The sequence below is a fragment of the Ahaetulla prasina genome, chromosome 1, assembly GCF_028640845.1.
Source record: "Ahaetulla prasina isolate Xishuangbanna chromosome 1, ASM2864084v1, whole genome shotgun sequence".
Lineage (NCBI taxonomy): Eukaryota > Metazoa > Chordata > Lepidosauria > Squamata > Colubridae > Ahaetulla > Ahaetulla prasina.
This window is the reverse complement of record NC_080539.1, coordinates 97,189,054-97,318,015: the sequence shown is the minus strand read 5'-3', so window position 1 is coordinate 97,318,015 and position 128,962 is coordinate 97,189,054. Positions and strand designations below refer to the sequence as shown.

At 40.2% G+C, this 128,962-nt stretch overlaps 1 protein-coding gene across 3 annotated transcripts; it reads left to right on the top strand.

Moving 5' to 3' along the window:
- The first annotated feature begins 37,367 nt into the window (after positions 1-37,367).
- PPP1R14C (protein phosphatase 1 regulatory inhibitor subunit 14C) lies at positions 37,368-103,102 on the top strand. 3 transcript variants are annotated; one of them, XR_009153521.1, is made up of 5 exons: positions 37,368-38,598; positions 95,600-95,683; positions 96,199-96,231; positions 98,306-98,538; positions 101,766-103,102. XR_009153521.1 is itself a non-coding variant. In XM_058169719.1 (4 exons), exons 1-4 carry the CDS (start codon positions 38,323-38,325, stop codon positions 101,838-101,840), a joined length of 468 nt encoding a protein of 155 aa, XP_058025702.1. In that variant the 5' UTR covers positions 37,413-38,322; the 3' UTR covers positions 101,841-103,102. The 3 variants fall into 3 exon arrangements, 1 of the variants encoding a protein (XP_058025702.1); XR_009153522.1 differs by having other exon boundaries at positions 37,380-38,598; positions 98,327-98,538; XM_058169719.1 differs by lacking the exon at positions 98,306-98,538 and having other exon boundaries at positions 37,413-38,598.
- The last annotated feature ends 25,860 nt before the right edge of the window (positions 103,103-128,962 follow it).

Sequence of the window (128,962 nt, the reverse complement as noted above, 5' to 3'; positions counted from 1 at the left end):
CAAGACCTCATGGCCATAGAGGTGCTGTTTTCACCAATTTACACAAGAATGTCGTTATCATTGAACTGTCAGATGCGGATATCACTCTTCTACAAAATATTGCCTTGGATTACTTCTAGAATTCCCACCAGCCTTGAGCAGAGATTTCTCCAGATCCTTCTCACTGTCTTAGGTATGAATGATGCAATTTGTGGCATCCTGTAGCATATTAGTCAAAGGAAAGTGCCAAGAAGTGATGTCCTTTCTTATTGTTTTTGCTTAAAAGCGGTTTTATTTCCATGAGCTGTGATTTTGGAAAAAAGTCACACTGTGTAATATATTTTGCACATGAATACCCATAGACATAATGGGTGTATGGATGACTATGTGTGTGAGAGAGAGAGGAGAGAGAGAGAAAGAGAGAGGGAGGGGGAGGGAGGGAGGGAGAGATGAGAGACTGCAGCCACTGTTACTCTGCCTAGATACAGCACAACTGGCTGCACAGCCCTAAGTAGACACCATGCAGAGCAGAAGAGGACAACTGATTCCAAGAGAAATCCTTTACATCTTGTTTAAGAAGAAAATGGCAAGTAAAAAAAAACAACACAATTTGAAGAGTTAATCTTATAATTTGTCAGTTGCTTTAGGGAGAAATTCATGCTTGACAGAGAAAAGCCCTTAGCCACCAAAAGTACACTAAGCACCTGCAGAACAGGTGGCTGTTGACATTGCCAAACAAACATTAGAGAGAGAAAGAGACAGGAAAAGAATGGGTCACAACTGGCCCAAAACAAGCCTCATTCCCCACAGGGAATGGTTGCTCAAGAGGTATGGAATGTGGAAGGGCCATTTCCCTCACCTTGTTCAGCAATGATTTGATGATTCACAAAATGCCAGCACTGCTCCTTTCCAAGATAGTGAAGGGTGGCTAGAATTGGGATGCACAAATCCAGATGGCCACTAGATGGCAGCAAAAGTTATCAGTGTTCTGTGTTTTTTATAGCCATGTCTGGTAGCTGTGGAGAATTGCATAACTCTGGAGAAACACTGAGGCAATACTAACAAGAACATGTTTTACACCTGGGAAGCAGGTGTAAAACGCTGCTGAGAAAAGGAAGTCAAAACTAGCTTTTCCTTAATTATTGCTTATAAGAGGAAAGGGAGGGAAAACATAGGTGTTCAAGCACATGTTACTATAGCCTATATCAGGGGTCTGCAATCTTAAACACTCAAAGAGCCATTTGGACCCATTTCCCAAAGAAAAGAAAACACCAGGAGCCACAAAACCTGGGTGGGAGTGGCCAACTCAACTTCACTCATTTCCACCAATCACATGACTCCCCCCTAACCACACCTACCCAGCCAGTCATTAGGGCAGAAAACCGGTTGTTAAAAAACACCGGGAACCACAAAACCCTTTTGACATCTCTCTCTCCCTCCCTCCCCCCTCTCTCCCTCTCTCCCCCCCTCTCTCTGTATCTCTCTATGTCTCTCTCTCTCTCCCCATCTCTTTGTATCTCTCTGTCTCTGCCCCAGCCAGGCCATTTCTCCATCACCCGCCATTGCCCTTACCTTCTCATGCCAGGCGAGGAGTGACTGGGAGGGGAGGGCAAGTGGGGGGCAGCCAGTGGCAGACAGGGAGCCACAGCAGAGGGCCCAAAGAGCTGCATGCAGGTTGCTGACACCTGGTCTATGTCAATAAAGAATGTATTTCTTCACTAGGCATACCTCAAAGTGCTCAAAATGTAGACTATTTCAGGTGGACATGCTGTAGGGTTAAGATGTCTGTCTAGAAACTCAGAGACTGTGAGTTCTAGTTCTGCCCTTAGGCAAAAAGCAACCTGGGTAACCTTAGGCCAGCCACTTTCTCACAGCCTTAGGAAGGAAACAACATCTGAAAATCTTTGCTAAGAAAACTGCAGGCTGTCTCCAAGAATCAAACACAATGGAATGGAAGGAAAAGGTAAACTTGTGATGTAGGCAGAATCTCCACAGGTGACTTTTATACCATCTTCTACTATTACCCAGCACATTTGAGAAATATAGCTTGTGCCCATGACTGTTATCGCAGCACAAGAAGTTTGGATTGCTCTAGAACAGGGGTGTCAAACTTAAGGTCCGTGGGTTGGATCTGGCACGTGGGATGCTTAAATCTGGTCCACGGGGCTGGCCTGGAATATCAAAGGACCAGCCTGTGGTGCCTCTGGCAGCCAAAATGGCCTCCTGAAGCACTCTGTGGGGCCCCACACCCCAGTTTTGGCCTGGACAGCCTCCTGCAGCCTCCTGCCAATCAAAACAGGTGCAGGCGCAGCCCCCCACCCCACCCCGCTTTGATTGGCAAAATGCTACAGAAGGCCGTGCAGGCCGAAACAGGGCATGGGGGGGGCACAGGAGGTATCTATTTCTTCTCCTCCCCTGGCCACCCACGGAGGAGAACTACAATGCTGATCTGGCCCTTGAAGAAATTCAGTTTGATACCCCTGCTCTAGAAGATGTGATAAATCCATAATGGGGATTCTCCAGTTTTGTGCTCAGAGCAGTGGAATGGTTTCACTATGCTAAGAGTGTGGATGCAGGCATTGGACTTTTTATGGTGTGTGTGTCACTAACAGTGGTCAGAATTAATAACATAATGTCTATGTTCACAGGGTGTGTATCTTGGCTTCTTTCCCCAATCTTCTACTGTAACTAAGATCTGAGCCTTCCAGTATCATCTGAACAGGAGTCATTCTTGATTTACAGAAACAAAATTATAATTTTCCTAACCCCAAAATGGCAGTTTTCCTGGATTCAAGTGACACACTGAAACTTTGATGAAAGAGGCTTGCATGACCAGCTAAATGTGTCACACAAACATTGCCAATGCTTATTTGAGGAACAATGAAAACAATGTCACAGTAAGAGAAGCCCGAGTAGAATGGGATTAAAGCTAGCAATCTTCTAAACGACCTCCCACCCAACTGTGAACTGACAAAATTCTTATCCATCTCCATCAGCTTCAGTTTTGTTGAATTTCTCTCCGACTAATGTGATTAAATAAAAAGTAGAGTGATTCACTAAGCCAGTTGAAGAAATGGTGGATTGCTGAGAAACCATGTTTTTTTTTTTACTTGATCCCAGCTTTTTGTTATATAGTGGAAACAATAGCTCATCGTTCTTGGTAGAACAGGTGCCAGACTTCACTGCAAGGGGGGTGGGGGCAGTAAAATGACATTTTATGCAATCTTTCATGAATATCCCTGGACCACCTGCTCTCACTGTAATCTCTTTGCAAATTATCAGATAGGAATGCCAAAATGACAGTTTTAAATCGATGAGAACATCCTTCTTTGTTTCAGTCACTTGTTTGAACAAGATTTACAAAATAATTGGAGGCAGCTTCCGGCTTACAAAATCAAAAAGAGTCTTACAGATCACTGTATCAGAGATATACCACTGCAGAAACGAGACTCAGAGATTTATAAATATGTGTACAAGGATACCCTTAGGGTAAGGTAATGGAAAACTCCACTAATAGAAATCCCTTTGAGAGAATCCCAACCACTGGTGAATTGATCAAAATATAATATTATTTGATAAAGGTTTATCCTGCTCCAGAATAGTGAACAAAATGAAATGTAATACTATAATTAACTGGCAAATTGAACCTGATTGCCACATCTTCCTTATATGCTTTTAAAACATACACATTTTTATTTGTCAAGAAATATCATACCGGTTTCTCTAAACATATTAAGGTATCTAGTTTTAAGAAGAATATTTTCTTTATTTTTAAAAATCAGAGCACTTCCAAGAAAGGAAAGTCTTATTGTGCATATTTGTCAACTACTATCACAATTGGAAATTATGAAGTCATACAGCAATATCTCACTTAAGAGACTACAAAAGGACTCAGATCATTCAGGACTCCTATTCTGGATATTAATGAAGATGACATGTTCTAAAGCAGAGAGCACAATTTTAATTAGACACTTTATGCCATAACAATGTTTGTTGTTAAAAAAGACTTTAGTGTCTTGGATTGTCTCTCACATTTTCAGAATGTGGAAAAACTAAGATGGCCCAAGCAAACATGTTTTTTGTATTTGGCTGAAGGTAAAAAGAAATGATTTAACCACAGATGAATCTCCCGGGAGGACCTCTGACCTAAGAAATCTAATATAGATTGATTTGATGCCTGATGCTGGAGCTCATAATGCTCTGCTCATTTACAATGGTGGGGCTGCATCTAAGAGCCACTTCGGCATAGTGGTTGAGGTGTTGGGATACAAAGTGGAAGACAATGAGTTCTAGTCTCGTGTTAGGCACACAGTCAGCTGAGGGAACCTGAGTCAGTTACTCTCTCTCAGCCCTAGGAAGGAGGCAAGGACAAACCACTTTAAAAGTACCTTGCCAAGAAAACTGCAGGGATTTGCCTAGGCAGTCATCAAGAGTCAAGAGTGATTTGAAGGAAATAATAATAATAATAAGTAAGAAAGACAAAAATTTCTGGATAGTGCATGTTGCAGTATTTTGAGACAGCAGAAGAGAAGAGAAAGAACTGGAGGAAAATCGCTACATTCAAAGAGCTGTAAATAGAAGTAGAATGACTGTGGCAAAAGAAAGCAAGGTTAGTACCAGTAGGTACCTCGGGTACAATCCCAAAACAACTTGAACACTGCTTGAATACCATCAACATTGACAAAATCACCATGAGTCAATTACAAAAGGCAGCTTTATTTGGAACATCCTGCAATGATACCTTTAACACCAACAAGCAACAACATCTGTCTATCCCAGATCTTTGGGAAGGACTCAGTAGGTGGATAAAAATGCCAGATCCAGTCTAAACATCTAGTTGACTGTATGACCAACCACAATAATAATAATATTACAACTGCATCTAGAATATTGTGCGGACCAATGTTTTAAAAAAAACTATTACCAGGGGGTCCTTTAGCTTGAGATGAATGCACAAATGACATCTTTCCAGCAAAATGCATGATACTGTTTTAAAAGTGTACATTGTATTAAAAGTAAGGAGATTGGATGACTTGATTTCTTTTGTTTGCACTTAAAGGAAGGATATAATGTGGTTTGTTTGCTTTTGCATTAGCACGATACTTTTGTGCTAAATCAGCTGTCATCCCTCAACACATCTTAAACTACGGCTGAAACTACCTTCTTTAAAAACTGCTTGCCAAACTGCACGGAGATCTGGTGTGGAGTAGCAGAGTAGGCAATAATAAGCGGGACAGACAGATAATCTTAAAAAGTATATTAGATGTGCACTCTTGGTCACCTTTCACTGAATTGCGGCCATGAGATCCTTATTTGATAGCTAAATAAAGTGTTGTGGGGTCATTTAATATGTTCCGTTTGCAATTGTGAACAAATGAGCATGAGCTGTAATTTCAACACTCAGCTGCATTTTCTTCCAGCAAGAGTAATTTGGGAGGAAAGAAATTCCTCTGAGCTTATCTCTTGAAAACATACCTGAATTTTCCCACGAAATGAGAATGACTTTGGCACTTGCCAAAGAATGACATTATTGCTTTCCCATTTGCAGGGAAATGGCATCACTAGAGCACTCAGGCTGAATATTTCTGTTCTTTTCATTCAGAGAATGTGTGGGCCAGCCCAGTCTAGCAGCAGGCAGCAAATGTTGTCCTCCATTGATTTTCATGCCTCGTTTACCACATTTTTCGGAGTATAAGACACACCTTAGTTTTTGGGGAGGAAAATAAGGAAAAAGTTTTTGTCAGGTGGATTGGCCTCCCGGAATACCCCCAATCAGCTGTTCCCAGAGGTGAATTTTAGCAACAGGTTCCTTGCTTGTGAGCTCTGTGCCTTGCTTTTTTTTTGCTTTTTTTTCTGCCTCTGAAAGCCTCCAAAACAGAACTTCAAAAAAAAAAAAAAAAGCCTCCGAAGCTCTATTTGGGGGCTTTTTTTCTGAAGCTCTGTTTGGGGGCTTTTTTTCTGAAGCTTCTTTCAGCCTCTGAAACCTCCGTTCGAGAAGCTGCGTGGGCTACATTCGGAGTATAAGACTCACCCAGATTTTCACCCTCTTTTTTTGGGGGAAAAGAGGTATTTTTATAGTCCAAAAAATATGGTACTAAAATCACAATTAGGTTGCCTGATACCCTCCAGAAGATTTAGAGTTCAGCTCCCATCAGCCGCAGTTGATGGTAGCTGAATGGGACAACTTGCCACAATCAACTCACATGGGCAACTCGCCACAGCCAAACGCTGTGGGCAGCTTGCCACAGGGGAATTCACCATGGCCAATGCGCCAAGGGACAACTCACCACAGGACAAGAATTACACTAATACCGAAGAAATAGCGGACTAGAATCATTAGAGAAAGGATGCCAAAGAAAGGACAAAATGAAATATGAATGACAAAAATTAATTAAAAAAAATATTTTAAATAATTAAATTGAATTGTTGAATAGTCCTGCAGCGAGTTGTCCTGTGAATTGGCCATGGCAAATTGACTGTGGTGAGTTGTCGTAGACCTCCACAGCCAGCATTCCCCCTGGGCCTAGAGCAAAAGCGTATATTCCAGAACATGCTGAAACAGTGGTTTGCAAAACGAGGGCTTAACAACCTCGAGTCTTAAGTCTGTCCAGGCAGCTGTGAGACAAAGGATCCAGCATTTAGAATAAAATAGAATGAGCTGAAAGGGAACTTGGAGGTCTTCTAGTCTAGACCCCTGCTGAAGCAGGAGAATCTATACCATTTTAGATAAGTGACTGTCTAGACTCTTCTTAAAAACATCCAGTAATGGAGTGCTCACGATTTCTGGAGGCAAGCTGTTCCACTGGTTAATTTTCCTCACTGTTAGGAAGTTTCCCCTTAATTCCAGATTGCTTCTCTCTTTGATCAGTTTCCGACCATTGTTTCTTGTCCTGCCCTTTGGTGCTTTGGAGAATAATTTGACCTCCTCTTCTTTGTTTCAGTGCAACCAATCCCTTAATGTTATATGGGCTAAATCACTATTTTTGCCCATTTTTTGCTCCCCAACGAGGATTGGAGGAAATGGAGCTGATGCAGTCACAAAGCAGCCTTTACTTTTTCGGAGATGCTTCTTCTACCGGTACTTGGAAGTATTTCTAGTGACAGATATATTTACTTTAATTGTTGATTCTGGCCACATTTCAGAAGGATCATGCATGCTTACATCCCACAAAAACAAGGAGGCTGAGATTTATATCATGTCAACATGCATTTTTAAACTATTTCCAATTATGTAATAATTAAAATAATAACCAATTATTTTGTTGCAGGCAATTCCATCTTTGTTGAATGGGTGCTTTGTATGGATGAATTGGTAAAGTCCCAGAATATTGTGAATGATTGCATACTTTCCCATCATCCCTCAGTTATCATGTTTTTACTGAATTTTAACTTTGGGGCAAATTAATTAGATACAGAGTACTCTATTAATTCAGCACAAAAGCACCAAAGGAGTTGTTAAAAATGGAAACATTGGCAGTCACTTTTAGCTTATTGTTACAAACAAAAAGCACAGGGGAATAATTCAAAATCTCCCTACAGACCCTTTTTTAAGGGGTTTTCCATGAAGAACCCTTATAATAAGCTGTTGTCGAGCTATTTTTTTTAAAGACTCACTCAAATATTTGGATAGGGATCTCTTAACTCTCCTACCAAGAATATCTCCCTTTTACCTAACTTTAGGGAAAAAGGGCATAAGGGGTTCTGCAACTTCCTGCCCATAACTTAAAATTACAGAGTACTTTTATAGAGTAGCTATAGATTCATTCAGTCTTGCCCATGAGCATGATTTTAATGAGAAGTTATCTTCTAAAACATGTTATGCCAACTCTGTAGCTATAAAAGGAGTTTATTGGGGGGGAAAGGTAGGAAAAACAAGAAAAGGCCCATACAGAATTCCAAATAAAGTTATGGGTTTCAGCACATGTTCATTTCAGAAAAGATGGTTGGACAGATATCTTTCAGGCCTCATGTTTGGAATAGGATAGAATAGAATAGAATAGAATAGAATAGAATAGAATAGAATAGAATAGATTCTTTATTGGCCAAGTGTGATTGGACACACAAGGGATTTGTCTTTGGTGCATATGATCTCAGTGTACATAAAAGCTAAAAGTGATAAATCATGATCATAGTCATCATAAAAATACATTCACCATAAATCATAAGATACAACACTTAGTGATAGTCATAGGATACAAAATAAGCAATTAACATACATACTAGGAAACTAAATAAAACAATATAAATTGTAAAGATACAAGCAACAAAGTTATAATCATAAGTAGAAAAGGAGATAGGTAATAGGAAAGATGAGAAGAATAATAGTAATACAATCTTACTAAATAATTTGACAGTGTTGTGGAAATGGATGTTTATAAGCACCTTTTTTGTTTCTTCTTCTTGCTTTCTTCTGCCTCAGCACTTATCTTTGATTTTATAGAATGTGGGTGGGGGTCCAGCCTCTTTAGAGAGGTTAACTGTCATCTTGTCTAATCAAGGAAAATACTCCATCTTCTATGACATCTACCAGATACTCTGGGTCTAAAAGCAAATCAGAAATCATCTAGGAATTAAGCTTAATGGCCCTTGATGGAATTATAAGGGCACCGTCTTTTCATTTATTAGTTTTTCACCAATTCTCCCTTTCACCAATTCTCTAATGGCAGAAAGCAAAAAGGAACTAAAGAGCCTCTTGATGCGGGTAAAGAGGGAGAATGCAAAAGTTGGCTTGAAACTCAACATTAAGGAAACTAAGATCATGGCATCTGGCCCTCTCAATTCCTGGCAAGTAGATGGGGAAGAAATGGAGGTAGTGACAGACTTTATTTTCCTGGACTCCAAGATCACCGCAGATGGGGACTGCAGCCAAGAAATTAAAAGACGCTTGCTCCTGGGGAGGAAAACTATGGCAAATCTAGACAGCGTACTAAAAAGCAGAGACATCACCCTGCCAACAAAAGTGTGCATAGTCAAGGCTATGGTCTTCCAAGCTGCAATGCATGGCTGTGAAAGTTGGACCGTAAGAAAGGCTGAGCGCCAAAGAATTGAGGCCTTTGAACTCTGATGCTGGAGAAGACTCCTGTGAGTCCCTTGGACTGCAAGGTGATCAAACCGGTCAGTTCTAGAGGAGATCAACCCTGACTGCTCTTTAGAAGGCCAGATCCTGAAGATGAAACTCAAATATTTTGGCCACCTAATGAGAAGGAAGGACTCACTGGAGAAGAGCCTAATGCTGGGAAAGACTGAGGGCAAAAGAAGTGGGAGAGCAGAGAATGAGGTGGCTGGATGGAGTCACTGAAGCAGTCGCCGTGAGCTTAAATGGACTCCAGAGAATGGTAGAGGACAGGAAGGCCTGGAGGAATGTTGTCCATGGGGTCGCGATGGATCGGATATGACTTCGCAACTAACAATAACTAATTCTCCCTTTGTCTAAATGGAATAACAATGGAGAGGGTCTTCTGGAAATGGAAGCTGAACTCTGTCTATTCAGGACTTTAAGCATGGAGTCAATTGAATAGATGCAATTTAGAGGCACTACTGTGCCAGAGGAAATCTAGGAGTTCTTCCCAGCTATCCCCACCTAAGGATCACAATTTTATATGTTTTCATTAAAAATTACTTCAAAATAGTATTCTCTTTTTAGAATCATTTCTTTCTTATTTAAAGAAGTGATCAAGTAATGTTTCTTACCTTCCTGGCATTCTCCTATGCAGTGCTATTGTACCCACCCATTACTTCATACTGTATATTATTGGACTGAAATAATTGCCAGATTATTGAACTTTACTCTTCTACAACAGAATGCCTTTATTGTTGGCAGATGCTTTAAGAATGTAATTTGCATACTATGCAATACAAATGTTGTCTGGGTAATTCTTGTCTATCTACTGATAATTTTTAATTTAATTATTTTTATGTTTCTATTTCTTTTCTATTATTTTAATCTCATTGCTACCTAGGAATGACAGCAAGGTGGTATCAGTTGGAGTGGCATATATAGTAAGTTTAGTAAAATGAACAGATGAAGTATCTAATTCCCTATCTATCTCAACGCAAACATTAAACAGCAAAGCAAGAGACTATGTTATACTTTCCCCCACTCACTGTCATTTATCAACAAGCAGACTTCGCTGCTTCTGCTGTTGTTTTTCTTTTTCAATTGTCTGAAGTCCCAGTTTCTTTTGACAGCCCCTGGGATTGATTGATACATACATACATACATACATACATACATATATATATATATATATATGTAGGTCTTTGGTTATTCGGGTTTTCTCCTGCGTAAAATTGGAAGTGTCTTGGTGACGTTTCGACAAAGTCTCGTTCGTCATCTTCAGGCTTCAGCTTCGAGCTTCTGGGAGCAAGAAGCACGAAGCTGAAGCCTGAAGGAATGAGACTTCATTGAAACATCGCCAAGACACTTCCAATTTTATGCGGGAGAAAACCCGAATAACCAAAGACCTACATACAAACACCCGTGAAAACCTCAGAAAACAAACAAATAAATAAATATATATATATATGCCATTGACAACAATATCTTCTTTGCAGAACACTCTTTAAACTGTTCAATTTTGCTGAGATAAGCCTGCCAGCCAAATATCCCATGGCCCAATTCTTTTTTTAGAAAGCAGTAACAACTGACTGAAGGCCCCAAGGATTTCATATTTGGCCTTCTATAAATAACTGAAAAAGTTTCCTCTTTAACTCAGCTTTTGTCATAACCTCAGTGAAGGTAAAGATAAAAATTTCTTCCATGGGATGCAGTCTGCTGTTATTGATTTAATTAATACATCTCTACAGTAGAGATCTTGAAATGTCTAGGTTCTACCATATCACAAGATCTAAAATGGACAGCTAACATCAAAAACGTAATCAAAAAAGCACAACAAAGAATGTTCTTCCTGCACCAACACAGAAAGCTCAAACTGCCCAAGGAGCTGCTGATACAGTTCTACAGAGGAATTATTGAGTCTGTCGTCTGCACCTCTATAGCTGTCTGGTTTGGTTCTGCAACCCAACAAGACAGACACAGACTTCAGAGGATAATTAGAACTGCAGAAAAAACAATTGCTACCAACCTCCCTTCCATTGAGGACTATACTGCAGGAGCCAAAGAGGGCTGTGAAAATATTTACAGACTCCTCACATCCTGGACATAAACTGTTTCAACTCCTACCCTCAAAATGATGCTATAGAGCACCACACACCAGAACAAGTAGACATAAGAACAGTTTTTCCCCGAACGCCATCACTCTCAGAGGTGAGTTTCAGCAGGTTCTGACCAGTTCTGGAGAACCAGTAGCAGAAATTTTGAGTAGTTTGGAGAACCGGTAGTAAAAATTCTGACTGCCCCCACCCTCATCTATTTTCTGCCTCCCAAGTCCCAGCTGATCGGGAGGAATGGGGATTTTGCAGTAACCTTCTCCTGGAGTGGGATGGGAATGGAGATTTTACAATATCCTTCCCCTGCCGCACCCATCAAGCGACACCCACCAAGCCATGCCACATCCACCAAGTCACACTCACAGAACCGGTAATAATTTTTTTTTAATTTAAAAAGTTTTACAAAGCTTTTCCCCCCCTTTCCCCCCTCCCCTCTTCCCCCCTCCCCCCTACACAAACCCCCCTCCCCCCGATTTCCCGGAACAAACACAAGGTATAGTTAAAAATAAAACAAACATATGCTAAAAAATTTTCCCTTCTAACTCATTTATACTCCTACAATTCTCATCAATTCCTAACCTCCCCAAAAACAATCAGAAATAATACATCCTAATCATTCAAAGGCAGTCTGAGGTAGTAAAAATTTTTGAAACCCACCACTGACTCTGCTAAACAAATAATTCCCTCAAAACTGTCAAACTATTTACTAAATCTGCACTACTATTAATCTTCTCATCTTCTCATTGTTCCCATCACCCATCTCCTTCCACTTATGACTGTATGACTGTAACTTTGTTGCTTGTATCCTTATGATTTATATTGATATTGTTTCCTGATTGCTTATTTGTACCCTATGACTATCTTTAAGTGTTGTATCTCATGATTCTTGATGAACGCATCTTTTCTTTTATGTACACTGAGAGCATATGCACAAGACAAATTCCTTGTGTGTCCAATCACACTTGGCCAATAAAAAATTCTATTCTATTCTATTCTATTCTATTCTATTCTATTCTATTCTATGCTATGCTATGCTATGCTACGCTACGCTACGCTACCCTATTATATTCTATGCTACGCTATTCAATTCAATTTAATTTGATTCTATTCTATTCTCTAAAGCCACCCAACCTGCAAATTGTGATTCTGGTTTTAACTTCAGATTAGAAGTACAGAATCCAAGGAATAACGTAAGCCAAAACAAAAACATAAAACATCCATGGTCATCCAAGATTATTCTCATAAACCTTAGGGAACGTACTTGTGGAAGGCCAACCATCTTGGAGGGTAGCTGTTCTTTAGGTCAGGCAAAGCTGGCTGAGGAACTCTGGGAGTTGAAGTCCACAAGTCTTAAAGTTGCCAAGGTTGGAGACCCCTGGACTAAAGGATGAGTGACCATGACCAAGATCTCTCAATCTTGGATCAGGTGCCATTAGCAATAAGATGGATTTGTACTAAGACCTTCCTGGCCATGGCTGCTACCTATTCCTTTAGCAGGAGCTGAGAATGCAAGTGGGCTCCTAAACTGTGTAAGAATTTTGTGTGGGGGAGAGCTACCCCACTTTGAATTAAAGATGGAAAGTCCCCAGTCCGGAGGGCTCACAACTGTTCAATCTTGCTAGCATTTAGCCAAAGTAATATAAATATTAATAAATAAATATAATATATATATTTCATGATATGTTTTTCTTTTTTTACTATGATGATGTTTGTGTTTGTGTATACTGTTGTGACAAAATTAAATTAAAAAAAAAAAAGCTTGTTCTTCCCTATCCAGCTTTTTCAGGAAGGAGTTAGGAGCAGAACATCTCTTGGGAATTAAAATCCTGGAGAGAATGTTCACCTGAATCTAACTTACTGATGTGAAGGTAAAATGTCTAATTCATGAAACGTAGCTGCGAGCAAGAAGTCAGCCAGTAGCACTATAAATTAGGCTTTTAAAATTTATTGTAACATAACTGCTGTTTGCTTTTATCATACAGAAAACCTGCTGAAGAGTGTTCTATTAAGGGATAATTGGGCAATGTGAATCTTTTTAGAAAAAGACAGAAATTGAACATGTCCATTAATTTCAAGTTATCTAACATTCTATCTTCAAATAGATTGCACTTTCATGTCATGATCACAGTTTTGTACATACTGTTCAGGCGCCACACATTCATAAGGCTAGCTGTTCACCACACACATTTGGGATAAATCGTTTAACGTTAATTGCTGTAGTACTTCAGGGTTCCAGGCGGTATAGCATGCCAAGTGTTTCAGTTAAATATGGCAAATTGTACTACAGTTATTGCTTTCTTTGCAAAATGGGGAAAGAGTTATTCCTCCAGAACAAAGTATGCTGCATCTGATAGCTGTGAGTGAATTTTGGAGCTAGGAGATGTTCTTCACCACAGCTTATTGAATAAGCCATATACCAGCTGTGTTTGCCCAAACTATAAAGCATACCTACACTGTGTTACTTCTCTTGCTTCAGACATCATTTTTTTATACTTTGCATTTCATCTCCTATTGGACTCTAAAATGGACATCATCTTGGAATTCCAGAATGTAGCCTCTGTATTCATATTTTCAGAGATTGAAGATGAATATTTGGGTCTTCGGGGCCCAATCAGGTGGAAAATATAGACCAGGATTAAAGAGCCACAAGTATGGAGGACTGCTAGTTAATTGAATTTTGTAAAATCAATATGTTTATATGGTATATGAAATCAAACTTGTGCTAGGAATAGATAAGGGGTTCTTGTTTTTTAATACTCTATACTAGTTTTTATCCACAGAATAGTTGCATCACCAGTTATTGAAATCAAAGCAAATCTATATTTATTATACTTTATTACAGAGCAGCATGGAGGCTATTTAAGAACTTGTTAGAAACAGCATACATTATACCTGTTTTAAAAAGTTTCTAAGGATTACTTTACATATATACCTATAGAAACATGCACTCATATGCTCTGGTATGCATTTTGTAGCTATTATAATAGGAAGATTCTTTCTCGTTCTCTTTTAATTTGTCCAGATTCAGTTATTATTTTACCTCAAATTATGCCATGGCTATAGTTTAGCATATTATTAGAAGCAGGTCACTGTGCTCTGTTCATATATAATGTTCAGCAATATGCCACATTTTGCAAACTATAAAGGTTGAATTCATGCATCATATTCAACCAAAAGCAAATAAATTATCCCGCAGTGAACTGAACTTTTGTGTTCCCTACAGGGATAATTTGAAGTTTTCAGAGACAAGAAAATATTCCAAGCTTTAGTCTCGGTTTCCGGGGCTTGATTTTTCTAAGGATTTAAACCTGAAATTTACTTTTGGGGCCGAACTCTGAAAAATGTGACACAAGCCTACAATATAGATGCAGAACATTCTTCAGTAACAAAATCTCATAATTTAGGATGTCTCACTTCTAATGATTATGACAAGTTTATATCTTGATAACCTTGTAGGAGACAGAAGGATACATGTAAATTTGCGTGGCAGGGGAAAAAAACCCCACAAGTTAAATATAAGTTGTTATAAGATAAAAAATAGAATAGAATAGAATAGAATAGAATTTATTGGCCAAGTGTGATTGGACACACAAGGAATTTGTCTTGGTGCATATGCTCTCAGTGTACATAAAAGAAAAGATACGTTCATCAAGGTACAACATTTACAACACAATTGATGATCAATATATCAATATAAATCATAAGGATTGCCAGCAACAAGTTATAGTCATACAGTCATAAGTAGAAAGAGATTGGTGATGGGAACTATGAAACGATTAATAGTAGTGCAGATTCAGTAAATAGTCTGACAGTGTTGAGGGAATTATTTGTTTAGCAGAGTGATGGCCTTCGGGGAAAAACTGTTCTTGTGTCTAGTTGTTCTGGTGTGCAGTGCTCTATAGCGTCGTTTTGAGGGTAGGAGTTGAAACAGTTTATGTCCAGGATGCGAGGGATCTGCAAATATTTTCACGGCCCTCTTCTTGATTCGTGCAGTATACAGGTCCTCAATGGAAGGCAAGTTGGTAGCAATTATTTTTCTGCAGTTCTAATTATCCTCTGAAGTCTGTGTTTTTCTTGTTGGGTTGCAGAACCGAACCAGACAGTTATAGAGGTGCAAATGACAGACTCAATAATTCCTCTGTAGAATTGGATCAGCAGCTCCTTGGGCAGTTTGAGCTTACTGAGTTGGCGCAGAAAGAACATCCTTTGTTGTCCTTTTAATGATGTTTTGATGTTAGCTGTCCATTTGAGATCTTGCGATATGATAGAACCCAGAAATTTGAAGGTTTCTACTGTTGATACTGTGTTGTCAAGTATTGTGAGAGGTGGAAGTATGGAAGGGTTTTTCCTAAAGTCTACCACCATTTCTACGGTTTTGAGTGTGTTCAGTTCCAGATTGTTTTGGTTGCACCACAAGGCTAGTCGCTCGACCTCTCGCCTATATGCGGATTCGTCATTGTCTCGAATGAGACCAATCACTGTTGTGTCATCTGCGAACTTCAGTAGCTTAACAAATGGATCATTGGAGATGCAGTCATTGGTATACAGAGAGAAGAGAAGTGGGAGAGCACACAGCCTTGGGGGCCCTGTGCTAATTGTACAGGTATTTGATGTGATCTTGCTTAGCTTCACCTGCTGCTTCCTGTTTGTTAGGAAGCTTGTGATCCACTTACAAGTCTGTTCCGTACCTGTAGCTGGTTTAGCTTAGTTAGAAGAATGTCTGGAATGATGGTATTGAATGCTGAACTAAAGTCTACAAAAGGACCCTTGCATAGGTCTTTGGAGACTCAAGATGTTGTAGGATGTAGTGCAGAGCCATATTAACAGCATCATCTGTTGATCTATTTGCTCGGTATGCAAATTGCAAGGGGTCTAAGAGCGGATTCGTGATGGTTTTCAGGTAGGAAAGCACTAGCCTTTCAAAGGTTTTCATGACTACAGATGTTAGAGCAACTGGTCTGTAGTCATTCAGTTCCTTGATGGTGGGCTTCTTCGGCACTGGGATGATGGTAGAGCGTTTGAAGCAAGAAGGAACATAGCACATCTCTAGTGATTTATTGAAAATATGGGTGAAGATGGGGGCCAATTGGTCAGCACAGACTTTTAAGCAAGAAGGAGTTATCTTGTCTGGGCCTGGAGCTTTTCCTGGCTTTTGTCTGTGAAATAGGTCCTGCACTTCCTTTTCTGTGATCTCTAGGGGTTGTGAACCCAATGAAATGGGGTCAGTTGTAGGAGGCTTGGCTGTTGTTGGTGTGTCTGAGATGCGGGTTGTGGAGATAGGTGGCTGTAGTTTCCTTTCAAACCTGCAGTAAAACTCATTCAGGTCATCTGCCAGTTGTTGATTACCTTCAGCCTGGGAAGGAGGTTTGCCATAGCCGGTGATATTTTTAAGAGTTTTCCACATGTTTTCCACATAAAGAGGAGGATTGAATTTACCTAATCTGAAATTATATTTTGCAGCTTGCTGTTTGGTTTGGATGAAAGAGTGGGTGCTGCTGAAAAATAGGCTCTTGGAGTTAGAAGGACATAACCTAAAATTTGGATGGCATGAATATTTGTGATATGATGAAGTCAAGGTTAATGTGGATTTTAAAAACAATTATGTCATATTGAGAATGTGAAATAGATACAAACTCAAGTTTTGTCCAAAAACATTTTTCTTTGCTTCTCAGCACAAGTATTTTATTGAAGAGAAATAACAGACAAATACAAGTGACTAACTTAGCGTGCAATACTAGAATTTGGCAAGGGGGAATGCAAACTAAAAACAAGAATGATCTAATAGCAGAAGAATATGGTTGCCAATGGTTCTCTTATTTAAAATTATTGGAAATATTTAAAGTAGACAAAATAATTTATGATTTTAAATATTGTAAAACTGAGTTCAAAATAGACTTATGTACTAATGAGGAACATATTAAGATGTATAAACTTTTATTGAAATTTGAAACAAAAGAACAAGTGAAAGAATGCATCATAAAGTGGACTAAAACTCTGGTTACAATATGCAGCTGGAACAATGGGAAAATATGTAGCTGAATGGATTGAATTTTACGCTATGTTATAACCTTAATCAAAATTTTTACAAAATGGTATGTGTCACTGGAGAAATTGTCTAGAATGTATACAGACACTTCAAATTTATGTTGAAAATGTGAACAAGAAGGGACATTTTTATCAGTTTGCTGGTTGATTAAAAAAGAGAAAATTCTGGATTCAAATATTCGCACTGATTCAGAGAATGTAAAGACAATTGATACAATTGATACCATAGGTTTTCTTTGAGCAGTGATAGATGCTGATCTCTCTCCATTATCATTTTGGTTTTTGATGTTGGTGTGACATAAAAGCAAGAGGAGCAACAGCAACAAAACCTGGAGAATGTTCACCTGAATCTAACTTACTGATGTGAAGGTAAAATGTCTAATTCATGAAACATAGCTGCGAGCAAGAAGTCAGCCAGTAGCACTATAAATTAGGCTTTTAAAATTTATTGTAACATAACTGCTGTTTGCTTTTATCATACAGAAAACCTGCTGAAGAGTGTTCTATTAAGGGATAATTGGGCAATGTGAATCTTTTTAGAAAAAGACAGAAATTGAACATGTCCATTAATTTCAAGTTATCTAACATTCTATCTTCAAATAGATTGCACTTTCATGTCATGATCACAGTTTTGTACATACTGTTCAGGCGCCACACATTCATAAGGCTAGCTGTTCACCACACACATTTGGGATAAATCGTTTAACGTTAATTGCTGTAGTACTTCAGGGTTCCAGGCGGTATAGCATGCCAAGTGTTTCAGTTAAATATGGCAAATTGTACTACAGTTATTGCTTTCTTTGCAAAATGGGGAAAGAGTTATTCCTCCAGAACAAAATATGCTGCATCTGATAGCTGTGAGTGAATTTTGGAGCTAGGAGATGTTCTTCACCACAGCTTGTTGAATAAGCCATATACCAGCTGTGTTTGCCCAAACTGTAAAGCATACCTACACTGTGTTACTTCTCTTGCTTCAGACATCATTTTTTTATACTTTGCATTTCATCTCCTATTGGACTCTAAAATGGACACCATCTTGGAGTTCCAGAATGTAGCCTCTGTATTCATATTTTCAGAGATTGAAGATGAATATTTGGGTCTTCTGGGCCCAATCAGGTGGAAAATATAAACCAGGATTAAAGAGCCACAAGTATGGAGGACTGCTAGTTAATTGAATTTTGTAAAATCAATATGTTTATATGGTATATGAAATCAAACTTGTGCTAGGAATAGATAAGGGGTTCTTGTTTTTTAATACTCTATACTAGTTTTTATCCACAGAATAGCTGCATCACCAGTTACTGAAATCAAATCAAATCTATATTTATTATACTTTATTACAGAGCAGCATGGAGGCTATTTAAGAACTTGTTAGAAACAGCATACATTATACCTGTTTTAAAAAGTTTCTAAGGATTACTTTACATATATACCTATAGAAACATGCACTCATATGCTCTGGTATGCATTTTGTAGCTATTATAATAGGAAGATTCTTTCTCGCTCTCTTTTAATTTGTCCAGATTCAGTTATTATTTTACCTCAAATTATGCCATGGCTATAGTTTAGCATATTATTAGAAGCAGGTCACTGTGCTCTGTTCATATATAATGTTCAGCAATATGCCACATTTTGCAAACTATAAAGGTTGAATTCATGCATCATATTCAACCAAAAGCAAATAAATTATCCCGCAGTGAACTGAACTTTTGTGTTCCCTACAGGGATAAGTTGAAGTTTTCAGAGACAAGAAAATATTCCAAGCTTTAGTCTCGGTTTCCGGGGCTTGATTTTTCTAAGGATTTAAACCTGAAATTTACTTTTGGGGCCGAACTCTGAAAAATGTGACACAAGCCTACAATATAGACGCAGAACATTCTTCAGTAACAAAATCTCATAATTTAGGATGTCTCACTTCTAATGATTATGGCAAGTTTATATCTTGATAACCTTGTAGGAGACAGAAGGATACATGTAAATTTGTGTGGCAGGGGAAAAAAACCCCACAAGTTAAATATAAGTTGTTATAAGATAAAAAATAAAGAGGAGGATTGAGTTTACCCAATCTGAAATTATATTTTGCAGCTTGCTGTTTGGTTTGGATGAAAGAGTGGGTGCTGCTGAAAAATAGGCTCTTGGAGTTAGAAGGACACAACCTAAAATTTGGATGGCATGAATATTTGTGATATGATGAAGTCAAGGTTAATGTGGATTTTAAAAACAATTATGTCATATTGAGAATGTGAAATAGATACAAACTCAAGTTTTGTCCAAAAACATTTTTGTTTGCCTCTCAGCACAAGTATTTTATTAAAGAGAAATAACAGACAAATACAAGTGACTAACTTAGCGTGCAATACTAGAATTTGGCAAGGGGGAATGCAAACTAAAAACAAGAACGATCTAATAGCAGAAGAATATGGTTGCCAATGGTTCTCTTATTTAAAATTATTGGAAATATTTAAAGTAGACAAAATAATTTATGATTTTAAATATTGTAAAACTGAGTTCAAAATAGACTTATGTACTAATGAGGAACATATTAAAATGTATAAACTTTTATTGAAATTTGAAACAAAAGAACAAGTGAAAGAATGCATCATAAAGTGGACTAAAACTCTGGTTACAATATGCAGCTGGAACAATGGGAAAATATGTAGCTGAATGGATTGAATTTTATGCTATGTTATAACCTTAATCAAAATTTTTACAAAATGGTATGTGTCACTGGAGAAATTGTCTAGAATGTATACAGACACTTCAAATTTATGTTGAAAATGTGAACAAGAAGGGACATTTTTATCAGTTTGCTGGTTGATTAAAAAAGAGAAAATTCTGATTCAGAGAATGTAAAGACAATTGATATAATTGATACCAGAGGTTTTCTTTGAGCATTGATAGATGCTGATCTCTCTCCATTATCATTTTGGTTTTTGATGTTGGTGTGACATAAAAGCAAGAGGAGCAACAGCAACAAAACATAGAGAAAGTGGTAGAGTTGTCTGCTGTATCTATGTGATAACAAATGTGCCAACTGACAAGTTGCTTTGAAAGATCTTGGTCTAGTATTTCATTTGGCAATTTTGGTGCTTCTGTTCCACTGTTCTTTAAATAATCATTGCTTTATATAGGACTTGGGGTCTTGGTTAGAATTGGGAGGGGAAGAAAGTACATTAAGCTATCTGTCTGAATGTGCTTAGTTCTACCTATGCCATACTAGCAATAGGACTTAGACTTATATACAGCTTCACAGTATTTTACAGCCCTCCTTAAGTGGTTACAGAGTTAGCATATTGCCCCCAACAATTTGGGTTCTCATTTTACCAACCTCGAAAGGGTGGAAGGGTGGAACCTTGAGCTGGTGACACTCGAACTGCTGGCAGCCAGCAGTCAGCAGAAGTAACCTGCAATACTGCATTCCAACCACTGCACTACCATGGCCCTTAATATAATTTGTTGCTTTATACTGGGTCTATGTTGCAAAGCCATAATATAGTTCGTTGATTTTTGACTTAACTCATTGTGACTTCTGCCACTTGTGGCTTATTCAACAAACTTGACTGGCAAAACTATGGCTTAGCACAATCCATGGACCCGCTATTAAAAGTTACAGAGGGGCTGACATTAGGAGGGGTGGGGGAGATGTGTATTTTTCCAGAGAGCACTTAATTTGGAACATGATTTTGGTCTTTCCCCAATGGACATAGTCAGTGAATCAAATCACTGGTAATTCAACTGGAAAAATGCAATGAAGTTACAAGAAAACTATCCATCTGTTTTGAGAGTTTGTTAATATCTGACTTGCGGTAGATAATTTCAGGATCCTGAGTTCCTTGAAGTACTGTATTAACTGCTTCCTGTCAGAGTTAACATCTGGTGCATTCTATTTGCTGAGATCCCAATTTCATAATGACTGCATAAGTATTACTACATGTCTTCAAATTGAATGTCTGACTGCATCAAATGGAGCTTTCCACAAGGTGGTTATTGACCCTGACCATACGTTATGAATTTGTTGATCTAACTTTAAAACAAGATCAAAGAGGAGAGTAAAGGCAATAGTATACCATCAGATACTGAAACACCCCCCCTCCATTTTTTTGAACTTCAGCTTCCATCAGCCCTAGACATCGAACCAATGCAAATGGATTCTGGGAGTTATAACAGGGGTTATTCCTCTGCCCTGGTCCTATTAGACCTCTCAGCGGCGTTCGATACCATCGACCATGGTATCTTGCTGCGCCGGTTGGGGGGATTGGGAGTGGGAGGCACCGTATCGGTGGTTCTCCTCCTATCTCTGACGACAGGGGGCAGAGGTCGACCCAGCGCGCCTCACTTGTGGGGTCCTCAGGGTCGATTCTCGCCCTTCTGTTCAACATCTACATGAAACCGTTGGGTGAGATCATCAGTGGTTTCGGGTGAGATACCAGCAGTACGCTGATGACACTCAGCTGCTTTTCCACCCCGGACCACCCCAATGAAGTTGTTGAAGTGCTGTCCCGGTGTTTGGAAGCCGTCAGGTCTGGATGGGGAGAAACAGGCTCAAGCTTAATCCTCCAAGACGGAGTGGCTGTGGATGCGGCACCCGATTCAGTCAGCTGCAGCCGCTGGCTGTTGGTGGCGAGTTATTGGCCCCAAAGGATAGGGTGCGCAACTTAGGTGTCCTCCTGGACGATCGGCTGTCGTTTGAAGATCATTTGACGGCCGTCTCAGGGGCCTTCCACCAGGTTCGCCTGGTTCGCAGTTGCGCCTTCCTTGATCGGGATGCCTTATGCACGGTCACTCATCGCTCGTTACCTCTCGCTTGGATTACTGTAATGCTCTCTACATGGGGCTCCCTTGAAGTGCGCTCGGAGGCTTCAGTTAGTCCAGAATGCAGCTGCGGGTTATAGAGGAGCTACACGTAGCTCCCATGTAACACCGATCCTGCGAGGCTGCACTGGCTGCCTGTGGCTTTCGAGTGCACTTTAAGGTGTTGGTAATGACCTTTAAAGCGCTCCATGGCTTAGGACCTGGGTACTTGGGACCGCCTACTGCTACCACATGCCTCCCACCGACCCGTGCGCTCCCATAGAGAGGGACTTCTCAGGGTGCCGTCCGCCAAACAATGCCGGCTGGCGGCCCCAGGAAGGGCCTTCTCTGTGGGGCACCCACACTCTGGAATGAGCTTCCCCGGGTTTCGTCAAATACCTGACCTCCGGACATTTCGCATGAACTAAAACACATCTTTTTATTCATGGGCTGGCTTAAATTAGTTTTAAGGGGAAATTTTATTAATTTTAAATGGGGTTTTTAGTATGGAAAATTTTAATTTCAGGCTAATTTAATAAGTTTTTAAAAGGTATTTTAATTTGTATATTGTGTTGTTTTTACTTTTGCCTGTACACCGCCCTGAGTCCTTCGGGAGAAGGGCGGTATAAAAATTAAATAAAATAAATAAATAAATAAATAATAAATAGTCCAAAATGTCTAGAAGGCTCCAGGTTGCCCATCTATGGAAGACAAGACTGGAGAGTAGTAATTCTTGACAACTGGAACAAAGCTACCTTTGTTGAACAGCAGTTTAAAGTGAATGACTACTGTATATGTTGTACTTCCCCCCCACACCCACTAAAACCTGAACGTTCAGTTTGAAACTATGTACATCTGTTTGCTCCAGGGCCTAAGCTGATGTTTAACTAGGAAGGCTAGGAGGAAGCAGAATCTGGTATCGGCACGTGTTAGAACTTGTTATGTAAATGTCTTTCATGGAATGGTGTTGGATGTATATGGCTTTACAATCCACAAAGGCCTCTTTCAGAAAGCAGTTCTTTTGCCCTTCCCTCAATTTCTCTGAGAGCAGTGAGTTCCTTCACACACTAAATTGTACCTTTGAAAATGAACTCTACCAATCGTTCGGTTACAAAATGGATCCCTGGCTGGCTGTAGAAGTCAGAATTAGACAGGAAAGATTCTGAACAACTGTACTTGGTGGAGTAAAGTATCTGAGAATAACTAACAAAGCCCAATAAACAGATTTACACTGTTGACTTGGGTAATAGTGTCAAAATTAAATTTTAGTCCCTCCACACCCAACTTGCACTTGCTAAATGGTAATGACACAAACAGTTACTGATTCACCATACAAATCTATTGGCTCTAGGTCATAAAAGGATTCTTGCAAGATTTCTTCTATGATTCCATCTTCCCTGATCTTGTCTTTAATCTCTCAACGCTAGGAGGGATCATGTTTGTTGCTGATGAACAACAGTGAAAGTCCAGTAAGAAAGAAAATGCAGAATAGTTACACTGCAGCTTTTCTTAGCCAGCTTGCCGAAAAAGTGCTATCTGTCTGGAAATATCCTTGCCTGAAAAAGATCCTTTTGTTTCCATATTCACTGAAACATTCATCAACTGTACACGCACATGCCAAAATAAGCAAGGGTGTGCAGCAGCAAACAGGGGGGAAAAAAGAAACTCATTTGCAATCCTTATTGGAGTCCTTGCTTTCCTTGGACAGCCTACAATCCTCTTTATCTCCTCTATCTTCATGCTCCATCTTGTTCGGTTCCACTGCCTGTTTCTTCAAGCAAGAGAAGTCTCTCAATTGGCTGCTTTTGTTGCTGGGTGTCAAATCTTCCAGAGTTTTCAGCTGCGAGCAGATCTGCCAAACACAAGCAAACTGGGGGGTGAGGGGAAAAGCGGGTGGAATCATAGTAAATATATGTAATGGAAGATATCAAATTTATCTTTTCAAAAACCGTTTGTTCTGTCTGTTAACAATAATTACATTCTGAGTAGCACGTCCCCTTAGTAAATCTTCAGATTTAAGAGCCTGTTAGCTTGTTATGTGCTTAGCTGTTTACCTCACAGGTTAAAAGTGACAGAATGCAAACAAAGAGCTGGTGCTAATAGAAGACACCATCTTTCTTAGCTTCTCCTTTATTCTGGAGACAGTCATTTCTCCACAAGAAGCACACTGGAGCCCTTTCCTCTAATTTATTGATTGGTTCAGAGCAGGATACTTGCAAGATAGATTAATTGATGCAATTAATTGATTCAGGCTGAAGTTACAGATTTATATGAAGCATGTCAGGTGATTGCACAGAGCTTATAGAAGGGGTTTTTGTGTGTGCTCCAAAATGAACCTTTGATCAGAAGGAAGCAAAGCTGAAATTGACCGCAGCTTCCTACCTTCAAGAATGAAAAGGAGAAGGAGCAACTCCATGTCAGACTCTAGTCTTATTTCTCCCTACTCATTTGAGGAAGGAGGTTGTGTCCCAGAGAGGTGAATCTCAACCAGCAAATGCTCAGTCTTACATATAGGAAAAAAGAACCCAAACACTAAGTACTTGCTTGGTGGACATTACCTTACAGATGACCCCCATCCCATTAAAGACCTTGGAGTTTTCATGTCAAATGATCTAAGTGCCAAAGCCCACTGCAAATACGTAGCAAAAAAGGCTCTAAGAGTTGTAAACCTAATCTTGCGTAGCTTCTTTTCCAAAAACACTACACTACTAACCAGAGCATATAAAACATTTGCTAGACCAATTCTAAAATACAGCTCATCTGTCTGGAACCCATACCACATCTCTGACATCAATACAATTGAACGTGTCCAGAAATATTTTACAAGAAGAGTTCTCCATTCCTCTGTAAACAACAAAATACCTTATCCCACGAGACTTGAAATCCTGGGCTTGGAAAACTTGGAACTCCGTCGCCTTCGACAAAACCTAAGTTTAACTCATAGAATCATCTATTACAATGTCCTTCCTGTCAAAGACTACTTCAGCTTTAATTGCAATAATACAAGAGCAACCAATAGATTTAAACTTAATGTCAACCGCTTTAATCTAGATTGCAGAAAATATGACTTCTGTAACAGAATCATCAGTGCTTGGAACGCTTTACCTGACTCTGTGGTCTCTTCTCATAATCCTAAAAGCTTTAACCAAAAACTTTCTACTAGTGACCTCACCCCATTCCTAAGAGGACCATAAGGGGCGTGCATAAGCGCACAAACGTGCCTACCGTTCCTGTCCTATTGTTTTTCTTTTCTTCTATACTTTTATATACTATATAACCTTTCTGTGTGATAGTTACATATATTGTTGTGACAAAATAAATTAAATAAATAAATAAATAAATAAATATGCTTTGTCTCTTTTACCCCGAGTTTTTAGATGCAGTCAAAATGCTTAAGGGAGGTTAGAAGAATATTTATCACACACCCACACCTACACACCAATTTTTGGTGATTTGATTTTATATTACCCCCAAAATTGTCCCTTTCACCACATGGTATGAAAAAAGAAGCATGATGTGAAGCTGCCCATGGGATAGATTCCCCCACCCAAAATTCAGAAGCCAATTGGATCTCCTGCAATGTACCAGCAACCACCCAGAAGAGTAGGCTGCTTTGGGGGGGCTTAAAGTAAACTGCAGCCCATGTCCCTGGATTCTCCAAAGGTCCACCTCACGTCCATCTTTTGTCAAAGTTTGCCATTCCTTCTGCATCTTTGCTACCATTTGATGATCACTAGGTAGTTTACAGCCAGTTTTCATAGCCGTGGTATAGAGGAATGCCCCTGAGAAAAAATTGAAGCCCTGGACTATTCTGATTTGATAAAATGAGACAGATCCTTGCCATAGGAGACATACTAGGCATCAAAGCACCTTTTGCACTGCTTATGCCAGGTACAGGAGTTAATGCAGAACAGATTGCAGAAGCAAAAGCAAAATAGATATTATATATGATGATAGATTGAAGCTCACATGCAAAAATGTTCTTTCTAACCACTGCAGAATAGTTTCCTTCAGATCATGGCTCTAGTAATACTAATTGACAGAGTTGTCCTTTTTTAAAAAAACAACAACCCAAAAAATCTGTTTGGTCTGCAGTTATAACTGGATTTATATACGCCAAGCCACATTTTGTTTGTATTTGCTTAGCGTACCATGCAACCAATAATTGTAGTTTATTTAATAAATCATGGCTAAACAAATAGCTACATGCAGTGTTAATATACTGGCCATAATGATTAACTTTAGCTAATAAAGTTTCGTATATTTATTTGTCTACTGCTTGGCATAAAAGACGATGGAATGTTTTTGTTGGTTTGTTAAATATTGATAAAGCACATTCATTCAGTCAGATTTGCTGTTGTAATAATGTAAATTGTTAATATAAATGTAGCTTTTTGTTTTTTAAGGAATAATTTTAACAACAGTGATTTAACAACAGTGTAAATTACTAATAAAATACAGGTAGTCCTCAACTTATGACCAGAACTGGGACCAGAATGTTTGTCAGTAAGGATTCATTAAGTGAGTTGTGCCCAATTTACCCTTTCAAAACTGTTGTTCTTAAGTGAATCTGGCATTTCCCATTTATTTTGCTCGTTGAGGTCTGATTAGGAAGGTCACAAATGGTGAATGCATGACCCCTGCTGCAACTGACATAAATATATGCCATTTGTCACTTGCCTGAATTTTGATCATGTGACCGCATGGACATTGTGACGGTTGTAAGTAACATTTTTTCAGTGCCATCGTAGCTTCAGTTACTAAACAAATGGTCATAAATCAAGGGTTATCTGGAATACATTGTTAAAGGGCAGTAAAAAATAATACCTGTAAAATTAGTCTTGTTAGCTGAAAGGAGCATTAGTGTTGACGGGAGGACAGAGGTCGACCTCGAGACACCTCACTTGTGGGGTGCCGCAGGGGTCGATTCTCTTGCCCCTCCTGTTCAACATCTATATGAAGCCGCTGGGTGAGATCATCAGTGGCTTCGGTGTGAGATATCAACTCTACGCTGATGATACTCAGCTGTATTTTTCCACACCGGGCCACCCAACAAAGCTGTCGAAGTGCTGTCCCGGTGTCTGGAGGCGGTACGGGTCTGGATGGAGAGAAACAGGCTCAAGCTCAATCCCTCCAAGACAGAGTGGCTGTGGATGCCGGCACCCCGGTACAGTCAGCTGCAGCCACGGCTGACTGTTGGAGGCGAGTCACTGGCCCCAATGGAAAGGGTGCGTAACTTGGGTGTTCTCCTGGATGGACGGCTGTCTTTTGAAGATCATTTGACGGCCGTCTCCAGGACAGCCTTTTACCAGGTTCGCCTGGTTCGCCAGTTACGCCCCTTCCTAGACCGGGATGTCCTATGCACAGTCACTCATGCTCTCGTGACATTCCGCCTGGATTACTGCAATGCTCTCTACATGGGGCTTCCCTTGAGGAGCACCTGGAGGCTACAGTTAGTCCAGAATGCAGCTGTGTGAGTGATAGAGGGAGCCCCTCGTGGCTCCCATGTGACACCACTCCTGCGCAGACTGCACTGGCTACCTGTGGCTTTCCGGGTGCGCTTCAAAGTTTTGGTAACCATCTTCAAAGCACTCCATGGCTTAGGGCCGGGCTACTTACGGGACCGTCTGCTGCCACCGACTGCCTCCCACCGAACCGTGCGCTCTCACAGGGAGGGACTCCTTCGGGTGCCGTCTGCCAAGCAGTGCCGACTGGCGACACCCAGGGGAAGGGCCTTCTCTGTGGGGGCCCCCACCCTCTGGAATGAACTTCCCCTGGGATTCCGTCAACTTCCCGACCTTCGAACCTTTCGCCGCGAGCTTAAGACATATCTATTTATTTGCGCAGGACTGGGCTAGGTTTTTAATTAAATGTAGTTTATTATTTTAATTGTAAATTTTAATTCGGCCTTATTTAATAAGTTTTTTAATTAGTGTTTTATTTTTGTATTTATAGTTATGTATTTGTGTTTTTAATAGGCTGTAAACCGCCCTGAGTCCCTTGGGAGATAGGGCGGTATAAAAATATGATTAAATAAATAAATAAATAAATAAATTAGGGATAGAGACAAAAAGATCCTTTTTATTAGTTTATTTCTTTCTTTCTGCTCTGCTTTTTTTTTTGATAGAAATATCGATTCTTTTAAGTTGTCCCACTCATTTTCTTTTCTACAAAATACTGTAAAATACATATTTTCTTCCATCTCTTTTCCTCTCCATCAAAAGGAGTCCAATAATCTGAAGAAAATTCTTTTAGAGCTTGCAACTTTCACAATGTTTCACAATCCTTTAGCCTTAATAGGGCTAGTTCTAATCACACACATCTGCTCTACTAAATATAGATGGCAGAGAATGATCTGGAGCAGGGGTCTCCAACCTTGGTCCCTTTAAGACTTGTGAACTTCAACTCCCAGAGTCCCTCAGCCAGCTGGCTGAGGAACTCTGGGAGTTGAAGACCACAAGTCTTAAAGGGACCAAGGTTGGAGACCCCTGATCTGGAGGACCCAGCAAGGTTTTCCTCAATATTTCTCCTCAATCTAGTGATAAGAAAGAGAGAGGGTCATGCACATGATATACTTAATTGGTCTAGATGTCTTGATTGACATGACACATCGCACCATTAAATAGCCACATAGGCTGATTTCACACATCTTCTTCATCTTAACGTTTTCCCACAGGTGTAGGGTCAGCTTTTGGGATTGACAAATGCCGTTTAATGCAATCAAATGTAGCAACAAGGTCCAGCTGGATGCTTTTTAAAGTCTGCATTAATTCTGTCATGCAGCCTTTGATTTCACACAATATGCTTGGTAGACTAAAATGTGCGTGTTAGTTTGCAACTCAATGTGTCATGCAAAAAGAGAGTTTTTCTGTCCTCTTACTACTTTAACAAAGTTATTCTGATCTACCAGTAACTTGTCTGAATTCTGGTTACGGTACACCCAGTTTATGAAAAAGATGGGAACAAGCAAACTGATTTTAGGGAAGGAGTTCTGGATGAAATTTCAGGGGGAAAAATAGTAAACTGAATTAAGCCTAACTTTATCTTGTTTGTAAACTGCCCAGAGTCAATTAGGTGAGAAGGGTAATGTAGAAATTTGATAAATAAAATGAACAAACAGGGACTTTACCAGATCTAGGCTTTTAAAACTCTGATGGCCACTAGGTGGGGCAGCAAGATATAGAACACCTTAACCCTTTGCTGCCATCTAGTGGTCATCTATATTTTTGCCATCTTTATTTGATATGGCAACATGCTAACACATTTTGAAACAGCTTATCTCAACTTTAGACATAGTTTTCTAATAATAACTAAACAAACATGAGCAAATCTAATTTGGTTGTATTTTTATCTGTGTTTTAAAATAAGCATTAAAGTTCTGTCTCTCACTCTGCCGTTTCCTCTCGCATAGTCACTAATCACTGTATAGGATTAGAAAATAGATTTTTCCTCCCCCAAGCAAGGTACAACATGAAGCCAATGAATGTTGAGCCACAAAAGGAAAAGGGGAGTTTTATTTCAGTGCTAAGTAAGGAGGAGTAAGCTTGACTTTGAACAGAGTTTTCCTGCTTCCCTGCCAGGAATCGCCAAAAGCAGAGTAGAGTCACCAGGTTCCACTGGACAAGATCAAACTGCACTTTTTATTATGGTGTCATGCTTCCTTTAATGCAGATTGTTTTATTGCATTTTCTTCCTGGTTGTTTTTCTCTTGCTGGCAATAGATTTGAAAAATAGATTCCTAAGCATTACATCATAAATTAAGGCATGTAGGTCTTATTTACCCAAGGGCATCTAATTCCACTCCCATCAACAGGAGGATTACTGCAAACCAGACAAGCAGGTACATGTGTTCAAATTACTTCTTCAGAATCTTTATTGTACTTAAAACAATTAGCCTGGTTCACGTTAATTGTCAAAATTTCACAGTGGCCACCACTGCAGAAGTCCAACTAAAGAATATACCATCAACAAGGAATAATAAGGAGAGTTTCAATTTCCAGGAACTTATTTCCTAGAGATGCAAACTGCTAAGCCATAATATAGAAAAAAGCTCCAGGAGCCATGGAAAAAAAGAAGAAGAGAAATATGCTTCCTTTAATGCCTTTAGAGGACAGAAAAAGGAACAAGAGCTGAACTGGTTGTGCAATAAAGAACTAATCCACTCTGAGTGTCCAGGCCTTAGAAAGTGTTTATAGGGGAAGGATAGGAATCCCAGGATCCAACATGTAGGGCTGTGATGGTGAACCTATGGCACGTGTGCCACAGGTGGCACGCAGAGCCATATCTGTCGGCAGGTGAGCATTGTCCTAGCTCAGCTCTAGCACGCATGCGTGTGCTGGCCAGCTGATTTTGGGGCCTTTCCCATTCCTGTGGAGGCCATCCAGAGGTTGGAAACGGCCCATTTCCCAACTTCCGGTGGGACTGGAAGGCATGTTTTCACCTTCCCCAGGCTCCTAGAAAACCTCTGAAGCCTGTGGAGAGTGAAAAATGGGCCTTTTGGTCCCACCGGAAGTTGGGAAATGGGCCATTTCCAGCCTCCGGAGGGTGTCCGGGAGGGGAGGAGGCCATTTTTGCCCTCCCCAAGCTCCAGGAAAGCCTCTGGAGCCTGGGGAGTGTGAAAAATGGGCCTACTGGGCCTACCGGGCCATTGTGTGCCAAAAGCAGGGGGAGCACAGGCGGGTTGCATGCGCATGCACAGGGAGATGGCGGGGCACATTGAATTGTGGTGTGGGCACGTGCGTGCATGACCCCCCTGCACTCCCCCCACTTTTGGCACGCAATGGCAAAAAAGTTAGCCATCACTGGTGTAGGGGCATCAGCTTACTTTGTAATGCGTATGTATATGGTTCAACACAAGCTGTGCAGTTAGTCCTCGACTTACAACAGATCATTTAGTGAGTTATAACACCTCTGAAAAAAGTGACCATTATAACCATTTTTCACATTTACGACCGTTGCAGTATTCCCGTGGTCCACATGATCAAAATTTGGATGCTTGACAACTGGTTTATTTTTATGATGGTTGCAGTGTCCTGAGATCATGTGATCAACTTTTTAGACCTTCGGACAAGCAAATTCAATGGGGAAACCAGATTCACCTAACAACTGTGTTACTAACTTTAACAACTGCAGTGATTTACTTAATAACTGTGGGCAAGAAAGGTTGTAAAATGGTGGCAAAATTCATTTAACCGTCTCCTTTAGCAACAGAAATTTTAGGCTCAATTGTGGTCATAAGTCAAGGACTATTTATACATTATGAGCTTGTGTGAATTAAATAAGAAAAGGAGGAGGCTGCATATGAGGCATCAGACTGAAATCTTATTATTTGTACCCCACCTTTATTATTATTTTTACAAATAACTCAAGGTGGTGAACACATCCAACACACCTTCCTTCTCCTATTTTCCCACAATAACAACCTTATGAAGTGAGTTGGGCTGAGAGAGAGTGATTGACCCAAAGTGATTGGCCCAGCTGGCTTTTGTGACTAAAGTGGGACTAGAACTCACAGTCTCCCACTTTCTAACCTGGTGCCTTAACCGCTAGACCAAACTGGCTTATATGCTGTTTAAATGACCTGTGGTGGTGCAGTGGTTAGAGTGCAGTATTGCAGGCTACTTCTGCTGATGGCTGCCTGCCTGCAATTTGGTAGTTCAAATCTCACCAGGCTCAAGGTTGACTCAGCCTTCCATCCTTCCCAGGTGGGTAAAATGAGAACCCAAATTGTTGGGGGCAATATGCTGGCTCTGTAAACTGCTTAGAGAGGGTTGTAAAAGCACTGTAAAGTGGTATATAAGTCTAAGTGCTATTGCTATTAAGTACACTTGGGAGAAGGTCCTACTGAATTCAGAATTAAGCCCCATCATATTCACTGAGGTGACCTCAATGACAGATGCATAGGATTAAACCATGAGTATCTTCAATGCTATACTTACATTTCATAATGTATACATTATGCACATTTGTTTTGCTATATATTCAGTTACATAGACCTAGTGTATATTGGTTAAATATTTTCATTCATTCAATGAAAAGTATGTCGGTTGTCGGGGGGTGTCAGACAGGGGAAGGAATTAAAGGAAAATCGGGTATTAGTAAAGCAGAAAAAAATCTGGTAGTACTTTTCAGACTAGCATACTTTATTAAAAGGCAGAATCAATTCACAAAACATGTTTTTTTAATAAAATGTGTTAACTTTGAAAGCTGTTACTAGACCCCTGACTTTTGGGTGCTCTTCACTGGCAAAGATTAACTTTCTGACCTAAGGTATGCATTTGTGCTTCCATTTTTCTAAGAGTAGATGATCATCAGTGAACTATATATTCTCTGCTCTTTTTCCCTTCACAGTCATGCAAAACAGCATGTTAACTCTGACATATTTGTATGTATGGCTATAAAGAAAAAATAATTTTGCTTCATTTATAAGGAGGTGAAAATTGGTTATTTTTTATGGGGAAAAGGTGAAAAATCAATAATGCAAAAAGGTTTTAAACAACAGCACAACCGTGACAGACAATTAAAGGCATATTGGTTCTGGTACAGAAGTATTGATTTTGGTATGCCCTTGAGCCTTGCTGACTTTAAAGACGAATGTGTTAACCCTTTGACTTAAACCAGTACTCTCTGTTTCAGCTACTTCAATTCCCCATGGCTGGCTGACGAATCCTGGGAGTTGAAGTCCATATATCTTAACATTGCTGAAATTGAGAAATACTGAAACAGTAAAATGAAAATAATGGTTTAGACATCTGCAGAAGCTATATTGGAGTACTACTTCCATGATATGGTGGACTAAAATTGTAGAAAGAATGCATTGGAGTGTTTAGAATAGAATAGAATAGAATAGAATAGAATAGAATAGAATAGAATAGAATAGAATAGAATAGAATAGAATAGAATTTTTTATTGGCCAAGTGTGATTGGACACACAAGGAATTTGTCTTGGTGCATATGCTCTCAGTGTACATAAAAGAAAAGATACGTTCATCAAGGTACAACATTTACAACACAATTGATGATCAATATATCAATATAAATCATAAGGATTGCCAGCAACAAGTTATAGTCATACAGTCATAAGTGGAAAGAGATTGGCGATGGGAACTATGAAACGATTAATAGTAGTGCAGATTCAGTAAATAGTCTGACAGTGTTGAGGGAATTATTTGTTTAGCAGAGTGATGGCCTTCGGGAAAAAACTGTTCTTGTGTCTAGTTGTTCTGGTGTGCAGTGCTCTATAGCGTCGTTTTGAGGGTAGGAGTTGAAACAGTTTATGTCCAGGATGCGAGGGATCTGCAAATATTTTCACGGCCCTCTTCTTGATTCGTGCAGTATACAGGTCCTCAATGGAAGGCAAGTTGGTAGCAATTATTTTTTCTGAAGTTCTAATTATCCTCTGAAGTCTGTGTTTTTCTTGTTGGGTTAGAATAGAATTTTTTATTGGCCAAGTGTAATTGGACACACAAGGAATTTGTCTTGGTGCATATGCTCTCAGTGTACATAAAAGAAAAGATACATTCATCAAGAATCATAAGGTACAATACTAAATTATAGTCATAGGGTACAAATCAGCAATCAGGAAACAATGAATATCAATATAAATCATAAGGATACAAGCAACAAAGTTACAGTCATACAGTCATAAGTGGAAGGAGATGGATGGTGGAAACGCTGAGAAGATTAATACTAGTGCAAACTTAGGTGGACTGATCAAACCTTACAAGAGCCTGGAAGAATATTAAGATAACTCTCCCCCTCCTCCCTCTCTCTCACACAAAAAGGCCCATTTTGTACAGAGAACAACATTCTGTAATAAAGCTAGTTGTTGTCCACAATTTGAGGCTTAATGTTAATATGGATTCCCCAAAGATTATCTTATTGGAACTGAAGCTTTGTAATTAGTTTGTGTGAATAGCAAATTATTCAAGATTGATGAGAATTTCAATTTATTTCATTGGAAATAAAATGGCATCTGATAGCAGAAAGCTTTTTTGCCCTTTTTGTAGCATGTGCGAGTTTTAAGAGGCAGTACCCATAACAAATCACAGCGATGTCAAAATGATGCCTACATGCTGATATCATCATACAAATACCACAGCTGTGTGTACATACCCACTGAAGACAGGGTTGAGGGCAAGCGACAAAAGTGACATCACAAAACAAACTCACCCTTTGCATGTGATGTTAAGATGAAGGTATGGAGCTTATGTCATGACATTTGTCATTTTGATATCATTGCAGATAGCAGCAGACACCCATGTAATTATGTATTGCATCATAACATCAGACACAAGTACATAAATCATGGTATTTGCATGATAATGCAGATGGCATTACACAATGTCATTGTGCATGTGCCATTTATCCCCATTGTCTTGTCCCTCTGTGGATGCCTACGATTGAAAGTCACTTTATAGGTCATCCAAAATTTTGCTAATTTTTCACCTTCTGGCAGATTTGGGATGTGAATTATACCCAACTTGGAAAATGGTATGATGTGTTTTAACAGCCAGAATGTATGTCTGTTTTTTTTTAATTTCATTTACTGTTTTTTAATGTCTTGTTAGCCACCCAGAATCTCTCTGGCAAGTGGGCCACTATATAACTTGATTAAATGAATGAATCAGTTTGATCATTGTTTTCAGTGGCAGGAAAAGGGAATCAGAATTATGGTTTAAGGGTTAACAAGTGCTAATTTCGTTCAGTTTGATGTGACCCTAAGCTATTAGAATGCTTAAATTCACATATTGCGCTGATCTGTGGTTTTAAGTATTGTTTCTTGAAAATACCTAGCTGGCTAATTTTGTAGAATATGCCATAAATTATAATCAAATTACGATAACTAAGTTTACATAACATCCATAAGCTATATTATAGCTTAGTATGATGCATGAACCTGCCAAAGGGAATGGAAGATGAGGCACGGTTGTGAGAGAGCTGCAGATTTTACTTGGTTTCTCTCCCTTCTAATATTTATTCTTGAAGCATGCTTGGCTGAACATGGTTAGACTGTTCTCCTCCCAACAATGATGGATTATCTTCCCCAAGTCATCATGTATCAGGGATAGCAAGAGACACAGTTTTATTTAAAACTTGGTTTTCTGATTCAGTGCTTGTACTTAGGAAATGGAATAATAATGTATTCGTTGTGTTATGCTAAAGAAGTAGCCAAGTATGCTGTTTTTAAAGATGTTACTATTATTATGATGTTATAAATATTACTCTTGGGGAAAGAGGTACTGAGCTTGTCAGCAGGAAAGTTGACTGCTCGGGTTCAAGACCCGAGCACCGTGCTATGGGGTGAACTCCTGTTACTTGCTCCAGTTCCTGCCCACTTAGCAGTTGGACAGCATGCAAACGTGAGTAGAAAAATAGGTAACACTTCGTTGGAAAGGTATCACTGTTCCTGATTGTCCAAAGAAGCATCTTTGGACAATGCTGGATTACTCGGCTAAGAAATGGAGATGAGCACTGGCCCCTAGAATCAGACCTGACTGGACAGGGGAAATTTTAACTTTTATAAGTATTACAGGTAGTCCTTGACTTACAACCACAATTGAGCCCAAAATTTATGTTGCTTTATTCAGTGAGTTTTGCCCCATGTTAAGAAATTGTGGCCAATTTCTTGCTACAATTGTTAAGTGAATCACTGTAGTTGTTAAGTTAGCAGCACGGTTCTTAAGTGAATCTGGATTCCCCATTAACTTTGCTTGTCAGAAGATCGTAAAAGGGGATCACATGATCCCACGATGCTGCAAAGGTCACAAATATGAATCAGTTGCCAAGCATCCGAATTTTGATCATGTGACCATGAGGATGTTGCAACGGTCATAAGTGTGAAAAATGGTCATAAGTCACTTTTTAAAGTGATGTAACGTCAAACAGTCACTAAATGAACTGCTGTAAGTCAAGCACTTCAGTCCGTCTCACTAGGTAGAGATTTTTGTTAGTATTTTCATAATGACAACCTTTGAGGGAGTTCTGTATACAGTCACAATTAACAGAGCGCACTTAATTTGAATCTATTTATTGTATTTATTTATTGTATTTATTTATTTTGGCACAACAATATAAGTAAGTATCATACAAAAAGATGTTTATATAGTATATAAACATATATATGAGTAAATATTAGGAGGTATAAGCATATATATATATATAGGAAGAAGAAAAGAAAAACAATAGGACAGGAACGGTAGGCACGTTTGTGCGCTTATGCACGCCCCTTATGGTCCTCTTAGGAATGGGAGGAATCTCTTTAGTCATTTCCTACATTCTGCCTTGCACTTGACCAGGAATAATTTATTATTTAAATTAAATATAGATTCTTTTATTCTTTTTCTTCACATTCCTCAGATGCTTTCGGTAATACTTTAAGAAAAAAAAATCTGGAGATCTTTGAAAGCTTGTACATTTTGTGACCCTTTATTTGGCTTAACCATAATATGTATTAGTTAATGTGGTTTTTAGAATATTGCATCTAATTAAGATGTCAGCCTTTGCTTTTTAGTTATCAAAGTTAGGTATTTTCTATTGCAATTATCTAGTACTTTGTATAATTACATAATTATATTCCTTGCTTGAATACTTTCTCCCTGAGGATAACGTAATGATGTTTAACAGAATCAAATGCACATTTCTTCCATTAGAAATCATAAATCAAATCTACAGGTATAGGATGGAGGACATGGTAATGTCTTGGTAATAGAACTTATGCAAACATTTTGAAAAAGTAGATAATTGGATACAATATATGAGTGAATGTTGCAATGTGGCTGCAAAAAAGGCAAGCACAATTTGTATACTTTTCAAATCACAGAAAGGAAGTGCTCCATTTCATTGTGTGTTGGCCAAACCGCATGTTGAATTATTGTGTACAATTTGGAGCATCACACTAAGAAGGATTTAGACAGATTCAGAGGATAACAACAAAAATAACAACAAAAATAAATGCAAGGGAATTTAATATGTTATTGTGTTATTGTGTCTACAACTTTGGGATTATATTATACAGTGGCAACTGTGCTTTATGTACTCCCAAACACAGGGACTTTCACAAGACCATCCAAATGTCCAAACACTTTATTTTCCTTACTATTGATTTAAATTCCCAAGAACAGAAACTGGGTTGCCATGATTGACCAAACATGCCTGCTTGCAGAAGAATCATACTAGGAGGGATCCTTGGTGCTCTCTGAGCTTGCTTGTTTTCTGGCAGATATTTCATTACCCAAACTACTTAACATCATCAGTGCCAGTAAGGAGTGTGGTGTTACTAGCACTGATGATGTTACCAAGTTTAGGTATGAAATGTCTGTCAGAAAACAAGCGAACTCAGAGAGCACCAAGGACCCTTCATGTCAACCCTGAGCTACAAATATTTTCTATTAGAATCATACTACTTTAAACCTGAATTCACAGATTGCACGCGGCCTTATTCTTTAATTATGCATGAATTTGTATGAATGCAATTTAGTCAACAAACCACAGCTAAGGCAACTAAGGTTTTTCATGGAAAAAAGATTTCAATCACCCATATAAATCCATAGTTTGCCTCCTCCTAATTATTTAGGTAAGCTCAAACTGCCTTTGATCACATATGCAGCTAAAGGTGTGACTTAAATGCAAATCTTGATTTACAAGCCACAAGTAAGCAAACCACAGCCTGTTACACAGCTGCGTAAATATGTTCGCCCGCTTTGGTGTCTTCTAGATTACTTGACGGATGCAAGAGACTTTTGAAGTCCTACACAAACATTCATCGGAACCCAAATTACGTTAGTATCAGAGAAAAAGATCAGCCGGGACAGACAGGTTTCACCCTGGTACGACTTCTGTCCTTCAAAGAGCTGCGTGAACAGGAGGGCAAAGCTCTACCGAGCGCATTTCAGCTCAAACAACCCCCAGCAGTCTAAGCCGGCCCCAAAAGTAGCAGCTCTGCAACCGCCTTGAAGGCGCAGGAGATCCGTCGGGAGGGCGGGAAAGGCCAGGAGCGGCCCCAAAGGATCGACAAGGGGCAAATGTCTGGCGTAGCGAGGCGCTGGCGGTGTCTTTAAGGCGCTGTCCCCGCCCCGTTTTCAGACTGTTGGACACCCCGCCTTCCTTCTGTCGAACCGGCGGCGGCGGAGCAAGCAGTACCGTGAGAGGCTACGAGCTGCAGGTGTAGGCAGGCGAGCGCTCCCGCACGGCGGTGGCGGCGGCGGCGGCGGCGTGGCCGGAGGAGGTCATCTTCGTCGGCAGCCATACCGCTAGCTCCGGCGGCGCTCCCCAAAGCACCGATCGCTCGCTCGCCCGCCCGGAGGAAGGGATCTGCTGCCCACGAGGCTGAGCTGGAACATGTCGGTGGTTACCGGAGGTAGCGAACCGGGCCCCGCCGCCACCGCCGCCGCCACCGGGGGAGGCACCGGCGGAGGGACCCGGGTTTTCTTTCAGAGCCCGCGCGGAGGCGCCTCCCGGGAAGATTCGGTCGCCCCCGCCGTGGTCCAAGTCCAGCAGCAGCGGCGCCACCAGCAGGGCAAAGTGACGGTCAAGTACGATCGGAAAGAGCTGCGGAAAAGGCTAGTGCTGGAAGAGTGGATCGTGGAGCAGCTCGGGCAGCTGTACGGCTGCGAGGTACCCTTCGCTCTCGCGCCCCTTTCGCAGCCCGATCTCGCCCTGAAGGCGCCTCCGAACCGTGGAAAGCCCGGGCCCGTCGAGGGGTCGAGGCAGCGGGCGCCACACCCCTGACGGTCCGGCTTCCCCACCCTCCAACCCCCTCGGGTGGAGAGCTGAACCCGGGAGCCGCGGACTTGGCTCTTCCCTGCCTGCCTGCCTGCCTTGTGCGCTGCTCTTGGCCACCTCGCCGGGATCTTTAGCTCACCCTGGCGACTCCTTGCTTGCGGGATTAAGTCCCTCGCTTTCTACTACTAGTGTATTTGCCGTTCGGATGTTAGAGACGGAGCCATCCGTTCGCAGGCGAGGAGGTCCTTTCCTAACAGTTTGGAAAGGACGAGGGTGGGGGGGTAGCGGTAGTTTGCCTTATTGGGAGCGGGCGTTGAGTGTCCCTGAGCGCTGCCACCTCCAAATGACATTCGCGGTCTTCCCCCCCCCCCTTTTTTTGGCCGCCTTTTCCTCCTGCTGCTGCTGCTGCTGCTCCTTTTATTTGCCAGGGCAGTCGGTGCATCCATGAAGGACTCTTATTTTGCACACAGTTGTTGATTACCTTTGCTGTTTCTTGAACATAAGTAGACTGTATATACAATTTTGTGTGTGTGTGGGGGGGGGGAGATAAGCTTAGCGATCATGCATGCGGTGTGTGCTTTATGTACCATGTGATACATGTCACACTCTGTGTTTCTGCCTTCATCAGTTCAGCTGAGATCTGTAACCCTGCAGGCAGTGAAGCTCTGATTTGTTTGAGCCCAGAAGAAGTCTCTTTTCTGCCTTCCTGGGCTTAAAAATTCCTAGTGACATATAATACTGCACTTTTTTTTTTTTTTTTGCCATTGTAGATGCTGTGTCCATTCATCTTTCTGACTGCTAAATTCATTCCGTCTGTGATTCTCAACTGCAGTTTTAGGAAGAAAATAGATGTTATTAATCTCAGTTGGTTGGGTGAAGACTGAAGAGGGCTTTCCTGGTCAAATAAAGCTACCTAAGATGGGAAGAAGTTCAGGGGATGAGCCTTCTGCATTCTTTTCCCCTTTCCCCAAATATATTTAAAGCTTGAGTCGGAATCTGTTGAGGCTTGTGAACAGAGAAGTTAAATGAGAACCTGACTTATTTTCCTCTGCACCAAGGATCTTCCTGCTGAGTGAAAAGTGACTGACATTTCAGTGTGATTATTAGCTGTCCCTAGAGTCAAAAGAAACAAAATACTCCCTAGATTAGCAAAAGGCATTTTATGTAGGTTCTTTTAAAAGTGCATCTGAAGGGATAATATTCAACTACCGGTACTTCTGGTTCTAAATGTAGTGGGGTTTGATTTTTTAAAAAATTGTTAATCAACATAATTACACAACAATGGCATCGGTTTCCATAAACATTTTGCCATTTTTTAAATCTTTCAATGCCTCAAGTAGTGGCAATACATAAATAAAATCTGTTCCTTTAGAAGTAGCCATATAATACCAGTCATTTTCCTAAGAAACTATCAATTTATTACACAGCTAATATTTTGAAAGCAGACCTTTCTTTAAAACCTGAGGAACAACTGGGCAAAGGGATTTTTAAGAAACTGGTGCATTTACAAAATATCCCATATTTTCCCACCTTTTCCCTTCCATCTTTTTGCTTACCAGGAAGTTCATTAAGGAGGGAAAGCTGGTATGTAGTTCCATATCTCTTGTTGATAGCACTAGGACAATGTTTCTCAACTTTGGCCATTGTAAAATATGTGGACTTCAATCCCCAGAATTCCCCAGGCAGCATAGCCATCTGGAGAATTCCGGGAGTTGAAGTCCACATGTTTTAAAGTTACTTAAGTTGAGAAACCTAGGAATTAATAGGGAAGTGGGGGCAGTAGGTCCAATCCCATATGCCAGTCTGAACCATCTGACTTGTGGATGTCAGGGTGAGGCCATGCTGTCTCCCCCTTTGCTAGCAGCTCTGTGCTTTCCTTGTCTGTTGGTATCATCCCTTCCCCACAGCCAGCTGCTCTGGGCTGTCCTGCCAGCATATCTGGCGTATGTGTCAGATGAACCATTCCAGATTCGTCTGACCTATGTTTTCTTCCATTGGGAAAGCATATAGCAAAATATAAGGATTTCTGCTCTGATAGGAATCCTCCTTTAAGTGCAAAACTTTTAAATGTTTTTGAAGATTAAGAAGTGCAGTTACGCTGTTTCAAGTCAGTAGAAGATAATTTAGTCGGCGGAGATGAGGCTTTGTTGCAACCTAACAAGAACAAAGGGTTTAATTAACAATGGATTATGTTGCAGGGTTCCTGTAAACTGTATTTTAGCACAACCACCCAGTTTACAATAGAGGTAGAATAATGAATGACATTGGAATAGAATAATAGAGAATGAAGTTGGAGGGTTGTATTGTATTATTCTTTCTAGCTAACCTACAGTGCAGTAAGAAAATAAAATACTGGATAATATTACGGGATATTATAATCTGTATTTCATTCACTTTTCATTCAAAATTTAATCTAGGTGGACAACATCATAGGATGCATTCACCCAACATAAATAATGTGATTACTGAATCAGCCAGTATACTGAATTTGTACAGTACACTGAACCAAATGACCTGTTGTTTTTTTTCTCGCTAGAGAAAAACTAACTAAGTTAGCTTTTAGTAAATGCAGCTTCTTGGTGTGAAAGTAACTCGTTTAAGCAACTGGGGCAATCTGAGCTTGTGAGGTTACTGTGAACCACTCAAGAGTCTGTGCTATAATATTTAGGGTAAACGATGTTGTATGACTGTCATACCCAGGTATTTCGATTCTGCAAAATGCGCAATGAGTGGAATTTCCTTTCTGCTTTTTATGAACAAGGCTGTTAGTTTAACATGTCATGCTAAATAAGGACAGGATTAGAAAAGAATAGGAGTACTTCACTTCTCTGCTATTTTCTTCAGTTGGGAGGCTAAATGGACAGATGCCGTCTTCCAGTTATTTTCACACCTTAAGTTTCCTTCACTGATTTGTGTGGGTAGAGCTCACTTCCATGCCTAGGGACATTTAAATTATCTTTTCAGAGCAATTCAGGAAAGATGCCTGTGGCTGATGGTACATCACTTTCTGGTTAGGTGCTGCAGAATTGTTGTGAAGATGACTAAATTAAAACCAACGGGGCAGCTGCTTTTTAGCTTTCATGCTTGAAAGGAGATGCTCTACCAATGGATGTGTTCACCAATAAGCCACATTTTGGCTTTTTGGGTTATTTCAATATCCAACTAATGTTTAGTCCTAAGAGCTCCCTTTTTAGTTTTCTTTCTAAAGATTTCTTGAACTAACATATTGGCAAGAATTCTCTGGAGTCTTATGTGTGCAACCTAGCAGGGAAGAGAAGTACTCCTATTCTTTTCTAATCCTGTCCTTTTTTAGCATGACATGTTGAACTAACAGCCTTGTTCATAAAAAGCAGAAAGGAAAGCAGTTTGGACCACATATAAATTGGCATTCCCCTTGAAGATTAAAATACATCAGAGAATAGACATGTTGGAAGTCTGTCCTTAATACAGGTAGTCCTCGACTTATAACAGTTCCTTTAGTGACCGTTCAAAGGTACAACGGCACTGAAAAAGTGACTTATGACCATTTTTCACACCTAAGTCCTTTGCGGCATCCCCATGATCATGTGATCAAAATTCGGATGCTTGTCAGCTGGTTCATATTTATGACCGCTGGTTTGTTCCAGGGTCATGGGATCACCTTTTGCGATCTTCTGACAAGCACAGTCAACGGGGAAGTAATGCGTCGGCAGATAACCGCCCAGCTGCCCTGTTTCGGGTGACCCGCTCCCTCCTTCACCAGGGGGAGCGGGATGACCCGTTGCAGGGACGTGCTGAGGAGTTTAACGGTTATCTATACGATAAAATCGTTCAGCTTAGGGACGGTCTGGACCAAAATTGTGGCGATTCGGACGGGGCATCTGAGGGCGGTCTTGGTGATGTTGTTTGGGATGAGTTTGACCCTGTGACTCCCGAGGACATGGACAGGTTGCTGGGTAGATTGAATGCCACCACGTGTTTACTGGACCCGTGCCCCTCCTGGCTGGTGCTGGCCACTCAGGAGGTGACACGAGGCTGGCTCCAGGGGATTACGAGTGCTTCCTTGTTGGAGGGAGTCTTTCCGGCCGCCTTGAAAGAGGCGGTGGTGAGGCCCCTCCTCAAGAAGCCTTCCCTGGACCCGGCTGTTTTAGGTAATTATCGTCCGGTCTCCAACCTTCGCTTCGCGGCAAAGGTTGTAGAGTGTGGCTTTTCTCGCGGCCACTGGCAAACATCTTTGTAACCTTGGCATCAAACAGATTTCTGCTTACATGATAACAATTAGCCAGACTTACCTATGCTGATATTTTTGCACATAAGCAATTTCTTGCTCATGCTTATATTTTCACATAAGTAATTTTATAAACAGTTTCATAAAGGGGTTCATATGGCATAATATCGCAACATCTCCTCTGTTTTTATTTTTTAGGACCAGACAATCAGTTGGTTTCATGTTGGTGTAAACACAGATATTAGCCATACTATCCTTGTCTATTTCTTTTTCGTCAACCAGGCAGGAATTGTTAGGTGCAGTTTGGGTGTAATCATCTTCGAGTTCTTCAATAGCCAGTAAAGATAAACTTTTAGAAATTGTTCTAACAAAAATAGGTAGAATACAAGGTAAAATTATACATCCTAATGCAATTATACCAACTACAACTATAATAGCTTGTAAACCATATCAAAGTTAAGTCCTTAGTTTTTCTTTGAGTCCTGTACAATGTCAGATGGTCAGTATAGAAGCAGCATTCTTCCTTTAAAGCCACACACAATCCACCTTCTTGGAGAAAGAAAAGGCCAAAGGAGCGATAAATGTCTCTTGTAGGAAGAAAAGAGTCAGTTGCCATCAATCTTTTGATGGTAGGGACTGATATGTCGACCAGGGCCTCAAGGTCTCACCGTTGATGTGGATGTTCGCTGCTGACAGAAATCTCAAAATACAAATCCTTACATGAATACATAAAACAAGAAAAAACCAAACTGTCTTAAAAAGTCTTTTGATCGTTACATGTTTAAAAGACATGAGAAAGGGTCCCCTCCTCCTCCCTTTCTGGGTGAAAAAAGGCATTGTTGGAGGATTAGGGAGGGGGCCAAGGGGGAATGGGTAGCTTGCATGTAGAACTGAAATAGAAACAACAAACATACAAATCTCAGTTTTGTTTTTTAACAAAGGTACTATATGGAAGACAGAGAAAAAGACAATCAATAAAGACCCAACTCCCACCCTTTTTATTCATGTGTGGAAGTTGGTCACTAACAAATCCATGCTATCAAAAACTTTCAAAAACAAACCACATTATATCTTAGCAAAATCACCATCTGTCTTACTTTACTCATACTTTTCTAACTTCCTAAAACTTTCTCAGCACTAGTATCAAAACATCCTCTTAACTCTCTCTTCACATACTGTAACCTTCTAACTTATCACATCCTATAACTTTCTAACGTATCTCTGAAATAGTTCCTAAAACAGGGCACATATTGTGCTGCTAAAAAAGAAAAAGAAACAATACAAACAGCAAATAAGGGTTTAAGCTGTTGGGTGAGTCAGTTTATGTGGAAAACCTGAGTGCATTTTCCAAAAAACAGATTTACGCTTAAAAAAATGTGTCCATACATAAGAAGATAGCCATTTGTCTGAAATGCTATAGGGTTTCCTGCCTGGGCAGGGGGTTGGACTAGAAGACCTCCAAGGGTCCCTTTCAACTCTCTTTATGTATGTGAACAGCTTCAAAAATACAAAACTAAATGAAACATTTTGAGTCAACTCAGTGCTTTGAAAACATTTATAAAGGTATAGATTTAATCAGGCAGTTTAAACCTCAAAAAGTTCCAGAAAAAGGAAAATTAAAAATTAAAAGCAAAAGCAAAATTATATGCATGATTAAAAATTAAAATCAAAATTGTTTTCAGGGTTAAAAAGAAAATATGTCTGCATAATTTTTACATAGCTTTTTGCAAAAGCAATGCTTCCAAAAAGCCTAATAGTCCCTCCCGTCTCAGACAAGAAAGAAGAGAGAGAAAAAAATGGAGTGGGGGTGAATGGTTCTCCCCCGTAGCCCACCCTTTTCCCTGGCACTGCAAGGAACCAAGGGGGGGTAGTTAAGATAAGCCAGCGAGGAGAGAGAGAGAAAAAAACTTTTAAAAATAGTCTGAGCTATCGCACCCATGGGGGAAAAGGAGGGGTGCTCTGGGGGAAGGGAGGCAGTGTCCAGTAGCTGAAAGGCAACAGGGAACTACAGCATTCTTTCTAGTTGAGGGATGGCTGAAGGGGACCGTCTTTAACCAAATACGGTCTGGTGTGTCTGGCTGGAACCCAAAGCACTCGGTCCGGCAGCTGGATGGCTGTGTAACCTCGACCCCAGGTGATGAGATCAGCAGGCCCTTTCCATGTCAGGTCAGGTAATTCGCGGTAGTATACCTGTGGTTTGGGTAGACCTGCAGATGGGGGAGGGGAAAAATGTCGCTCTGCAGCGGTCGCGAGCGGTTGTCCAGTTAAGTTTAAAAAATTCAACACATATAAACAACGATTCAAGGTATCTTGCACTGCTGGGAGGCCAGGGGCATTTTCCCCTGTTGTTTGGTGTATCGGTCAAGGGCTGTTTTTAATGTCTGGTTGGCGCGTTCTACCAGAGCTTGACCTTGGCTGTTGTATGGAATTCCGAATTTGTGAGTAATGTTCCACCGTCCGCAGAAGTCTGCAAATGCAGCACTGGTGTAGGCAGGACCATTATCTGTTTTTAGTTCTTTGGGGCATCCCAGCGATGCAAAGGTCCGAATACAATGATTGATTACATGTTTAGTGGCTTCTCCCCTTTGTGGGGTGGCCATGATGAAGCCTGAGAAGGTATCCACTGATACATGTAAGAATTTCCATGGAGCAAAGGATGGATATTGAGTAACATCCATTTGCCAAAGTTGACAGGCCACTGTTCCTCTGGGGTTGACCCCATCGGAAGAGAGTTACCTTGGCGGCTGCAGGTAGGGCATTGATGTATTATAGCAGATGCCTCAGCAACCGTTAAACCAAATTGTTTCATGAGCGCCTTTTTATTTTGATGAAAATAAGCGTGACTCTCCCAGGAGATTGGGGAGAGAGACAGAACAGATAGTGAAGTACTAACAGAGGCAGCGGCAGCTGCAGCATCGGCCACATTATTGCCTTTTGAAGTATTCCAGGCAGAGGCTGGTGGCTTGAATGTGTGAAACATGAAAAGGAAGATGTCGAGCAGAAATGAGTGTTTGTAGTTTGAGAAACAAAGATAGCAGTTCTGCATCGAGGGAGGGAGCCAGATATGACTCATAGAGAGAGCTAATAATTTGAGTGACATATAGACTGTCTAAGATGAGATTGAAAGGTTCATCAGAAAAGTTTTGAAAAGCCAATATAGAAGCAAAGAGTTCTGCTCTCTGGGCAGATTTTTGAGGAGGAGTAATTTTAGTGTACCACTGACCACCTTTCTGCCAAGCACAGGCACCATAAGACTTGCTGCCATCAGCAAAGACAGTGAGGGCATTAGGTAGTGGTTGGGGAGAGAAGGGGGAATTCCAGGAGAAAGGAATGGTTCTTAGAAGTAGCAGTCGTGGGTCTGGTGGCGGATGGCAGGAGACTTCTCCTGGCCATTCGGCAAGTGCAAATTGCAATTCATCAGAAACAGACAACAAAGATTCCCAAATAGACAAAGAAAAAGGAACATATAAAATAGATGGTTCTATTCCAGCGAGGAGTTTACTCCTAGATCTAATCTTTGTAATGAGCTGCGCTAATTGTGTAGGCTTTGAAGTTAAAGAAGTGCGAGAAGTGTGAGGAAGATGAAACCATTCTAGGATTAGAAGTTTCTCCTCCTTTTGAACTAATGCCCCAGTAGGGAGCATTACAGTGTTGACAATGAGCATGCCAAATGGGATGTTAGGAGCAAGTCTGTCTACCCATATGTGTTTTAGGGTTAGATTGACTTGATGCATGGCATGCGTTGTTGATCGGTTAGTTGTATACGGTCTGATGGTTGAGAGCCTTGTGTGAGGGCTGTGAACAGTGGAGATAATTGAGCAGTGGTTAGAGCTGTGTAAGAGCGAATCCAATTCAGTGTCCCCAAGTATTGCTGTAGCTGAACTAAAGTGGGCTTGTTTGAAAGGTAGAGGGTTGGCACATTTGGGGCCGCTGACCGGAGAACCGTATATCCTAAATAAGAGAAAGGGGGGTGGGATTGAATTTTTTCTGGGGCAACAGTAAGGCCACCCTTCTGAAGGGTGTGTAAGAGTTTTGGCAATTGCTGTTTGACTGTGCCTGGGGGCCCAGGCGCAGCGACAAGAATGTCATCCATATAATGATACACAAGAAAAGAAGGGAACAAAGAACGAAAAGGTTGGAGAATTTTCAATGAAATCAGAATACAACTCATTGGGTTTCTGGCGGATAGAAGCAAAGAAGGAGACGGATGACTTAGGGTCATCCACTTTGAGAAAGGCAGATAAGATTATGGCATTAAGTGGAGGGAACAGGGTACGGGGGGAAGCAGCTTGCAATGCAATAGTATTAACAGCACCTTCCCCTAGAAGATGGTCAGCGGTGATGCCGGCCGGGAGGTTCCCGCGGGCCACCGCCACTCTTACTCCTTGCCGCCAAACAGATTCAAAAATCAGAAATTGCGAAGAGGAAAGAAGCATAGAGGCAATATTTTTCCAATCTTCCGGAATCAATTCATGACCATTGGCCATGGAAGTAAGCAAACCCCTGGTATAAGGACTCTGAATCCCATATTCTGCCACTGCCCTTTTAAGATCTTTAACCATTTTGAAATCAAGGGGTTGATGACCTCGAATTTTTTGATTAGGATTTTGCGGGTCATCTATAAGGGCAACAGGAAACATTTGCAAATCCTCTAAGGAAAGGTCCCCCGTTGCCATCGCTCTCTTCAGTCCAGCTGCGAGAGCAGAATGAGACGAGGTCTCCCCGTCCGCAGTTGGCGGAGGCGGAGGGGGGGCAGATGGTGGAGATGTTTCAGTTAAAGAGGCAATGTTGGAACATTTTACCTCAAGAGATTTTTGCTGCGTGGAGGCATCCTCGTATGGAGGTGGAGATGCAGCGTTGAGCGCCATGGCATCGCTCGAATCTCTGATAGCCTTTTCATAAATCTCCAGGCTAATAACAATTACTTGACAAGTTACAATCAAATCATGATTGGCTTTAGGGGGGTCATTTAAATATTTCAATATGCGCCTCCATTTTTTAGATGTAATATCCCCTGAAGGGGGATAGCTGGGATATTTTTGCCAAATGAATTTCAATAATTTGACTAGATCATTTGCTGAAATTGAGGGTAAAGGTTTGCCATGGTTCATACAAATAATTTTTGCAGCCTTAATAAGGTCTCCAAGTTCTTGGAGGTGCGTAACCTGGCCCTTGGACAACCCGTTCCCCATACTTACTAAGTCTTACGACTGCGGAGCGCCTCACTGGCGAAAGTACGGGGGCATCAAGGCGAACAACCAGGACCGGGGATCAAATCACGTCGGGGTCACCAGTTGTGGCTTTTCTCGCGGCCAGCGGGCTCGCCACGAAAGGGTCTGGGCAATCCCCGCGCCAGACGGAGTGAGAAATGAATAAGCAGAGTCCAATTCTCCTCGGGGTGAGCGAGCCCCGAGCTAGCTCGAAACAACCCTTTTATTAAGATTAGGGGTTAGGGGTGGGTTACAGAAGGTAAGCAGGGGTGGTTACATATTAGCATATATTCAACACGTGAACACGTGACTACAAGCACATCCACAAGCCTATGATTTTGGGAGAAAGATCATGATTCTTGGGAGGAGTTTTACCATGAAGTGGTTCTTTGTTCTCCGCTTTTTGCCTACGTGGTACAGCAAACAGAAATATATCTTGAAACATCCTGACTACATACTAATAAATCTCATATAATTGTGTGTAGGAGCAAACTTCTTTTGAAGCTCTGTGAAGTTGACCTTATCAGAGAAGGAATGTTCTGTGGCTATCTCATAGGTGTTGTTACATTTACTGGCAAACATCTTTGTAACCTTGGCATCAAACAGATTTCTGCTTACATGATAACAATTAGCCAGACTTACCTATGCTGATATTTTTGCACATAAGCAATTTCTTGCTCATGCTTATATTTTCACATAAGTAATTTTATAAACAGTTTCATAAAGGGGTTCATATGGCATAATATCGCAACAGTAGAGAGTATGGTGGCATATCAGTTTCCCTTGCACCTGGAGGAAACTGTCTATCTGGACCCGTTCCAGTCCGGCTTCCGGCCCGGTTACAGCACTGAGACGGCTTTGGTCGCATTGGTGGATGATCTCTGGAGGGCCAGGGATAGGGGTTGTTCCTCTGCCCTGGTCCTATTAGACCTCTCAGCGGCTTTCGATACCATCGACCATGGTATCCTGCTACGCCGGTTGGAGGGATTGGGAGTGGGAGGCACCGTTTATCGGTGGTTCTCCTCCTATCTCTCCGACCGGTCGCAGACGGTGTTGACGGGGGGGCAGAGGTCACCGCGCGCCTCACTTGTGGGTGCCGCAGGGCCGATTCTCTCGCCTTCTGTTCAACATCTATATGAAGCCGCTGGGTGAGATCATCAGTGGCTTCGTGTGAGGTACCAGCTGTACGCTGATGACACCCAGCTGTACTTTTCCACACCGGCCACCCCAATGAAGCTATCAAGTGCTGTCCCGGTGTTTGGAAGCCGACGGGTCTGGATGGGGAGAAACAGGCTCAAGCTCAATCCTCCAAGACGGAGTGGCTGTGGATGCCGGCATCCCGGTACAGTCAGCTGAGTCCGCGGCTGACTGTCGGGAGCGAGTCATTGGCCCCGATGGAGAGGGTGCGCAATTTGGGCGTTCTCTTGGATGAACGGCTGTCTTTGAAGACCACTTGACGGCCGTCTCCAGGAGAGCTTTCCACCAGGTTCGCCTGGTGCGCCAGTTGCGCCTTTCTAGACCGGGATGCCTTGTGCACAGTCACCACGCCTTGTGACGCCTCGCCTGGACTACTGCAATGCTCTCTACATGGGGCTCCCTTGAGGGGCATCCGGAGGCTACAGTTAGTCCAGAATGCAGCTGCGCAGGATAGAGGGAGCCCCTCGTGGCTCCCGAGTGACACCTATCCTGCGCAGGCTGCACTGGCTACCTGTGGCCTTCCGGGTGCGCTTCAAGGTGTTGGTGAACGTCTTTAAAGCGCTCCATGGCATAGGGCCGGGTTGCTTACGGGACCGCCTGCTGCTACCGAATACCTCTCACCAACCTGTCCGCTCTCACAGAGAGGGACTCCTCAGGGTGCCGTCGGCGCGACAGTGTCGTCTGGCGACGCCCAGGGGAAGGGCCTTCTCTGTGGGGGCTCCCGCCCTCTGGAACGAACTCCCCCCAGGACTTCGTCAACTTCCGGACCTCCGAACCTTTCGCCGCGAGCTTAAAACTCACCTATTCACCTGCGCTGGACTGGGTTAGTTTTTTTTAAGTTTATGGGTTTTTAATGGGTTTTATTTCTAAATTTTAATTCTGGCCAATTTAATAAGTTTTTTTTAATTGTATTTTAATTGTATTTATAGTGTACTATGTATTTTTACTTGGCTGTGAACCGCCCTGAGTCCTTCGGGAGAAGGGCGGTATACAAATTTAAATAATAAATAAATAAATAAATAATAAAGATTCTTACTAACTTTTAATAGTTATTAACTGTTCGCCATGAGCAAATAGGCGGCAATTTAAATCAAATAAATAAATAAACAAACTTATCAACCACGGTGATTCACTTAACAGCTGTGGCAAGGAAGGTCGTCACACGGGGCAAAACTCGCTTAACAAACGTCTCACTTAACAACAGAAACGTTGGGCGGTCACAGGTCGAGGACTATCTGTATTGTAGACCTTGATCAAAGGAATATAATAAGCGGAGGAAAGGTCCAGCTTAATCTTTTTTCCTTTCACCATCCCGTTTTTGGGCTTGTATCCTCTCTTGCGAGGAGAATGTATGGATGCTGGTAAGCCTCCACCAGGGATAATTCAATGCTGTCCAGTGATGAAAGGGTCATTTCTCTCCTCACGGCCTGTTCTTACTATTGCCTAGTCTTTTTATTTATGGAAAAGGTGATAGACTGTCACTCTCTTGGGAGCAGGAGTGGGAAAACAAGGAGAAAGGCATGTTTGATCTATTACCTTTCCTGTTCAATGCCCTCATCCCGGCAACATCTTATTGCTTGGTCTTGCTCAGCTTGCTATAACTAAATATTGGGAATGAGAATGAAGACTGAGAAAGTGCTCAAAAAAAAAAACAGGTAGTCCTCAACTTACAACAGTTCTAGTGACCATTCGAAGTTACAACGACACTGAAAAAAAGCAACTTTCTGTATGACCGTTTTTCACATTTTGCAACTATTGCAGGGTCCCCATGGTCACATGATCAAAATTCGGACCCTCAGCAACTGACTCATATTTTTGACGGTTGCAGTGTTTTGGGGTCATGTGATCCCCTTTTGCGACCTTCTGACAAGAAAGTCAGTGGAGAAGCCAGATTCATTTAACAACCAGGTTACTAACATGACAGCCACAGTGATTCACTTAACAATTGTGGTGAGAAAGGTCATAAAATGGTGCAAAATTCACTCAACAAGTGACAACAAATTTAGCAACCAAAATTTTGGGCTCAATTATGGTCGTAGGCCGAGAACTACCTGCATTTCTTGAGTGCTATGCTTAAGTTCTATTGCTTAAAACAATACAGATAGTCCTCGATTTACAACAGTTCATTTAGTGACCATTTGAAGTTACAACAGCACTGAAAAAAGTGACCTATGACAGTTTTCATATTTATGACCATTGCCAGTATCCTCATGGTCACATGATTTACATTTTGATGCTTGACAAGTGACTCACATTTATGACTGTTGCAGTGTCCTGGGGTCATGTGATCCCATTTTGTGACCTTCTGAAAAGCAAAGTCAATGGGGAAACCAGGTTCATTTAACAACCATATTGCTAATTTAAGGACTGTAGTGATTCACTTAACAAACGTGGTGAGAAAGTCGTAAAATGAGGCAAAACTCACTTAACAAATTTCTCACGTAGCAACAAAAATGTTGGGTTCAATTGTGGTCATATGTTGAGGACTACCCGACAGTTGCTGTTCTGAGGAGATTCATTCATTCAGGAATTCTCATTCAGGAATAGAATGAACAAAAATGAACTTCTTACAGTCTGTTTGAAAGAGAACTTTTTCTATGTTATTGGCAGAGAGCAAGAGACACCAAATCCTAACATGCTGCTATTATAAACAGAGACTACTCCAACATTGAATTTGATTCCTAGTGATTATAGGGACAATCCATGTCATTTTCTCAGCACGGTAAGAAATTGGTTTCTTTTGGGAGCTTTTTTATAACTTCCCGGTCTAGTCTGCTGTCCTGGGATTTCCTGCAGTAGTGTACAGGTAGTCCTTGACTTACAACAGTTCATTTGGTGACCATTCAAATTTACAATAGCACTGAAAAAAGTGACTTGTGATCATTTTTCACACTTCCGACCTTTGCAGCAGCCCTAGGATCATGTGATCAAAACCCAGATACTTGGCAACTGGGTCATATTTATGACCATTGCTGTGTCCCAAGGTCATGGGATCCCCTTTTGCGACCTTCTGAGAAGCAAAGTCAATGGGGAAGCCAGATTCACTTAACAACCGGGTTACTAACTTATCAACAGCAGTGATTCACTTAACAACTGAGGCAAGAAAGGTTGTAAAATGGGACAAAACTCACTTAACAGATGTCTTATTTAACAACAGAAATTTGGTCATAAGTCGAGGACTACCTGTACTGACATCCAAGTGCTAATGAAGTCTGACCCTGTCTAGCTATCTTAGAATTCAGCTGTTTGACTCGGTGTTGCTACCTTTGGTGATGCTCTCATTATAGCTCTATTCAAATATGACATGTATTGTATATTACTTTGTCTGAATCTTGGGAGCAAAAGATTTGAGAACAATGAACTACCAAAATAGTTCATTTATTTTTCTGTAAACATGATCTTCCTTTTCCATTAAAATATTCAGAGGTGACCTACAGCTACAGTTCAAATAAGACAAGTGCACTCTAAAATCACAAGGTAAATGGGAAAAATGGAATGTAGCAGAAAATTAATAGATCAGCAATTTGCCATCTCATTTTTCCACTTGAAACAAACCTTTGTGGGCCAATTGCAAAACATCATGGAGAAGGTAACACAAGCCTCCTACTGAAAGGGTTTACACAGATTAGGTAAACCTTCTCAATTTACGATATCATTCTGGAATTTTGCTGTCATGATGGACAGGTATTCTGGTTGAGAGAGAGAAAACTCCATCCTGCATCCTAACCAAATACAAACCATATATTGACAAGTATTAAGAATTCCGGATGGCCAACCCAGATTGGATCCTGCAACATTATTCTGGGACACATATATTCGCCTTCATTCATAATAAGAATTCCTTCTCCAGTAGATTTAGTGGTTTTATATAGGAGATTTTCTTGATCTTGTTTCATTTAAGATTTATGGTAAAAAAAATGAGACTGCAAATGAACTGGAAGCTGATGAAAAATTTATAAAAAGTAGAATCACTGCCTTCTAAGAACTGACCTGTGTCAGAAACATTGCTGGTCTTGAATTGTAGCAAACAACATTTCTTAAAATGTTCAGAAAGACAATCTAGTGTAAAGAAGATTTCCGTGGTGCAGTGATAATGTGATTAGGGCATATCTCTAGAAAGAAATGGGTCTGCTAGTTTAAAATGGACAAAAGCATACTTGCTCATAGCCAGGAGGATCTCAAGAGGGTGAACCTGGTTTCTCAGGTGGACTAGAGCATAAACGAAAATCCAAATAAGGACCTGTTCTTAGACAAACTCTTCTATGCCTGCAAGCAATTTGGATTACCGAGAAAGCAATTAAGTCTCTTTGAAATAACTTGAGCACTGTGTAAATTCTTGTTTGAACCATAACTGTATTACCCAGATTAAGAATGTGAGTTGCCTGCAGGCAGGGTTTATTTGTAGCCTTTTCCCAAGCATGTGTGTAATCCATTTGCCTGATGAGATAATGTCACTTGCATATTTCAGACTCACTTTCTTGGGTAAGCGAAATGTGACATTTTGCCTTCCAAACGTCCACCATGTGTGCATCCATGTTACATGTACAGTAAAGATGAGTTGCAAAACAACTGAATATGTACAGAGAATTTGATGAAAGCACAATTTTAAAGCCATGATGTAAATATGGGTCTCAAAAGGGGAGATACCAGTCAACATAAGCAAATCTAAAGAATTGGCATATTGGTGCCAAAATCCTATCTACTCATGAAAATCAATAAGGTCAAAGATGTAACAGTGAAAGATGAAGAAAGAGATCTAATGTTAAATAGTTCAATGAAGGTGTCAACCCAGTGTGAATTTACTGTAAAAAAGGCCAAAAATACATGTTAAGAGAGAATAAGAAATTGTATTGGAGATAAGAATATAAATGTGATAATGCCATATATCAATCAATGGTGAGACTGCATCTAAATATTCCCTGTTCTTGTTGCCACACCTCCAAAAGGGTACCATGGGACTAGAGAGAGTTCAGAAGAGGGCAACTAAGATGGTCAAAGGGGTGGAGCAGTTTCCCTAGGAGGAGTGGTTGCGACATTTGGTGGGGGGGGGCGAATGAGAGGGACGTGATTGAGGTTAACAAATTATGCCCGGTGTGGATAAAGTGGACAAGGAGAAGCTGTTTCCCAAAATACTAGAACCAGAGATTGATCAATGAAATTGAATCCTAGAAGAATAAAAAAAAAATGTTTCCCTTTTGTTTGTCCCTTACATACTTAATCCAGTTTTGAAATTTGCTACCATGAGATGTGCTGGCTACTAGTTTGATTAGTTTTTTAAAAAAGAAGAGATGGACCAATTCATGGAAATTTTGGGGATCAATGGCTATTAGTATTAATGAAAATGTGGCTGCCTCTGAAGGCCGGCTGCTGGGAGATTATAAGGCTTCTTTGTGCAATTGGTTGGCCACTATAAGAACAGACTGCCGGATAAATGGGCCAGAGGTCTGATCCAGCAGGGCCATTCTTATGTTCTAATGTAGACTGGATGGACAGGTGGAATTATCCTAAAGGATGTTCATTGATAGAAGGATTTCAAATGTTAGTGGTAAGTTATTAAAACTTCCTTTATAAAAATAATTCTTTTAGTTGTTAGGAGCCAGAGGTACTATTATCATGCCTTGTTTCCATTGTTCAATAGAGATATCCACATTAAAGTTGGGCATATCTTTGAAAATCTTTTTTGCTTGGTTAGGTATTTGAATGAATTCCCCTCCCCCCTTCAAAACAATGCAAAGTGGCACCCTGTTCCCCTATCAGTGATGTCCGTGCCTGGATTTTGCATATGTGTTCTGCATCCACAGAAATAAGATGGATTTTCCAACATTTATTTGAGGCAAAGCAGCACATCTCCTGGAGATTCACTGGAGAAGAGCCTAATGCTGGGAAAGATTGTGGGCAAAAGAAGAAAGGGACGACAGAGAATGAGGTGGCTGGATGGAGTCACTGAAGCAATAGGCGTGAGCTTAAATGGACTCCAGAGGATGGTAAAGGATAGGAAGGCCTGGAGAAACGTTGTCCATGGGGTCGCGATGGGTCACACACGACATCGCAACTAACAACAACAAGCACATCTTCATGAGATGAAACAGTTACGATGAGGTGAACCTCCTACAAACATCTGTAAAGGATGGGGAGGCATTTGGCAAAGTTTGGGGCACATTTTTTGTGTGTGTGAAGAAGGATATGTTTTCCAGAACAAACCTTGAAAATAAGCAGAAAAACAATCTTCTTAAGAGCCTAACAATGCTTCTGAACAGAAATGGTTCTTCCCTTATCAAATCAGCAGGAAATAACTAGCACTACTGGTTGAAGATACCAGATGCAGTTGGTAGGAGAAGATATGGGATATAATAAGATACATCCGTCACAATAATTAATCCTTGCTCAATACATTCTGCACTCTGTGCTCTAAAAAAAAAGTAGTGTCACACAATTGGCTGTATCATTTGGGTGGAACTAAACAAATTCATTGCAATCTAGATAAAATAATCTGCATTGTTTTAAGAGGATGAAAATAAGTATCCCAGATCAGTTCTCAATTCATTAGAAATCAATGGATTGCCTCCACGTCCATTCAAATTAAGAAAGAGTGTGCTTATATTTTTAAAAATATAAACAATAGGTTAATGAATGAAATATCCTGCAGATACTGAATATCCACAAAAGCTGATGGAACTGAGGATAAATGCAGGGAAAACATCTGTGTTTCATTTATTATTTCTAAGAACTAGGCATTCCTTCAGACACTTAGTTTTTTTCAAAATACACAAAGTAATTTCTATCAACCTAGCATTTGAAATTATAATAAATAGCGACAAATCTCAAGAATTCAATTATATTCCAAAGGTTCTTTGATGGAAAATTAAATATATGTATAAAAATCTAAGGTCAGATCTCTTAAAAACTTAAAATGATATATTTGCAAGAAGCTCAAGAAGAAAATCTGTACTCTTCAAAAATAATTTTTTCAGAGCAGTAATGGGCGTCCTTTTGGAAAGTAAAGGAATGTCTGATAGCTTTTGAAAAAGGGACACTTATTAAAATGGCTTGCAATATTAGCTTTGTTTATACATTAAAACAATTTCAGATAGTCCTTGACTTATAATCAGTTGCTTAGCTACCAAAGTTATAACAGACTTGTCTTGGGGTTACGACCTAGATTCAAAATTCCAATAATCCCCCATCCATCGTGATCATATAAGTGAACTTCGGGTGCATGGCAGTCCAGCCGCATTTAGGGCCATTTGCCACATCCTGCAGTTATGCGGTCGTATTATATGTTGGTTTTGTTGAAAAACCGGCATTTGCTTCTGATTTTCAGTGAAATAACGTGGTTTATGACTGTCACGACTTATGACCATAATGGCTAGACTCCTGTATGGTTGTAATTTGAAGACTACCTGTAATAAATAAAACAGCCCCTGATATCCTGAAAAAATGTGTAACTTTTATTTTATTGTACATTTTTTTAAAATTTTACAATTTTACATTCTACAATATACACACCCTGCAACTGGTTCAAAACTCTAGATCCTTCATATTTATATCTCCCAACAGCTTTTTCATCCCCTGTTCTTTCTTGTCTTCCCTAATGTACTTTCAGATTGACATTATTCTCCTAGGATCAATTTCCTTTATTTCATGCGTATGTTTCTCTGTACAGTATATGTATATCTCTGAATACAAGGTGGATTTTAGAATGTGTGTGCTTTTTAGAATATAACAGATAATAGACCATTTGTTTATTTGTTTATTTAAAGCATTAATAGAGCTGCCCATCTTCTAACCAACTCTAGGTGGCTCCTAATAATAGACCATTGAAGTTCTTGTTTAAAATAATATTAGATTTGCAAGCTAATGTATTTCCCCTCCCAGGTGGGTGGATGGAGGAGGGAGGATCCTTTGCTCTTATGGAGGTCTAATTGGATCATTTCTAGCTCAAAGAGCTTAAGTACAGTACTTGTAGCAATACTCTGCCTGAATACTCTATGTACCTTTCAGACATCAGTAACTAAATGAATAAATTGCAGTGCTGCTGATTTTGTATATAAAAAGTAAAATTCAATTATATAAATAAGTGGTTGGAACCCAGCCATTCTCTGCATGAAAAAGATGAGTTGTGTAAATGAAGCTACAGGCTCCTTAAGTATGTCTTTTGACAGATTGTGAAAATAAATTCACCAAGCCAGAAATCTGTCCTGATTCCATTTTCTTATCCTCATCAAGAAAAGTTATGCCAAACATAAGTTTGTCAACAAAGGAAGTCATTAAACTTCAGATTTTCCTACATGTCAGTGCTTAAAAGAATTTACTCTGGAATTCTATAATTCAGATCTGCAAAGATTTATATCTGGTTATATTATTAGTTCTAAAATCAGAATTTAGAATATATTTTAGCCTCCAGAGTGATCCTTCTGCTAGAAAATTAATCTGTTCGCACATTGCCACTTGTATCTCCTGTCTAATAGTTGCTACACGAGAAAACAGCTTTGATTCCAGATAGACATTATTTTTGTGGTGTAAATTTTTATCTACTTTTTTCTCCTTAAGCCTTGAAATGCATAAACTCTAGTGTAAGAAAAAAATAGCTTATGCAAAATGTTTATCAAATATCGATTAACGTAGTACTCTTGAATGGTTTTTGGTTCACACACACTGAATACTTTTATCAGGTGGACGGACCATCAGTGATAGTCAGTAGTAAGCTATATAATACCATAGAACATGTCATTAATCTCAGTTTCTCAGTTCTGGTGCTTCTTCCTTTCTATTTCATGCCATGTTCAATTTAAATTTTGATATGTTTTTCCTGTTGCATAACCTTTTTGATCACGGTTGCCAGCAATTGCTCTCCCGTGTTCAGAGATGATGATGGGAACATCCAGATATCTTCGGTTTGAAGAAATTATGGGACAATTTACAGATTACAGGAGAATCTCAGAATTGCTGCACAAGTTCTTTAGGCTTTGGGATAAGCATAAAGCTGAAAGCAACCGTAGTTCAGCAGCATGATTTATGTTAATAGCAACTGAAGGAGTTAGATCCAGAGACCTTATAGAGTAGACCTGCACTTTGAGAGGAGAGGAAGCTATGATTTCTTCATTATTAAGAGTAACTATAAAGCAGCAAGAGCAATATGGCATACATTGTTTTTAGCATCTTATTATGGGGTAGTAGAATTCTTTCAAACTTCAAGGACCAACTGGGTATTTCAAAAGCATTTTTAAATCTAAATTTTATACTGTATTTTTAAGTTTCTTTGCTTAGCCACAATACCTTGTACTGCTGCTGCATGAAGCAACATAAAGCCTCCCTGCTGGCTCTGAGCAAATTTGAAAATTTGAAGCTTGGGAATTGTAGTTCTGCAGAGATGAGAGTTCTTTATAAATAGATATAGTTGCTCGAGAGACTCCGATTCAACTGGATGCTAGGAATTGCTTCTGTATCATCATTTTCTCCACTGTTTGAGGTCTATAGGAACTGCATATTTACGGGATTGTATGTTTTAGTTCTAGTGTCTCATTATCTTTAAAAATCAGCCCATTGGGTAGAGAAATAATTGTACTGTTTCTTTCTCCGTATGATTGCTTCTGGCAAGCATTCTCTGGCAGCAAAGGAGATGGGTCCCAAAGCATTCAAGTTTTTCATTCTGAAGTGAAAAACCCATAGTTTTTTTTTCTTTAAAGGTGGTTTACCCCTTATTATATTTCCTCAAAAAGCTGGAGCTACCACTTTTAGAAGCAAGACAGCTATTTGATTTTATATCATGGAGCAGTGGTTAGTTTTCAAACTAATGTTTAGTAATTTTCAGAGGGATCGCTACAATGCAATAATGCCTCACAGGAGCCAATTACGGCTGTACTGAATCATTGTCTTGAATGCCACATCAGATGTCCCTGGTGGCCTTATGTGGCCCTTGAGAAAACTTGGCTGTCATGCTGCAAAGCAACTCTGTAGATTAATCTTGTGACATGCTTTTTTTATCCTTCAGCATCGCAGCAGAGGTTTTCCTAGAAGATGTAGGGAGGCCCTGTACAGGTAATCCTTGACTTACAACCATTTGTTGAATGACCATTCAAAGTTACAATGCCACTGAAAAAAGTGACATGTCCATTTTTCACACTTATAACCATTGTAGCATCCTCAAGGTCACATGATTAAAATTTGGGTGCTTGGCAATTGACATATATTTATTATGATTGCAGTATCCTCGGGTCATTAAATCACCTTTTGTGATTAAACAGAATAACAGAGTTGGAAGGGACCTTGGAGGTCTTCTAATTCAACTCCCTGCTTAAGCAAGGAGCCCTATGCCATTTCAGATAAATGGTTGTCCAACCTTTTGCCTCTTTGAGGCAAGTTGTATAACTGATTAATTGTTCTAATTGTCAGAAAGTTTCTCCTTAGTTCTCTCCTTGATCAGTTTCCATCCACTGCTTCTTGACCTGCCTTCAGGTGCTTTGGAGAATAGGTTGACTTCCACTTCTTTGTGGAAGCACCTTAGATATTAATAATAATAATAATAATAATAATAATAATAATAATAATAATAATAATAATAATAATAATAATAATAATAATATTTTAATTTGTATACATTACCATGCTACCATGTTTCCCTGAAAATAAGCCCTAATGTGTCTTTTGGAGCCAAAACAAAACAAAAAAGACTGGGAAAACACGGTATCATGTCATCTCTAGCCCTTCTTTTCATTAAACTACATACTCAATTCTTGCAACCATTTTTTGTGTGGTTTAATTTCCAGTTCCCTAATCCAGTGGTGGATTGCTACCGGTTCACCTCGGTTCGCGCGAACCGATAGCAGTGGTGGTGGGAGGCTCTGCCCACCACCCAGATGTCATCAAAAGCGCTCTGCTCCCAATAGCAAACCGGTAGCGAAGAAAATTGAAACCCGCTACTGCCCTAATCATCTTTGTTGCTGTTCTTCTCACTCTTTCTAGAGTCTCAACATCTTCTTTTATATCATGGTGACCCAAACTGGATGCAATATTCCAAGTGTGGCCTTACCAAAGCATTATAAAGTGGCATTAACCGTTCACGTAATCTTGATTCTATTACTCTGTTAATGCAGCCTAGGATGGCATTGGCTTTTTTGGCAGCTGCAAAATATTGTTAGCTCATATTTAAGTGATTATTCACTAGGGCTCCAAGATCCCTCTTGCAGTTACTACTATTGACCCAGGTACTTCCTATTCTATACCTGTGCATTTGTTTTTTCTTGCCTAAATGTAGAACCTTACTTTTATCACCATTGAATTTTATTTCATTAGCTAGGACCCAGTGTTCAAGTCTGTCAATATCCTTCTGTATCTTAAGCCTAACTTCTGGGGTGTTTGCTATTCCTGCCAGTTTGTTGCTGTTGTTGCAAATTTGATGAGTTCCCCTTCTATCCCCTCATCTAAATCACTAATGAAGATATTGAAGAATCCTGGACCTAAGAGTCTTGGGGTACCCCACTGCATACTTCCCTCAATGTATATCCATTAAGGATTGCTTTTTGACAAGTAAGGTCAATGGGGAAGCCGGATTCACTTAACAACTGTTACTAACAACAAATTTTGGGCTCAATTGTAGTCCTAAGTCAAGGACTACCTTTATATATGGACTACATCAGGGGATCTGTAGGTCAGTCTCTACTGAGTAGCTTGTTACTTCCAGAGGCAATAATCTATAACATATATTATCTAAAGATAAGTAATCCAGGATAAAACCCAGATTTAATTTATCTTTTCGGTTAATGAATTTGGGAAATAAAGGATAAAGGTTTTGTAGGATATGCTTTAAAAATCTGGAAATTTGATGGGCTAGCTGTATTTAGAATATAAATAAATTATTTAAGGAACCCTTTTTAATAGTATTCTAAGACAGCAGGAAGGGATTTCAAAATGGCTGGTTCCCACAAATAAGAATGCCATTTAATACCACAGGATGAGGGAAATTTTGTATAGTAAGCATGTTTAAAGTAGCCCCTATCTGATTTTTAATAATATGAAATTGGATTGGATTCAATTGTAAGCAGACAAAGAAAAACCAATGCCTTACATGTTCTTAAAATAGGCTCAAATAACAATAAAATTCACTTATCAACAAGTTTGTTCCAGGAGTTCGGGTCAGATTGTCTCGAGAGGATTTTTACTTTAATATCTATCTCAAGTGTAGTGTGCAGGAGTGGCATTAATACACAAAGCTGTGTTCATACTGCAAGCACTAGAGAAGGTGCAGCAGGAATTATGATCCTGTAGAATTATGATCCTCAAACAGAGCATCAACTATATTCACTAGCAAGGTTGAAGTCCATTTTCTTCTTGTACAAATTTAGGTGGAAGAATATCTGTCATTCCAAGACCCACTAAGATTGTAGAATTGCTGTTAGAAATTTGGAAAATAACATAAATCTCCTTTTTGGGTTTTGGGTTTTTACTCCCCCTAGTTCTGTCTTGGACACAAAGCAGCTAGGTGATCATGGGCCAGTCATTTTCTCTTAGCCTTAGGAAGGAGGCAATGGCAAACCACTTCTGGATAATCTTGCCAAGAAAACTGCAGGGCCATCTCCGAGATTCTCTGAGAGGGGGAGGGGGAGGCAGGGAGAAGGGGAGAGGGAGGGAGAGATTATCTGGAGGGATAGAGATTAGATAGATAGATAGATAGATAGATAGATAGATAGATAGATAGATAGATAGATAGATAGATACGAGATAGATATGAAATATAATTTATTCTTACAAATATATTAATATTTGTATTTTAGTCCTAAGGAAATGACTTTGCAGAATCCACAAAAGACTATCATGCACGTTAGATTTTTAAAAAAAGGCTTTTTATTCCATTCTCAAATATTTTGTGAGGGAATTCAATGGAAGTGTCTGTCTAGTTTCCTGCTTTGGAAAGCATGTTTGTCATGCCTAATGTGTAATCTTATACACATTATAAACCTGACTAAATTTGGGGACAATGTGACAACTTGATCTTCAGACTAAAGCAGATTAATGAATTATATTCTATATCCTAACCGTCTGCAAAGTTAGATGATTTTTACTTCCCCATCTTGGATCTTGTGCAATATTATAATTCTATCAGATTAAACTGGTATGATCCATGACTAGGGTCATTAGAAGTTATGTTCCAAAACATTTGAGCAGATGCAAGGTGTGTCTTGATTAATACTGTGGAATGTACTGATTTTCCTAAGTATTTCATTCATTTCAGAAGATAATCAACCTTTCCTACTATTGAATGTTTTAGCTACACCTCTGGCGCACACTTATTACTATCTAGTTGCTGCAGTGTTGTGAAACTGGTTTTGTGTACTTGTTATAGGTTATTACGAATAAATGGCAGCAACTTTCTCAAGGTTTGTACAGGGATACATAATAGATCACCAAGGTTAAAAAAATTATTGTCTGTACTTTATTAGCTCATTGTCTCAACCCTTATACCCCCTATAATGCATGCTGATGAAATACATTTACAGATAGTTCTCAATTTATGACTGGTAAATTAGCAACTGTTCAACATTAAAAACAGACCCAGAAAAAAACTACTTACCACTTGGATTTGAAGTTCCAATGTGGTTATGTGGGTTTTGGGTGCTTGGCAACCTGACCAGATTTAAGGACATTTGACTGCAATTTAGGTGTTTACTTTCTGTTTCTGGCAAAAAAAGCACCCAATAGTAAACAAGGAGTTTGCGTAATGACTGCAGTGTTCACTTCAGAACCATTGCAAAAAAGGCCATAAAATTGAGTGTGGTGATCCACTTAATGATCATCATGACATGACCAAAATTGCAGGCTCAATATAGTCTTAGGATGAGCACTATCTGTACTGAATTTATATCAAGCCTTTCCTCATGGAACCTGGCTTTGCTATATAGCTCCAGAATAGATAAGTGAAGTAGGCTGGGCTGAGAGAGAATGACTGATTAATAATCACTTGGAAGCAGCTATGGTTAAGTGGAAACTTGAATTTAACAGATTAACAGAGTTGGAAGGGACCTAATAGGTCATCTAGTCCAACCCCTGCTCAAGCAGGAGACCCTATACCATTTCTGACAAATGGCAGTCCAATCTTTTCTTGAAAGTCTCAAGTGATGAAGCTCCCACAACTTCTGAAGGAAAACTATTCCATTGGTTGATTGTTCTCACTGTCAGAAAGTTCCTCATTTCTAGGTTGAATCTCTCCTTGGTCATTTTCTATCCATTATTCCTTGTCTGCATCTCCCCCAAACTCTTTGCTAAGCAACACAGCACCACTTCTAACTACTGTTGCAGTGATACCTGTTGCACACCTACAAGACTGTTTCAAAATGCCCGGCTCTCCAGGTAGATTGCATTTTTCAATTTTAAAGCTCCTTAAATGCTAAATCAGATTTTGCATCTGTTAAATGTGTATATTTTCTCTTATGGTGTGTAAGAATGAGATCATTGTGGAAATAAATGACTTTACAAAAAGATTGGAAGGGAACCTTGGAGGCCATCTAGTCTACTTCCTCCCAATTAGTGGAAAACCCCTGTCACATCAAATTATCATGAGCATCTCCAGAGAAGAGAGTCCACATCTCCTAGGTCAATTTATTCCATTGTTGAACAGGTCTTACTATTTTTTTTTAATTTGCATTTATATCCCGCCCTTCTCCGAAGACTCAGGGCGGCTTACACTATGTTAGCAATAGTTTTCATCCTATTTGTATATTTATATACAAAGTCAACTTATTGCCCCCAACAATCTGGGTCCTCATTTTACCTACCTTATAAAGGATGGAAGGCTGAGTCAACCTTGGGCCTGGTGGGACTAGAACCTGCAGTAATTGCAAGCAGCTGTGTTAATAACAGACTGTCTTACCAGTCTGAGCCACAGAGGCCCCTATTAGGAAAGTTCTTGTGTTGTCCGAGCAAAATCTACTTCCTTGTCATTTAAACCCAGTTTCTTGTGTGTCTTCTGAAACAGCTTTGAACAAGTCTGCCTCATCTTCTACAGACAACTATCGTGAGTCCTGCAGTTTGTTCTTCTTGAAGATAAACTTCAGTAGTGGCTCCAGTTCTTTCCCAGAAGGATATCTTTCCAAATCCACTCACCCCCAATCTTCATTTTAGTTGCTTTCTTTGAATGCACTCACCATCTTTCCTAAATTGCTGTTCTCAGAACTGGACAAATTATTCTAACTACAGTTTGACTAGATCAAAATAGACAGGTTCAATGACTTTTCTTAATTATGACTGCTAATGCAACCTAGGATCGTATTTGCTTTCTTCCCCTCTCCCACAGTTACATAAAACAGCAAGCTTATGATCAGTTTATGAAAAGATATCAAGGCACTCAGGTCCTTTTTACATGTAATGCTGCTCAAAATGATAAATTTATATTATAATGGTATTATATGGTTAAAAAAAAACACCTCTTGAATCTTATGGCCTCCTAAGGTGTCCTCTTAGTGTCATCTGCAGATTTGATCATTTTGTTTTCTAAATTCTGTCCAAATCTTATGTAAATATATTGAGCAGTAGAGCGCAGAGCCCTGAGGTAGAGCACTTGATATTTCCTTCCGGCTTCCTATGGAGATAGGGAGGTACATTCACCACACCCTAGCAGTCTTTGTCATCTCCTCTTCTAAAACCGAATGAGTTTTTATCAAATGCTAAATCAGTGTATTAACTCTAGCAAAAGTGATAAGATTGGTTTGCCATGTGTTTATTCCTGAAGAACTGATGCTGCTTCCTGTCAAGAAAGGCATTTAAAAAAATAAAAAAATAAAATGTGCGCAAACCAACTATTTAATCTGTTCCAGAGTTTTGGTCAGTAATGATGTCAAGCTGACTGGTCTGTAATTATCCTGGTTTTCTCTCCCCTCCCCCTTTTGAAGATTGGAACAACATTTGTTTTTTTTCCAACTCTGCAATACTTTGCCCAGCTTCCATGATTTCTCAAAACTCATAGAAAGAGACTCAAAATGGCATCAACAGGGTCTCTGAAGACTCTCAGGTATAAGTGGCCTAGTCCCGGAGACTTAAACTTGACAAAACACTTTATAGGTAGTCCTCAACTTATAACCACAATTGAGCCCAAAATTTCTGCTGCTAAGTGAGACATTGGTTAAGTTAATTTTGCCCCAGTTTACAACCTTTCTTGCCACTTGTTAAGTGAATCATTGCAGTTGTTAAGTTAGTGACAGGGTTGTTAAGTCAATCTGGCTTCTCTATTGACTTTGCTTGTCAGAAGGTCATAAAAGATGATAACATGACCCCAGGACACTGCAGTCATCATAAATATGAGTCAGCTGCCGAGCAGCTGAATTTTGATCACATGATCATGGGGATGATGCAATGATCATAAGTGTGAAAAATGGTCATGAGTCACTTTTTTCAGTATTGTTGTAACTTTAGTCATTAATTGAACTATTTTAAGTCAAGGACTACCTGTATTCAAACAGGATTCCAAAGTTCTGATATGCCCTGTGCTAGGAAGCTCTTGGTATATCATGTAATCTGCTGCAGGTCCATTTTCCCTGACTGTAATGTAATGTAATGTAAAGTAATGTACCTTGATGGAGGTATCTTTTCTTTTATGTACACTGAGAGCATATGCACCAAGACAAATTCCTTGCGTGTCCAATCACACTTGGCCAATAAATTCTATTCTATTCTATTCTATTCTATTCTATTCTATTCTATTCTATTCTATTCTATTAAAAAATGAGTTATTCTTCCCAGGATTTTCACTGAAGTTATAATCTAAATTTGCAGACTCCTGTACTAGGTTTTGCTTTTATGAACATATTTTGGGTTTCTTGACATTCCCATTGATATAAAATTCAAATACAGATATCGATTGATAAATGTGGTAGAGGTTCTGCTGGGGTTTGTCAATTTTAATTGCACTTAGAGGGACAGTAATTCTGGATTTTTTTTCTCATGTTACTTCCATCCTACAGATAAAAGTTAGTTTTTATTCGTAAGCTGAGCCTTTCCCTAATTTGGAAGATATTTTTCCTTGAAGGGACCATTTTAAAATACTTGTCAGCATCCTAGATCCTTTTAAGAGTTTTGCATTTTTACATGCGGATGGTGGTGTTTAAAGCACACTACCCTAAGCTTTGCAGAAGTTTGAAGATATCTATTTTTATCCCTGATTTATCTCCTTCCCCTCTCCAACCCCGGATCCTGACTTTGCCACACCCTAGAAGCTCTCAAGATATATTTAGTAAGTTAGTCGGTTTTAACTGTAGTTTGGCAAGATTCTGTCCATTGGATGTAAGCAAATAAAGGAATGGGGTTGATTGGATTTTGCTGTGTTGTCTTTGGATTTGGATGTGACAAGAGTATTACATGTTTTATCACCATCAGTAGCACATGTATGTATCTGTTCCAAGGACATAAATAATGGAAATAATTTTTGGTATATACAATGTTCAGAACATAAAGAAAAACAGAATTTTTAGCATGCTTTTGAGTGTATATATTTGATCATTGCTCTAATATGTTGAGTACAGTAGAATTTGGTTATATTAGAAGTGCATTTGCACTGAAGCTTTGGAGAAGTATATTTACATAGTCATAGAAGAAGAATATATTACCCCAAGAACTCCAGAATACCCCTCCATAACATCTGCACACTCACAAGATAATGTGGTTGCTGTTCAGACTAATGGTTGATTATCTCAATCCTATAGTGTACTTGTAGAAGGGAGTTGCAGAACAACTGTTGCATTCTGAAGTGGCATTATGAACTTTTTAATGGTGGCAAAGAGGTACGTAAATGTTTGTATGTGCGTTAAATCTCTTTGTTTGGAAAGTTAAACTGTATAGCCAACCTAAGCAAACTATGTTGGCTTAGGTACTGCTCTGTGTTGAAATGACAGTTTGGAAAATGTATTTATCCTGGAGCTTAGGACAGATTTAAGAAAAAGAAACATCAGTGTGTATTTTCACATATCTGTGTCCACTGAAGTATCTGGCTTGATTGTATTACGGTCCAAAAGTTTCCTTTAGCTCGTGAGGACTGTTATCCTAAGCATACTTTATATAGAAGCAGGTGTTTTTTTTTTCTGCTGTTGATTTAACAGGTCTTTCAGGAAAGGACAGATGTACACTGAGCTACTGTAGAAAGTTGTCTTGGTTTTTGCTACTGGGGGAATAATCTAGGGGTGGGCTGCTGGGAGTTTGCAGGGGTTCAGGACAGGGGTGAAATTCAGCAGGTTCTGATAGGTTTTGGAGAACCAGTAGCAGAATTCTGAGTAGTTAGGAGAGCCGGCAAATACCACCTCTGGCTGGCCCCAGAGTGGGGTGGGAATGGAGATTTTGCAATATCCTTCCCCCAGGAGTGGGGAGAGAATGGAGATTTTGCAGTATCCTTCCCCTGCCACACCCACCAAGCCACACCACACCACACCACACCCACAAAGCCACGCCCACAGAACCAGTAGTAAAAAAAATTTGGATTTCATCACTGGTTCAGGAGAACCTCTAGCTAAGATTCTGTGCAGTTCGGAGAACCCCCAAATCCCACTCCTGGCTGGCCCACCCCTCCTAGGAGTTCCCACGCGGTCCATTTTGGATGCAGGTAAGTGCAGGGCACATGCGAAGGCTTGGGGAGGGTGAAAAATGAGCCTACCGGAAGTTCAGTAAGACTGAAAACAGGCCTCTCTCTGGCCTCCAGAGGGCCTCTGGAGCCTGGGGAAGCTGTTTTCAACCTCCCAGAGGGTCGCGAAAAGCCTTCGGAGCCTGGGGAGGGCAAAACACCCCCTGCTGTGGTGCAGGAGGCCAACTAGGCCACGCCCACCATGGCCACACCCACCCAGCAACCAGGCAGAGAACCCCTTGCTAAAAATTTTGAAGCCCACCCCTGGAATAATCACCATTAACATCTATGGTTCAGTATTAATGGCATCTTAGTATATATGTCTTCATAGCCATATGGTGGTTTATGTGAAATCATACTGGAAGGTTTTTTTTTTTTCATTTCCTGCAACTTCATTTGTGCTAGCAGCTAACAGACATATTAATACTTATATTTGCTTTTACCTGCTCCAGTGAATCCTCCTACCTGAATGTGTGCGGTGCAGTTCAGGATGGAGCTAGTTGCCATGGTTACTCCCTGTTTCGGTTCAGGGGCTACAGCAACTGTAAATCACAGGCCTTTTGCGGCACTGATGGTGTTAAGTTTGGGTATTGACGAGGCAGGAGACCAGGTTAGTGGCAACAGCTCTTTAATATAGTGTGACCCAGCAAAACTCTGGAGAAAAACCTCTCCTTATATACACTTCAGCCAGAGGCTGCATCCAATCAGAAGCGAGATACTTCCCGCCTAAAACTCCCGCCAAAACTTACAGTAATACATTACACTCCTTCCCTCCCAGAAGGCACTTTGCCAATATTTACATATTACTTCTCTACGTAGTCCCGCAGGTACGTGGGGCGTCTCCTGACTCTCCCGGACCTGCGCAATTCACTTTCTGGAGTTGAGTCGAGCTTGCCGGAGGGGTTTTTCGTTCCTCTGAGCTCCTCCTCCCGGCCATCCGGCCCTGGATTATTTGCCGGCTCGGACCTGCTGTCCTCTAGAGGGACCGGAGGGTGTCGCTGGACTTCGCCTGACTCAGATAAGTCTCTGTTTGGTTCTACGCTTTCTGTTTGTTCTCGGCTCCAGTCAGCTGTGGGGTTAATTAAATCATAGTCAGGGCTGGTCTCGCCTAATTCTGCCTTATCGCTCAATCTGTTTCTTAATTGATCTATGTGGCGCCTCCAAACTCTGCCATCGTCTATTTCCACTAGGTAAGATTTGGGGCCCGTTTTGTCTATGACTATCCCCCTCTTCCAGCTTGGGCCGTCGCTGTAATTATGTGCCCACACTGAGTCTCCTATGTTTAATTCCCGGATTCTATCTGGTTTTGTTTTGAACCCGTCCTGCACGTAGTTCGGTGTAGCCGGTCTAGCGGGCACCGTAGCTTCCGCCCATTAATAGCTCGGCTGGGCTGCGGCGGTGGCCACACAGGGGTCCTGTGTTGGACGGTTAGGAATCGTCGATCTGTGCCTGCCAATCGCCGGGCCGCCGTGATAGCGCTTCTTCGCACTCGAACAAAGCGTTCAGCAAGGCCGTTCGACGCAGGGTGGAGCGGCGCTGAGAGGGCATGTCGGATGCCCTCTTCAGCCAGGTACCCTTCAAATAATGCTGCGGTGAACTGTGGGCGTTATCGGACACGAGGGTGTCCGGTAGCCCGTGCGTGGCGAAAAGGTGTTTTAGTGCTGCAATGACAGCTCCGCGGTTGTGGATTTCATTAAGATGATCTCCAGCCATTTGGAGAATGCATCCACCACAATTAGAAATGTTTGGCCGTGGAAGGGCGGCAAAATCAATGTGTATGCGGGACCAAGGGCCTTGGGGTTTCTCCCACTCCAACACTGGGGCCGTGGGTGGTAGTGGTCTGATTCCTGACATACCTGGCATCGCCAACCCTGTCACTGATTTCCTGTCCATTAGGGGCCACCAAACATAGCTCCTGGCTAGCCCTTCATCCTTACAATTCCTGGGTGACCCTCATGCAGTAGTTCCAGGACTTTTTCTCAGCTTCTCTGGAACTACCACCCTATCCCCCAGAGCAGGCACCCCTTGCACAGACAATTCCCTCTTTTCTTTGCAAACTCTCTAAACGGTCGCCCGCAGCGGCCATCCCTTTGAACCCAACTGATTACAGTTCTTAAAACAATGTCCCGGTAGGAGGCCGAGCCACTTCCTGCGATGTGACTGGGCCAGAGTCCCAAGAGTCAATTAGTAGAACGGGGTGCCGGAGTAGGGTCCTCGATTTCCCGGCAATGGGCATCTGCTCAATGCGTCCGCATGCCCCAGCTCTTTCCAGGTCGATGCTGCAGTTTGTAGAGTAGGCGGCCAGAAAAATAGTCCATCTGGTCAGCCGGGTGATAGTGCCACTGGCGTTGGGCGGTCGCCAGCCAGTAATCCCAATAGCGGTCTGTGGTCAGTGATAATTTCAAAGTCTCTCCCAAAACGTATTCGTGAAATTTTTCACCCTGACACTATTGCGAGAGCCTCCTATCTAGCTGGCTGTAATTCCTCTCAGCCGGGACATCGTTCGTGAATAGAACGCTATAGGGGCTTCAGTGCCGTTTGGGAGTCTGTGGCTAAGTACAGCTCCTACTCCATAGGGGGACGCATCACAAACCAATACTAACGGCAGTCTGTTGTTGTATTGTATTAACAGGCTATCGCTTGATAGCAAACTTTTTACTGCCTCAAATGCCCTATTCTCTGACTTCCCCCACGACCAAGCAGTGTTTTTTCCAAGCAACTTATGCAGCGGTTCAGCAACGGTTGCCTTGTCTTTTAAAAACACGGCGTAAAGTTTACCAGACCCAGGAAAGCCTGGAGTTCTGTCTTGTTTTTGGGTGCTGGGGCTCTCTTTATCGCCTTGACTTTGCTCTCAGTGGGGTGAATCCCTTTTTGTCTATTCTATAGCCCAAAATTCAACAGATTCGCCCCCTATCTGACACTTGCTTGCTTTGACTTTTAATCCTGCCGACCTAAAAATGGCCAAAACTTTCCTTAACCGCTTCCCCAGTTCTCTTAAATCTTCCCCTGATACCAACACATCATCGAAATAGGGTACGACTCCCGGTAACCCTTGTAGGAGCCGCTCCATCAAATTTTGGAATAGCCCGGGCCACACTCACCCGAACTGTAACGGGTGCACTTAAAGGCACCCGGTGCGTTACAATGGTCTGGGCTTCAGCTGTGCTAGCATCTGCGGGTAGCTGTTGGTACGCTTGTGCCAAGTCTAATTTGGCGAAAACTTGTCCGTGCCCTAGTGAGTGCAATAAGTGTTGCACTACTGGAACTGGGTAGGCGCTCTTTTGCAATGCTTTGTTCAAGGTAGCCTTGTAATCAGCGCAAATTCTTATGGACCCGTCTGGTTTTATAGGGTGACGATTGGCGTCTCCCATTTGGCATGGTCAACTGGCACTAGTATCCCTGGCTGACTAATTTATCTAACTCTTTGTCGATTTTAGGTTTGAGTGCAAAGGAACCCTCCTTGCCTTTAACCTAATGGGAGCTATTTGGGGTCTAAATTGAAGGAGATAGGGGTCCCTTGTACTTGCCTAAACGGTCCTCGAATCGTCTGCGAATTCCTCCATTAGGGCGTTTTGCAGGTTGCATCCGCTCCGGTGGGCGCCAGTCACCCCATTCCCAACGCCCGGAACCAGTCTAGCCCCAGCAAGCTTGGCAAGGTTCCCTCGACTAACGTGATGGGCAGGGTCTTTTCGTATGTCCCGTACTTGACCTCGACGGTCGTTGTCCCTCGAACAGGGATGCGGTTGCCCTGGTAATCCTGCACCCGGAGCCGTTGTTTCTGTAGCTTGTGCTTTGCGATGTCGGCAAGGCTTTCACAAAAGTGTCCCAGGACATGATTGTGATAGCTGATCCTGTGTCTACTTCCAGTCGGCACGGTACGCCTTCAATTGTCGGGTTTGTGAAGATCTTTTCTTGATGCGGGTAGCTGCGTGGTCTATGGTAACAGTCATTCGGTTTGACTTCGCTCTTTCTTTCCTGGCCAATCGCGGTCGCCTCGCCGATCTCGCTCTGATTGGCTGGTTTGAAATTTCGGCGGGAATGTGGGGTTTGCATCTCTGACTCAGAGCCGCTCTGATTGGCCGATTTGAATTTTCGGCGGGAAGGTTGGGGTGCTCGGCAGACTTGAGCCAGGTGCCCCTTCCTTTCACACCGCCGCAAATGGCGCCCTGAACTTACATCTTTGGCGCTGATGTCGCCCGCAACTTCCGCATTCCTCCGGGTCTTCCTTGTCGATTTTCCGGTGTAGTGGACTTCTTCCTCCTCTTCGCTGGTTGACTCACGATAGGTTTCTTCGTGGTGGACTGTGCTCGGCTTTGCGCCCGCCATCGGCGTGAGTCGCTTTTGTAAGGTGTCTGCTGCATGGTTGGACATCTCATGGGCTCTGGCTTCGTCCAGAGCGTTTGCCAATGTCAGGTTGCTCTTGGCTAGCAACCGTCTCCTCAAACGGATGTCTCTGACCCCCCGTATAAGTTGTTCCAGCAGCTCTTCGTCCAGATCGCGGTACTCGCAATGCTTGGAGGCTTGTCTCAGGGCTGCCATGTAGTCGCTGATAGACTCGCCTTCTTGTTGCCTGCGCTCCCCAAACTCGTACCGTCGAACGTATTTGGACGGGGCTGGTGCGTAGTGATTCTTCAGGAGGGTCTGAAGGGTCTGCCACGATACGGAGTGTAGCGGTGTTGGCTCCGCTAGGGCTTCTGCGACGGCGATGACTGCGGACCCACAGTGGCTTATGAAGTAAGCCCGTTTGCGGTTGTCGGAGACTCCCTGTAGCTCGTTTGCCTCCAGGAAACTTTCGAAACGGGTCATATATATTCCCCATGTCTCCTGGGCAGGGTCAAACGGAGTGGGTGGCGTGTAGCCGGTCATCGCTGCATTCGCTTTCACCTTGCTGGGTTTGATTCTCGTAGTGAGTACAGCTCTGTTCTGGCGCTCTGCCTCAATATCCCACCTTCGTCGCCAATGTTAAGTTTGGGTATTGACGAGGCAGGAGACCAGGTTAGTGGCAACAGCTCTTTAATATAGTGTGACCCAGCAAAACTCTGGAGAAAAACCTCTCCTTATATACACTTCAGCCAGAGGCTGCATCCAATCAGAAGCGAGATACTTCCCGCCTAAAACTCCCGCCAAAACTTACAGTAATACATTACAGATGGAGGTTTGTAGGTCCTGCTGACATGGCCCAACTTACCTTGTGGATGTTTTTTCCCTCCAATGTGTACTGTTACAATAGGACAGCTGCCATGTAATGCTGGCAGCAAGTACCAAACTACTATAAAAGATTATGGTTATGATTGGCTACTAGCATGCAGTGATGATACTTGGATATTCTAGTATCCTATCTGAGTGCATGAGAACCTTATATTAGGGAGTGGGAAGTTGACAATTTAGTGATATGATTCCCACGTAAGGGGTATGTGTGTTTTTGACTTAGCATATTGGGCGAACTCAGCCATTAAATTATGGGATAAAATGCAAAAATGCAAAAGCAAATAGTAGGACACAGTGGGTAGGGGAAGGGGAAAGAACAGTGAGGAGAAGAGGGGGAAGAGAAAAAAAAAGACATTGACTTCCAACTCTCTCTGTTGCAGTAGAATAAAACATTAACATTGAATCTCAACTTTTTACTTTCCATAATAGCCATTTCTATAACAACAAATCAATCTAATCAGTAACACCCAAAATCAAAGTTTCATTTTTTTTCCACCTCAAGCACAAAGTCCAGAAGCTGTCTCCAAGTAGAAACAAAAGTACTTAAATTATTTTCTTTGATCAAAACAGTCAATTTAGCCATCTCTGCCAACACAACCGTTGTGATTTGGTTTTGTTTTTCTCTAAAATACAATTCTGTTGAAGAAATTTTAACAAGCTAAAAACAATATAAATATTAGACAAGAAATAAAATGAGAAAGAAAGTGACTGCAAGTAAGTTAGAAAATATTACAGTATAAAGATATGGCTTCCAATCTTTTTGATAGCATTCATATTTTACCTTCTCTCTTTAAAGTTGTATTATTGAACATAGAATAATAGAGTTGGAAGGGACCTTGGAGATCATCTAGTTCAACACCTTGCTTGAGCAGGAGACCTTATATCATTTCGGACAAATGGCTGTCCAATCTCTTCTTGAAAGCCTCCAGTGATGGAGCACCCACAACTTCTGGAGGCAAGCTGTTCCACTGGTTAATTGTTCTCACTGTCAGGAAATTTCTCCTTAATTCTAAATTGGATCTCTCTTTAATGTTTTCCACTCATTACTTCTTGTCCTGTCCTCAGGTACTTTAGAGAATAGATCAAACCCCCCTTCTCTGTGGCAACATAATTTCCTTCTTTCTATAGGCTACCCTTTGTAATCTTCATAACTACAAAACTCAAGTTCAGTTTTCTCTTCTGTCAGCAAAAAATCCGTAAAGGGTTTCCAGTCACTGATAAATAATCCTTGTGATTTATAAATGCTGTTTTATGGCTTCATTCAAAATTCTTCAACCTGGACTACTTGCAGATTTATATTCTTCAGTATCCAGATTTCTCTAACCAGGCTGACCGCTGCCAAGAATTCTTGGAATTGATATCTATGTATCTGAAGAACAGTTAGGTTGTTGAAGAATGCTGGTTAAATAGGATGTTGGGATCCAGCCATTATAGTTTATTCAACAAACCATGTAGTTATGCAATGGTTGAACCCAGATAGGTAAAGTATTCCTCTGTTCTTTACAAAGCTGTGTTTATCATTGAATTTTTATCTTTTGAGAACTTATCTTTATCTTTTGAGAACTTATTAGAGGTGCTCTGAAATTGCTAGTGTTATCAGAAGGTTTTGAATAAAAATTATCCTTTTTATATGAACAGTAGCAAAATGAGAAATTAAACCATTATTAATTTTATTTTACAAGAAAACTATTAATGATAATAAGCATTTCCAAGGATGTGCTAATAGTATGCCTGCCCAAGCCAAAGCATTGGGCTTATTAAATACCATATGATATTTAATATGAATTTAATACACTTATTGATGGATTGACTAGCTGATAATTTTTCATTATAAGCTATAAACAGAAATAGCATGCTTTTCCTAATCTGTCCTACTGATTGCCATAGGACAATATTGAAGTAAAAAAAAAAAGCTACATTTTCTTTACAGGGAATTGAGTTTGATGGAATATCTCAAATGCAGGAGAAATACCGGTATTCAATTCACAGAAATCAAGGTACCCTCTGGCTTTAAAAAATCTATTGTGGTTTTACATTCTAAGATGTTTATGTTTGATTCATTGTATAAATAAAGAGAAGCATACCTTCCAGCAAGTGAAGATGAATCATCAGTTTAAATTAAAGAATCTGTGAGCATATTAAAAGCAGTCTTTCTAAGGAGGTGATGTTCTGTAGTGATGGGTTTTTAAATGACTACTTTTAATTTATGCCAAGTAATTTGATTTAAAACTTCAGTTCAAAAGATCCATAGGGCTTGGAAGGAATATTCACATTGCAGAGAAGAAGAAAATATGAATAAAATTCTGCCTAACATTATTTCAGGTTACAGATTTAGAAAGTGAATCCTTTTCATTCATTTCTGTCATATATCTTGTCTCTCATCAGGGAGCTTATCTAAGGAAGCTGTACTAAATTTCCCTTCCGTGTAGTTTTCTGATTTAAAGTCTGCAGTATATGCAGAAACCCATCTGAAATGACTACCATAAAGAATATAAATATGCACTTAAACATTCCTGGAACAGAGATAAATCAGGACTAAATGCAAGGCAGAGTCACCTTTAGCTTTCTTTAAACGTTTTTTTAAGCAGTATTATATTGTAGCCTTGTCCTTAACACAGAGTTCATTTCCCAGGTGTGCTGGTACCAACCTATAAAATATTTTACGCTTGCAATTATTGTGTGTCTGAAAGGTTTTTCCCAAGTCTTACCAATTTTTTGGGAGCCAGAATCTTTTGTCTGTTAAGCAAGCAACCATTCAAATGTGGGATGTTGTGCCCAGAGAGGGACACTTAATTTATTCCCCAAAGCCCATTATTGTTAGATGTAAATCTTGGTGCTGTAATTCGGCACCCTATTCAACAGTAACTTTTTCAGCAGCAGTTGATTGATTATCATTTTGCAAAGCCTTTGAAAGAACTGTTAACAACAAACCATTTAGACCACTGGTGAAATGAACCAGCTGTGCCTCCACATCTGCACTGACAGTCAGGGAAATAGCTGGACGAAACTGTCAGGAGACCCAGGAGGATCCAGCTGCTTTAATGTTTAAAGAGGGATGCTTGTCTGGTGCCAGCAAAAATTTCAAAGTTCCTTTTTTGAATACGATTTGCAGCTCTGATGTCTACATCATTTCAGCTGTTTTTATTGTATGTTGCTCTAAAAATCGATTCTGTAGGGCCATTGATGAAAGGAAATATCACAGGAGTGTGATGTGTGGCATAAAACAATCCAAACCAGGATATCCTAGGGTAAACACTGCCAGGGTGTGTTATTGGAAAAATTCCCATTTAATTAGAAACCAAAGCTATTGGAGGCAGTTGTAACAAAGTTTGGCTTATTGGCAGGCAGAGCTACAGTGATTATTACGCTCCTCTTAAGTGCCCATGCCAAATATTCATTTATTCTTTTACTTATTAATTAAAATTAGAAGCTGCCAGTTTCCAGATGACTCTGGGCATCCTATAATTTAAAAAGTTTTTTTAAAAAAAATTTAAAAGAGAAAGAGAAGAAAGAACCATCTACAACCCAAACAACAACAACATTAATTGTAAGCAATTTATGAGCTTGAAATGAGCTCGACACTTACCCTGCCCCAAGGCTAGAGAAAACAGCCAGTTCTTAAAAGACTTGTAATGGTATTTGGGAATGATCTTGGGAAGGAGGGAAAGAGATGCTGCCTTAGGAACAATCAAATAAAAGAGGGCATGGCCCACAGCTTCACAATGGGCAAAGAAAGAAACTCAGCAAGGAATCTCCCTAACTTAGTTTGTAAAAGATGGCAGGAGATTTATACTATCAGACTTGCAAGGTTCTGTTAACATAGCCTTACAATAAAATAGAATTACTGTACTTTTTAGAGTACAAGACATACTTTTTTCCCCCCTAAAAGAGGCCTCCCAAAACCCTGCCTCACATATCCTGTTTTTGCCAAAAACATGCCCGCTTTTGCGCAGAGTGTTTGGGAGGCCTGCAGAGTGCTCCTGGATGCTGGGGAGTGCAAAAACACAATGGGGGGGGGGAATAGGGATAGGGAGGCCAAAAACAGGCCCTTTTTTCACGAAAATGGGCCCATTTTTTATTTTTTATTGCAAAAAATGTGTTTTTGCCCTCCCCAGCCCCCAGGAGCGCTCTGCAGGCCTCCGAAACCCTCTGCGTGCCCTGTTTTTGCAAAAAACAGACCCATTTTTGGCCTCCCAACCCCCCTCACACGTTGCATTTTTGCCGTCCCAGCCCCAGGAGCACTCTGCAGGCCACCCAAGCCCTCTATGCGCAGAGGGTTTGGGAGGCCTGCAGAGTGCTCCTGGGCGCCGGGGAGGGCAAAAAATTTTCTTTCCTTTGTTTACCTCTTCTTGATGTGTCTTACACTCCGGTGCGTCTTATAGTCCGAAAAGTACGGTAGCTCATCTGATTGTGGGAAGGTTAACAAAAGGCTGATTTCTGGGATATCCTCAGGGTTAATGCTGTACAGATTTTGGAGTGGGGGGGAGGATGATCTAGAGGGCAGGTACAATGACAGAGAAGTCATACTTCCTAGATTCTGATGGGTGACAATAATCAAAAGGACCTGGAGCATAACCACTCTGTCTAATCTTATTGGATTGGCAGACATTATGGGAGAAAGGTGGCCCTCAAATAACCATGCCCTGTGCACTGAAGGGCTGAAAATAGATTTTTCATATCTTAGCCGTTAAAAAAATGCTTGTTTCCTGCCCATAAATTGCCCCATGCCTTTATTGTCTCCAACCTCTAATGTGCCATGTAGCACTTAGATTTGTATGATGAAGGTCTATTTGAAAGTCTTCTCTGTTTTATTATTGGCACATACCTGTCTGAAATAAAAATAACCTCGTTAAAACTGACACTTACTGTACATCATCTTATCGCTGTGTTTCAGAAATAGGAACGTAGTATCTGGGTAAAACTGCATTCTCACAGTAGCCAGACTCAACCAATTGCAGAGGAGCTGAAGCTAGCTCTTAATCTTCAGCCAAGTTATTTGGTAATTGATTTAACTTGCTTTGTCCATGCTTCCAGCTAGCTGAAAGTGGAAATGGCTACATTTGGCTCATTTTCGAATTTCAAAATGAATGGCCAGATAAGCAGAAAATTGGAAAAGAAAAGAAGGAAGAATGCCAATGTAGAATTAAGGAAAGGATCTTTCAAAATTGCTCAGGAATGATTTATTAGCCTGCTGCGTTTCAAGTCTTGGCATTCTTTCACGGCAACAACTGTTTGAATTCATTCATTTTGAATGGTTGTCTTATGGAGAAACAACTCCTGGAATGTCTATTTTTGGGAGGATCTTGGTTTCAACATTGATTGTTTATTTCACTTCTCCAACTGTCTCTGTTGTGGTTTGGTGTGTAGTCGTTAAAGTGTTGGTACACTAGAAAAGAGATTCAGATTTAAAACACTGTCAGCCTCCATGGAAGCTCATTAGATAAGCTTGAGCAAGTTCCCTCTTTCAGCCCAGTCTACTTATTTTATTTATTTATTTATTTATTTATAATTACATTTCTATACCGCACTATCTCCCGAAGGACTCAGGGCGGTTTACAGCCAATATTAAAATACACACACCAATACAAATATAAATATAATAAATAACAATACTTCACAGGATTGTTGTGATGGGGGAAAAAATAGGAGGAAGAAATGTTCTATAATGTACCGTAAGTCCCTGTAATAATTATGTGATATAAAGCCAGCTAATAAATAGCTTGTGTGATGGACGGTTTTTTTCTTTATCACATTTCAGTATTACTTCTTGTTGTTAGCTGTATTGTTGTTAATCCTCCTGTTGCTACTCCTGTCGAGGGTAGATAACACTGACAAGATGGGCCATTCTTCCAGAAAACAATTTCATATATAGTGGTCTGTGTTGTTTATCCATACATCATAGGTGAAACATGCTTCACTATACATTTAATGTATATTCAGACATTATTATATATCTCAGGCATGTCTGTCTGCACAAATAGTGGAAAGCTATCCAAAATGCATGGAGCCTTGAATTATGTGACTCCAGTGTCAGATTAGAAATTCTTTAAATCACTATTTTTTTTAGGCAAAGGTATACCCAAATTTGTCTGGTTATCGTGAAATTATGGAAAGGTTTATCAAGTAGCCAAGAAGGAAATGTCTGGAATGTATTTCAAACTTCCACAACAGCCAAATCTTCTTCAAAGTTTCTAGGACATTTACATTCAGCTTTACATAGTGCCAAGTTTGCATATGGGACCGCCAACACTGGACTTTAGCTACTTAAAATAAACTTTATTTTATATAGTTTAATATAAACTTTTCATGGGACACGATTTTTCAGTGGCTAAGACGCTGAGCTTGTTGACCAGAAGGTCGGCAGTTCAGCGGTTCAAATCCCTAGCACCATGTAATGGAGTTAGCTCCCGTTACTCCCAGCTTCTCCCAACCTAGCAGTTTCGAAAGCACGTAAAAATGTAAGTAGAAAAAATAGGGACCACCTTTGGTGGGAAGGTAACAGCATTCCGTGAGCCTTTAGCATTTAGTCATGCTGGCCACATGACCATGGAGACGTCTTCGGACAGCACTGGCTCTTTGGCTTTTAAACAGAGATGAGCACCACCCCCTCTTGAGTCGGAAACAACTATTACACATGTGCAGGGGAACCTTTACCTTAACCTTCTACAAACTTTTACTAGAATCAAGCATGAAGGGCAATATACATAAAGCATTTTAGAAGAGATGCAGGTATGCTCAGAATCCATTGATGTTAAAGGAATGCCTTTTTGTGTGTATTCAATTATTCAAATATGACTATTGAATTGCTGATAATCCACAGAAATGCGGTATGGGTGGTCTTTGGAACAATATTTCTCTTGCTAAGCAAGACAATTAAGTGAGTCATATAAAATTTTATGACTTTTTTTTGTCATGGCTGTTATGCAAAATATTGCAGTTTTTTTTTTTTTTGGTTTACATTTATACCCCGCCCTTCTCCGAAGACTCAGGGCGGCTTACAGTGTATAAGGCAATAGTCTCATTCTATTTGTATATTTTTTTACAAAGTCAACTTATTGCCTCCCCAACAATCTGGGTCCTCATTTTACCTACCTTATAAAGGATTGAAGGCTGAGTCAACCTTGGGCCGGGCTCGAACCTGCAGTAATTGCAGGCTACTGTGTTCTTAATAACAGGCTTTTACCAGCGTGAGCTAAACCGGCCCCTAAGTGAGTCGTGTGATCGTTAAGCGAATCCAGCTTTCCCCCCCTTGACTTTGCTTGTCAGAAGCTGGCTGGGAAGGTTGTAAATGGTGATCACATGTCTCCAAGACACTGCACCCATTGCAAATTCATGCTGGTTTCCAAACCTAAATTCTGATCACCCTACTCTAGGAATGCTGATGGTCGTAAGTGCGAGGATCAATTGTAAGTTATTTTCTAATATTGTCCTAAATTTGAAAGGTCGCTAAACAAATGGTTGCAAGACTACCTGTATATACCCCTCTGTAGTGGTTAAAGACATCAGGCTAGAAAGTGGAAACTGCAAGGTCTAGTGCCATCTTAGGCAAAAAGCCAATTGAGTGGCCTTGGCCATTCACTCTTGCTCAAACCTCGGAAGAGGCAAAGGCAAAGCACTTCTGAAATCATGCTAAGAAAACTGCAGGGACCTGCCCAGGCAGTTGCCAGGAGTCAAGACTGACTTAAAGGCACAAATTTCTTTTTTCCTGTCCCTCTTAACACTCGAATTTCCATACAGTAGTTTAAAATCAAGTAAAAACAGTACCAAACTGTAAATCTCTGTATAGATATCAACTTTGCATTATATACCAAATTTTAGACAGCATAGTTAGGGCTTTCTAGTGAACGTCAGTGAACCTCAAGAATCGTGGTGGTGCAGTGGTTAGAATGCGGTATTGCAGGCTAATTCTGCTGATTGCCGGCAGTTTGATTCTGAATGGCTCAAGCTTGACTCAACCTTCCATCCTTCCAAGGTCGGTAAAATGAGGAGCCAGATTGTTGGGGGTAATATATTGACTGCTTAGGGAGGACCGAAAAACACAATGAATTGATCTATAAGTCTAAGTGCTATTGCTATTATCTTATTAACTTGCTTCAACAGGACCACTCTACCATAAATGTAAGCTGATTTAAACTGCTTTAAATTTCATAAGGTAACTGTAGTTCCATCATATAAAAAATGATTTTGGCCTCCATTATGTTGTAAACTTATTTCTCTATCTACTTTAGATGACAAACATAATGGCAGCTGCAGTAATTCAGTCGTGACACTTTCTTTGTTGGTACATAATGTACACAAGCTGGAGGCCAACATCTGGCAAGATTTATGTGTGAATGGTGGAAAGTGGTGCCCTGTGAAGATCTACAGATACGTCAGATTCATGTATTATAAAAGGCAGATTAGCCTTGACTGATAGGCAGAAGCTGAGTATATATTTGAAAATATGGAACGTTGATGGAAAGCATGGGTTTCTCCAAGCTTATTTCAGCTTTGATATCAAGGATTTGTTTTTATGGGTAGAATCTCCTGATATGGTAAACATAACACCTCTACATACTATAATAGCTGCTTGAATGATGAAGTAACATCTAATTTGCTCATGTGATTCTTTGGCAACAGGAAGAATAAAATGTCACATTGATTAGCGTATGACGGTAAAATGGCTGATGGTTGAAATCAAAACCCATCCCTTCTTCATGCTTTGTTCTTAACTGCTTAAGTTAGGATGAAGTGTTGCTTTTTAAGATAAAAAAGGGGGGAGATCCTTCTGTGTATCGCTGTTGTGTCTGCGCCCCCCGAGCCGGGCCTCCTGCCAGAAAGTGACTTGAAAAGTGAGGGGGAAGGGCCGTCAGGACTTACCTCAGGAGCAACGGCTTCCCTGGCTCAGCTCCAGGAGCCAGAGGCAGGCCAGGTGGAAGAGATAACGAGGCCTCTGTCCCCTGACTCTTTCCCCCCCCCAGGCCACGCCTCCAGACCCAGCTGATGGCTATCAGGCCTGGCTGGACCCTAGGTTTCGTAGGCCGGAGAGGCGGGAACAACAGAAGCAGGGGTGGGGCAGGCTTAGGAAGTACTGAGTCATGGAGCCACACCCCACAGGATATAAAGGCAGCAAGAGCTGCTGTGCCTCTTCGTAGCAGGCAAATTAACTGCTTAACTAAGAGCTGAAGTACTGTTTGTACCTGGGTGACTCATCGGCATCGAGGGAGATAACAGAGACACTTGGCAGACGCTCGCTATTTTGCTGCCAGAGCTGATAGTGCCGGCTAATTAAGCCATCGCTCGGACGGAGGCAAGAGGGGATAGAACAATGGCCTTGAGATTTTAGTGGAAAGCCAGGATATAAACGTAATAAATCAATAAACATCCAATTCTTATGCCTGATTCAATTAAATCCTTTGGTTTGTAATTTGGCTTGAGTTGAAATATTAAGCAGCTAATATAAGATTCAGTTCCTACTTACCCTGTCAGCCTGTTCATTAATTAACTTCCTAGGAGACCATTCTTGACATGAAAATGGCAGCATATTTTATTCCTTTGCCAATTCTTCTTTCTTTTTTTTAATGAAGTAGATACTTGCTGATATATATGAAATGAGATGCACTTGGCTCCTCATGCGGTCATCTTGGGTGGAGGCCAGTCGGGTCGGAGGTAATGAATGCCGTCTATAATCAAGATTGGAAATTTTTATCCACCAAATATACGCTTCTTTATATGAAACGAGATGAGGCAATTAAGTTCATCCAAAGCACTCAAAGCAAATTGTGGGTCTTTCTTTTCTTATTAGAGCTGGTTTAATTTCATTGTTCCATTGCACGTAAAAATAGTTTACATTTTAATTTAGTTCTAATGTGCATTTGAACTTTAAACAGGGGTTGAATAGTCTTTAGTCCCAAGGAAGTCCCGCTGTTCTGTCCCCCCTCGCCTCCGTCCGACGATGGCTTAATTAGCCGGCACTATCAGCTCTGGCAGCAAACTAGCGAACGTCTGCCAAGTGACTCTGTTATCTCCCTTGATGTCGATGAGTCACCCAGGAACAAACAGTACTTCAGCTCTAGTTACGCAGTTGATTTGCCTGCTATGAAGAGGCATAGCAGCCCTCGCTGGTTTTATATCCTGTAGGGTGTGGTTCCATGACTCAGCACTTCCTAGGCCTGCCCCACCCCTGCTTCTGTTGTTCCTGCCTCTCCTGCCTACGAAACCTAGGGTCCAGCCAGGCCTGATTGCCATCAGCTGGGTCTGGAGGTGTGGCCTAGGGGGGAAAGAGTCAGAGGATGGAGGCCTCATTATCTCCTCCACCTGGCCTGCCTCTGGCTCCTGGAGCTGAGCCAGGGAAGCCAGTGCTCCCGAGGTAAGTCCTGATGGCCCTTCCCCCTCACTTTCCAAGTCACTTTCTGGCAGGGGGCCCGGCATGACACAACACCTGCCACCTCCTGAAGACTTGTAGTTCCCTTTGATCATAACCTGAAAATTTAAGGTACAGTTTCATGCCATGAAGTGGGAAACAAAAAATCCCTCTTCTTCTGTTGCATGTTCATCCAGCTAGTGGCAGCATCTTATCAACCTTGACTAAACCCCCAAAGCTTAACAGAATTAAACCTCATTGGCACTTAGGCTAGAAATCACCAGGAAACACCAAGGCTGTTAATTATACTAGGATGTTGGGAAAAAAATCTTGCAATAAAATGTTCATATACTCATCTAGAAAACTACATAGAAGGTGGCCATGAAGTCATCGACAGTAAAACTTGATTTGAAGGAAATGTAACTTTACATTTGAATCTTCATATTTTCTGATGAAATGAATGAAATGGTACAGGAAATGTTTTCCTTGTCTACACAATAAATAGAATAGAATAGAGCTGGAAGGGACCTTGGAGGTCTTCTAGTACAGCCCCTGCTTAAGCAGAAATTCCTATACCATTTTAGATAAGTGACTATCCAGTCTCTTCTTAAAAACCTCCAGTGATGAAGCAGCCACAACTTTTTCTAAGCCACAGCTAGCATCTTCTCAAATGAATGCTCCCTCCTGCAATCTCATTCTAATGGAATTGGGCTTTCTTCATTAATTAACAGTCAGACATGAAACCCAAATTTCAACACAATATTTCTACAGTAAATACAAAAATCAGACTCATTTACTGTAGGGCATTCAAAGGCTCTTTCTTACAGCTGAGGATGATGACCTTCTTTGAATTAAGTACTATAATCTATAGGTATAATAGGAAAGGATTAGATTTGACTAATCATTAAGAAGGGGAAAAGAGATGCATAACACTAAACCTCCTTGTTTATCTTCCACATTGTTACTATGCCTGCTTGTTTTGTTACCTTTTTCCCTTACTTCATTTTTACTCAGTTTCCTCCCTCCAGTTTCTCTCCCCCTCTCTCCTTTCCCTGTTTAACTGTGATCAACTCCCCAACTTGCATGGCCTTCTTGCGCAACACTGTTTCCTAGATCTTCTTTTGAAGTAGGGTTGTCCTCACATCTGGGAAAATAACATTAATAAATGCATATAAATTGCACCGCCCCCTTTTGTACAATTTATTTAAAAGTCTAGTTGGTTCTGTTAACATACTTGGCCTTCTCTTCTACGCAAGTTGTCATGTTGAATAATCGGGACTGCCAGACCGTGACATGCTAACATCCATATAGCTGTTGACTTCTTGGAGAAGGAGGCTCTTAAGTACATTTTAGCTATCCTTGAATGTGATAGAAGCGGAAGAACAAATATCATCTTGACTCTCTAGACAGAGAGGCAGGTTGTGGATTTTAAAACAGGGTTGGCACTTCAAGGTGACAGAAAATAAATTAAACAGGAAAATATATATTATGATAGAGAAGTTGGAAAGGAAAAAGTTTTCACTTCCCACTCTCAATTCTGTTACCTGTTTTGCATCGGGAATGGTTTTAGAAGTCTAGATTAAGAGGAAAAATCTAGGGACCACTAGGTTCCATACCAACTAAGTATAGGAATCTAGATTAAAGCATGTCTGACAGATGCCAAAATATGCTTCCTACTGACTTACAGGGGTCTCAATCAGGCCCTTTATTTTTTTGCCGTTTCCGTAGGTACCACATTCAACATGGAATCTAAAAAGGGTTTTGGAGATCATCTTGTCCACCTCCTTATTGAATGCAAAAGGCACAACAGTACCCCAATCTGATGATTGTTTTCATTCACTGGTACAATATTGTAATCAATCCTTCAAGAAGATGTCCAAATCTGAGGGAAGTCTGCTCGAATTATTCTGTATTTTTCATCCAAAGAAATAAATCTAGTAATGCTGCCCCTACAATCTCTTACTGCATTATGACTATATATAAGAAATTGTAACACCGAGTTGCTATAACTATACTAACTGTATCTGCACTAACTGGCAGTGACCTCCCAGTTTCAAGCAAGAGTTTTTCCAGGTTTGACCAGAGATTCTGTGAACAGAATGTGGGATATTTTTTTTCATGGGAAGTGCACACTTGACAATCTTGTGACTGCAGGATCCTGCAGTGTCATAAATGCAGTGATTGATTGCAAAGCTTTTTTTTTGGGGGGGGTACAGCGTTGTAACTTTGAACGATTGCTGAACAAAGCAGTTGGTAAGCAAGAACTACCTATATAACCAATCTCAATAAAATGAGTTTTGGCCTTCCTCTGGAATGATTGCCTGGTCTGGTCTGCCTAATGGTGCCCACAATCCCATGAAAGTATATTGTTTCCTTGGTGTTTGGTCCATTATAGGCCGAGATTGCTTTCAGATGATGTTGCTTTGTAAACTTTCAAACCTTACAAAAACAGCCACTAGTGCAATCTTAACATTAGTATTTCTAGACAAATATTTACGTAGCTGTAGAATAATGTTTCCTGTTATATTTCCGAGTTCAGATTTATGATCAGGATAAGTCTTCTAAAAAGTAAAGCTGTTTTAACAATAATTACGACCCCTCCTTTTGTCTGGTTCACCGCATGGTAAAAATGAACTAGCCATGATATGGCAGAATGGAATAAGAGCAAAACAGCTTGGTCTAAAAGGGCTTTATTTGAGTTGCTTACACAGGTTATCCACTGGGAGGAAAAATAATTTTGATGTAGATCCTTCTTTTCTTAGCCTTTTGATAACATGTACTTGGGTGTGTAGAAATCAGGGTCCAGTCATTTGCAAGGTGCAAAGATGTCTGACTGACTGCGCAGTGTTTATTCCTTTTATACAGTTTTTACAAGCAGAAAAAGGCAAACAAGTAACAGTGTTTTTATTGGTAGATACATCTCGCCCCCCTTAAGATACCAACCATGTTCTGTCCTCCCTCGCCTCCATCCGAATGATGGCTTAATTAGCCGTCACTATCAGCTCTGGCAGCAGAATAGCCAGCGTCTGCCAAGAGCCTCCGTTATCTTCCACGACACTGGTGAGTCACCTAGAAACAAACTTCAGCTCTTAATCAGTGGATTTGCCTGTTACAAAGAGACACAGCAGCTCTGGCTTCCTTTTATATCCTGTGGGGTGTGGCTCCATGACTCAGCACTTCCTAGTCCTGCCCCATCCTTGCTTCTGTTGTTCCCTCCTCTCCTGCCTACGAAACCAAGCCTGATTGCTGTCAGCTGGGTCTGCAGGCGTGGCCTGGCGGAGGGAAGAGTCAGGGGATGGAGGCCTCGTTATCTCTTCCACCTGGCCTGTTTTTGGCTACTGGAGCTGAGCCAGGCAAGCCGGTGCTCCCGAGGTAAGTCCTGACGGCCCTCACTTTCCAAGTCACTTTCTGGCAGCAGGCCCGGCTCGGGGGGTGCAGACACAACAAACCAGGGGCAGTGTTCTGATGGTGAAGGCAAGATGAGATAATGCAGGCATGTGAGGTGTGGCAGTGTGCTGCACACAGCCTGATACCACAACCTTTAACCTCTACAGGGGTGTTACTATTAGACAACATAAATTGCTAGTAAATAAAATGAGTTTGCAAACATCTTTGCTCACTTCTAATCTGAAATAACTCTGTTCTCTGTAAGTTATGACCTCTGGAACAAAACTTCATGCTGTTCCATCCCAGTTGACCTACCAGATTACAAGTAGCATCATTAGCGGTCACTTTTAATATAAGGACACTACCACATTAGAGTCTGTCCTGGAAGAAAAGGGTATTTCTCTCTTTCTCACCCTCTTACTACAGAATGTTTCCTACATTTTAATTCTTTGTTTCTCCTGGGCTTCCAAGATAGTGGAGGAACTAGACTATTATCTAAGTTATGAATATACATACTAGACTAGCCGGTGCCCAGTTACCTAGCTGCCTCTTGTGTTTTAGGATTGGCATAAGATGTGTTAAGCTTGGGACAGTTAAATTTGGAGCAGGAAGACCCAGCGCACTTAGCATTATGATTCCCTATAGCCATGATGGCGAACCTATGGCACATGTGCCAGAGGTGGCACACAGAGCCCTCTTTGTGGGCTCGCGCCCATCGGCAGCTGCTCTTTTGGTTTCTGGCGCACGCATGTGCACTGGTCAGCTGGTATTTGTGGGCACCAGAGTGCTGGAAAACAGCCTAAAAATCCCTCCCAAAAGGCCTGAAAACAGCTGGAAAAATAGGCTTGCACGTGCCGGCCAGTTGGTCTTTGGGTTTCTGGCGCTCTGGCGCGTGCACATGTATGCACATGCACGAGCATTCCGATTTGGGCACGCAATGCCAAAAAGATTCACCATCACTGCCCTATAGCTAAGCTGAAGGGAGAAATCTTAGAATTCAGTCATTGACACCACTACCATGTTTAATTTGGAATATAGCACATAAAACACCACATTCCTAATTTGACTGAAGTTCTTCCTGGCAGAATTGTTTATCTGTTTTAGCTTTTCGTGTGCCATGCTTTTTTTTTTTTGAGCTCCGCAAGGACAGTAGAGCAACTGTGTTTAACATAGGAGAGCACATGAGAATTCATTTCTCTCTCCAAGTAGTAACTTAGAGCAGGGATCTCCAACCTTGGCAACTTTAAGCCTGGCAGACTTTAACTCCCAGAATTCCCCAGCCAGCTTTGCCAGCTTTGCTGGCTGGGGAATCCTGGGAGTTGAAGTTCATCAGGCTTAAAGTTGCCAAGGTTGGAGACCTCTGACTTAGAGCATACGGTGGATGTAGATAAAAAATCCCCGTCTTTCTCTGGAGCAAGAAAGGGAAAATAATTGTGTTTTCAAGCTGACACACTTTATCCAGATGTTAGATAGAAACACCATCTTAGCTCTTTTCAGTTCTGAGAAGGATCAAAGGAGTTAAGAGTTTTTAAGAGTTTGATTTTTTTGAATTATTTTGTATTCTGTTGTGTATAAGTACAGGAATCTAGGAATGTGATTTATATAATTATGAATTTACCATTTGCATTCTAAATTTATGTGCTTTGTTTCTAGCCTTAATATGCCTTAATATCCTGATTTCATACACATCTAACAAATATGCAGTAAATGTGTATCACATGGTATAATAAAATTGGAGCTGGGCTTTGCAGTGATACTGCAGATGAATCAAGTCTACTGAATTCTGGGATTTCAAGAACCGTCATTAGATAGTAAATGGGATAGTAAATAGTAAATGGGACAAGTAAAATGTATTAGAAAAATTGATACACGAAGAATTGTATTGCATCATTGCTAGTTAAGCTGATAATATTGTGTCTCATATGTAATAGTATAGATTAGTATATCCTACTGAACAAAGTGTTATTTCTTCATAGAAGTTGGACCTGTGCAGAAATTTGGATTAAAAAAGTGTTTTGGAGAAAGTAGGGGGAAGAACATAGGCTCTGTCTGCATGTCTTTGAAACAGAAAAGTAGCAGCAGAGAGCAATCATGTAATCCATGGAAATGAGGCAGCTGTTTTAAGGAGCTGCAGGAAGATACTATATTTATAGTCCGGCAATTTTGAGGCACCTTTTTCCAACCAAATTTAAAGCCCAGCACGGGTCTAGTAGGAATGCTTTTAGGCTGGCAGGCTGGACCATTAATTTTAATGAGCAGACAAATTCTCAGTGGTTGAAGAAAGTTGGAAAATATGCCAACTAGTTTGGTGTTTAGATTTAGGAAGTGATGCCTTCAAAATGTTTTATTATAGAATGTACTTCAGTAGTAAAGTCCAATTACCAAGGGAGCTGCTGAGTTCCCTTTCACTGAACGTGCTCAATTTGCAGCTGGACAGCCATCTGTCAGGGATGCTTTAAATTAGATTCATGCACTAAGCAAAGGTTTGGAATTGATGGCCTAAATGGACGCTTCCAGGAGTTTTGCAGTTGCCAAATAGTACCAATGGAGTTTGGCTGTAGTCCCAGCATTAGGTATTAGCAAATTTTGTGTCAAATAGCAGGGGAGCTGCATAGTAACTGGGCAGCATTTGGAAAGAGGAGATTAATGCACAGAAATTTTTGACGTCCTTCGTCCCAAAGTCCAGGATTATTAAGTAGAGAGTGGCCTTAATGCTAAATATGGGTAGAACTTCAATTTATGATATTGGAGAGAATGCTTTTATAAACCTCTTTCGATAATTGTGGTTGTGGATCATATCAGCTTTACTGTTGTTTCTCAATGATTTCATAAAACCTATACAGTATAGTAATGGATCTGAATTAAGTTGATGCAATGGAATGTGCACCTGCAGGTCAGTGGAGGAGAATTTTGGCAACACAGAGCCTTTCCAGAAGGAGGCCCAGACTGAGGGACTGCACAATTCTGAGCTAGATGTCGGAGGAGAGGGAGAGGGATTCCAGATAGCCACATTCTGGAATCTTCAGAATATATCTAGTAGGTTAAAAGGTTACAGCTTTATTTTGGCAAGATTCAATCCATTAGGGGTGTAAAATTGGCAGCCTGCAAGCTGGATGCGTCATGTGCAGGCCACGCCCATTACAGCTCCGCGAAGGGGGGAAAAACGTTGTGATACATCACATGACGGCAACATGACACGGTGAGTTTGACACCCGTGCATTAGGTATAAGCAAATAAAGGACTGAACTCAGTTGGATTTTGCTGTGTCATCTTTGGATTTTGGCCTAAGAGTTGATAAGGTAATGTTCTGTGTGTCCTTGTATTAAAAAAGTGAAATCTCAGGTTTCCCCCTTCGTTTTAACATAGCAATTCAGTTCATTACAGAGTTGTTACATTTGTATAACAAGGAAGACCATATATCATGGCTATTGCAGGTTCTGATGTTAGCCAAGTTGCCCCAAAATGATAAGCTTGAAATCTCTTTAACTTTTCCATAATCATCTCTTATCTAAATCTGTCAGGTTATTATTGTTAGATGAATATGATGAAATCCTGTGGTTCTTAGAGACTATTTTCTGCATCAGTTATCCAGCTGAACTTGTTGGAATGGCCTCGTCTGGGCAAATTTGCAGTTGTTTGAAGTCTTCTCCACTTGTAGATAATCTTCTGAACAATTAATGATTGATGTTCAATTGTTTCACAATCATTTTCAATCCCTTTCCAGATTTATAACCCTTTCTGAAGGTCTCAGAGAACTCTTTCAGTCTAGATATGGTGATGGTGTCAACTACAAAAAGAACTCAATATCTGAGGTCTAAATTACTTAGTCAGGTTCCTCCCTGATCATCTCTGATGTTACTATAATTTGCACTTGATCTGATGCACCTGATTCTAATTTTAGGTCTTAGATGTCAACATAGGGCGAACTGTTTTGGGGGCGACTCATCCAAAGTCTGCCTTCTGCCAGTCTCATCTGCTAGACAATACTAGTTTGATACTAGTCCATACTAAACCCTGCAGAAACAATTTATGAGTATAAAAATGACTAAGCAATGCAGTGAAGCTTGCTCTTTAATAAATCAAAGTCCATATAAAGGCTGGCTCATTGGATGTAACAATATCAGCAAGGCTGCTGCCATCTGAGCAGACTTTCCTACGAGATATATTCATTTAATCAAAAGCAGGACTTCTGAATGTTGTATCCTCAACTTTTCTATGTAAGTCATGGTTAATACTCTGCAAATGAAACTAATTTGATGTATGTTCTTGTAAAGATTCCTAGTAAAAATGTTTCCAGTTTACTTTCAACTGGTTGTTCTGTTATTTTTTCTAGCCATTTTTTAATATCTGCCCAGAATTTTTTTTTTGCCACCGGACATGTCCACCATAGATGGTAATATGTTCCCTGAGGTTTTTTGCATTTCTAACATGTTGAATTATTATTTGGGAACATCTTTGCAAGTCTTGTAGGTGGAAGGTGCCATCTGTAAAACATCTTCAGAAATAAAATATCTGATTTTGCACATTATAACAGCTGCACGAATAACATATGCACAAAATTGGAAACAGGAAAAGATACCAACAGATGAAGAAGTGATAGGGAAAGTTTTAGAGTGTGATAAAATGGACAAGTTAACAAAAGAAATTAAAGAGAAAGAAGAGACAGATTATTATATAATTTGGAATAAATGGTATAAATGACTTGAGTCTAGAAATAAAGGAAAAAAATAAAGGGGAGAAATTAGAATGTATTAGAAATGTATAATATGTAAATAATAAATATATAAGAATCTAGAAAAGTAAAGCTATTAGTATTAGATAATTTAATGTAAATAAAGAAAAGGGGATAAGAAAAAATAAAATAACAAATGTGATTTTGGGGGAAAGATATAAAAGCGAAAGATCACTAAGAAACGCTGTTTAGAAATAGGAAATATTTATAAGTTATATGTTGTGTGTTTGTCAGATTGTGTATCACATTAAAACAATAATTTTTTTAAAAAAAAACTAATTGATTTCTTGGCCTAGATAAGTTTGAGGAAAGCTAATTGAAGGAATGATTTCAGTCAGATGAATGATCAGAGTGCTATGTAAACAGTAGAAACCTTGCTTTGCTAAACAAATGTCTATATTTGTGTCTGAATACCATTACTCTCTAAAAATAGATGCATACAACTTTGGAAGGGTATCATTACGGAAGCCTTGTGAACACCAATAAAGCTGAAGCAACTGTTCTATGCAATGATTGTAAATTGTCAGTGGGTTTTCTGAGTGGTCACAGGAAAACATAAAGCTCTGGTTGCTTTATGGAAAACAGAAATTGAAACCCAAAATGTAGGACGGGATGAGAAAGAAACGAAAGACTAATAATGTTATTTATAAAAGATGTATTTTGATCAATCTTTTAAGAATATTTTCCATATATAGTCACACCCACCTCTAGAATTCTTAGACCATTTGACTGTCAGAAAATAGTAACATCTCCATAAAAGCAATAAACTATCCAATCTAATTTAACCTAAGGCAGGCTGAAATGCTGTACAACAGGGGTGTCAAACTTAAGGCCCGGGGGCCACATCCGGCCCACAGGGTACTTAGATCTGGCCCACAGGGCCACCCTGGAAACAGCAAAGGACCTGCCTGATGTACTTCTGCCAGCAAAAACAGAGCTTGGGAGAATATTGTCTAGGCCAGGGGTTTCAAACTCCATTTTTGATGGCAGAGGGTTACAGGAAGCCTTGGCAGCTGAAAACGGAGCTCGGGAGCCATTTTCGCTGGCAGAGTACTCAGGCCACCACAGGTGCCCTCGACGTTGAGCTGGCCATGCCCACCCTGGCCACACCCATCCCGGCCCCCTGAGGTCAAACATGACCCTCAACGAAATTGAGTTTAACACATCTACTGTATAGTAAGTACAGTTTCCAAGGTGTTTCTGAAGCCTGGGGTGCTGCAGAGAGTGGGGGCAACCAAGCTCATAGGATGGGATATTTCAGCATACCCTTCCACAGAGACTGAATGTCAAATAAGGGTGAGGAAAACAGTGCTGGATGTATCTGGGCACCAAACTTTGCAAGATTTTGAAGGCAACAGTCATCATATTGAATTGGATTCAAAAACACTGTAGGGTCTGTGTTAGACATGTAAAGCTGTTGAATCTACTCCCTCAATTAGCAGGTGGGCTGCCAGCTGTAACCTTGAGTCATCTTTAAAGTCAGCCCATGAAGGACATATTGCAGTCATTTAATGTATAAATACATTATACCTAAATACATTGAAATGAATACTATTTATACCGTACTTAACTGATAGGAAGTACAGTGCACTGGATTCAAATGCAAAAAGGTGTTTGGAAGTATATACAAGTGAATTTAGCATCTGTCTTGAGTTGTTTTAAACCAAGAACTATAGAGCAGAGCTGCCCAGTCCCAGAAAAAGGCATGGCTGCTTTTAGGAGTTGCAGACAAGTGTTACTTTTGCATCACCCGTACCTCTAAAGCACTTTTCTGCTTTTTGTATCAAAGCACTGCAAAGGCTGAGTTGCATATTTCCAGTTGTGAATTGGTTGTAGCTATCAAGACTGGTATAACCATGCACAATGCCCAGTGCTGGTGAAAATGTCTTAATTTTTAAAAAAATCAAAATGAGTAGAAGTTATTCATTTTCATGACTTTTAATGAAACACAGGCAAGAATCACACATTTGAACATCAAACCAATAATCTTATTTATAACCTATAGTTGTAGTGTTGATATCAAAATTTAGTAACTTTCTTGATACGTGAGAGACATCATAATTAGCAACAACTGTAATGATTACAAAATAACACCCATATATACCATTCTCTATTTTTCTGTAAAATATGATGAAAATATAATTTGAAATGTAATTTAAATTTTATAATTAAATGATAATTATAATACTATTTTTTAAGGAGCGAGGGGCTTACAAAAGCAAAAATCCTTAGGGCCTACCAAAGTTATAATGCTGTCCTGGTAGATTCTTTGCAGAGGTACAAAGAAATAGTCACAATTAAGATCAGGATTCTTAGCAGCAGTACTTTTCTCATGATTTGGGGATTGGCTAATGGCTGTTAAGTATTATTTTCTCAGCAGCAAGAACTTTGAAAATGTCTGTTACGATAATTTGTACCTAGATTGTTTAATTAGCTTCTACTGGGAGATGGTTAAAGGTACTAAATAAGTTTTAGGTTTTTTTAAAAGTAATGTTTTAAAAACATCAAAGGGTGAGCTAAAGGATCCTGACGAACTTTACCACATGTTTTCTGTAAGTTGTTCATGTGCTATAAATTGAATTGGGATGTGTTTGAAGTTGGTCCCTGGGCATATCAGCTTCAGAAAAAGAATAGTGCAAATATTTCTAACAAATTTCTGAGATGCTTAGACCTAGAATCTACAATTTAATGGAAGTACTTCTCTGTACTTAGTTCTTAAAAGTAGAATAATGTTAAAAAAAGCTTTGTTTAAAAAAATTAACTTAGAAGTTTCATGGAGAAATCACATTAATCTAAGAATTGGCTCCCACGATTGTTGGTAACCTGAAAAATATTTTTTAATTTTTATTGCTTTAATGGAACTAGGTTTTGTTTGGCTTTCTTGGCCTTGTTTTGGCAATGTGTGCACCAAAGAGTTAATTATTATTGCTTTTCTCACTCAACTTCATCCACTTCTATAATGGAATCATAGAATCTGTTCCAGCAATGCGCTTGGACTACACTTTCTGTATGATTCTATTTTAAGAGCAGCTTAATTTCACACAAGATCTCATTCCCCCTTGATTATACTGAATACAATTATAGGAGGTAACTTATTTTTCCTGAAGCTGACATCGTCGTTTTGGGGAGGGGAGAGAGAGGCAGTTTGTTCTCTTAAGCAGGTTCCCTTTCTTCCTTTTTGTCTGCTCTTCTTTCCATGTACACATTTGCAATTGTTTGGCAAGTAGTGATGTAGCTTTCAGGAGATTTAGAACAGTGTAAGTGAATGTGTGAATAACCTTGAGGAACCAAGGAAAAAGATGCTGCCTAAGAAACAATCGGCCAAGAAAGGGAGGAGACCCCAAGGACTAAATAGCTAGAGAGAGAAAAAAACTTAGGCAGAATTGGCCCCAATTGATCATCCATTTAAAAGTGGCAGGGAAAGTTGTACCTTCAGATTTGCAAGATTCTGTTAATGTAGCCTTGCAAATAAAGTAGAATTAGCTTATCTAGTCTTGTTCCCTTTCTGGTTTACCTGGAAGGCTGACAAACTGCTCTTGGTTTCCTCGGGAATAAACAAAAGAGAGATTCCAACAATGCAAGTCTGAATGCGTGACATCTACTTTACAAAGCTCAAGTGCAATTTTCCAGCTCTTGGCCTAATTGGCATGGGAGTAATAGAGGATAAATGGCATGTCCCAGGTTTCTGCCCAGAGCGAGCTCATGTTACTGGGTTTTTTTTAAAAAAAAAACGCTGGGCTAGGCACCTGCTTCTCTTTTATAGGCAGAGGAGTGGCCAGCTGGCTACAAGTCTAACCTGGCCTGGTGCCAAATGTCAGGAGAGTGGCTTAAAAGGTGTGTGTGTGTGAGAGAGAGAGAAAGAGAGAGAGAGAGAGAGAGAGAGAGAGAGAGAGGGAGTACATTATTAGAGAGAATGAATGAAGTGCCTTTCAATTTTCTGGAGCTGACTAAAAAGGAAGTGAAAAATATAGCTTAAATGCTGTGGAATTTCTCACCCAGCTTTCTTGTTTTCTAGGAAGAAGAGATGCCAGATGTAGAAATTGATATTGACGATCTTCTGGATGCTGCTAATGAAGAGGAGAGAGCCCTCAAACTACAAGTCAGTTTGATTTTTAAGAGATTTGGGAGAATGAATGGCACAGAATCCCACTTTAATTCAGGCTATCTGTCTTCTCGGGCATTTTTTTAATGTTTGGAGAGCAGATTAATAAAGCACACTCAAGAAGGGTAAAATTAAGTCTGTAACAGCTATGAATTGTGGTATGAGGATTAGCATTCCTGTGATTTGATGGCATACCTGTATGGGTTTCCAAGAATGTGTCACTGTCTGCCTGGCACTTTGTATTGATCAGGAAAATAGTACACTTTAACACGGGGAGTGCTTCACTTATCATACTTTTGCTATAACAGTGAGTGACAAGGGAAAATATTAACTAAAATATGGATCAAAGTATTAAGCTTTTGATTGATGATTGATTTTCACACCCATGAGAGAAGCCTGTTTTGCATATGCTTCCCTTAGAAAAGGTGTGTGAGCTATCCAGAAGTAAACAGTTCTTATATATGTGAAAGGGAAATGAAAGATAACTGATGTTTTTATTATTGTACTTCTAGGAAGCGCTTGTAGATTGCTACAAACCTACAGAGGTAAACAAATTTTATATTATTTTACATGTAAAAACTTAATATGGCCTTCTGTATAGGCAGCAGTTATATATGCCAACTATCCTGATCAACACAGATAATCAAATAAATAATTACTTTCAGTGTTTATTATATGTAATTAAAAATTAAAAAATGCAACTCACACAGACTTATAGAGTTAATGTCAGATATAGTATTGTTTGGTAGTGCTTATAAAACTTCATTTATTTTAATTCTTTGGATTGTAAAAGTACCGTATATACTCGAGTATAAGCCGAGTTTTTCAGCACGTTTTTTGTGCTGAAAAACGTCCCCTCGGCTTATACTCGGGTCTATACGGCTTATACTCGAGTTTTTTTTTTTTTTTAAGCCCCTCGGCTTATACTCGAGTATATACGGCTTATACTCGAGTTTTTTTTCTTCTTTTTTTCACATTTTATCGGACGGTGCGGGGAAGCCCTGCCGGTGCAGTGAGAGGGTGGGGCGGGGGGAGCCGCCAGCCTTCTCAGCTGAGGGAGGGAGGGTTTCCCCAACCGGTAGGTGCCTCATTTCCCACCCTCGGCTTATACTCGAGTCCCCAGTTTACCCCAGTTTTTGGGGTAAAATTGGGGACCTCGGCTTATACTCGGATCGGCTTATATTCGAGTATATACGGTACTTCTTTATCCTGAGGGAAAAAACACACACACATATTTAAATGCAAGTTCATAAAACCCTTAAAGATTTTATTACAGTATTTTCCTGCCATTAAAAAAAGAACTGTTAATAGCTGCCACAAAGAATGCAAACAATTCATTGCATGAGTTGGCTACTCCTAGAGTTTATTAGATCATTTGACCTTGAAAACTATTTTTTAATTTTATAAGACTAGATTTTGCAGTGCTGAATTAATGTATGTAAAAAAAAAATAAGTGTCAATCTTATGTTTAATCCCATTCTTATTCTCTGCAAGAATGCTTTTATACAGTAGTTGTTTCAGATTTTTAACCTTGTGAGTGATAATTGAAGTGTGCGTGACTAGAGCAGCTGTATGTGAACAATAGGGATGACCTTGAAACAGTTAATATCTGCTGATATAGAGATAGAAATACGCTACATCTGTCTGCCTTCTTCTCTCCCTCCCTGTTTAGTCTGGTCCTCCCCACTTAGAAAATGTCCTTGGACCATGCTTTATTTTTCAGTTCTTGAAAAAAAAAATAGCATGCCCTTAGATGAAAATAGTAAGTAATCCTATCAAAATACCATAATCATGGTATGAATCCTTGTCTTCTAGATATTGGAAAGATTTGGTGGAAGAAATTCAATACCTGATTCAATAGATTGTTATTCTGTTCTGTCAGAAACAAAGTTTAGAAAGCTTCTTCCAAGTACAGGAATATAATGCCCAGAACTACCACAAGGCTTTATTTCTATATTACCATCTGGAAAATACAGTCAAATTATTAGAGGTAATTCAATTGTGTTTCTAGCATCTATGCTGTAATTTACTAAAAAAATATATATAATTATTTTTAGGTTTTAGCTGCATTTGAGAGATGCATGGCCAAATACATTAAACTGAAAAAAAGAAAAAAAGTGCTATTTCTAAAAAGATATATACTGCCATGTTTGTGCTCCTGGCAATAAGCCTGATATACTATGAATTGTCAGTTTTGGTTTCTGAATTCAGAGAAGAAAAAACTTACAGGAAAGTTACATTGATGTAAACAACTGCATATGTCCTGTAAACCCATGTGGCAGAATATGGGGTGTTTGTCACCCCCCCTCCCCAAACCTCCTAAGAGCTAAATCTGCTGAGGATTTATAGGCAGTAATTGTTGTCAGTAGAAGCACAATAGCAATAGTCTTAGTTGTGGTATTTTGAATATCTTTGCCTGATAATCTTGAGGCAAAACTCCTTCCATAATAATAGTCTATAGTTCCGCTTTTGGGAAGAACACTGATATTCTGAAGAGATCTGATACATTCTGCATTTGGATATGATTTGGCCTACAAGCTTATGTTTAAATCTTTAGTGAAATGTTACAATAGCAAGAGCAATAGACTGGATTTTATACTGCTCCATAACCCTTTATAGCACTCTCTGAACGGCTTACAGAGTTGGCATATTGGCCCCAACAATCTGGGTCCTCCTTTTACTGACCTTGGAAGGATGGAAGGCTGAGTCAACCTTGAGCTGGTCAGGATCGAACTGCTGGCAGTGGAATGCAGAGTTAGCCTGCAGTACTGCATTCTAACCACTGCACCACCACAGCTCTCTGCTACCCGCAATCTTCCCTGCCTGGTGCTGTCTATATGGTGAATGCTAAGGTAGGCAATAAGAGTGGATCAAAGTTCTGATACACTACATGAGGCAACTCTCTAAGATTAGTGATTTAAATGTGTTGTACAGCATCAGTGCAAAGTGTTTGGATGTCTTTCATGGCTGTTTACACACCAGCTTTACCCGTTGCTAAACAAAGACCCTGCCGTTGGGTTGTTTTTCCATGGCTTTCATTAATTCTCCAGCTTTTTAACATCCAAGATATTCACTTTATCTCTGTTGTTCACATGCATTGGATTTATGCTCTACAAAAAGTGAACACTGCAATTTGGAGGGTGGGGGAGAAACATAAGGATGCCTTATCTCAAGTGTAAGCTTGATGAGTGCCAACAATTAAAAATAGTTTCTGTCCCCGTAACATTAGTCTTGAGGAAGATATTCTTTGCAAGCCAGTTGTATACAGCATTCAGGCATTTTCCAAATAAGGAAATGGTAAAATAAAAGTCTAGTAGCAGACCAAAAAAAAGACAATGTTTTAACAATTGGTGTTTTGCTCTAAAAATATGTACAACTGTACCTTTTATTGGGCACTTCAAAGTCTCAATCCATTGGCACTTAAAATAGCTTTATTGCCTGGAAAGAAAAGCTCCTGGCATCAGAAGCCTCTAGGAAATGTTTGGCTATTATAACTAATGAGTGTCTTTATGCTATTAATAAATACTTAGTTCCATTTTCCAGATAGCAACCTAAAATAGAGTAATGCTTAGTGTGAATTTCAGTGATGGTGTTTTAAGGAAAGTGCCATTAATATTTGAGCAGAAAATGTTTGATAGTGCCTTCTGATTTATTCAGATGAAACCTAGAATTGGAGAAATTAGTTCTTTATTATGGGAATCAATGTACATGTTTTAAAATACATGACCACAGTGCCTGGTTGGCTAGAAACAGGAAGTAGGTTCATGTTTCTTCAAAATTTCATGTTTCTTCAAAAATTACCAACTTGATCAAATTTTTTCCTATCCTCTCTAAAATTAAGCTTGGCCCTCAGTTAGCAAAGTTAGACATAATTAGATTAAATGACCTTGGTGATTCTTCAGAAGCTACCGGAAGGAAATAATTGGTTTTATCTCAACACACCTGTCTATATATATATAAATAGAAACAAAGCAGACTTAATGTCTATGGAGATTCCCAGTCATTCAGATCGTAATTGTCTCAAAGGCGCTTTTTTTTTCTTCCCCAAAAGACAACTGGACTGTTTTTCTGTTTTTTGAGGAGGCAGAAGAAGACGTTTTGCATCTCATTCAAGAAGCTTCATCAGTTGAACTGATGAATAGCATAAGTCCAGTTACCTTTTGGAAAAAAGCATTTGAGACAATATAATCTTAAAGGGGGAAAAAAGGACGATTGATAAGAATTCCACTCTTCTAAACAAGAATGTTACTCCAACCATTCCTGCATGTTCCCTAGCACTGGAGAGTATTTTCTGGCCAGGGGTGTCAAACTCCGTTTTTGCTGGCAGAGGGTTGCAGGAGGCCGTCCCAGCTGAAAACGGAGCTCAGGAGTCCATTTTCATTGGCAGATAGCTCAGACCAGCACAGGCACTCTCCGACACGAGTGATGTCAAGCTGGCCACGCCCACCCCAGGCCCCTAAGGTCAAACACAACCCTGATGTGGCCCTCAATGAAATTGAGTTTGACACCCCTGCTCTAGGTCCTTTCCTTTATGCAGACCACTGTGTTGTTATTGAGGGATTTGAAAGCCAATTCATAAGCCAAAGGCAGTCAAAGAAATCCTTACAGGCAAATTATATGGCTGCCCCTCTCACAGAAAGTGACTCTGAGTGGCAGTCCAGCTTTATGCATAAAAACATATTGTTTTGACATTAATCAAGTTGTCAAATACAGAAGCAGGTACAGAATAAAGATCAGTTAACCCTAGATAAGTCACGTGTTTGGTCCTTTACTCAGGTGTCACATGGAACATAAAGCACAGGAAAATAACACTTTAAAAGATTTCAAGAAGATAACTATATCATCCTCCCCCTCCCCCTGTACATCCCCTCTCTTGAGCTCTGTTTTTGCTGGCAGAGGGCTGCAGGAGGCCTTCATAGCCGAAAACCTGGACCACCACAGGCACCCCGACACGGGTGATGTTGAGCTGGCCACACCCATGCCGGACACATCCAGCCTAGCCACGCCCCCCCCAAGGTCAAACACACCCTGATGTGCCCTCAATAAAATCGAATTTGACACCTGTTTTAGCGAGAATGGAGAGGATATGCTGAATGGGGATTAAGCTGATAAAGCAAGTGGTCTGAAAATTACATGAGCAAAATATTGCCCTTTGCTATGATGGTCGCAATCACCCTCTGCAACTGAATGAAGCAAGTGCATTGGAATGGTAAAAAGAGTTTAATTTCTTTAGAGCCTCACACTTTATATGGGCTCCTTCTGCCATAGAATCCGGGCAATGGCTTTAGTTCTCTAGAATTCAAAAGTGGTGATTTGATTGGATGCATCTTGATGTAGGAGCTTTGAAGAGAATTGAATGGCTGATGCAGCTAGTCGTCGATTTACAACATTTCATTTAGTGACCGTTCAAAGTTACAATAGCAATAGCACTTAGACTTACATACCGCTTCACAGTGCTTTACAGCCCATTCTTAAGAGGTTTACAGAGTCAACATATCTGGGTCCTCACTTTACTGATCTCGGAAGGATGGGAGGCTGAGTCAACCTTGAGCCAGTAAGAACCAAAATGCTGAACTGAAGGCAGCTGGTAGGCAGCAGAAGTAGCCTGCAGTATTGCAGTCTAACCACTGCGCTACCACGGCATTGAAAAAAGTGACTGATGATTGTTTTTCATACTCAGGGACCGTGGCAGCATCCCCATGGTCACATGATCAAAATTCAGATGCTTGGCAACTGACTCATATTTATGACAGTTGCCGTATCCTGGGGTCACGCAATCTGCTTTGGTAACCTGACAAGCAAAGTCAATAGGGAAACCAGATTCACTTAACCGTTAGTAACTTAACAGCTGAAGTGATTCACTTAACAACCGAGACAAGAAAAGTCATAAACTGGGGCAGAATTCACTTAACAAAATGTCTCACTTAGCAACAAAAATGTAGGGCTCAATTGTGGTCATAAGTCAAGGACTTCCTGTATTTGATATGTAAGAAGAGTGGAGGGTGGAAGATACTTGCATCTTGAAGATACTTACTATTATTTTTAATCAGTGATTTCACCCCTCCCCCTTTTTTTTTAGGATTTTATCAAAGAACTTCTAACTCGGATAAGAGGGATGAGGAAACTGAGCCCTCCTCAAAAGAAGAGTATATAAGTGAACATGGAGCCCTCTTGAGAGAAGTGATCAATAAACTGGAACTATTAAATAAGGCACCTGCTAGTTTGGTCGTTATGAGCAATTTTTCTCTTTTTTGGTTGAATTCTGACATTTTAAAGAATTCAACCCCTTCTGTTTAAGGCAGTTTTTTCAAGTGTGATTTTATTTTATCACAGATAGCAACGTTACGGATGCTGCTTTTACTACCTGCGGATGATCAAGATAGATGGGAAAACATCAATTTTAGAGGGACTTTCCTAGGCAGTAATTCTGCCTGATGTAAAACTACTAGGGAAATGCTGTTCCTTTACAACCAGTTGGATCATTAAGTTGTACACCAGACTCATGGATGTTAAGGTTCTTGTGCTTGTGTACATAAATTATCAAGTGAGTGTTACTATTGATTCACATCGGTGGAAACGAAATGTGCTCTTAAGTAACAATATAAACTGAAGTTATAACCAATGTGGTGTTGCGGGCATGGGGGGTGAGGGGAGGGATGCAGTTTGTTCAATGGGGATGCTGCCACTGTTAAAGCATTGCAACAAATGCCTCTATTCACAAAGCAACACATAAGCAAACTGGGGTCCAAGGGCTTGATTTTTTTAGGTACTATTACCAACTTTGAGGCTCAGCCAGATATAATCTCTCTTCATTTTATGATCTGTTAGGGTTGATCAACCTATTGCTAAAGGGTCTGATAAGCCAGCAGGAAAAAGGTCAATACCATTATGGGAAAGTCTTGGAGAGAGTATCTCCATAGACATCTTGGAGAGAGGGGAAATGGAAGTCAACCCACCCCTTCTTATAATAAGAATATCCAGCCATCGCTTCCTATTTTGACCAACTTGGTAGGTTGGCTGGCTGGTTGGCGAAGTGATCTAGGTTGCAGAGGTGAAAGCTCGTTCCCCAAACTCTTCAGGAAAACATTCTTTGTTCTAATGCAGTGTTTCTCAACTTTAGCAACCTAATAGCATGCTGGCTGAGGAATATTGGGAGTTGGAGTCCACACATTTTAAAGTTTCCAAGGTTGAGAAGCACTGCTGTAATATTTCACAAGCTACCATCTGCTGGTAGATGCTAGTCTGGCATTTTATATCAAGGGTGCTCTGAACATAATTTTATTTTTTAAAAAGAAGAAATACATGTTTGTGGACTTTATGTATACCGGCAAGCTTTTTTAAATGTATTTAATTTTGTAATGTTTTATTAATGACTTTATTTACCAGATATTTACTCAAATAAATGCAACAAATTGAGATGTTGTTATGTATATGTTAACTATTGACAGAAAAGTGGAACATGAAGGTGAAAAGGTTGTTTTACGTTTGGGTAGATCACTAACAACTTCATAAACTATATCCACACTGTTTCCTAAGGAGTTGACACATATATGCCCTTGTACAGCTTTCCTCTGTTTTCAGAATTATTTTTAAATGATACAGTTATCTCAATAGCAAAATTTTGTGAAGAGGAGTGTGTTTCCCAAACACATTGTTCTTTGTTTTAATATTGTGAGTTACATAAAGATATGTAAAACTTTTCTCCTCCTCACTTGAACCAACTCCTGTCCCATGTACTTCTCTGAAGTAAATGTGAAAATATGTTTTATTTCACCCCTGCATTTTGTTTGAATCTTATAATTTTACTGAAATGCTTCTGGAGTCACTGTTAATAGAAATAACTGGAAAAAAATGACACACAGCATCCTTTACAATGAAGAATGTTAAGTGGTATTTAAAAGATTACAAAGAATTAGCTATCTAGATCAGTTGCTGAAGTGTTGTTTTGTGACCTTGATTGTTTTAATCCTGAAATAATTACAGATGAATTTTAACAGATGTTCCTGACCTATAAATAGTAATTAGCATAATTACACTTTTTCTTACAAATACTTAAGGTGGGAAGGAGGTGCCAATATTGAGGGTTTCATTTAAAAGGTGAATAAAAATGTTCTTGCTATGTTTAAGTTAATGGGAATGGATGGAAACCATTTGGGAAATGATTTGGCCAAGATGAGGTTTTATTCTAACTTCATAATCCTTGCATTGTTCTAAGAGAGGAATTAGACAGAAACTTTTCCACTTATTTTTAAAATGGTATAACATTATTAATTAAAGATATGTCATAATGTCATAATAACAGAGTTGGAAGGGACCTTGGAGGTCTTCTAGTCCAACCCAGACAGGAAACCCTACACCATTTCAGACAAATGGTTATTCAACATTTTCTTAAAAATTTCCAGTGTTGGAGCATTCACAACTTCTGCAGGCAAGTTGTTCCATTTATTAATTGTTCTAACTGTCAGGAAATTTCTCCTTAGTTCTAAGTTGCTTCTCTCCTTGATTAGTTTCCACCCATTGCTTCTTGTTCTACCCTCAGGTGCTTTGGAGAATAGCTTGACTCCCTCTTCTTTGTGGCAACCCCTGATATATTGGAACACTGCTATCATGTCTCCCCTAGGCCTTCTTTTCATTAAACTAGACATACCGAGTTCCTGCAACCGTTCTTCATATGTTTTAGCCTCCAGTCCCCTAATCACTTTGTTGCTCTTCTCTGCACTCTTTCTAGAGTCTCAACATCTTTTTTACATTGTGGCGACCAAAACTGAATGCAATATTCCAAGTGTGGCCTTACCAAGGGATTATAAAGTGGTATTAACATTTCACGTGATTCATGTAAAGAAATTCATTAAAGATCACCATAAAGATCATCTGTTGAATGCAGGGCAGACTATATGCACTTTCACACTGCCATTGTGTGTCACTTAAAAGTGGCTTGAAGTAACTCCATAGTAATCTTCATTTCTGTGGCTGTCAAAAGCCCCATGTACAGTAAAAACTGTCATAATTCAAGAAGACCCAGTAGAGTGCTGATCTCAGAGGAACAAAAATCTCTTCACACCACTCTACATTCAAGGAAAACAAAATGCTGCCACTCCCATTCTGTATCCTTAATTTACCTTATGTCCGTTGGCTGGTTATATACAGTGATAATAAAGAAAACTCATAATTTGCTTAGAGGCAAATGAAGGCTGGGTAGGGCAAAGGTTTCCCTGACTGGAAGAACAGATTGCTCCACAAGTTCAGCAAAACTCTAGCAGTATAAAGGTTTTGCTTTAGTTTCAGATGTTAAACAGGAACAAGAGCAAGCAAATTTGATTCTTGAACAAAACTGATAAAAGTGGAATTGCAGATTCCATTCCAGTACTGCCTCTGATGCTCCATAGGGAGGTAACGCCACATCTTCCATTATGCTCACACAGATATGTAACTTTGCTGTTGTTGTTTTTCCCACATTAAATACGAGGAGGGAACAATCTAATTAAAAACACCTTCAAATGGAGAAGTGATGATTGTATATGTCCAGTGGAGAAGTTTTTTTTTCTGTTGACAATTTTTGGGTTCTAGTCTATATTCCTAAATGCTTCACCCGAGCCTCCCAAAATATTCTATAACCACGTATAAGGTTAGACATGAACATGTTCTTACATGAACACAAGACACTGTTTGGACTTGAGCAACACAAGGCAGAAAGAAGATTCAAGTTTTCTGTTCTATGACTTCTTTGCATAACTAATCCCATCCAGAATCAAGACTTTCACTGCACTTTTGATCATAATGGTAGCTTGATTCCTCATGGATTGGCTGTCTTCCACTGATGAACCGATTAAAGGTAAAGGTTCCCCTAACACATATGTGCTAGTCGTTCCCGATTCTAGGGGGCAGTGCTCATCTCCGTTTCAAAGCCGAAGAGCCAGTGCTGTCAGAAGACGTCTCCGTGGTCATGTGGCCGGCATGACTCAACGCCAAAGGCACACGGAACACCAAAAGTAGTCCCTATTTTTCTACTTGCATTTTTTACGTGCTTTCAAACTGCTAGGTTGGCAGAAGCTGGGACAAGTAATGGGAGCTCACCCCGTTACGCGGCACTAGGGATTCAAACCACTGAACTGCCAACCTTTCGCAACAAGCTCAGCGTCTTAGCCACTGAGCCACCACGTCCCTTGGTGAATTGATTACAGGTGTTCTAATGGGAAACATGGCAAAGGCAAGAGATGGGGGCGGGCTTTGAAAAAGACCATTCAGAATAGAAGGGATTTTCTTTTTATCATCTGGCAGCAGACTAGGAGCCTCAGTAATCATCTCTGCCTTAATCTGGGCTAGAAATGGCACTTTTATTTCGCTCCATTCACAATTCACAAATGTTCTTGATGAATAAATAAATATGGGGTGGAGCTAAATTATTATTATTTAGGTGATGGACAACCAGAAATGGGCATTTTTATTTATTTCCATTCACAAATCTCTTGCTGGCTAAGTAGATACTAGTTGAGCTAAATTATTGGGGCCATGAGCAGCTTTCTTGTTTTTAAGGACATTAGATTAAAAAAAAAAGTAAATGCCACACTATTAGGGCAGCCCGCAAAATGAATGTGACGGCAGCCTTCCTTGTGTTAGAATAACTTGGAAGCATTTGTTGCCCACTGTGCATAAGACAACAGAGAACACAAAGCAATTCTTCAACATGACAAATGGTTTTACTTTTAATTGTCTGAAACTTTGAGTCACATCTATGGTGAAATGTAAAAACCCATATCATTGGCTGAAAATCCATACTTAATGTCCTATTTGGTGCCAATTGCAGACCTAGTCAGTTTTGAATGCTTTCAATTGCGCCATGACTAAAACAGCTTCCTCTTATGAATATGTTTCTGGAAAGTTTAGCGTCACTATCAATTCCTTCTTACAGTAAACTGGGAAGCTGCTAAAAAGCAGCGTCTGTTTCTTTCTTCTTCTGGAAGCATAAAACAGTTAGTGTTGTGGCTTGCCCTCCTCCAGATTACGCATGCTGAAAATTCTTTGGCCTGTACAAAGTATCAAATTGGATTTAAAATAATTCCTTGGCTGATTTCCTGCTCAAGTGGAAGGGGCTGGATTCTTCTCTAGAGCCACAGTGTAGCTTGGATTTCCGCGCTACTGTAAAATGGGAGTTGAATAAAGCAGAGATCTCATTGTAATGCACCTCTGTTATTGCCGTGTGGGAGTCCACACGGGTGACTTTTGAATAGCACAGAAGCTGACTTTAAGCCAGAGAATTGACATCAATGAAGACAATTCTGACCCCAAATATAATTCACATTTGCCTTCCAAAAATGAGAATCCCATTAAACTTAAACTTGGATAGCAATGAATATACTCAGAAGGCAATTCTTAAACGTGTGCACTCTCTCTATCTCCCTCCCTCTCTCCCTCTCCCTTCCCCCTCCTCCTCTCCCTCACATAAGGCAAGTTAGTACAACACTTGAATCCATTTTGGTATTCCGTCTATAAAGAATTATGCCAGATGGGTGAGCTTTGGAATGAGGCCATCTTTATAGCTATCAGTAGCGATACAGCGAGTCCTCGACGTATGACCACAATTGAGTCCACAATTTCTGTTGCTAAGCAAGGCAATTGTTGAGTTTTTGTCCCATATTATGACTTTCTTGCCACAGTTGTTAAGTTAGTAACAAGCTTTTAAGGGAATCTGGCTTCCCCATTGATTTTGCTTATCAGAAGGTGTCTGATCACGCAAAAGGTGATGACACTGCAACCCAGTGGTGAAATCTGAAACAATTTACTACCGGTTCTCTGGCAGTGCATGCGCTGTGTGCGTGCATGGACAGTGCACACCATGCATCAAATGTGAGGTGCGCACACATGCACAGTGCACACTACGCACCAAATGTGAGGTGAGCACGCGCATGCAGTGCGTGCCAAAAGGAGGCATGGGGTAAGTAGAAGGTGGGGTGATCAGCTTTTTTTAAGGGGTGGTAAAAGCATTTTAAAAAAATGCTTTTAAAAAGGCTCTGACCATCACACGGCTCAGCTGTGATCATCAGAGCCTTTTTTTTTGCTTTTAAAAGCATTTTTTTACAACCTATTCGGGCGAATAGGTTGTAAAAAATGTGATCATCAGAGCCTTTTTTTATCTTTTAAAAGCATTTTTCCCCCCACCTGTTTGGCCAACTAGGTTGTAAAAAATGCTTTTAAAAGTTAAAAAAAGGCTCTGAGGATTGCACGGCTCAGCTGTGATCATCAGAGCCTTTTTTTTTTACTTTTAAAAGCATTTCTTTACAACCTATTTGGGCAAATAGGTTGTTAAAAAAATGTGATCATCAGAGCCTTTTTTTACTTTTAAAAGCATTTTTTAAAAGAAGCGGCAAGCGGGCAAGCAGGTGACCGGGCGATTGGGTGAACATGGGCTGTGGGGGGGGGCAGGGATTTTTGCTACCGGCTCTCTGAACCACCCACCACCTTCTACCACTACCGGATCAGCTGATCCTGTTCTAACCGGGAGCATTTCATCCCTGCTGCAACCATCACAAATGCATGCCAGTTGCCAAGCATCCAAATTTTGATCATGTGACCACAGGGAAGCTGCAATGGGTGTAAGTATGAAAAACAGTCATAAGTCACTTTTTCCAGGGCTGTTGTTTCTTCAAACAATCATTAAACAAATGGTCATAAGTTGAGGACTACCTAGTATGTGTTAATTTGAAAGTATTGGCATCTTCCTGGCCATTGAGCCTGTTAGGTGTCTTATTACCTCCTCGCTGGAGCAATGGGAACCTCTAGAGTTAAGAACAAGCTCTAAAATTATCCTGGGGTTTATTCTCCCCGTTGAAGAGATAATAGATCCAACATCTACAGAACATCTGATTTTGATACATTCATTTCTAAGACTATAATTGTTAGTTCAAACCAATGTTACTGTGTTATAGGTATTGCCCAGGATAGGTCACTTTTTGGCAGCAAAAGCTTAGTTTTGTAATTGCTTCAACTGCTGTGCTAACTCTGAAAGTGGCACAGCAGTTCAGGAAAAACTGAAATAATAAGAACAAAAGTAGCTTGTAGTCCCCAGGAGTTTATGCCATCTCTTCTATTTGTCTTTAAAATGCCACAAAGAGTCTTTGCTTTTGCTGCAGGAGACTACTCTGCATAGACTACCAGAGGGAAATTGTTGTAAGGGAAAGAAACATCTGGGATCTTGTAGCCCAGGAGTGTCGAACCTTGATAATTTTAAGACTTGTAGACTTCAACTTCTATGCTGGCTGAGGAATTCTTGGAACTGAAGTCTTAAAATTCTGGACTTCAGTTCCCTTGTTCTAGTCCAAGCTTTCTGAGCTTGGCTTCTTTAAGACGAGTGGACTTCAACTCCTACAATTCCCTGTTTGGGATTCTAGCCCACTGCTTCCCACCTCTTTTCTTGGCTGCCTGATTATAGAAAGGGATCACAGATGTTCTATTCTAGTTGTTTGCTAATGCCAGCATTTGGCTTAGTGCCTTAATCCATAGAAGTTTAATGCATATTGCAGTGCATTGCACAAGCTGTACAAGCACTCTGTGCATTTGCTTTTCTAAGAGCTCCAGCAGATCAGGCAAAGTATTTGGACTTTTGCGGTGTCAAAGCAGGGGCAGATAAACCAAGAGTAAGTTACAAAGTCCAAAGCTTTTAACAAGGGAGTCTCAATTTATAATTTGTAATAAGCAAGGAGAGAAAGTATGAAATATTTGTTGATTGTATTTTATTTAAATTGACTGCCATTTAGATTACAGCCATTTTTATTTTTCCCTCAGTTGGGTCTAGTTATACAGCCCCTGGTACATTACCTAAGATTGTGTTCAGTCCTTGGGACAATAAGAGTTACTTTGGAGTGACGTTGGTTGGAAGGCAGCCAGATTAAGTGATTAAAGTGACATAGCCTTGCTTTATTGATGGATGATGATGATGATGATGATGATGATTATTATTATTATTATTATTATTATTATTTTTATACCGCCTTTCTCCGAAGACTCAGGGCAGTGTACAGCAAAAATAAAACATAAATATCAAAAAAAGTTTAAAATACAATAACCATTAAAAATCTAAATTCAATAAGCTGAGAATTTAAATTTTTTTGAATAAAATTATTAATAAAATTATTCCCCTTAAAAAACCCATTAAAACATTCAATTAAAATTGTATCAGGCCAGCCCTGCTTGGTGAAAAAAGCCAGCCCTGCTTGGTGAAAAAAGAAGGTTTTGAGCTTGCGCTTAAAGGTCCGAAGATCAGGGAGAAGTCATAGCCCAACGGGTAGTTCATTCCACAGGGCCGGAGCTCCCACAGAGAACGCTGTCCCCCTGGGGGTCGCCAGCCGACATTGAGGAGGCCCTCTCTGTGGGAGCGGACAGGTCGATGGGAGGTTACCGACGGCAGTAGGTGGTCCCATAAATATCCCGGTCCCATGCCATGGAGCGCTTTAAAGGTAATAACCAAAACCTTGAATCGCACCCGGAAGACCACCGGCAACCAGTGCAGCCTACGCAGGAGAGGTGTTACATGGGAGCTACGGGAAGCTCCCTCAATCCCCTGCGCGGCCGCATTCTGTACCAGTTGGAGCCTCCTGGTGCTCTTCAAGGGGAGCCCCATGTAGAGAGCATTGCAGTAATCCAGATGGGAAGTAACGAGGGCATGAGTGACTGTACATAACGAGTCCCGATCCAGGAAAGGGCGCAATTGGAGAATCAGGCAAACCTGATAAAAAGCTCCCCTGGCGACAGCCGTCAAATGGTTTTCTAAAGACAGCCACGCGTCCAGGAGAACGCCTAAATTGCGCACCAATTCCCTGGGGGCCAACAATTCGCCCCCCACAGTCAAAGATGGAGTTAATTGACTGTGCTGGGACGACGGTATCCACAGCCACTCTGTCTTGGATGGGTTGAGCTGGAGTCTGTTCGTCCCCATCCAGACCTGAACGGCCTTGAGGCACCAGGTCATCACATCAACAGCTTCATTGGGGTGGTTCGGGGTGGAAATGTACAGCTGAATGTCATCAGCGTACAGTTGACAACTCACCCTAAAACCACGGATGATCTCCCCCAGCGGCTTCATATAGATGTTGAACAGGAGAGGCGAGAGAATCGACCCCTGCAGAACCCCACAAGTGAGTTGCCTAGCAGTCGACCTCTGCCCCCCTGTCAACACCGTCTGCAAACGGTCGGAGAGGTAGGAGAACCACCAAAAATGGTGCCCCCCACTCCCAAACCCTCCAACCGTCGCAGCAAGATACCATGGTCGATGGTATCAAAAGCTGCTGACAGATCCAACAGGACAAGGACAGAGGAACAACCCCTGTCCCGAGCCCTCCAGAGGTCATCCACCAACGTGACCAAAGCTGTCTCCGTGCTATACCCAGACCTGAAGCTGGACTGGCACAGGTCTAGATAGACAGTTTCCTCCAGGTACTGGGGAAGCTGCCATGCCACCACACTCTCAACAACCCTCGCAACGAAGTGAAGGTTGGAGACAGGACGATAATTAACCAAAATAGTCGGGTCCAGGGAAGGCTTCTTAAGGAGGAGTCTCACCACCGCCTCTTGCAAGGCAGCTGGGAAGACTCCCTCCATCAGTTTTAATGTCTTCTCCCATTTTATAAGGTTCACTTGTTTTTCTTCCCATTTCTTCTAACATTTTTTCTTACCAAAATCATTGAATCATTGGATTTCCATGTTGGGCATTCTTCCTTGAAAATACCCTTTGTGATAACTATCTCTGGTTTAGTTTCTGTTGTTTAAAAAATTGGACATGGATCTGACTATAGAAGACATTTCCATACATAAATTGTTTTCACAGAGGAATTAAAACTAATAATTTCCACAACAGTCAACTGTGCTATTCACAACATTGCTATAGACTAAAGGCTCCGTGGAATTTTATCTCACTCGGGTTGTCCTAATTGGACACAGGACATTGTTTAAGCAATTCTTGGGGTTAAAAAAAAAGAGTCTAGCAAACTCTCTAAGCAAAGATTTATGATGCTTCCTATTGCTTCCTGTTGTTATTAAACTGGAGGAAACTAACTCAAGATAGAATACACTATATATAAGCTTCCAAGTTTCACGTTCTGAAAATTACAAAGGACTTGCTTTAGGTTTCCATGTCAACAGCTTACAGGACTGGAGAGTACTTAATGCCTTTATGATGTCTAGCTTTTTCCTATTGAGTATTCTCTCTTTGTCTCAGCTTGGTGTTTGGAAGTGGATTGAATCAGATTCTTGTCAAGGCTCCTGCTTGGCTTTCTGGCTTCTCTTTCCAACAATACCGTCAAACTTTTCTACAAATCAGTAGAATCACTGAGAATTGAGTGGTATATGACTTTAATAAAATATTATTATTAGATTTGGTGCAAAAATTTGATTTCCCATTTAAATTCTTGGAAATTTTGTACTTGACAAATGGAGAGTGATCTAATGTCTAATAGAATTATACCAAAAAGAATGATGTTCCCTGTAAATTGCAATATATATACAAATATGCATGCTTTGTCCTTTTGTTCTCACTATTTTTTCCCACTCATCATTTATTGCTGGATCAGAACTTCAACTGACATCTGATTAAATCAAAGGCTTGGTTTCACTGTCCTGTGTGAATTTTGTTACCAGGATGTGAAGTAATAAAACTCAGATTTCTTCTAAGGAGGAAGGAGGAGGCTATTGTCATTAACACCAGAGTGTCTTTTTCTCCAGCAGGATCTTGCAACTCAGTTATGATATCTCCAGTTACAAAAACAGCAAAAGAAAATAAGTTTAACCTGGGTCAATAAGAAAACAAATCAAAGCATCTATATTTGCTGCAAACTTTAAGGAAAGAAATATTGCTTTTCAATTCTGTTTGAATTTCATCACAAGCACAAGGCAATAAATTGGATTTATTTGAAGCTAGATTGCTGTTGTGAACTTGGAACAAAAAGGAAATGAATGCCAGGAAAGCCCATCAGAACCACTCTTATTTATGAGCATTAGGCATTTTCTTGAAACATTTTTGCCTGCAAAGGAGGAATATGAAATTTATTTAGTTATGTTTACAAACATTTCTGTATTGTTCTCTCCAAATTGTTCTGCATTGTTTAGCATATACAAGCATGAAACACACAAGACCTCTCCCTTCCTGATTTTTTTTCTTTCGTTCAATCATGTCCAATTCTAAGAGACTGCTTGGACAGATTCCTGCAGTTTTCTTAGCAAGGGTTTAAGAAGTGGTTTTCCATTGCCTCCCTCCTAATGATGAGAAAGGTGACTGGCCCAAGTTGATCCAGCTGGTCACCCAACTCACAGTCTCCTGGTTTTTAGTCTGATGCCTTAACTACTATACCAAACTGGCTCTAACTATAGTCATTCCTCAAAAACAACAATCTTGCCACATGTACATGTAAAAATGAGCATGGTTAGCCAGTCCCCGTCAGACCTAAGTGTCAAACACTCAGTTAAAAAGGGTCTCCAGTGCCTTCTTAAATGCCAAAAGCAAAGTGACCAGGCTCACCTCTGGGGAAAGTATATTCCACAATGTGCTTAAATGGGACACCATATCCCACAAATAATGTTTTTTAAGCCATGTCTCCGCCCATTACCTTCAACATTTCTTTCAACTTACAGGATGCACAGGATCAGTTTTGATAAGGTGGTCCCTAATACTGTTCAGTGTCATGTGCCAGAGAAAATAATATAGAAGCCTCAATAAATAAATAAACTCCCAAAAGCTTTTACCATTGACCTCACCCCATTCCTAAGAGGACTATAAGGGGCGTGCATAAGTGCACAAAAGTGCCTACTGCTCCTGTCCTATTGTTTCCTTTCAATATATGTGTTTACATATAATGTTGTGACAAAAATAAATTAAAAAAATTAATAACTGTGTTTGTCATCTTTGTTTTATGTATTGATATCACTTGGGGTGTGTGTGAAGCGTGATGCAACTAAGAAAGCATTCTCTCTTAAAATAACAGAGTTGGAAGGGATCCTGTAAGTCATCTGCTGCTCAAGCAGGAGCCCCTATATCATTTCTGACAAGTGGCCGTCCAGTCTCTTCTCGAAAGCCTCCAGTGATGAAGCATCCACAACTTCTGAAGGCAAGCTGTTCCATTCATTGATTGTTCTCACTGTCCTTATTTCTAAGTTAAATCTCTCCTTGATCAGTTTCCATCCATTGTTCCTTGTCTGGCCTTTGGGTGCTTTGGAAAATAGGTTGTCCCCCTCTTCTCTGTGACAGCCCCTCAAATATTGGAACACTACTAGCCTGTTATCCCTGGTCCTTCTCTTCACTAGACTGAATGTTCTTCATAGGTTTCAGCCTCCAGGCCCCTAATCATCTTTGCTGCTCTCCTCTGAAGAAGAGGAGTCTTCTTATATGCTGGGTAAATGAAATTTAAAAAAAATATTTTAATTGTACGAGATAATCCTATGCACATGTTGGATTTAAGTCCATCTTGCTATCTTTTCGATTCTTATCAGGAATTCAGGTTTTGAATATTTCTCCAAACAGTAGCATGCAGATCATAGACATTGAAAGACAGATGATTAATTTTGAAAATCTATTCAAAAGGCAAGAGAGTATACACATGTACACATTACATACACAATAGCCTTCCTTGATTTTTGAGGTTGAATTGTAAAGTAGTCAAGGTACCCTTAGATGTTTGGACTAAATTCTTTAGATGGTTAGTCTATTGTGTTGATAACCCTTCACCGAAATTAGTATTTGCCCTTGTGCTTTCTTTCCTTTTCTTAAAACCAATGTGTGGATTGAATAGAGAGCATTCCATTTCCCCATTCAGGGCTGTCCTCTTAATTACATGCGCAAGAGCATTCCGCTCTTATTTTCCATTCAGGATTTTCACTCGATCACAGGATCTGTCACTTTGAAGCAACTTGGATAAATACTTCCTGTACCAGTTGGTTTAACATAAATCAAAAATGAAGAAAATATCCCGCATACATAATTGTCTGATTTATTTTTAACTTGCTGTAATGGTCTGCATGTAAGGCTAGTGATAACACCCAGAGAGGGGTTTACATTTATGTACTGGGAACAGAGCTCAGATTGCTGTGTTGAATCAGAATAACGCTACTGTGCTCATCCTGCTGTTTTGTTTTAAGTTACTGTGACCTGCTTCTGCTTGCAAAGAGCCACAGACGAGAGCCAACGTTGAACTTTTCAGAGAGCATTTTCCCACTTCCATTTATTTAGAATATGATTGTTAATCTGAAATATTCTCCAAACTAAAATCTTGAAATGTTCTGTTAAGATTTTTCTTTAGCCTTGCTTAGTTTGTTGAGTCTGTATACTCTCAAAGTCTTACCACCTGTTGGAGTTCAGAGTCTATCTCAGAGCCTAAAGTAGTAGAAAATCTTGTAATTTTGTTGTTGTTGATGATGATTATGATTCCTGTCGACTGCCTGGACTCTTTTCTTGGTAAGATTTGAGTAGTAGTCTTGTTTTAAAGAGAGGAATTGCTTTTCCTTTCTTCCAAACAAAAGAAGACTGACAAAAAGGAATTTTCTTTTGAGCTGCAACTCTGAAATTGTGTGAAGAATTCTGGGACACCTGAGGGCTGAGAATTCTTTCCCACAATGTATGAACTGCTGTTGATTGGAATACTTTTTTATTGGAACACTTAATAATGCCACGAAAATGCTAATCACAATTTACAGACAAATTAAAAAGCTATATTTTCAAAGTATCTCATTTCAAAGCAACTTTTTTTTTAAAAAAATCCTCATCTGTTTTCCTACTTCCATGTGGACACAACCAAGAACTGTTGTCTTTGTCATCAGAATAACATACCCATTTTTTGTAGTAGGTGTTTTCCTTCTAAGTAAGAAATGGAGTAAAAAATGGAGCTACATTTAGAAGTTCTGTAACCATACATGTTCTCCCCATTTTTATATAATTAAAGATTAAAGCCATGATAAATATTTTTTTAAAAAAATCTTCTTTTGCCTTCTTCCTAAGAGTGAGAGTGAGTGACTGGCCCAAGGTCGCCCAGCTAACTTTGTGCCTAAGGCAGGACTAGAATTTAAAGGCTCCCTGTTTCTAGCTCAGTGCCATAACCACTACCCCAAACTCTCAAAGTAAACATATAATGTATTAAATGTATTATAAACAGACTAAATACAGTAATAAAGGCACCCTGAATTTGCAAAGATTATGGTTTGCATATTTTGATCAGTTACTGTGGTGATCGCTCATACTATATTCATCCACCCAATTTGGGGCAATCCCCTCTCTTAACCTGCTGAAAATAAGACTTTTGAATGAAAGATTTCTCAATATTTAGTGAATGAAAAAGTATAAAGAAATTAAAGTCTGTTTAAAAATACGGTACTTTGTTTTTATGAGCACTGAATGACCTATATGTTAGAAAGAGCCACAAGCATAATTGGTTATAAGAAAAGTATAAAGTCCCTTGGATCTTTTTTAGATGCAGTTAAATATTTGTGGCAAAATCCAGTAGTTTATTAATAAATAATAAATTATTAATAAAAGTAGTCTTATATTTAATAAACCTTTAGGATGTATTTATTGATACTAAAAAGCTATAAGTCATAAAAAGAATCTAAAGCGATATTTACAGGGAATACAAGATTGTTTAAGCTGCTACTTTTTTTGGCTTTATGTTTGCTTAAGGCATTTTTATTGTCAGAAAATTAGCATTAACTGCAATTTGCCTTCCATTTTAATATATGGTAAAATTGCAAGAAAAACACAACAAAGGGCAAGCTTATAAATAAACCCAGATTCTTATTTATAATATCTCTGCCATGAAAAAAATGAATTATACTTCTTTTAACTTTACATTAAGCTTTTATTCACTAAACTAAGCTTCCATTTTAACTTTTCTCTTACAGAAATATTGCATATTCAAACATATTTTTGAAACATTATTTTCTTTCGGAGTATCCTGCTCTTCAAATTGTTCACTGTTGAGACCTCATCTATGGTAACAAAATCTATTGGATTACAATTCCCATCATTTTCTGTGATGAATCTTATTGTTCCAGTCATCAAGAAAGAACAATGACAAAAAAAAATTTAAAACATTTAATTGTCAGGTCCAGCGATATGTAATTTGCCATATTGGCTTTAACCACAGGAAGAAAAGCTAGACTTAAATACCCGTACATATATTTTGTTACAAGTTTCAAACAAATGTACCAATTCTAATCCTAGATCAGTAAGGGCCAGATCCTTCAAGTGTTGTTTTGTGAAAGGAAAAAAAAAAGGGTTACCTTTCCTTTCCAATCTTGAATAGATGCTGGAAATGGAACACAAATACAAGATTCTTGGTTGATTAACAAAAATATTGATGAATAACTTAGTTATGAGGCTGTTTTAGGATAGACAAAAACACACCAAACATTTGAAAGTCAACAGGCTGATACTTTACAGTACAATATCAGTGTATACATTGTACACTGTATACCATCATACCCTTCCTTATGACTTGATGTTGTAGCCAAACCCATTATAGATTTGTTTGTTTGTTTGTTTGTTTGTCAAGCATGTACAAGATAGCAGGTATAGGTATAAACATAAACATAAGCAAAGGAAGTAAGTACAGATAAATGGGGACAGTAGGGCAGTAGCAGGGGTGAAGTCCAGCAGGTTCTGACAGGTTCTGGAGAACTGGTAGCAGAAATTTTGAGTAGTTTGGAGAACCGTTAGCAGAAATTTTGAGTACTGGCAAATACCATCTCTGGCTGGCCCCAGAGTGGGGAGGGAATGGGGATTTTGCAATATCCTTCCCCTGCCATGCCCACCAAGCCATGCCCACAGAACTGGTAGTAAAAAAAAATTGAATTTCACCACTGGGCAGTAGGCACACTAGTGTGTTTATGCACGCCCCCTTTAAAGACCTCTTAGGAATGGGGTGAGGTCCACGGTAGACAATTTGAGGTTGAAGCTGTGAGGCTTTGAGGCTGTAACAACGGAGTTGGGTAGAGCATTCAAGGCACTGATCACTCTCTTGCTGAAGTTGTATTTTCTGCAATCGAGTTTGGAGCGGTTTATCTTGACTTTGTACCGATTGTTTGCCCATGTATTGTTGTGGTTGAAGTTGAAGAGGTCATTGACAGGTAGGACGTTGTAGAGATTGAAACAGAGGCTCATTAGGTCTTGTATTGTGTTTCTACGCCATCTGAATCATGGGTGATGTTGGGACTCTCATGCCTAGTATAAGGTTTCAGAGGCTCCATTGCTAACCCCCGTCCTGCCATATTCACACCCAAAGAGTTGAATTTAGAAACCAAGGTTAAGCAGGCTCTACAGGCTCATGTATTCTATAATGTGCCAGGCAAATGGATGGCAATCTAAAACACGGGCCTCCAACCTTAGCAACTTTAAGCCTGGCGGACTTCAACTCCCAGAATTCTGGGAGTTGAAGTCTGCCAGGCTTAAAGTTGCCAAGGTTGGAGACCTGTGATCTAAAAAAAGAGAGAGAGGAAAAACCATGTAAAACCAAGCATGCCTGAAATCAGATTTGATTCCATACTGAAGAGTGTCTATGGATACCCTTTTAGAACTTTTGTATTTTGTTAATTAGTGTTATTTTCGTTCTTTCTGCTGCCAGGATTAGGGGGCACTACAATAAATCAGGACCAGAGTGAAATTTCAATGGAAATTATTTCTGAGAATCAAATTGAGCTGTGTTGCTGTTGCCTGGCAGTGGAAAAGTAGTACACATTAATGTATGTCCATTATATTTATTTGGGACAACAATTTTAAGTAGACATTTCTCATCTCCCACGGCTCTTTTTCCTTTTCTCTATTTAACTAGCTGATTTCTGGTCCGATTATAAATATGCCCCAGTGATGTAATTTGGCGTGTTCTGTCCTCTGTAGACAGGTAAGTTAAGTAGATATTTTCTTAGGACATTTTTTAAAAGCTACTTCTCAGTATCCTCATTTTTTTTGTTCAGCAAGCATAATGCAGTATGGTTCTATTTACAGCCCATACAAGTGTACTGTAAGGGGAAGTATAAATTCTGGAGATACTTATATTCAAATAATTGCTATCACCTGATAAACCTACCAGAAAAGGAGACCAACTACAGGAAAATACATTCCTCTCTTGCATCTGTAGATAATGGACAATTTCTATTTCTCAATCACTAGGAAACACAAGACTAACTGTCTGACATAAGCTGAAGTAGAGGAGAAGCTAAGGTATTGTCAGAGTATTTCATAGCTCACTTAACCTTGCTTGGCATCAATCCTATTTATAGTACACTTTGACCCAGTCAGCCATTAATCCAGTCAGATTTTTTTACTAGCAACCAAACAATGTGCAAATAAAACTCCTCTGTTTCTATAATCAAGAAGTTATTGATATCCTGTGAACTTTTACATACTGTATATTATTCATTATACCATTAATGCTCTCCCCCTTTTTTACTCTCCAGATGGGCAGGGACAGTTTTACTGGTCAATCAGGGTTTGTGTGGTATATTTTATATTATCTGATCTCAGCCAGGTTGAAATCCAGCAGGTTCTGGAGGTTCCAGCAGGTTCTGACAGGTTCTGGAGAACCAGTAGCGGAAATTTTGTGTAGTTCGGATAACCGGCAAATGCCACCTCTAGCTGGCCCCTGAGTGGGGAGGGAATGGGGATTTTGCAGTATCCTTCCCCTGCCACACCCACCAAGCCACACCATGCCCACCAAGCCACGCCCACATAATCGGTAGTAAAAAAAATTTGGATTTCACCACTGATCTCAGCAGTGATGTTTCAAGTGGACTGTTTTGCTTTTTTAGTTTGTACTTTTTCTCCATTTTTTAAAAAAGCCTGGATAAACAAAACAGAAATTGACTGGTTCTGTTATTCCCCTGATTCAGATGCCTAAATGGAGTTGAAATAAACCCATGTGAAACTGACCCTATTTAGGAGTAAATCTAATTTTCTTGGACATAGTTGATTGGATAAACTGATATCGTTTTAGCATTCTTACAATGCACTACCTCATATTGACCATGGTAAGTGTGTTGTGGGAACAAGACCACCCTGGGTTAGCTGGTAGATGGAGATTTGGCCTTTTTATTTATTTATTTATTTTATTTTGTCACAACAATATATGTAGGTATCATACAAAAAGATTATATAGTAAATAAACACATATATGGGTAAATATAAGGAGGTATAAGCATATATATAGGAAGAAGAAAAGAAAAACAATAGGACAGGAACGGTAGGCACGTTTGTGCGCTTATGCACGCCCCTTATGGTCCTCTTAGGAATGGGGTGAGGTCAATAGTAGAAAGTTTTTGGATAAAACTTTTAGGATTATGGGAAGAGACCACAGAGTCAGGTAAAGTATTCCAAGCACTGATGATTCTGTTACAGAAGTCGTATTTTCTGCAATCTAGATTAAAGCGGTTGACATTAAGTTTAAATCTATTAGTTGCTCTAGTATTATTGCAATTAAAGCTGAAGTAGTCTTTAACAGGAAGGACATTACAATAGATGATTCTGTGAGTTAAGCTTAGGTCTTGTCGAAGGCGACGGAGTTCCAAGTTTTCTAAGCCTAGGATTTCAAGTCTGGTGGGATAGGGTATTTTATTGTTTTCAGAGGAATGGAGAACTCTTCTTGTAAAATATTTCTGGACACGTTCAATTGTATTGATGCCTTGTTCTGCTAATGTCAGGGAAAGAACCTGGATTATATTGCGAAATGTCCTTCAGTGTAGTCCATCATTTGAATCCATGTAGCTCTCTGTCCAGGTAAGCATTGCCTGTGGAGTGATTTGCAGAAAGAAGCTTCCTGCTGCTTTGTTAATTTCCATTCCCCACAACATTCATTCTTCCTTATGGCTCTCCTGAGCAATTTCTGACTAGCAGGCCTATTCCTTGGTTTTTTGCCATAGCGTTTCAAACTGAAACATTAAAACTGGTTTAATAATATAGTGCTTTCTATTTTGAGGGAAATGCTGATAACAATTCCTTTAAAAAGTCTTCTCAATGCCCCTTTTCCCAAATGACTGGATAAATTATAAATATGCCTCTGATGATTTTCATTTCTCTTGAAAGAACTTTAAAAGGCTTTTTACACACACAAAAATTATCCTGTCTGTTAGATGATGGCTTAATTCTCTCCAGCCAACCATAATCTTTCTGGACAGCTACCCTTATAGCGATATCTTCAAACAGCATTAAAATAGTTTTCTCTGAAACAAAGCTTTCGATAATGAAGAAACTCTGGTGGCTCAACAGACTAAGCAGTCTGTTATTAACACAGCTGCTTGCAATTACTGCAAGTTCAAGTCCCACTAGGCCCAAGGTTGACTCAGCCTTCCATCCTTTATAAGGTAGGTAAAATGAGGACCCAGATTGTTGGGGGCAATAAAAGTTGACTTTGTATATAATATACAAATGGATGAAGACTATTGCTTAACACAATGTAAGCCGCCCTGAGTCTTCGGAAAAGGGCGGGATATAAATTCAAAAAAAAAGAAAGAAAGAAAGAAACTGAGCAAGGTTGTGTTCTCCTTTTGGTTCAAATTGTTCTAGCTTTTGACACTATCCACATTTCAATAATGGTTTGTTAAAGTGAAAAAAAGTGTCTGCTCTATCTCAACTGTGTGCTTTGACTGAATTAAAAACTTGGGATCAAAGAATCTGATAGTAAAAATGGTTTTTGTCTTGCATGCTGCCTATGCTTGAGGGTTGGAAAAGACAAAAAAGGAAGCATATTGCAATTGGATCAAGAGAGATGTTACATCTTCCATGGGAAAAAAAATCTCCTATTTCCCCCAACATATGGAACAATAGTAAAAAAGATAAGGTATTGGATGTCCCTATTCCTTGCCTTGTACAATGGCATTCTCCCTAAAATCCATACTGCTCTGACCTAGGCTCCCTTAAAAAGCAGGAAGCAGGAACTGGTCCCAGCAAAACCCCTTTTATTTACACGACTGTGAATTACTTTCATTCACAGTCAGCAAGGTTTGTCCAAACAGTTTTTCAAAGGAATATTTCTCAACACACCTTATCTTGTTTGGCAAGCTGCCACGTAACTTGTTTCCAAACGCAGAATGAGGCAAAACTTGGCACAGAGTCTCTTAGAGTCATAAACAGATTCTTTGGAGGAAATTGAGATTTGCCTTGGCAACATTTTCCTCTTCTTCAAAGGTCCAATTAGAGCAGCCTTTGTTGATGATGTTTGCAGAAGAATCTTTGAGGAGGCTCTCGTGGGCTGAGAGGGCAGACCTGAGAAGCTGTAGGCCTCCTATACCTCTTTCAGACACATCTCTGGCCTTAATAAAAATGGCCATTGGAAGTTTAACATGTCTACATTGATTGAGTTACAACTGTTGCAGCATTCAGCAGAACATCTTTCCACTTTTGTTGGTGGGTTACCAAGTACTTGCTTGTTATTGAATGGAAATGTCATATTTCAAGAAGCATTTGATTGTTCTCCTTTAGCAATAACTGATGAGGCCATACATATGGTCATATACTTGTTTTAAGAATGGGATAAAATGCATATTGTACACACTATTAAATCCATTCTGCTAAAGACACAATTCATGCCTTTGGGATATGAGGTTCTGCAACTGCAGCAGAAGGGTGGGGGCTACATTTTTTGTCATTCTATCAGTCTAGTGGAGAACTAGTAGACATACCGTAGAATGTGTTTATTCATGATTGATGCTTTCAGAATCATGTTATCTGTAAGTATTTCCATTTTGGCAACTTTCCAGAATAGCAATAGCTAAGCTGTTATCATCTGCCACTCATTAGTTGCCTGTTAGAATTCTGTCTTCAGCATCTCTATAAAGCATTGAAGCATAATGTTGTATGTTCTTTATGAATGTTTATTAATTTTAATTGCGAGATATATTCTCCAGCAGTTTAATTAATATTTTCTTTTGCATATTAACAAACTCTTTGCCTTTTAGCAGCACGAGGAAATGAATTTCACATCCGACTTGCTTATCTTCCCTCTTTTGAAATCACTTTGCTTCATTAATATTCATATATTTAACCTTCTCCACCTTGCTTGGAAACGTTGTTAGCCTGAGATTTTACTATTCCTCCAGGAGCTCAAGCTAGTGTATACAATCGTAGTATGCAACACAAGTGAGATTGGGTAAGAGAAAGTGACTGGCCCAAACCCACACAGTGAGTTTCCATGGCTAAAACTGAACCTGAACCTGGGTCTCCCAAGTTAATCTTGGAGGTTTACAATATGGGTAGTCTTTGATTTACCACCATTTGTTTGTTTGAATGCCACTGAAAAAAGTGCCTTACAACTGTTTTTCACACTTATGACCATTGCAGCATCCCTGTCATCATGTGATCAAAACTTGGATGCTTGGCCGCTATTTATGACGGTTACAATATCCCAGGCTCTTGCAATCATCCTTTATGACCATCCAACAAGCAAAGTTAATGGAGAAGCCAGATTCACTTAACAATTGAGTTATTAACTTAACAGGGGTAGATCCTTCTCTGTGGGGGCTCCTACCCTCTGGAACGAGCTTCCCCCCGGGCTTACGCCAAATACCTGACCTTCGGACCTTCCGCCGCGAATTAAAAACACATTATTTATTCGCGCGGGGCTGGCTTAAATTTTATTGGTTTTAAATTTTTACTAGTAATTTTTAGTGGGTTTTAGTTTTTATGTTCCAAAGTTTTAGGCCAATTATGTAATAAGTTTTTTAATTTGTATTTTAATTGTATATTACATTGTTTGTTTTACCTGGCTGTACACCGCCCTGAGTCCTTCGGGAGAAGGGCGATATAAAAATTGAATAAATAATAATAATAATAATAATAATAATAACAACTGGAGCAATTCACTTAACAACTGTGGCAGGAAAGATAATAAAATGGTGCAACACTCACTTAACTGTGTTGTCTGTTTTCCCATACGGGTGGGAAAGTTCTGCTGAGATACCCAGTCTCAAAAAGTCCCAGAACCAAGACATTTATGTTTGATAAGTTATAACCTGATACTTCAGTTGTACAAAGTGGTAGCTAATATAGCTCTCCTAGAGGTATTCACGTGTCATTCATGCATTTGACTAGTAAGCACACAGTCATATTTTGCACCAGCTGGAATTCTCAGATGGTTGTCGAGGGAGGGACAGCACCACACTGAGTAAATCACAGTCATCCAACCCCCAGCCAGCTTTGCTGGCTGGGGTATTCTGGGAGTTGAAGTCTTCCAGGCTTAAAGTTGCCAAGGTTGGGGACCCCTGTTCTAGGAAGGGCTCCAACTGATAAAGCAGTTGAAATTGGGCAAATATCCCCCTGCTATGGTGCCTATGGCACTTTTTTCCAGGATCTATAAGTGCTCAGATGGGGATCTTTTTCTTACAGGCTGAACACAACCTCAACACGAGGAAATGTTGGCGCTCTTCCAAAATTGGTTTCTGAATCCAAATATAATGGAATCCTCTAAGATTGGGGGGACAAAGAGAATTGACTTGGGAGCAGTCCTATTTAGTGCCTGGGTCACCTCAACTTTCCAAAGATTGAGTAGGCACTGGACAAAGCCATCCCCTAAATTTGCTGCAAAAAAACCTCAAGCATCAATCGTCCCTGTTGCAATTTCTTATGCATTTCAGCATTTGGATGGAGATTGGAGAACAAAATACCATCTCCATTCAGCACCAACCACGGTGGCCAGTGGTTATGGATGATAAAAAATTAGAGGGTAACGATATGTACTTTTATATATGATTACTATTCGAATTGGTTTTGATTAGTTTTGCAATAAATTTTAATAGTAGGTTTTATTGTGCACTGCCCAGAATCATTTTGCATGAACTGGATGGCCATATAAACTTGACAAATAAATAAATACTATTCAGAAGGTGGGGTTTTCCTACCCCCAAATGAAGTCCTAAAATCTCATTATGAAAGCCAGTGTGGTGTTAAGGGGTACTGTTAAACTATTTTATGGTGCCCACCCTCAGAAACATCACTCCCTCAGAAATTAGATTTAAATTTAATCTAGATCCTAGATTAAATGCAAGACAGCAAACATACCTAATACTGTGGTCTCCTATTTTCCCCACAATAATAACCCTTTGATGTGGTTGGGCTCAGAGAAAGTGACTGCTGAAAGTCACCCAGTTGGCTTTCATGCTTAGGGGAGGCCTAGAACTTACAGTCTCCTGGTTTGAAGGCCAGCACCTTAGCTACTACACTAACCTGACTCTCCAGATGCTTGCCATAAGGGCTTTGAGATCTGGCTCTGTTATTGAGACTGGGGGCCTGTTTGTATTTGAGACAGTATAATGATTGTATAGATTGGTTTTATCTGGGATGCTATATTTATTTATTGTTTTTTTTTATGATGTTGCTTTTATTTCTTGTTAGCTGGTCAGAATCATATGTTTGAGATGGGCAGTCATATAAATTGTGTAAAAAAATAAATTTCCAACTTTTTATTTCTCTATGAATCTTCAAGAGCAGTCGCAGAGCAGCCATTGGAATTTCACTTAAATGTATCGCTAGAGAATATCAATTTATTCTGGCTTGTAAAATCAATAACCATCTGGGTTCAGTGCTTGAGTATTACAGTAGGTGGTTAAATAAGCCACAATGGCTGAGATTGCATGTAAATGCCATGCCATAAACCATGATTTATTAACTGTATCGAGTCCATTCCTTCTCACTTAATTGTCCATTGTGACAGACAAACAACAATGCCTGAGTTCACATAAGAACAAGTTAACCATGGCTGAGGATTACATATGAGTCAGCCTGTCTATAGGATCAGTTGGAATCTCTTCAAGAGAAACAACGAGGAAAACTGGAAAAGAAGAAGGCTGGGCTAAGGAATCTCGGAGGATTGCTGGGATTAATGACATTGATTAAGAGGGGAAGAAGAGTCTCTGGCAAAGAAACATCATGGCTGCCACCAAGGAACCACCCACAAAACCATTTGAAATAATAATAATAATAATAATAATAATAATAATAATAATAATAATAATAATAATAATAATAATAATAATAATAATAATAATAATATTTTAATTTGTATACCGCCCTTCTCCCAAAGGACTCAGGGCAGTTTACAGCCACAGTAAAATACAAAAACAACACATACAATGCTAAAAACAAACATTAAAAAACATTAAAAAACATTAAAAAAAGAAGAAAAGGAAAAATAGAAAGAGAAGTCTCTTGAAGCTGAAAATGCAGATCATTGGATCATCATCCCAATTCTGATAGAAATGGTCCTCCAATTCAGCCCAGGAAAAACGATGTTCAGAAAAGGAAATATCATCCACCGAAGTTAATAGATCAAAGGAGGACATGGGTTTAAGACTACATTTCACTTTATGTCCTATGATGGTCATTCACTGAGGCAGAGAGGTTGCACCAATTAGGGGCTAGCCTCCTGCCTACTTATGTGTTTGTACAAGGGCTCACCAGTCTGCATGGCATCCTTGCCATACATCCGATGAATGTAATGAATGAGAGGACAGGTCTAAGCTTTACAGGAGGACATTTGTTTAAAATTCAGTCTCACCCAGGAGAAACAACCTGTAGCCAACATCTTAAGAACCCCTGCCTTTAATCACTACAACTGTGAAAGGGCCCTTCATAAGTAAAGATAAAATGCTCATGGTTCAACTTCCTTTCTTAAAGCTGAAGACTTTGGAGAAGTAGAGTAAAACTTTTTTTGACCTTACTCAGATTTTTCAGCCAAGGCTGTATTTGTGATGGCTTTTCAGCTAATATATAAATTAAATGGCTGACTAGATGCCAGTGTAATTATTATAGTTTTCAAGCAAGACAATACTTCTTTTGTAGGACTCTCTTCAACAGTGCTTTGTTTCTGTTTCATTCGTTACACATGCGGAACCAGGGGTTATTTGAGGGTTGGTGGGTCCTTTTCCCCCTGGTTCATGTGGGAATAACTCAGCAGAAATCACTCTGTTTCTTTTATATTTTCTTCAATGAACAATACAAATGTAGCAAGTGTGAGAAAAGAAACCCCAAAGTGCTGAGCATGGAAAAATAGAAAATACACAACGACTGATTATGTAACAGGGAAGGAAAATTCTTTATCCCAGAATAAAAGATAACAAATCAGTTTGCGCTGAGTTACCTTAATTTTAGGTTAGGGTCAGTGGTAGTATTGACTTACCTTCGCTACCGGTTTGCAAATGTGAGCGCACGCTCTTGCTTTGGCTTGCGTGTATGTGCAGGACTTTTTGCGCATGCGCAGAGCATCAAAAATGGGATGAGATGATGTCCGGGCAGATGGGCAGAGCCTCCCGCAGTTGCTGCTACTGGTTCTCCTGAACCAGATAGAACCAGCTAAATACCACCACTGGTTAGGGTTTGATCTTTTTGTCTTCTTTTTCAGAATTCAAGATCTGGGGGTCATAAATAAAGAATGCTTTCAGCCAGAATATATGACTCTGCTTCCCTTTAGTAATAAATATTGCTATTTACCTGTGTCCTCATGTTATTTCCCTATATTTTAAACCCAAACCTTTTTCTTCACTCATCTTTCTGTTTCTACAGGGAGCTTCACAAGTCAATACCACATCCTGGATTCTAGCAGACATATTTTATGATTGCCACTGAGAGATGTTTAATAATATAGAATCAAGATCACATGAAGTATTAGTACTATTTTGCAAAGTCTTAGTAAGACTTAAGTAAGTAAGTAAAATTCTATTCTTAGAATATTGTATTCAGTTTTGGTCACCATATTATAAAAAAGATGTTGAGACTCTGGAAAGAGTGCAGAAAAGAACAACAAAAATGATTAGGCTTGGAGGCTAAAATATATGAAGAACAGTTGCAAGAATTGGGTCTGTAGCTGTCTAGTCTAGTGAAAAGAAGGCTAGGGGAGACATGATAGCAGTGTTCCAATATTCGAGGGGCCGCCATAAAGAAGAAGGGGGTTAACCTATTTTCCAAAGCATCAGAAGGCAAAGCAAGAAACAATGGATGGAAACTAATCAAGGGGAAAAGCAACCTAAAACTAAGGATAAATTTCCTGACAGTGAGAACAATCAACCAGTGGAACTGCTTGCCTCCAGATGTTGCGGGTGCTTCATCACTGGAAGCTATTAAGAAGAGACTGGACAGCCACTTGTCTGGAATGTGATGAGAGAGATGAATGACTTGGGCAGCAGAGATTGGACAGAATGCCGAAAAACTAGACAAGTAAATGGAAAACAAGAAGAAGGGTTGGGAGAAATGCCCCCTAAGAGATCACTGGGACTTGAGTCAGAATTTTCCCAACCAGGAATGTCCAACCTGTGGACTTCAACTGCCAGAAATCCGAAGACAGCAGGTTGCCAAGGTTGGATATATCCTTGCTGTAAAGAGGGAAGCCCTATTAAGTCAGGGGTGAAATCTAAAAATTTTCCCTACCGGTTCTGTGGGTGTGGCTTAATTTGTGGGTGTGGCTTGGTGGTCAGATGGCTTGGTTGGCGTGGCCAATAACAATAAATAATAAAAATAATAAACAAAGTATAAAAAGCAATAAGAGGTACCAAAAACCAACTTTCACACTTTACACACACACAACACAACACAACACAACACAGCTGACTCACACACAGTGTAAAAGCAGCTGCACTTCACACTTTATACAGCCACAAATAGCTCAAAAACCAACTTTCACACTTTACACACACAACACAACACAACACAACACAACTGACTCACACACAATGTAAAAGCAGCTGCACTTCACACTTCACACAGTCACAAAAAGCTCAAAAATGGGATGAGTTTGACCCTGTGGCTCCCGAGGACGTGGACAGGTTGTTGGGGAGGCTCCACGCCACTACATGTTTACTGGACCCGTGTCCTTCCTGGCTGGTACTGGCCACTCAGGAGGTGACACGAGGCTGGCTCCAGGGGATTATCAACGCTTCTTTGTTGGAAGGGGTTTTCCCTGCCGCCTTGAAAGAGGCGGTGGTGAGACCCCTCCTCAAGAAGCCCTCCCTGGACCCAGCTATTTTGGGTAATTATCGTCCAGTCTCCAACCTTCGCTTTGTTGCGAAGGTTGTAGAGAGTGCTGTGGCGCGACAGCTACCCCAATACCTGGATGAAGCCGTCTATCTAGACCCGTTCCAGTCTGGCTTCTGACCCGGGTACAGCACGGAGACAGCTTTGGTCGCATTTGTGGATGATCTCTGGAGGGCCAGGGACAGGGGTTATTCCTCTGCCCTGGTCCTATTAGACCTCTCAGCGGCTTTTGATACCATCGACCATGGTATCTTGCTGCGCCGGTTGGGGGGATTGGGAGTGGGAGGCACCGTGTATCGGTG

Coding starts and splice junctions, on each gene's coding strand:
- PPP1R14C (XM_058169719.1), top strand. CDS start 38,323: ATGTCGGTGGTTACCGGAGGTAGCGAACCGGGCCCCGCCGCCACCGCC. Junction 38,599..95,599: donor GGCAGCTGTACGGCTGCGAG/GTACCCTTCGCT, acceptor CTTGTTTTCTAG/GAAGAAGAGATGCCAGATGT. Junction 95,684..96,198: donor AGAGAGCCCTCAAACTACAA/GTCAGTTTGATT, acceptor TTGTACTTCTAG/GAAGCGCTTGTAGATTGCTA.